Source organism: Pseudoliparis swirei, chromosome 9 (genome assembly GCF_029220125.1).
Source record: "Pseudoliparis swirei isolate HS2019 ecotype Mariana Trench chromosome 9, NWPU_hadal_v1, whole genome shotgun sequence".
Classification (NCBI taxonomy): Eukaryota; Metazoa; Chordata; class Actinopteri; order Perciformes; family Liparidae; genus Pseudoliparis; species Pseudoliparis swirei.
This window is the reverse complement of record NC_079396.1, coordinates 11,163,003-11,307,181: the sequence shown is the minus strand read 5'-3', so window position 1 is coordinate 11,307,181 and position 144,179 is coordinate 11,163,003. Positions and strand designations below refer to the sequence as shown.

Here is a 144,179-nt window from a genome sequence, read left to right as displayed (position 1 = left end):
TCAAAGGCCTTTTCTTTCTCCTATTCGACTGAGCACCTACAGGAAGAAGAAAAAAAAGGCTACCCATATCTAACCCCATGCAAGTCCCCTGGTCCCGTCATTCAAACTTCCAAGCCTCTCTTTGTGGCTTCCTAGAGGACCACGGTGAAATGATCTCTTTTGTTTCGCATCATTAGTTCCATCTGTTGTGCGAGCAGGCCTGTCTGTTCCGGAGCATGGCAACGTGATGGTCGCCAGGGGCGATTGGAGACGCTACCGTCCCGGTGGCTTGTGGCTCGACCTCCGCCACCACCCCTGCCTCGTCCGTGATCCCCGTGACACTCTCACGCTCGCTTGACTGTTTTTACTTAGTTATTCATACATCAGGGGAAAATAGAAACGCACGTGTGCTTCATATGCATGAAATACAGTTAATGATGTTGCTTTGGAGGAAGGGAACCTAGCAGTGCAGTATCATGTTTTACCTTTTTCTACATAAGTGATCTCTATAGTTGATGAGCAGTTCAAATGTTTATAAAGTTGTGTTCCTGAAACAATATATACTGTTTTCAATCTCTCTGAAGAGATTGCATGCAGTACAAATCATACAACGACAAATTAGGGTTAGGGTTGAAAACTGTCTGTAATAGGTCAGATTTGTGTGCTTATTGTCTTGCAGTTGGGACTAAATGATGCACCAACAGATGTAGCATTTTCTCTCAACAAGGAAATATTTTATTCATGATTTACATGAATGATAAATCTTCAGAAAGTCTTAGCGCTGATGGGCATACACAATTTAACATCTGTCGTCCTCAGAATAATTAATCGCATACCAGAACACTTGGGACCGAGTGTTGGATTTTTCCTCTCACTTTACTTGATCTAATTACTTCTTTAAAAGCAAAACATTCTCTAAAGAAGACTGGAATAATAAACATACCAGACATACGTTGCGCTAAAGACAAAAATCCAGGAAAGATGCCGGTTCTTGCTTTTTAGCTGTGAACTGTGAAACCATCCAAACGCCACCAAGACGGGGACATGTGGCCTTACGTTCTAATTATAATTCGTAATTCCCAAATGAATATTTCCATCATGTCTCCCGAGTGAATTGCTCTGGCCTTATCACCATAGTGTGAATGTACAGCACAAGGGCATCTGTGTGCATGTCAATGCGGAGATCACCAGATCATTTTCATTGAAGACAGAGCCCTCAAAGGTCATATCCATCCAAATGACCTAACCTTGCAATGTAACACCTGGGTGTAAAAGTGGACTCATCCCATCTACTGGGATGGGTGTAATGTACCTCTAATGTATAAAGTGCGGAAATAAAACAAGAGTTATAGGTTGGTGGAGGAGGTTCAATGTGGGCTGGAGAATACTGTAACTCTATAGGGTGAAGAAGCTGTGTTGGTATCACCCGAGGTGACAGACTATTGCCAAAGTGCTGTATTTGTTGGAACCATTATGAAATACAGTCTATGAAAAAGGGCAATATTCAGTTTGAATTGATTCCTGGAAAACTCCAGAAGTGAATATGCTTTCATTTTGATAGTATTACTATGGACAAAATGTGTTGTGTCAGTTTCACCTCGCCATTACTTTGCTCCATTAAGGCAAAACCGACTGATTTTATTTTTGCCCAGTCTATTTTCTGTGATAAAATGAAAATGGGAGAGCTTTATTAAGTCTGAGTGACACCTAAAGCTGAGAGCCAACAGGAAAATAAGTCATGTGGGATCTAGTTTCAGTTCATTTTTGCTCAATTCCCATCTACTGATCAAATACTGCACTTTCCAGTAGGGGCCTAATGGGAGTGTCAAGTTCACAGAGGCCCTCTCTCTTCCTCTGACTCCATTACCTGATAACATCGCTGGTTTTGGCACTTATTTGCACAGCGCAGTGAAGCTATGCTTGCGCTGTGCACATTTTGTAGGAGGTTGTAATCGAAGCTATATTGAGGCCATTTGATTAATTTCTACAAATCTTCCCTGAACACGTGTCCATGTTGCTATGGGCACGAACCCATCTCATTTTCTTCCCTGTACTCTGACTATGAACTGTTCTTTTGAGTGAAGCTTTTGAATGCTGCTCCTCTTTAAGCCAAACAAACATGACCACTGGTGTCTTGGGTTCAGGGCCTTTCAAACAACCTTTCAATAAAACAAGCTCAGCTGTGAGACGTACAGGATCTCTCATGCTGGGCAGCCCCGCTGAAAATACCCTCCCTCCTGTTTCAAAGCCATCAGCTTTTGGTTCTCCAAGGGGAGCCAGCATTATCCTGCAGGGTTTATTTAAACTTGTTGGGAAGGTCTTGCCTTTTTTCTCTCAACGTGTTTTGTGACATTTAGGAGAACCTCTTATGAAACTGATTTTTATTTGATTTGGCTTATCGATTCGAGTTTTAAGACTTTCGGTGCCAAGATCCTGCGGCAGGGAAAAGGTGGCAGGTTTTTGACCTGGCCTGCGTGGAGCTGGGCAGGCCACACCTCCAGCTCACCTTCCTGTGACATAAGCGTGAGATGATGGATGCTGAGTTACCTGGAAGTAGGTCTCATTGCCAGATTTTTAGCACTTTGTGAATGACGGTAAACTGAAAGGTGAGAGAAGGAACAAAGGAGAAAGATAAATGAGGAGAGAAGACAAAGGCATCCTTTACAGCTTGATGCTGAGCTCCTTTACTTGTTTTTATTGACCTTTTCTCTTTTCTTTCCTTGATCTATCTACAGTATAAGATACGCCACTTAAATAAATGTCATTTGACCGTCTCTGGTTTCAGGGTCAAACACTGACGTAGTATTTTGATAGAATGCATCCGTTGGTGTGGAGAGTTTATTCTCACTGTCTATAGAGCTGTATTTGACTGAATATAGCGCTTTGCAGTGCATCTTCTATTTAATCACTTCTACTTAATTACTTCTTAAATTATCAAACTGGTCAGTCTCAGTGTGTTACATTTTTGTTCTATACTTTGGCTGAGACATTACTGGACCATTAAACCACGCCCCCCCCCCCCCCCCCCACACACACACACACACTCTCTCAAGCACTTTTTGGTCTGTAGAAATGCATCGGAATTAGCTTTGAAGGAGGGTGCAAAAAGACCACAGGAAAGGCTACTTATTCTCTTAACGATGGCTTGTCCTTTTAAAAGTCCTCATCTTCATCCACAAATGGATGAGTACGGTAGAGGAGCACCCCAGGGACTGAGGTCATCCCAACCTTCTTGTCTCAGCACAGGAAGTTACTTTCTATGAAATGAGGCAGGACAGTTCACATTAAAAGTTGAATTTGTTGACAGGGAGTGGGGTGAGTGCGATGCCACATACCACATAGTAATTATTGTGGGGGTGGATAAGTTGGCAGGTATTTGTGATTAGTTGGCTGCCTACTAATAGCTGTGGCAAGATGAAAACTGTAAACACAATATTTATGTTTTCGAATAAGTGTGTTACAATGACAAAATGAAATTCGTAACAGACAGAAGCCAGAGTTTTATTTATTAATGGCTCTATTGATTTATTTTTTAAATATTAAAACTTGGCACCGTGTGCTGCATCAACATAATGTACATATAATGTATTTAAATTGAACATTGTGAAAGAAGTTGGACATTTTTCTCATGGGAGTGCACGAAAAGATAACCCATGTACCGGCAAGCCAAGGCATTAAAGTATCAACACCCATCCATTATGGTCTGTGTCGTTGTTGCACAAATGTAATGTTGACGAACAGACGTTTTGAACAAACAGCCTGATTTTGTAAGTCTAGATTTGAGGAAGCGAGTCATTTCATACTGTTTTGAGCAGAGTGGCTGGCACAGCGGCATAAACACAGATCACAGATCTACAGATTACAATATAACGATAATTTCTTTTTCAATCCCAGCACCTTCGGGCTGCCTACAAGCACACGTCACGCGGGAGAGGTGTAGTCAGTGATATACATGACATGTGCCTCTAAGGACCCTCTGATTTGTATAATATCCTTCAGACAAGGTCGTACCAGTGCCTACGTCTTTGAAGATAGAGGAAAGAGAACATGTCCCCCCTTCATTGTGCCTGTGGAATAGAACAAACGTGAGATCACGGTGTCGAGGGGCTTCCACTCCTCAAAGTTGATATGAATCAGACATGAAAAGATTTAGATAAAGTGATAGTTATCTTGATTCCTGGCGCCGTCCGTTGAATAGACGCGCAGGGAAGCTGAATCGCGGTGTTTTAGTGTGAAATCCTGGGGAAACGTATCCATCTGGTGGATGAATAATTTAGATGGCTCAAGTTGGTTCCTGTTGCTGTTGTGTTTGCGCTCAGCTTTCTCTCTCAGCTCAGCACCCCCACCACCTTCCCTCCCTCCTTGACATCACTCCTGAGGCTTGTTTGTGATGCTTAAAGGGAAGTTGGGCCACATGAGGAATCGAGGGGAGGAGGAACTCACTTTCCCTCTCTGCTGTGCTTTCTGTCTCCCATCTTCTTTCTTTCCTAGACCTTAACGAACCTCAGATAAACAGTCTAACACCCACAGACTCCTACACACACACACACACACACACACACACACACACACACACACACACACACACACACACACACACACACACACACACACACACACACACACACACGCATGCACACACACACACACACACACACACACACACACACACACACACACACACACACACACCAGTGGTGGCTCTGTAGATGTCAAGGAGCTAAACATACAGTATACCTTGCACACCTTTGAAGTCTGACAATCTTGAATTTTAATAATTAAAATCTGATCATTAGCGTGCGCTGAGCATTCTGTTAATAAGACTGGGTGTGACCGATAATAGATTTTTTACACGGCACTTATAAATGCTTTATGCAGCACTTAACAGAGCAGAGTTGGTTCAAGTTCTTTTCACATGGAACGTGAATGTAGGGAGTTTAAAACAAATGTGCAAGTAGGCGAACACATTCTCACACTAAAGCACCACTTAACACAGTTTTGTTCCATCTTCACAGGAAGTTCAGTTCAGACAACAAACCACTTAGATGTGTTTAGAAAATAAGCAAAGTTGATACTAGTTGGACCAACACATCAGGTGACCAGCAAATAACAAAGGAGTCACGTGAGTGACTTTATTAAACTTTATTTATGACAACTGAGATAACAAAATGGCAACTTTACTTTTCGTTCTGCACGTGACACGAACAGTGGTCTCCTGGACAAAGGTCCTGTGTTTGTACTTAAAGGGACAGTAGCAGGTTTAGTGGCATCTCGTGGTTTGTGGCAGGTTGCAACCAACTAAATACCCCTCTGCTCAGCCCTGTGGGAGAACTACGGTGGCCTATAGGTAGGGATGGATATCTTTAAGATTTTAGGAACTCTTAAGCTACTCTTATCAATTCAGTTCTTTATTATTTATGACTGAATAATCGTTTAAGTTATTGATAATTTAGAGTTTTAGAGTTTATAGAGCAGTAACAGCAAAGTCACTATATAAAGTCATTAATATCTCACTGGAAACAAATGTAAAATGTATGAGAACGAAGAAGACTTTCCGTCGGTGTCAGTAATTCCTTCTGTCTTCTGTCCACCTGACTGCTTTGTCTCAGTCAGCAGAGTCTAAAAATAAACTAAAACGAGAATAACAAGCATCAGTAACGTCTGGGCTTATCGATACTATGATCTTTAATTATTTAGTATCGGTGCCTGTTTATTACTGCAATCTTTAGATGATTTAAAATGTGAAAGGCTCTTGCTACTGCAAGTGTCCTTTCTGGGCTCCTGGTTAAAAAAAACTGACATCCAGTATTGTACCTTTTTAAGTGCAGGGTATTGAAAAACTAAAATACACTAAGCACCCGACAGCTTTCATTTATGGGAAAATGCAAACATGCTCCGGTTGAGTTGAGTCCTCTGGTGTAATTCAGTCCCTGCCTTTAAAGGAACCAGTGAGGGGGTAGCATTGAGGAATAGGAGGAGGGAAAGATGGAGAGAGAAAGAAAGAGAGAGGGAGGGAGGAGGAGGGGGATGTGACAGGCCCTTGGAATCTCAACCTCTCTCTCCTGGCGCCCGCACTAATCAACCCCTGTAATTTATGCAGAAAATATGATTTATATTTAATTTCACTATACTTGCATTGTTAATTTGAGATGTAATTAACGCGTCGCCACGGCAACTAATTTCTCAATGCCGTAAATTATCACTGCCTTTTCATCAAAATTCAGTTACTTTGGCTCCTCTGCGCAGTGTTGTGATGCAATTAGGTTACCAGGGCAACCCCAAACTGTTAATTATCTTTTGTTAGATTGCAGCGAGGCAGAAGTCTTTATTCCACAAGTCATGTTCACTTTTTCCGTAAAAAAAAAAGAACTTGGATTTAGTTTTCTTGAAAAAGGGTGAACGGGGCTGTTAAACGGTGGCTGTGGAACACGCTGCTCATGAACACAACAACACTGCATGCTGCTTCTCCCAACACGTGTTATATTGCTGTGAACTGATTGATTGCCGAGACTTCTCTGCTATTGCAAGTATAGGTGTTTCAAAGTTGTCCTTTGGGAAAGGGCATATTTGTCAAAGGGAATCTATATAAATGAGAAATGTGTACATTGTTCAAATTTAAGAGAGCTTGGTCTTTTCTTCCTCTAACAGACCCTTTTTCCTCTCATACATACAAACATGCTCACACACACCACCGCACAGTACTCACACTCTTTTTATTCCCCCAACAGTGACTGTGAAATGACTCAATATTGTAATCAACTGTATCTAATTTGCACTCTAGTAGAAGATAGGGCCACATGTGTGCTGTTGTTGCCCTGGCTAGCACTGAGTATGCCCACCGGATGCCTCTGAGCCGCCCTGGATTGCCACGCTTGTCAGTCTCTGTGGCCCACTCGGTGCGAGCGTCTCCAATCCCCCCCCCATAGCTAGTCTTCAGTGGAAATACTGGGTCATTGGCTGCTAAGCTCTGGTTAACTGCAAAGGTAATTAAATTTGTAAGCAGGCTTTTTGAATCTTTTTAGCCTCTTCGGTAATACCAGCAGGGATTAGAGCGTTTTTGAAGCACAGCTCTATTTGGACGCCTTGGCAGAAAGGGGCCAAGTCCCAGTGACCAGACCGAGTTCACAACTGACAAAACTGGCTGACAGATCCAGAGCCATGACGTCATCTTTACTGCGGCTGTAGACGAGGAAGAATGTCGGGACAATGTGCAGCCAGATGGTGTCTGTATTTGTTTTATGAATTAGTCAAAACATTCATTTATCATTTGATGGCCACTGGCACTCTCACAAACAGTAGCTGTACACGTGGTCAATACATACATTTTCCTTGTGTCTTTCGGGGGTTTCAGTTGTACTGCCACGGCACTGATTCGCCTCATTTGTGGTACAGAAGGGTAGTAGACCTCTGAGGTGGGGGATTACTTCTCCACATCACGATATGGTCTCTGCGGACTTTAAACAATTTGATATTATTTGCAAAGAAAGCATAGTAGAAGGATTCAATGAATGGTCTCTGAACGGGGGGAGGGGGATGGTATTGGGAGAGCCCGAGCAGAGGCACTCATCAAAAAGTCGGTTTCTCACAAGGTTAGAATAGCATCTGATATAAAACACATCTCTCTGATGCATAGAGTGATATTGGTTCCTGTGTAAAGTACATTACAGCTATCTGACTGTACATGCAACCTCCAGTGCTTTGATCCCTCCCTGTCTGATCTTTTAACTATAGATTCACTCCACCGTAGAGTTTAAAACAGGCCTGCACTTGTCTCATTCATCTCAACTATGGTAAATTCCTGGCAGTATGTAGAAACTACAAAAATGTGAAATGTATTTCATCATATCTGACATACACATTCGGCTTTATGTTGAGGTGGTTTTTCTGTGGGTAATATTAAAAGCAGAACTTCTGAAACAAAGTTAGCAGCTTAGGCAGCAAGCAACTAACACAGGCGTGTGTCTACTGATGCCAAACTGTGTCTTAATAATAAAAAGTTACAATCAGGCTAAGCTGCCTAATCAAAAGCAGTGTAATAGGGCATCGAACCTGTCTGGTATATCTGTCAAATCTGCCTTACTGAACCACATTGTCAAAATATTCTTGCTGTGGATGCAAAGTGTGAGCAAAGGTCACCGAGGAAGTTTTTATGTAACTCGCTCTGTAAATACACTAAGTTGATTAGACTTGTTTATTTATTTAGGTCCAAAATAGTATTTGCTTTTGTCGCATTTATTCCCATTTTGCCAGCACAAGGGGCCCTGGAAGACGAGTTACCAAGGAACACAAAATTTTAATTAGTGTATTTTAATCATTCAGGCTTTTCAAGCTAATCCACAGACTCCTGAGAATTCCCAAGATGCAGCTCTGTGCTGCTTTACCATTTATTGTTGAGTCTATTATAATTACTGTTAGCAGGTGGGGGCAGGGAGACGTTTATTATGTTTTTCCATCTTTATTATAATTACGAGAAAAAATGAAAGGATGCTGTTTCATTAAGTTTAGAGATGATGCCATTTCCCCCCTGTTTTCCCTCTCAATCTCCTTCCTGCCTTTGTTCTATAATGCTATTGTACTGGCTTTCATTCCAGAGCCTTCAGACATTGCACAGCTTTATGATAAAAACAGAACAAATAGAGACAGATCTCTTATTAAGAACAGAAGACGGGAAAGATGGTCTTAAAGAACTGAATTTCTGAGGGAGTTCTTCTCTTTCTTTTAAAGTCGAAAAATCCAAGCAGTGCTCTGAGAATGAAGTTGACGCATCCTCTGAAACAGAAATGTTTAATGGACTTGGACTGGGATCAGAACAGAAATGCAGAAAGTAGAATGCGCTCTCTGTCACACTCGTCAGTAATGAAAGATAAGAGCACTGCAGTAAATCTTTAAGCCCCATGCTTTTGGTGCTCTGCAGGGATTTTAGCATCTTCCAGAAATATTTTATGTTTGTCTGTTTGTTTAAATACTATTTTTCCACTCCCTCTTCCACTTGAGTCCCACATGTGTGTCACGTGTGTATCTAAAAAAATCAGGCAGCTGAAGTTAAATGTCTGTTTTCTCTTTTAGCTTTCTTTTTGTATCTCTAACTGTGATAATTCCCAGAAGTACGGACAACCAACTTTTCGCACGATAGCCTTGAGGTTGCATTTAAACTGAATGTATCTTTGTTTATGGGAGAGAAGAAGATGCCAGCAGTTTCCGTGGATGCCATATGGGTTGACTAGGTGATCAGTGTATTTGTATACCTGTCGTATGTTGGAGTCAACTACATCACATAAAACGTAACGCTTGCCATCATTACAATGTCTGTCAAGGGCACCATTTTGGCAATGGATCTCATCAATTTTCTTAAGTGAGCAGATCCGTGGCTGTCACTTGGATAGAAAGCGATATGCTAAAGAACTTTATTTCAGAATGATGTCAGGAGACTTTCTGTGAGTGGGTGCTATGCCCTCGTCCATAAACACCTGAAGCTAACATCTATTTGAGAAGAGAACGATTTTGTCATAAAGATCACTCAACACATACACTTTGCAACCCACAAGTTAAAACAACAATATTTCACTTATTTATATAGTACCCAGCAGCAGTAATGTGACATTTATGTTTTATTGCCACAGGAGCTAAAGTGGTCAAGTCATGACAAGAGAGTCTTTATTCTGAAGAGACGAATAGACAGATTCACTCAAGAGATAAACACTGGAGCTGACTCTGTACAAGACTGGGAGACTATTTGCATGCGCAGTGTTATATTTTATGCTTGGGTGGTTGTATTTCAAAAAAAAAAAAAAAAAAAAAAAAAAGGTATTCGACATCTCAACCATTTAACGAGATGCTTCTCTGGAATCGAGCTTGTTGCAACTCCCTGTATAGACACCCAGTTGCTATAGTTGACTAGCATACTTATTACAACTAGAACCACTCGGTTGCTATTGGTGCTATTTTTTTGTAGAGAAGCTGTTCTTCAGGACCTTCTGTGCAGTACATAAACCACAATGAAAGGGTTACCATCGAGGTAGCATCCTTATGCAGGAGCTCTGACCCGCTGGCACCGAGGACAAGCATGAAGAACAACTATTGAGAAATGGCCAATCTTCTCGCGTATGGTCTCCTTTAGTTAATTTAGAGGCATCAGTATTACATAACTAGTTAAAAGGTCCATGCAGTAACTTTAAAAAACTAGATTCACATTTAAAGGCACCAAAAACAAATCAGTTTTCACTCTTGATTATGACGTTTCATGTTGCAGTGAAGTTATTGTTTTGACCGTGCTTTTAAATCTGCCTCTTTGACTTGAAACCGTCCTCTCTAAATCCATTTCTGAAATTCTTGAAGCTTCACTGTGTATTTAGCACCACATCATTGTTCTATTCTGGGATGTTTTTGAGGGCAGAAAGGAGAGGAGAGTAAGCGGTCATCTCAAGTGGATATTTTTCATGTTTTCATGAAAAATTCCACATCTTCTCATGAGGTGGCTTTCTGGAAAAAAGAGATATATATATTTCAGGACAGGTCCTAGGAAAAAATACGAATAGACCTGTGAGGTGTGAAAGGCCATCCTAATGCAATTATAGAGTATTTGTGAAGTGTCAGGATTTTGGAATTATAAAATCGCTCTGGATTGGCAGCAGTAATTACGGAAGGTGAAAGACACATTTTATCATGCCTTTGCTGATACAGTCCATCAACTGCCCTGTACGCACTTTGTTTAAGGGTGTCCTGGTATGATATGCAGGCGTTTCACTTCGGGCTTAGCCTTTTTACATGATTACAAGTTATTTAATGGGTCTTTTCACACAAAATGGACAGTATGATGTAGCATATAAAGGAGTACTTAACTCCTAATCATGTCATGGACAACATTACAGGTTTGATTTTCCAGGTACAATCAGTGTGTTTACATGATGGTATAATTCGAATTTTGCTTTAGTCGGACTATGCTATCTTTTGCTATTATCCCAATATACATGGCAGTGAGTAATTCAAATCATTGGCCGAAAGCATGTCATATCCGATACGATAGGTGGCGCTGTTTTCATTACAACTCGTGGTGATACAGCCATTTCCGCTTGACCTCTTCACCACCACCAACAACAACCAACAACAACAACATCAACATTTCGAGAAAGATGGCGAACAGAGAGCAAGGCGAAGCTACATCGCTCTACTATTCTTGCATGATGTTAATAGGAGTACAGCGAATGCAAATGGCGCTATTGGCGTTGTTTGTTTGTTTTCTGCCGGCCAGGCTCCCGGCAGTGACAACTTATCGTCTCTTTCGACTTCCGGGTCACGACATGGGAGGGAGGGAGGGAGGGAGGAGGGCGGCGGGATCTCGAGCATGCGCAAAGACGCAAAGTCCAGTTCCTAATTCAATTCACCGTTACATGCCGCGATAGTCGAATTATCAACCGGATCGGATCGAGTTATCCAGGGGTGTTAATCGGATCGTAGTCGGACCGCACATAGTCGAACAAAGGTGTTTACATGAAACGGATAATTCGATTTCAGTCCGACTAAGCCAGTTATTCGAATGCATGTAAACACGGTCATTGATGACTGTTTCTTTTGTGAAAGTTAAACTATGGTATCTATTGTTTGACCAATGTGCTCTGTTGACACATCTATTAGTCACTGATATGACAACTAGGGCTGTACAATTAATGCTATTACAAATGAGATTTGATTCTTACTCCATGCAATTTTTTTTTTCCAACAACGTTCCTGTGTTATTATTAGCAATGTGATCCACATCAAGCCCTCTTAAAGCGAAACAACCACCTATTGTACAGTATACATCAAAGTCTGGTTACAGGTCTTTGCAAGTACTGCTGCATAGAGTAAAACATGTAAAATATGTTTTTGTGGTTCCAGAATGAGCCGCACAACGTCTGATAAATTGCCTCAGGTGATGTCACATTAGCATTGGTAGGGGCTGAAGACTCAAATGAAATAAATCAATGTGTGGAGTCAAAAAGTGTAAAGGTCACCAGACCGCTGCATCCCACTCTTGATCTCTGGATGAGGCTAGCGGCTTGAGTCTACATTAACTGCTACTAACACAACACCCCCAAATCTCCCACCGAAGTAAGAAAACTGAGTTGAATAAAAAACGGATATCTCTGATTCTGCAGCATCAATCTTGCCCCTTTTTAAAAGACTGTTTATTATGAGTCCCACAACGTGATAGAAGTGTCATGCTAGCTTGGCGAAGTACTTTTTTTAAGTTGACCAGACTACCTTACACCATGTGATGCAAGGACTGAAGGGTAACAAGAAAGAGGAAATAAATTCTCAAGCCAGTTTTGACAAAAACACTGTGCTTACCTTAAAAACTGTCACATTCTCTTAAAAAATTATGATGACGACGACTCAAATATCAGAAATTGCAAACAATGTTTAGCCAAACTGATGAACACCATGTAGAAAATATAGTTTAAACACGCTTTTAAGGCCACAAAAACTACCAGAAAATCCCTGCCACTGAACGGCACAAAGATCCATCGTGGTTTCTTTACACAGAGTCTTGCAATACCCGACGAGCTCAAACTCAATTCAAACAAGAAGTTGAAAGATGCCCTACGGTAGTTTTATTTAAAGAAATGTTTGGGAAAATATGATTCTAAACTTTTATTTTATGGAGAATCACGCAAGAGGTAAGTGCTTAAAGAAATAAGTTGTACTCGGCCACTCTCACCCTATCAGAGGTCACGATAAAGATGCACAGTTCTTATCCAGGTTCAAAAAGACATTCTACGTTGAAACTTCTCGGCCGTGGTACAGTAACAGGAGAGTCTTTATTGGACCTCTCGGTCGCATGGCCTTGATGGGCTTTGTGGAATAATAATGAGTGCATCTGTTCTACACACACAGACAGCCAGGTGATGTTTAGGTTTTTGTATAATAGTAGGGCAAGTGTTTTCCATTAGCATCCATGATGGGTCTCCTGGGGTTATTGAGGACAGAAAACCTGTAGACTGCTTCTGCCCCCCCACCCTCCGCCACCCGCTCCTTTAAAAAATAAAAAATAAACAGCTTGATGTCTGTTTCCCCATGATGCAATAGAGGCTCTTTCCCCAGTTTGATCTAAAGGTTCATGTGCTTAGTTTGAGTGTGGCAGTCTAACCAGGCCTGATAAAAGTGGCATTAAACCATCAGACTTTTCCCCTCACACGGCTCCCACGTCCACATCGTGCAAATTACTGCTCAATTTGGCTGCTATCATGCTCTTAACATGGAGCTGGTTTGGAGAGGAGATTTTCTAATTATGGGCAATCTGTAAAAGATTGTTGTTGTGATTACAGCACAGACATATGCCCCAGTGCAGAGTACATACAAACTAAACGCCAGCACGAAAAAGCCCAAAAGAAACCCTGGTTAGTCCTTTATATGTTATAAATATCATATACATATACTGTATATAGTGTTACATGATTCTTATGGGATAATATTTGAAGAAAATGGGAACTCAGTGGTCTGATTTTTCAGATACGTATCTGCAGTTTGGGGATTTCTGCCAATAAATTATGAAAGATAAATTATGATTATCAAACACATTGTTTCCTAAAACAAATGTGTAATATTAGAACGTCTCCACATCGCAATGCTTTCTGCAGTTGCAATGATTAGACACATTTATTTTCAGCAAGCATATCAAGAACAGCATATAGAGACAAGATCAACATATCCTAATTATAATTACAAAATTACACAGGCTACAACAAGGGCATTCAGTCTGATAGTGGTAATTACAGACATAAATGGCAATAAGAAATAGGGAGTTGTGAGAAACTCACTTTTGTCAATCCACTGCTTCTCTAAGGTGTGTGTTTGTGTGTGTGTGTGTGTGTGAGTATGTGTCTTTGTGTGTGTGTGGCTGCCTTCTGTATATTGGAGCGTTCTGTTGCTATCTTCCAGTGCTCTGGTCAAGAAAGGTTTAGTGAGCCGCCACCATCACAGCTTTCAAAAAATACTTTGGATCTATTTTCCGTAGAAGAATTCCTCATCAACCGCCACACGTGCCCCTCTGTTTATTACCCAGTCATGATCCTCTTACGAAGGCTTCCTCTCCAGTGGAATAGCATGTGTTTTTTGTTATGCTCCATTTCTTTTTCTCATCATTCAAGACATGCATTAGTCAGGCCAGAAGCATTGAAAAAGGCCCACTTCTGCCATTTATTGGATATGTCTCAGAATATTTCAAATCACTGAGGTTTTAAATTAATTTACAGCCACAACAAAAGAGCTCAGAATTTTAATAGCATTGAAAGTAATTTAAAGTGAATTCAGTAACCTTTGAAATAGAGTTCATACAGGCACTAAATTGTGGTTGCTGTTGACGAACACAGAGGTCATACAGAGGGTTCCAGCTTATTCATCAAAGGATTAGAGAGATATCATTTTGCAATTGCTGTTTTCATCCAGTGGCACACAAAATGTGTCACTCATACACAGTGGAGGTCTTAAAAATATATTAATAATTTGGTTAAGATAATTGTGTTATAGTTAACTCACTCTTACCATTTCTGAGCTACTGTGTTCAGAATTAAGAAGATTTTTTTTAAAAATAATCAAATGTGTCTTATGCAGGTAATTGAAGCGCACTGTAGGAGTTGTAAATTGAATTGTGCGTCTCAAACAGCAGCAACACCGAATCACACAGACATTCTTTTGCAGGAGATACATCATTTTGTTTTTATATGGAGAACTCTGCTTAACAGTTTTAAACAGGGATGCTACTGGGTGATAGTAACTGGGAACCATCTGAATATCTTTTTCTAACTCCCACTACACCAGACAGTTCATTTCCTACACAGTATTTTGCTTATCATTTTCCACACATTACTGCCTCACAACCAACAACAAGAAATAAGTGGTTTCCTTCATAATGTATTCAACAGTATGAGAGTATAGCGCTGGTGTCACCTCCTTTTTAGTGTGAATTTCCCCCCATATTAAATGTAAGCTGTTAGAGGACCCAAAGGAGCTCAGTAGTCTATTTTCCAATGATGTTGTCAGCCATGTGGCTTACACCCCTGAGAGGTGAAGGTAATCAGCCTTTTCATCTCCAGAGGAGGGGCAACGTTGAGGTCCTGGCTGACTCCATATTTTCCTCAGCCATCCGCACTGTCTGAGCTAAGCTTCCCTCTATCTGTCGTCAATCTTCTCTTCTTATGTGGACCAATCGTGCTTTAGTATATCAAGATGTTTTTGATGATTTCCCTTTAAATGCTCTTTTAACTAAGTGTGTGTGTGTGTGTGTGTGTGTGTGTGTTAGGACTCTTACCCCTCAGAGAACATATGGAATGGAAATGTTGGACTCTAATTTTTTGTTTTCCCAAAATTAATGACACAACTAAAGCTGAATAAAAAAGCCTTTGGATGGGTCTTTGAAGTTTGTCATTTAATAAATGCTTGTTTTCTTTTTTGGATTATGAGCTTGAACTAAATTGAAGGATAAAGTAAATGTTACGAACTCAGACACTTAGGAAGTAGGACCCGACATTTGTAGATAGAGAGAAGGACTTGTATATATAGTATTTTCTGTATATACTATTTATAATTATTCTGCAGTGAACAAATGAACCTCAAAACTTTCAAGAGCACAACATAACCCGACCTGATCATGGCAAAAGACCAGACGAACTGACAAGGAACACTGGGAGACAGGGGAATTTAAGTACATGGTAACAAGACACAGGTGGGACCAATCAGGGGCGGGACACTGACACTGATGAGCAAAGGAGACAGGTGTGATGACAGGTGAAAACAATCAGGAAGCCTGGAATGAGAGAAAGCGAACATAAATGACATGAACCTCTCTAGCATATCTGTCGGTGCACAACAGTACCCCCCCCTCTAGGGCCAACTCCTGATGGCCCAGGCTGATTGTAAAAGTCGTGGATAAGAGTCTTGTCTACGATAAATGAAGCAGCTATCCAGCTTCTAGCCTCAGGACCGTAACCCTTCCAGTCTACCAGGAATTGCTTGCCCTCCCTATTACGGACCTCCAGTAGCTTACGGACCTTGTAAACGTCACCCCTTCAAAGAACTGGGGCGGTGGAGGGCTTGGAGGCGGGAACAAGTGCTCACACCGGCTTGATTCTACTAACGTGAAACGTTGGGAGCACTGCGAGGTCCTGGGTTGGGTTGATGACTCTGGACACTGAAGCGGACCCACAAATCTCGAGCCAGTTTCTCATGGGTGAAAGTCTTTGGTAGAGCCAAACCTGGCCTGGACTGAGGAGCGACCTGCGATGAGCGTCCGCAACAGCCTTCATCCGAGCTGAACCGGAGAAGAGACTGGCGAGCACCAGCCCAAACTCTGCGACAACGTCTGATCAAGGCATGTGCCGATGGAACCATCACCTCTTCCTCGTTGTTAGGGAAAAGTGGAGGCTGGAAACCATTGACACAATGGAATGGAGAGAGACCTGTGGCCGCCGTGGGAAGGGTATTGTGGGCAACCTCGACCCATGTGAGGTGGTCACTCCAGGTGGTCTGGTTCGGGAGACGAGACAACGAGCGTAGTCTCTAGTTCTTGGTTCAGACGCTCCGACTGTCCATTTGACTGAGGGTGATATCCTGATGACAGGCTGACGGTGGCACCTATGAGTCGACAAAACTCTTTCCAGAAGGCGGAAATGAATTGTGGACCCTGTCGGAAACAATGTCATTAGGGAATCCATGGATCCTGAATACATGATTCATCATGACCTCTGCGGTGACTTTGGCAGAGGTAAGCTTGGTCAATGGGATGAAGTGAGCCATTTTGAAAATCGATCAACCACTGTTAGAACCGTAGTCTTGCCTCTGGATGAGGGAAATCCTGTCACAAAATCCATCGAAATGTGTGACCAAGGACGATGGGGAATCGGCAGCGGCTGGAGCAAGCCCATCTTAACTTGAGATGAGGTCTTATTACACGCACACACCGGACAAGCCGCTACATACTCGGCCACATTTTTCTTCATGGATGGCCACCAGAAACGTTGTTGAATCCTGAACATTGTTCTTGCTACTCCCGGATGGCACGAAAGCACAGATGAGTGAGCCCAATGGATGACCTTGGAGTGAAGAGCCTCAGGAACAAACAGCAGATTGTTGGGACACTCGCTAGGCGCTGGATTCATGACATTTGCCTCTTTAACGTCTGACTCCACTTGCCAGGAAAAGGCTCCGATCACCCGGTTAAGTGGAAGGATGGTCTTGGGCTCTACCGCAAGTGGTTCGGGATCGTAAAGACGAGACAAAGCATCGGGTTTTTGATTCTGAGACCCGGGACGAAAAGAGAGTGTGAAGTTGAATCTACTAAAGAAAAGTGTCCACCTGGCCTGACGGGAGTTGAGACGCTTAGCCTTTCTTATATATTCTAGATTCTTGTGATCTGTCCAGACTAAAGACGGTTGCTCTGCACCCTCTAGCCAGTGTCTCCATTCCTCGAGGGCAGCTTTTACAGCTAACAATTCCTTGTTTCCCACGTCATAATTCCGCTCTGCCGTTGTCAACTTCCGCGACAGGTAAGCACATGGATGCATCTTGTTGTCTTCTGCAGAACGTTGAGACAGTACTCCTCCAATTCCCTCATTGGAAGCATCCACCTCGACCATAAACTGGCGCTGGGGATCTGGAATGGTGAGTATGGGAGCTGATGTGAATCTATCTCTGAGAAGTTTGAAAGCAAGATCCGCCTGGGGGGTCCACTTGAAGGGAACCTTAGGAGAAGTCAGAACATGCAGAGGAGCAGCAACAGAACTGAAATTCCTAATAAACTTCCTATAGAAGTTAGCAAATCCTAGGAACTGCTGAACCTTTTTCCTGGAGTCTGGTGTGGGCCACTGGGATACTGCACTGACTTTCGCAGGATCCATTTGGATATGATTAGGTGAGACTATGTATCCTAAGAAAGACACCTCTTCTGTGTGGAACTCGCACTTCTCTGCCTTGACATATAGCTGATTATCCAGTAGTTTCTGCAAAACTTGGCGGACATGGTTAACATGAGATTTAGCGTCTGGGGAGAAAATCAGTATGTCATCCAGATACACAAACACTGAAATATTCAAGAATTCCGCAAAACCTCATTCACAAAAGCTTGAAAACAGCCGGTGCATTGCACAGTCCAAAAGGCATTACCAAGTACTCATAGTGACCATTCTGAGTGTTGAATCCAGTCTTCCACTCATCCCTTGTTTTATTCTAACCAAGTGATATGCATTTCTTAAATCCAACTTGGTGAATATCTTGGCCGTTGAAGCAGTTCAAAAGCAGATGACATGAGTGGCAGAGGATAGCGGTTCTTCACCGTAATGTCATTTAGTGGACTGTAGTCTATGCAAGGTCTCAGAGACCCGTCTTTCTTTCCCCCCACACAGAATCCCGCTCCGGCTGGAGACGATGAAGGACGGATAATCCCTGATTTGAGTGAAGAGGAGATGTATTCATCCATTGCTGTTCTCTCAGGTCTCGAAATCGAGTAAAGTCTCCCTTGGGAATGGGGGCTCGGTAAGAGATCAATGGGACAGTCAAAATCTCGGTGAGGAGGTAGCGACAAGGCTTTAGACTTGTTAAACGCTTCTTTAAATCATGGTAACAGGAAGGTACCTTGTGTAGATCAGGATAGTCAGGGTGATCTATAATGATCCTACTAGAGTCTGTTGGTGCATTAACAGGTTGCGAAAGTTTACACCTGCCCTTACAATCCTCTCCCCATTCCTTAACTTTCCTGAAGGCCAGTCTATGTGAGGATTGTGGATCTTCAGCCAAGGAAACCCCAAAATAATCGGGTGCTGAGTCGACTCAAAAATATGAAATTGCATGCTCTCGGTATGGTCCTTATTTATAGTAATCCGTATGGGCTCAGTGCAATGGGTAACTGTGAACAACAAGCGGCCGTCTAAGGCACTGGCACTAACAGGATGAGATAGCGGGACAGTTTTTATTTTTAGCTGTTTGACTAGGCCCCAGTCTATAAGGCTTTCGTCAGCCCCTGAGTCTATTAACACACCCTGGTCAATGGTCTGATTGTTAATACAAATGTCTACCTGAGTAACAGGTCGAGGAGGAAGTCTGCGGAAACTTGCTCACCAGCGCCCTCCTTTGACTGGTGAGCACGATCTTTTCCGGCATGAAGCGAGTTGATGACCCGGCTGGCCGCAGTAGAAACAGCAACCCTCCGTGACGGCGCTGCCTCTCCTCCAGAGAAAGCCTGGTTCTTCCAAGCTGCATGGGTTCACCGGAGTCATTCGGAAGTGTAGTCCTCTGATGGTCCGGTAACATGAGCTGGAAATCCTCCGCTGGCGGCGCGACCCTCGAGGCGAATTCTGGAAGCTGGGAATAACATCTCGGTTGCGTCGACGCCCTCTCTCTTTCGAAGACGGTTATCGATCCGGATGGCCACAGCGATGAGGATTCCAGATCCCGGGTGTCTCCAGTGGAGCCAGCTGGTCCTTTATCGGTTCGAAAGTCCTGTCATGAAGGCGTCACGAAGGGCGGAACATTCCATCCGCTGTCCGCTGCTGCTGTACGAAACTCGATGGCATAATCAACCACCTGACGGTTGAGCTGGCGTATTTGAAACAGTCTTCTGCTGGCCTCCGTAGCAGGCGATGAGTGGTCAAAATGCGCCTCATAGTCTCTATGAAATCGGCCAATGAGTAACATAGTTCGGTGTCTCTAGACCATTCTGCAGTAGCCCAGGCTGCAGCTCTTCCGTTAAATGAGACACAATAAACGCCACTTTACCATGCTCAGATAAAAAGGCTGCTGGGTTGTGTTGAAAATGCAGATCACACTGTACCAGAAAGGCTCTGCAATTCGAAGAGTCTCCAGAAAATCTCTCCGGAAGAGCCAGCCGTAACGGGAGGAAACAGCCTGACCTGGGTCGTCAGCTGGAGTATTGACAGGCAAATTCTCAGCTGTGGATGACGTCACCGGAGGAGCAGTCTGTTGATGAGTGAAAAATTATTCATTTGGGCAACCAGTTGTTGCATCTGTGTAGATAATTCTTCCTGAACCCCGGCCTGGCGTCCTCTCAGCTCTTGTATTTCCCGGCTGACTTTGTCCAGTTTTTCCTCGTGATGAAAAATCGTCACGCCCTGTACCGACAGAGCGGCGTGAAGCGTTCTTGGGTCGGCTGGGTCCATAATGTGGTCAGTTCGTTCTGTTACGAACTCAGACACTTAGGAAGTAGGACCCAATTGCACGACCCGGGAGACAGAGATAAAGTATTTGTAAGTACTTTATTTTTCGGTTCTGCAGTGAACAAAATGAAAGCGCTCACGTAGTGAGGGATCAAAAACTTTTCAAGAGCACAACATAACCCGACCTGATCATGGCAAAAGACCAGACGAACTGACAAGGAACACTGGGAGACAGGGGAATTTAAGTACATGGTAACAAGACACAGGTGGGACCAATCAGGGGCGGGGCTGACACTGATGAGCAAAGGAGACAGGTGTGATGACAGGTGAAAACAATCAGGAAGCCTGGAATGAGAGAAAGCGAACATAAATGACATGAACCTCTCTAGCATATCTGTCGGTGCACAACAGTAAATGCAGTTTGGGTCACTGGGACATTGGAGTGGTTCTCTTTTTGACATTTGTATATAAAAAAGAGAAGGACTCATATATCCTATAGTATGTCGGGGTATATATGTATATACACATATTTATAATTATTCTAGCAACGTGAATGAACCTCATTTTAAGAAAAAAAAACTAAATTCCCTCATTAAAGAACACATTTCATATACGGCTTTGAAATCACTTTTCTTGCGAGAGCACATCCCTGCATTCATTCCTTTTGTGTAGGTGTTGAAACAATTGCTCTCTTCTGTGCACCTCCCTAAAATAGCAGACGTACAGAGCTTGTAAGAAAATTAGTCAATTTAATTTCCTTGAGTAATGAAAATGTCATGCACCATTTAATAAAACTGCACGAAAAAAGTCTGTGTTTCACACATTGGAGATAGCTAGGGCCCCGTGGATTTGGAAGTTTGACAGTTGCTCCTTTTGATGTTTTCTCTGAGTTTTGTTTAATTTTGTTTCTTGATGTTATTTAAAATTAATCGGAACAGCTTGGATTTCATATATATGAAAATGAGACTTGTTTGGTCTTCCCCTGACAACCCAGAGCACTGCTGGCTGAGGTAGCCGATATCTCTTTCCCCTTTAAACTGCAAATTATTTTACGTTTATGAGTTTGTCTCATCTTCAAGGTCAAAAATGTAATTTTTGCTCTTTCAAAGGGTTATAACCTTAAAAGAGAACCTCCATCCTTGCTGATTAATGAGAGACTCCTGCATTTGATGTTTCAACGGTGACATTTTAAACTTTAAATATTTTATATGCATACCTATGAAAAAAAATGAAGATATCCATTCATGTGGAATAAACTGTATTGCAGAGAAGAAAGGCTGAGCTGGGTATCATTTTAATAGAACAGTTAGAGTGCAATGGTTTTTCTTGGTGATTTTTATTTGAGGTTTTTATGTGTGCGCAAGCTGATTTAAAGGCACACTAAATCATTGGGGATGGGGAGTCGTGGATTATGCATTTAATCAAGGAGTAGGCCTTGGGAGAGTGGCTGGCCGAGTCACCGGGGCATCAATGAGGGGCTGGCTCTAACATGGGGCTCTATCCTCTTTGTTCCTTGCCATAATGGCCCATTTTCACTTCATTTGTCAGGGAAAAAAATAATAGAGCATGTGCTTCTGCACCAGCTATGTTTCCACTGATCACTACAATTGTGTGGACACATTTATCTATTGAATATATAATACCTTTATAGTCATTAGTTGGCAATCCTTAAAGTAACTTGGAGACATTCAGCATGGTCAAGCTCTTCTTAAAGTAACATTTTAGCTTTTTGCACAACATATTGTTTTCTTACATGTATTTATTGTGCAGATGTTCCTCCTCGTGGAGTTACTTTGCTGAAAGTCTGTATTCACGGTAAGCATACAGCTCTGTTTATACGACATTGGGTATCTGTACTCACACATTCTCACACCCAGCTTGGCCAGTGGCCCTACACTTCGATGATGCTCTACGTACCCCACGCTTTCCACTCGTTACACTCCTTTCAAAATAACACAGGAAGCAATTTGGCAGCAACACTAGATTTAGGAAAAGATTGTGGTTTGGTGAAAATAAGTAGGTCTGTTACGGAGTTACATAGACTACCTTATGTAAAAGATGTAAGTTAAGAACATCACGTAAAATATGTAACATTACATAATGTAGCTTAAAATAAGTCATCACGGACTTTCGGTTTCAAACGGGACACAAACACCGGTCTCCTGGGTGAAAGTTCAGTGTGTTGTTGACCCATTCATCCACCTCATGGCACCATAACGGCCATAAAACACGTTTCTCTGCACCTCTAAAGAGGAGAAAACAGGCTTTTATTGAGTAAAGCATTGACTTATTTGAATAATTGTCAGAAATGAATACATTTGTTTGTTAATTGTCAGTCAAGGCGCTACCTTTCAACTTCATACTGTAACTCATGAAGAATTCTGGCTGCCGGGTCCACATCACTGACATAACCACTTTAGTTAGCTAAGATAACTATAAATACCACTTTGGCCTGTGAAAATATACTCTTTTTAATTATTGAAATATAATTAAGAAATTGGAAACAATCCAAGTAGCATCAAATAGTTTAGTATCAAAGGGGCAAAATTTCAGTGTGTAATTCAAATTTTCGTGATTGAAATTTTCTATTTGTACTTTTCTCTTGTCAAACTGACACTGAAACTGAAAGCGTTGTGAATTGTAGCGTAGAGTTCCCACACATCTGCCGTGTTTGTCTTGGTTGTGTCATCAGCCTTGTCACAGCTAGCACACTGTCCCCCATGAAATTGAAACACTCTCTGTCAGTGGTTTTGTCTTCAGACATGGATTGGCTCATCAAATGTTTTCATTCAACCATACTGTACACTTTGTATGAAGCGTGGATGCACGTTTAAAATGTGTTGAGAAAACAGGATTTTTGGCTTACCGAGGCTAAGCGTCGTATTTAATTTGTGTGTCCAGCCAGCTTCAGGTAAGTTAGCGTCACTGTCTCCAAGATGTTCCCATTAATGTCTTTGAAAATTAATATGTGTGCTTAATGGTTGATGACTTGCTTTCCTTCTGGCCACCTTAATGTTTAATTTAAAAGTCACAGTGTGTTTAGTATGTCAGAGCTGTGCAACTGTCTCAGGTCTTAATCAAGATGGCAGCACACCCATCAAGGATGAATTTAGAAAGCAAATGGAACAACTAGCAGGGGCCAGCCTCGATGCTTATATGAGGTAAGAACTATGTGTATGTGTAGATATCCTCCTTATTACCAGTTGGTCTGTGAAAGCTCTGCAGGGGGTTATATGTAATACAGCATAAGAGAAGTCATCTTGTTCCCATTGTTTTGTTTTTTCAAAACACTAATTGTGTCAATTCTGCAGCTTGATTTTAAATAACCTCGACTGTTCTTAGCTGTGTAGATAGGTGAAATATTTACCCAAAGTCGGATTTAAACAGGGACATGTTTTCTATAAGGGCATGGTTTGTTTTCCCTCCTATTTGCTCCTGTGGGGGATTAATACTGTCAATCAAATTGACTGGCACCTCTCAAATCACACCCTTGCAGCAAAGTGGCTGATTTTGTCGGGGAGAGAATGGCGTTATCGCTAGAACCTTGTTTGGAGACTCACAAAACCGCTAAACCCGCAATTCATGGGAGATCTGTTTACAATCTGCACTGGCCATTGACTGCTAAACAGCCCACGCAGATCCATCCTGGGCCACTCCAAGGAGGAGAGGAGCAGAGCAATTACATCCTCAAACAGCAATCTGAGGCGATGTCGGCATGCAAACAGACATCAAGTACACACACAAACACTGACAGATTCAGACACGAGCCATACGTTTGCTCAAGACTTTGCAGGGTCCTGTCAAGCTTTTGGTGTGAATATGTTTGGCCTCTCTATTGTTGCATGTGTGCAGTGCAGAACAGTGATGTTGCTGATATGTAGATCTGAGTATATCATTTTACGTTCTCTTAATCAGAAGCAGTGTGACAACTGAATCCTGATACTCACACTTACAGCTGAAATGCCACAAAACATGCCCGGCACATATTTTTCATGTTAAAACTTAGAATTCTTTTTTAAATCTAACTCTATAGGTAAACTTTGACATTTGATAGGGCTATTTAAACACGGGCAACATGACAGGCTTCCTTATTCATTTGGCCCGATGTGCTTTTACACAAGCTGATGTGACACTAGACATGTTGTGAATCCCAAACATGCAGAATTACTAATGACCTCACATACTGCCATATCCAACATTTTCTCCATTCAGTTGTCTTTCTTTGTGGATGAATTAGATGATTTTTAAACAATAGCTTAATTATGTTCGTACATTTGTAATAGTATGCTAACTAAAGAAGGGATATGTCGATACGTTTTGGCCCATGTGTATTTTATTACATTGCTATTGGAAACAATTATTAATTGTCATTTGAATATTTGTTCCAAGTCCAAACTTGTAAATTAAATTGGCTAAAATTTTTTCCAAGACCACAATATGCAGCAAATATTTGCTGATAACAATGTAAATACTCAAACGTGTTCAAGAAGTTTTGAATAAATGACTATTGGGAGCTATTGCATAAGTCCGATCATCTGTGTCCTACTGTCATAGTAACAATTTGGGCTAAGGTGATACAAAGTCATTTTTATAAAAGTTACAAACTGCAGCTTCAAGCGTGCCTTCCCACCGAGCCATTAAACCCTGAATAATAAAAGCGGCATTTGCTTGCAGTTTCACTCGGGCTCAAACTGGCATTATGTAACAATACTACAATTACACTGTATGTTATCAGAGCCTTGAAAGTTTCATATCCGTGAAATAACTTCTCATATACCAAATGCTTTTCTTTGAACTAACATTGAGCATTGCATCACAAAGGTTAAAAGCTATAAAGATATCACAAGAAGATTAAAAGCATTAGACGCAATGTCAGTAGATCATTTTATTTTGCCCGCACTACTGCTAGTCAGCACATTTTTTGTTGTTGTTGTTAAAGGACATATGGCTTTTTAATCCAAAGAGGCTGATTGTTGGTTTTACAGCCCCGGAAGTGTTTCTCGATTGGGGTGCACTAAATCATCGCCTCGCTCAATGCTATATAAATGGCTAAAGGTTGTCCAATGGGGGAACATGTCGTACATGTGCGCAGACAAAGCAGCTACTCAAGTATTTTACTGACTATTCAGTACACATTGAAGGTTAAAGACAAACCGACCTGAAAGATAGCAATATCGCTCTGGATATCTGTTGGCTTTTAGCATAGCATAATTTTTGAGGAACTTATTATCTCGTTTTCCACATCATGAAGTGCTGGATCAGTGATCATTACTTTTAAACCTGCCTAAGACAAATAAGTCAATTTAATATATTGTATGTTGAAGCAATTTGTCACAATGGGTGTCAGTCTCGCTTTACGGTTCTTGAAATGTAAGCCCTATTCTGGATAGTGCCTCGGGTATTAAAGCTTGAGGATGATGCAAACAGCTAAGTATATTGCTTCATCCATTAAAGGATTTTAATAGTTGAGTTACATTATTGATTTTATTTTTTAGTGATAAATACATTGGTGATTGAAGGTTTTTTACGTCAAAGATGAATTGCATTAGTCTGCCATTTTGAGGAGACAAAATAGAAATGGGACGAATGAAAGCCATAAAATCTGTATATGTGACACTTAATGTGCGCATTACAACTGCGCGAGTGCAGCCTTTTCAGAGTATGGTTTTAAAACGTGGTAATGGGTAATCCAAAGAAGGAACTATACGTAGCCTGCGTCTTAGCACGTTTTAATATGTTATTTATTGTGCGGTAAAGTAAAGTGGACTCAAAATATCTGATTGACCACTTGAACATCCTGTAACGAGTGCGGACATGCTCAGATATTTTATGTATGCAATTATTGTATTTGTTTAATGTTAAATTTAACTCTAACTTTTCTTTGGAATGTATTTATCCGTCCGCTTAGACAAAAGGTAGAGGACACATCATGTCAAAACAAGACGGGATTCACTGTGCAGCAAAATAACAACAACTAACAAGCATAAATAAATACAGCTAACCTTGTGCATGTAATACTTTTTATCTGAATCTTGGTATTTAGAAGATTCAGAGTGAATGATGATATGTGACAATCAGTCACAGCAATTAGTGTTACTGTTAAGAAGCCTTTTTGTTTTCTCTCACCCATACAGAATGTCACAAATAAATCCTCGCTCGCATTTGCATATTAATTGGATCTGAGACGTCAAGCATCTTTCATTAAGCAAAATGATCTGCATATTTGGAGACATAAAATAGTTTATTTCAATGTGGGAAAAGAAGTCATTGAAAATTGACCACATATGGGATGTAAACTTTTACTGATCCATTAACCCTTTACCCCCTCATAGCAGATTGAACACAAAGCAACAACAGGCTGATTAACAATGAGATGATGTTTCTCAGGCTCAAACAATGCTGCAGTCAGATGCAGAAAATAAAGCAGCAGCGAGATCAAATGTTTATTATGAGGTTATTATTCGTGTTTTATGAAGGGTGTTTGTAAAATAATGCCATTTCGTCAGTTTTGAGAAACATAAAAATAGAAGATTGCAGTGTTGTGCATTATCTAACTAAATTAAGCTGTATTTATAGAATAAAATAGACAACCATTGCATGCAACACAATGGAAATTGTTTGTATGTCCCACAAATAAAACATATTACGGGGAAAAGACATATTTCAATTGCATAAATCCTATCAGCATTTTTGTTTATCTTCTTTTCGGATTAGGTCCTGAGAGACTCCAACCCCATGATTATCTAAATCCCTGGTGTCATCTGCAGTTGTCTTTCAAAGTTATTCTCAAAAGCTCCAACTCTGCAGCTAATTACTACAAACAACCAACGTCCCTTCAAAGCACCATTTGAACATGGTGTCCTATTGTCTAAAGAGTGTGTACTTCCAGTGATACAATTATCTTTCTCTTAGTGCACTCTCTTACCGTTGTATCCATGTTTTCCAAATAAGGCTGCCAGATATTCAAAAATAACGTATATCTCTTTCTAAGACTATAAGTATTTTTTTCAAGAGGGATACAACTCTTTATTTCCACATACCATCTGTCTATAAGAGTGGTGAAATCAGACTTCCAGGTCATAGTCCATAGTGCACTCTCTTCTTCAAAAGTAAATACAATCCTGGGACAATGACAAATGCCAAGAAAATGGACGAAGGGGAAAATATGTTGTTTTTCTGAAATCTTCTTGTGTCAGACACAAGCATGCTTTGTTGGCCGTGTCTGTTGGCCCTTCTAAAGGGAAAAGTGACATTGGTTGGTTCGATACGATAAAGGCTCACAGGCGGGTAATGGAAAGGCTGTGTATCGCAGGGTCTAAATAGTTAGGGGCTCGACTTGAATAATTTGATTAGGTTGCAGGGGAATATATCTGGAGGATTATGTAAATGGAGATGCCCCCATGCAGAATTCTTTTGAACTCTTCAGAACTCACATCTGCCGGGGTCGACAGCTAGACAGGACGGCTGGCTTCTTGTAGCCCGATTCCTCTGTGTTGGAGGAAGGTGTTTAAAGGTCATTTTCAGTACAAACAGACTTGTCCTGAAAGACCTCTCTATTCTAAAGAACTTCAATTTATTTTTTGTTGATGCCCATGCAATTATCATTTTCTTTGAGTCAACAATAGCTGAGCTTAGGACAATTATTGTTGTATACTAATTAGCCAGACTGTGCGCGCGTGCGTGTCACCAGTAACCTCTCGCAAGTGCTGTATATGTACACACTGGAATAGCTTTGACCTGTTTACAATATATTTAAGGTTATATCTGCCTCTCCCTCTGTGCTGTCTGATTATGAGATTTTCCCCCCAAGCCTTATTTGGTGTATTTCTGGGTGGGGATATGTTTGTGTTGAGCACTATGGCAACCAAAGTCAAGGTGACCAAGAGCATGTTGCACACATTAGATTACCAGAATAGAGGCGGGAGACAATGCAGTCAGCACAAAATACCATTTATCTGCAGCCTGATTGTAGGGATTTCAGAGACCATCCCTGGGCTGGCTGTGGATTTATTGTCTCGGTGAGTCTGACCACTGGCTGTATGAAAGCACAGCTGCTTGTGCAAAGGCGTCTGTATATACTGTGTGCCTTGTCACAGACACCTTAACAATAGTGGACACGTGGACATTTTGGCTTTATGTGGACCGAGTGTGTTCTAGAGGCTAACCGTTTTAATGTTAATAGTAGATGTTTCTCTAAACTTTCCCCCCTTCTTTTTAAACTGTTTTTGAAATTGCCTTTAAGAAATGTTATCCATGTTTGTTTTGTTCAAAGGCCGATACAGTGTAACAATGTTATCACTTCAATTGTATCATAATTCATATCTTTTTTGAATTCCACTCACAGTAACTCCATTACACTGTGACAAGGGTGTTCTGAGCTTATTTGATCAATCTCCAAAAAAGCTAAAATGCTTTAATATTAGCAGCTGGTTGAAAATCTGGCAGGCTCATGGCAGCACATGTTAAGTAACTCTGGCAACTCATGCTCACTCGTGCACTGTGGCTGCAAGTGTATGTTGGGGCCTTTGGAGATGAAGTGGTTGGGACTGCTTTGCAGAAACTGAGGAAGTGGTGCCAACACAGTAAAAAGCATAATCACTTCGGCAGGCCGTGTAGTTGTGGGATTCAGTCTCACACAACAAAACATGAAAAAGAAGAAAACAAGCAAAAATGTTTTGACAGTGCTTAACCTACTTTAGTTTAACCTTCCGTCCACATGTGAACCCCCATACTGTGAAGGAAATGTGAATGAAATATGAAATATGGGGAATGTCAGACTTTGTGCGTATGGGTGTTCTCAGTCAGTTTCCTGTCTCAGAAAAGTCCTGAAATATTGAATGAAAGAAATCTTGACAAAACCTCCCACTTCCCCTCTTTGAGAATGTTTTTATTCTTTGTATTCCTCGGAATGTATGCCGTGCAGTAAGCGGTTACTTTACCAACAGGAAGGATGATACAAGGACATACTGTAATTATGTTCAAAGATACAGATTCAGACCCAGTTTTTACTTGTAAAACTTGAGTAATCAGTTTGGAATCTCAAAGAATTCTCTTTTGTGGTTGTGATGTGCTATTGAAAGAGTCGGCTTCGCCCCGGCTTGTGACCACTTGTTGAAGGGTTTAGGAGTGATTTAGGGAGGGCAGCTGGATAACAGAGATTTTATTTATCTATTCTGAGAGCCTTTTATTTTTGCAAGCAGTTCTTAGCTTGCAGTTGCTGCTTTCATGACTTTGTGGCAGATTGTGTGAAATGACTATGAATAAAGGGGGGAACAGCTGAGTGGGTGAATGTGTGGAAGATTGTGAAGAAAATGGAAAATGCTGGATATAATAACCAGAGAGCAATCTGGATCTTTGGAAGTGCTGCTCAAAGTGCTCAATGCTGATTTCCTTTTGCTCGGTTAGAAGAGAAAGGAACGGAGGGCAAAACATTTGGTACGGGTCAAGGGCTGGGACATGGTAAATGTGTAAGTGTTTTCTAAGTTTCTGTAGGTTGGAGTCACCATATTTTTATTTTCATACCATGAAAGAAATGCTTTGATAAAGTGTTCAACATGCTGGATCACTTTTCAAAGAGTTTATGACATAAGATCATTAGAAATAGAAACTTTTCTCTCAAGGCTTGGTTATTCAACAGTGTTTCTCACTGCTTTGTGAAACCTCTCCAGGCATCTGAATATGTGATTGTTCTGTGCCGCTACGTGTGTGAGGATAGATATGGAGGCATTATTACCCAGGAGAGGTCAAGGGTCAAGCATTAAGCAAGCTGCCTGCTTGGAGCTCTGCATCAGAGATTTCCCTCTGTTGGCCCAGGAAATACTCCTGTGCCTTGTCTAAATAATAAAGGAGTCCTTCAGCGTACAAATGTGAAAACTGATAAATAAACACAAGAGGCTAAGATTAAGAGGTAGTTTTACTGCAAGGAGCCCACAGTGCCAAAGTGAAGATTTTTCCTCTTAATTATAGATCAACAGAGTGGTGTTTACCGGGCCTTGCTCAGGAACAGGAATACCCTGTTGGTCTCATGCTGTCCCCTTTCATCTCATTTTCTTAGTTTCATAACAATGTTGTTTGACCTTCTACATAGGAACAGTTTGTTTTAACCTCATTCCTCTAAAAATGCACGACAACAATGGAACAGGCTGGGGCAGGAAGTCACATATCACCATATCAAAAACAGATTACAACCTGAAGAAAAGGCCAAAATACATGAATACATGAAAACAAAAAGAGTTGCAATGAAATACACTGAAGGATCCAAGATTTCCCCCCATATTTCTTTGAAAGAAACTGTTTTAGTACTGGTTGTGCTTGTTATTATATTGGCTAATGCTCTGATACTATACATGTACATTTACTGAATATATTTGGTAAATATGTCTGACATGGACAACACATATTTTTGTTCTGCATTTGTATATAACAGCGATTATACATCTCATACAATGAACAATATTATGAGGAGTAGCAGTAGTTGTCGTAGTGATGTATTGGTAGCAGTGATTCAGAGTCCTTGAGCTATCCCTACTATCTGATCAAACTTTCATTCTCTAAAGATTCCCTGCCTGCCTCTTAGAATCTCTAAACAGGGACACAGTTAGGGTGAGCATTATCACACAAACTCAAAATAACCCCAGAATTCTGACAGTGCCTTATAAGGACATGGATCCACGCTGGGAAGGAAGTGAACAAAAGATATATTGACGTGCCAATGTTCATTTGAGTCTCGGCACATGACAGCATAACCTAAGATAGAGTTTTTGGTTGTGGGCTTTACTTAGACAACAATTACAAATTGTTTACATATATTAAACTGGGTTTAGTTATATTAGTTTAGGTAAAATTATGTTGGACAATGTACAGACAAGGCACACAAGTTGTTGCTTCAGGCTTCATCACCTGTATTTTATTAACTTCCCACATGCTAGTGAAGCATATGAAAGCTTTTCAGGTCCCTTTTTTTAGGGGTAGTAAGGTTGGAAATGGCTCTTTTCATATGAGAGTCTAACTACAGAACTGTTATTCAGTAAAGTATTAGTTGAAACTGAGTCATAATTGGTTCAATAAATTGTGAATAGATAACCAAATACAGACTCGTGGATGCACTTGGAAAAAAAGTGTCCAGTCTTTTCCATAACATGCCTCACTTGTCTTTTGTTCTATTATTGACCTAATTCTGTCCTTGGAAAGGACAAGAAAACTGAAAGTCTGTGGGTGTTTGCATACGTGCATGTGTGTGTTTGTGTGGCTGTCGGACAGGGTGGGGTGTATTACGTCAGAAGTGCTTCAGTTTAGGAAAAGTGACACTTTGCCTTGAAAGACTCTTCAGGGCAGTTAGATAAGGAATTTAGTGGCTTTATCACAAATGCCACGATTTAATTTAAAAGGGTGAGGCACTTAGGATCTGGCACCGGTCTTTCAGTCTCTTGATAAATTTGCAAGAAAGTGGAAAAGATTGGAGCCTGAGAGCAGATTAGCAGGATACAAATATAGAAGTGACATTATAGTGGGTATTAGTCAGGTCCTCCTCTGAACAAGTGTCTGGTTCCTGATAGGCCTAAGAATGGGGCTGCAGGCTGTGAAGCTAAACTGGACTAGACACACTGTGGAAAGACTGATAGAATTAGTAAGTTGTATCTCTTTAAAAAAATTCTTAAAACTCATTCATCTAGGGTACATCAGTAAATAAATATCATTTCAAAATTCGCTTCGATAGCATTGTGTCAAAATGTGTAAATTGGTTAATTAATTTTTTTTCTTCTGTGTGTTTATTATATTTGTTCCCAGGCACGAGTTAGCAGAACTATGTAACGATGCAGCCACCTAGAATGTTCCTTCCCTTCATGTGGGAGCACTGGCAGATCCGTGGCAGATCCTGAGCCAAACTTCAGCATTAATACAGAGGTTCATGATATTGTTGTGGGATAACCAGGATAATCAAATATGTACAAATGTGCTTTTATTTACAAGGAATCTACTACCAGAAAATATGTTGCATCAAAATTAAAATGCACCGATAATAATACCGATACCGATATCCGTCGATTGACTAATCAATCAATCATTCAAATCAATCAAAAGCAAAGAGATACCTTATTTCTATGTTCGGCAACGATGCAGACTTGACAAATTACACATTTTTATTTCAAGATACCTGCTGGGCTCAGTGTAGTTCTAACTAGTACCCTTGGCTTTCCACCTGCAGTTGGACCACAGTAACTGGGCCGCCAGAGCTGATTGCAGTCACTCTAGACAATGCTTGTGATTCCACACCACAGCATATAAAAGCTATAAGCTGCTCTCTACTAAAAGATATGCGCTCATGCAACTTTACAATTGTAAAGATGAAAGTACATTACAGATATTGACAAACATCTAAGCGGATGTAGCCACACTTGGGAGGACCAGTAGCCCATGATCTGAATGAATTCTCTGGCATTGCCATTAGAGGGAGGCCGAGGTAGCCGCCCTGATCCCTGAGTGTCTGTAGAAAAAGAGGGGAGAAATGCCAGACAGGAAAAGAACGTGGTTGAAGTGCTGATGAAACCAAAATCGAGTAGCTTCTTGTCCTGACTCTGAGATGAATAGTAGATAAGTTGAGGTTAAGCTATGGGATTTACGGAACTTCAAGTCATCTCAAAAGAAGTCAGCGGTAACTGTATTTTGAAGTTAAAAAAAACAAGTGTTGCAGCAGTGAACATCTAAGGAAACCAAAAAGGCAAGAGAGAACATGGCTTCTAAAGTTTGAGCAACAGAGGAACGCGATGAGGATTTTAAGTGGGCTCTTTACCTGAAGACCTTTAAGAACTGACGCTAACTCAGGAGGCCAGGCATTGGCTGCCGGATAAGAGTTTGTGGTTGAAGCAACTTGGCTTTCACTTGTAATTTAAGAGGGCCATTCTGCTGCAACTCATCTTCCATTGTAGAAAAACTAGAACCGACAAAAGGAGCGTCATTGGTGTATCAGTTTATCATCATAGAAGAAGGTCTTCCCTGTCCAGTTGGCAAGAAGATTGAGTCAAAAACAGAGTTCTAAACTATTTGGACTGTCCAGTGAGATGGAGTCCAAGAGAGATCAGATGGACAAAGTGATTGATAGCAGGTGAGATATACAGTAAAGACCTAGGCAAATAATGTGTAGGGCAAAGTTAAGGTGGCCCAGGAAGGAGAAAAATTTTTTGGCGCAGCATGTAGCGAGGAGGAGATTGTAAATAAGAAGGATGTGGTTGAGCCCCTGATCCCCGGGTCCCGTCAGCGGCGCCAGTTACCCCTGCCCCGTCTCCATCCCGGCCGGTCCCAGTTCCCTGTTCCCTGTCCCGGCGGGCTTCAGCTCCCCGTCCCCCCCATCCCGGCCGACCCCAGAGCCCCCTCGTCCCGAGCCCGGTCCCCCAGAGCCCCCTCGTCCCGAGCCCGGTCCCCCAGAGCCCCCGCGTCCTGAGCCCGATTCCCCAGAGCCCCCTCCTCTGCCCAAGCTCTCATGGGGGGAGGGGGAGTAGGTTAGGCCGGATGGAGCCCCGGCCTAAATCGGGTGGGGGGGATATGTGGCAGCTGTCTCCAATTTGGCCTCAGCTGCTGGTGATTGGCAATCAGTCAGCAGCCGAGGCCGCCCTCATAAAAGCTCTCAGTTGAGAGTGGAGGGGAGAAGAGTGAGCAGACGCGTCGTTGTGCGGTCTGCTGTGCGTTGGTAAAATAAAACCATGCTATCGAACGGAACCTTGGTCTCGTCGTTCATGGCTGATCCTTGGTGCTTTTGGGGGAAACCCACAGGTAACGGCCCGAGAGTTGTTACAGTCACCGTAGTTCTTTCAAAAGTTTCACTTGTTTGCAAACTGCAATCTGCAAACTCATTGCTGGATATTGCCAGAACTTACACCTTTATTAAGCCACCAGAGTTACAATCTCATGTTGTGTGACAAGTAATAGACAACTAAAGAAATAGCTATTTTATTTTTGTAAACACTCCCATCTGAGCAGGCCAACCAACCAGCAGGAATTGCTAACACAGTGAAATGGACTTGATCCCCTGCAGGCCTCTCACTCGAAAACACTGCAATTTGTAACTGGGTGCCTGTGTTCAAAGAGGGGCGCATCTTTATTTCTGTGCTACCTCAGGGTCTCATTGTCCTCTGCTACTGTTGGTTTGTAAGCCCCAGTTAGTTGTCTAAAATGCCTTTCATATTCACATTTATTTAAGATGTCTGTGTTTTATATTCTCATACCATACTTTTGACTTAAAGCAGCAAGTTCACACCTGTTCTCAGGGGGTTGTTAAAAAGCACAGCAAAACAGTGAATAATGGCATACAGTTGGTTAGGACGATTGAGTTGACTCACAAAGGAACCATGGCAAATGATAATAATGGGAATGTATATAGTAATATAATTGATGAATGCATGCATTCCTGTAAGCACACAGCAAAACTGTCTTGTCTTGCTTATCAGTCTCTTACATTCAGCCAAAATGCCCCAGAATATATATCTTTATTCTTCTCTTATCCTGTATTAAACAAGGAGGGAAGGTGGGGGAAACATATCTGTCTGTATACATATTTGTTACCCCCTCCTTCTCTCTCTTTCGCTCTCCCCCTCCTTTTTTGCAACAGTTGTTGTGTGTTCGTTTTGGCAGCGCTCCATAGTCTGTTTGATGTGGTTTCCAGAAGTCCTGAACTGCAGTCCCTGGCCACTCTTTCTGTCATCAGTAGACCTGCTGTCTCTTTAGCCTCTATTGACTCCTTTTAACCTCCTCCTACCTTCCTCACATTGAAGCAGCTGCTTTCTTTCCCGCGGCACATTTATGCATGGAATGATCTGATTCCCATTATTTGGTCGTAAGCTGGATTTTTCTACAGGCTGCATACAGAAGACAAACTCCTGCAAATGCAGTTTGCTCTTTTGTCGATAGACTGCATTGACGAACATCTTCTAGGCTCTTTTCAAGGCACTGAAGAAAAAATAGAGAAGGCCACAATTTACTTGTTGTAAATATAAATTAGCCTAAATTCTTGGTCTACAATTTAAGTCATGAGCTACCAAAGACTTGAGCTCTTGTCATCCCAATAATATGTAAAACTATTATCAAAATTAATCAGCTCTGTTGAACCCATTTCTATCAGTGACCTCTACACACTGTAATTTGAGTGATCGGAGGAGGGGGGTAGAGCGAGTAAGATAGTAGCTTCAAAGAGGGCCTTGTAGAGGACAGTCAGTGACCCTATATGGGCGCCTTTCCTGCACATACCAGCACGTTTAAAGGGAAACTGATAGGCAGGTGAAATATCTGCCACTTACAGAAAAGAGGCAGAGACTACGGAGGGCAGACAGGACAGAATGGATATGGATTGGGTCACAAGGCTGACGAGGCCTTCCTAAGGAAATGAATATTCCTTGCAAAGTACACTTGGTGACACTTAGGTCTAAGGACAAAACACAAGAGCAAAGGAAATCCATTCCTCACTTTTATTTGGCATACAAGACCACTGGATCATAGTTTTTTTTTTCATTACAAAATACCTTACACGGTGTATTAGACTTTTTATGGTGACATTACTGTAGAATAAGCTGTGTTGTTCTGACACCATTTATTGTATTATGATTTGTGATACAAAGTAACAATGGAGAAAAAAGATTATTAAATATCTTTAATCTTGAGTGTGTTTAAAAACTGGAATTAATCAATCAATGTTTTCCATGCTGTGTAGTGTATATGTATCCACTTTCACCCCACCAGCAGAGATACATATTATTATTGTGTGGACTTCCACTTTGTATCAGATGGAGGCGATGCGGTGAAGGCAGAGCTAAACATGCCCAGGGGGCGAGAGTGAAACCGGTGTCTCATTTTCAGGGGCAAACAAACACATACAGGGAGCAGACATGGCTGTCACATCTCCCTTAGCTCCCCTGTCACCCCTGAGGGCAGTGGGCAGGGGCAACCTCTGCGCTGTAGTCGTGCCACAGACATCTACATGTACTCATGCAGGGACAGAAATGCATGACCAGACATACACATTTTAAGTGTATAAAAACAAATTTGCATGCATCTGTTTGTTTTGGCTTCTGTACAAACGTTCTCAAACACAGCAGAAACACTCGTGTGCTGTTGAACCTGAACAACCCTCTTGAGTTTACCGGTCTGACCTTCCCAGCTGAAAAGAAGCAGATTTAGTCCACAAACCTGGCTCCATTTTTAACTTTCCCAGATTGATCAATGATCGTGCTGGCGCCGAGCAGCTGTATAGCTTTACATCAGCGAGGAGGAGGTTTAGTGGTTTTCAATAGTATTTCAGGATATCCTTGCTGCTGCTGCTGCAGTTTTTGGCAGACTAACAGCTGCCACCAGCATTAGTGTACAAGCAGACACTTCTTAATGTTCCCCAGTCCTGGCCTCATGTGTCACATGGACTTCATCCAGCCCAACCCAGTTGCCATCCGCAATGGCTGGATTGGTGGAAAGTGGTGTAAGACCAGCAATTTACAATATGCTGAAGTCTATGCTTTCATTTTGTTTGAAGATTAGTAGCGATAATGTTCTGGCGATTTGGTTGGCCTCTGTTTCCCCACAGAAGGCAAACTGAGTCGAGACACTTCTAATTATATGCGATTTATTATCACAGATGAAAAGTGATTCATTACTTTTTTTCGACAGTCTCTGGACCAAGGGAAATTAGTTATGTAGCCCTGTTGCTTATAATTTGACAACACTGCCTTGAATTCACTGAGATGTAAAATTAATTCTTGCAGTTGTTTTCAATGGGAGTTTCATGTTTGCCTTGCTCACTGTTAAAAATCTGAGAAAAATACAAATGATTGGGTTTGGCTCAGTAACTTCATTGTGCAGGGAAAAGAAAGCCAAACTGGACGGGGTTCAGTGGTTTTAGGCCTTTTGAGGGTTTGTGTGTCAGGATTTATGTATTTAATTACACACTCATTCTACTAATGTAAGTGGAGAAAAAAGGAAAACGAATAAAAAGCCCCATCAAGCCTATAAGCTTGTAGTTTCCCTCTCAACTGAAAGTTGGCCACTGCTGCTGTTTAGCTCCCCTTGAACTGGGCTAATACTTGTCTATTCCGATTAGGATTAGTATGTGTAGCATGGGCTCAGGGACCCGGGACTCGTAATCTAATGAATCAAGATAAAAAACTCTGAGATTGGTTTACAGAGGGCTTGGATTTACTATTGGCCATCTCAGAGAAACAGGGATTAACACAGCATTTGGTGCTGTAGATACACACTCCCAATTCTGTGCATAGGGAGAAAGAGAGAGACCAAGGCAGTGAGGGAGGGAGGAAGACTTAGAGGGAGGGAGTGGTGGAGAAGAGCTGGCTAGGGCTTTACGTTGCCTAATAGACATCAAGTTAAACTCGCAGTGACAAGGTCAGGTTAGTCCATGTACAAAAGGCTTTGTTCCATAGGCAGATTAAAGGTCTCTTTGACAGTTTTTACACTTTTGGATCATGTTGAACATGTTAGGAGTTAATCCTGTCTGTGACGGGAAGAAGCCCCACTGCCACACAAAAGGGAGATAGGTGCAGAGAATGGTGAGCATACTGGGTTCAACAAAACAGAGCTGCAGACCAAATGACACGTTTCAGATAATTGTCAATGAATGTATTTCTTTTTGTTTTTTATGCTTCGACAAGTTACTTAGTGATCCTGTTTTTTTGTTTTCACTATATTCTCTCTGACCCATTGATAGTTTAAAGTTATGCCATATCATATTGTTTTAGGAGTAAGTACAATGGGTGCGAGTGATGGAGTTTTAAACAAGAGACTTTTAAAGTGAAACTATGAAGTATGTTTATTGTCTATCCTCTGCCACATTTGGCTTGTATTTAAAAGAAACAGCTGCTATAGTCTATCATGGTCAGAAACAACATGCTTACACCACGGTGTAATGTGAAGACCTTTGCAGAATCTTAAAATTAGAAATGCAACTGATAGTTTAAGGACACTTGGTTTGCACAATGTCTCTTTTTCACTGATATTGAAGCAGCTTGAGATGATATGATAAGAGTCTTCTGGTTTATGTTGTTGACGTTCACCAAACAATATCATAACCATTTCAAGTGAAACAAACTTCCCAGTAGTCTTGTGATTTTGTTATTTGTGAGCTGGATAGTCGTCTCTAAGAATACATTTCCTGGTCAAGTCAATGTTTTTACCTGGTCTGAGGACAGTTTGCTACTCACAACCTATAGTTGTCTTTCAGAGATGCAGCTAATGGCTTATTAGGATTAATTTACAATGTATTTTAAACACCATTCTGAGCTTTTCTTTTCTTTCTGGTTCCTGTTGTAGAAAAAAACATATACAAGCCATAGAGTCATATCCCTAAACATTCATTGTTGTTGTCTTCTGAGATCTAAAATGATGATTTGGACAGCAGAGTACAAGCTGATGTCAAATTTGTTTGCCCCCTCAGACCGTAGACTTTTGGTTTCCTCCTTCACATTTGAAGAGAGTTGATGTTGGTAACACATGTTGTGTGTGCTCACAATGTCAGTTGTAGTAAGAATTGGCAATAGCAATATTATGTAACGGTAAATCATGTCACCTTTAACTTCGCAAGTTGACGCAATGTATCTTGTATTTCTCTTTGTTGAACAATGAACCGGTTATGATCTGAGTGTTGTTTTCATACAAATACATTTCAGAACTAGAATGGGCACTCGGTAGAGTGCATACCTTCGCATATCACAAGATTGGGCATTGAATTATGAACATTTTGGCATTAGTTGCATGCCAATTGGATAAAAATTGGTAAAAAGAAGATTTTGACCGTTTCATGACCTTGACCTTTGACCCGATCGATCCCAAAATCTAATCAAATGGTCCCTGGATAATAACCAAGCATCCTACTAAATTTCATGCGATTCGGTTTAATCCTTTTTTAGTTATGCGAGTAACACGCATACAAATAAATAAATAAATACACGGCGATCAAAACATAACCTTCCGCATTTTCAATGCAAAGGTAAAAATAGGTGTTAATACATGTCATGTATTGGTGGTAATGCAGGTATGTACACAGTTGCAGAGAATTTGTTCTCTTGCCTGATAAAACCTCCATACACTAAGACATTTAGATTTGAAAAATATATATTTCTGTCAGTTATCTATCGGGTGGAGGCCCTTTTCTGCTCAGTTTTTTTTCTAAGAAACAAGACCAAAATATCTCCACCTGAAATAGAAGTTATTTCAATTTTTTTCTTTGATGCCAGGTTTTTACAGAACGTTTTACATATCAAAAGTGGAATGTTCTTTCATCTGCTCACATGTCTTGTTAAGCATCAAACACAGGAACTCTTTTCTACATCCCCATATACATGTTGAAAAATCCGAGCAACATAACCCATCTTGGACAACAGAGGCCTTTTCTTTCTTTCTGAGGGAACTGTTCGCAATATCACTGGGCAATTAGCAAGGAAACGAGAGAGACATGGAGAAGCCAATTACTTCTGTGAGTTAGCTAAAGGCCATTTTAAACTGTGTGCCCATGACATAATAATGTTTATGGTAAATATTATAGTTGGAGACAGTGAGTGCATGGCATGAGAGGCAGGGAAAAAAAGGCATCAATCTCAGATCGAGAATAATTTATTAAGATCTGAGATGCGGCAATTACGTGGAAAGGACCAAAAAGAAAAAAAGAAGAAGAAGCCAACTCTCCAGGAACCGCATACATGATTGCAATCTTGATTAAATCCCCCTGGATCTAATGAGTTGATTTTCTGCTGTTAATATTGCATTGGCTGATGATGGATTCGTTAAGATAATGGAACGAAGCTAAAATATAAATGACTCCCTGTCAAGGAGCAGATTTTCGTCATTTTCCGTCTGACACCTCCGCCGTGGGGATTTGGTGAGGCCTTTTTGTGTTTCCAACCATCAGGATCTGGAATAGTAATTGCTTATGTGTGGACGCTTCTAATGCCTCTCCTCCTCTCTACACCCCCGCCCCTCCCTATCGTCTTGGTAAATATCTCCTCCACATCTCGATGCAGACACAAAGACACAGAAGCGGCTTTCTTTCTTCAATGCTGCTGAAAGTTTATCCAATTTTACCACATAGCGGACCAACAGCTCTCACGTGACACAACTCTTTTTCAATCCTGTTTAACACCTGCGGTTCAATGGTCACATCTTAGAAAAAAAGGCCAGTTATTTAAAGCCACTCTATAGGACACAAAAACTGCCAACAAAAAGAAAACATGTAAGCAATAGGCTTCTCGTATCGACCTGTGCTTTTGAGATAAATTAATAATGTGGTCTCCCTTTGGTGCTCTGCAGAGTAGCTGAGCCAGTCGCTCTCTGTTTTAAATGGTCTGTCACTTAGGTCAACTGGAGGAGTAAAATGTCCGATGCATAGGATATTGATCCCATATCACACACGAACCACACACAATAACACCACAACAACACCGCATGTAAAATGTCTTTCTCAAGTGCGTCAGGAACATAATGCTAAAAGCATTTGTAATAATCCAAATGCATACGACAGTGTGAATATGTTGAGATATTATGCTGTCATTTAAATTGGCTGGGCGAAGAGTCGTTAATCTAAAAGGGAAATCCGTATATTTAGATCCACACGAGTTTTAATGACCAGTGGAATAGTTGTTTGATAACAAAGGTTTTATCGTGCCTCAATGAAAACTGCAGTTTGTAGAAAAGCCAACACTCCTCTCATATAACTGAATACAATATCACAATGTGTAGTTTCATGTAACCTACCCACCAAAACCAAACTTTTTCTATCACTATCATAATGATCATTGTCCTCAAGTTTCATGCTCATTCTGACCCTTCCTTTGAGGCGAATATGATGTTGTCCGTTCTTCTGTGTGATATTATTACTGGGGAACCCGTCTGATTGGGCCATCCCCAAGAGCCCTTTCTTCTGTGTGTCACTTTTTGTGTCCTTTAACATGGTTTTACTAAAAAGTCTTTTTTAATCAATCAAGAAGCAGGCAGAAAATAGGCTTTGTCATGGCTTGGCCTGGGGTCGTGTGATGCCTGGTCTTCCCGGTGACAGCTCTTCAAAAGGGATAAAAAGGAATATTTTGGGGGGGAAACGGGGGTTTCCATGGCACCGGCACTTGTTGCACATGGATCACCATTCTTTGGTTCTGCATGAGATTGAGGTTTCAAAGGGCTGGACAACAAAAATTAGGCGAGGAGGGGACAGCGGAGGTAGCTGCCCTCAAGCCCCCCCGACTCTGTTCCCTCCGAGGGGAAAGGGAGAATAGGAGCCAGAAGTGACAACACAAAAAGGGGCCTACTAGGTGCTGTCAAATATGCATGAGTAAATAGTCAGTTTCTCACTCCGCAGTGTGTTCAAAAAGTCTCAACGGAACACAGACAAGAGCACATAAAGTACTTAAAGTACAGAGTGAGAAGTGTATTCTTGTTGCGGCTTCCACTTCATAATTAGAGGTGCTTTTATGTAGAATGAGGTCATGTAAACTTGAAGGTTTCTCAGTTCATGTGTGGGAAATGAAACCAGGGAACTTAGACAATAGATCGGCAATCATTACAGCAAAGAGGATTATTATTTTAAACTGTTCTGTTCAGTTGAGGGCTGTTTGTGTGTTCCTGTTATTTAAATGTGTAAGAAAGGAGACACTAATGTGTGATGTATCAGCTTAACTTGTTTTTTAACTTAAAGTTGAAATGACTTTACCATATGCGGGTCTGGTTTGCATGAACATCTGCATGCTGCCTTATATTTCACACATAAATGGTTTAGAGCTATTTTCACCTATGTAAAAGGGTTGTGTTTAATTACCTTTGTGCTCCACGTCGAATTCTTCTCACAATTACACATTCTTCTGTCTTTGGGAAATGACATTGTGAGGTCAAGGTTTGTGCATGTCAGGAGTCCTTTAAGCAATTTGCAATAATTTCCATAGCATCATCACTGCCACCTTCAATAACAAACAAGGTTACACACACATGTTGCTCTTTACACACAAGCAATCACAGCGAAATGTGTTTTACTGTTGGAGGGCTTTAGCCGGTTCACACTTGGATGAGGGAGGTCAACAGCTCCTGAAGCACATTTATCATGTTTAGGAAATTAAGCATTAAAAAAGGGTTGCATATCCCCTTTATTGTGTAATGACAGCCGGTAATATTAAAATGTCAAAATATAGGTAAAGTTGTAGCTGCATCTTATTGCAACTTCTGTGTATGTATGTATTTATTTATTTAGTTCTTTCAGGTTCTCAACAATGTGCTGCCAGCCTGTTTAAAAGGTTAAGGCAGTCGGGATATGTTCCTTGATAGGATTTTATCATGCTAGGCATGCTCTGTTTCCTGATGAATATATTAAAATTATTACTGTGCAAACAGAGTTTCTAATTACTGACCTGCTTGCCATTGTACTGTGCGTTCTGCGCGCCCCCCTTCTTCTCCATGCCTTGTTTATTTATCTGCATCACTGAATACAGAATAGTCTATGCGATGTCATTTCCATCCACATGAAAATGATTTTGAAAATGCCAATCTTGCCTATTATACAGTGTAATTACTTGTCTGCTTTTTGATTTTATCATATCTTCAGCCAGTGGGAGGATACTTGGAGAGGCTAAACATCTTAGCGGAGCTTGTCGGCTGATGATTTGCAGTGGAAACAAAAAAAACACCCCCAGTTTGCAAACAAAGGTGCTATCTGCCACGTGTACAAAGTCGACGATTGTAGTTTAGTGATGGGTTTACCCGCTATGTGCAGAGCTTCTCCTGAGATCATATTAAATACAAATATATATGCTGCCACGTCAAACCTGAATGTATAAGGTATGAGTTATTGAGACAGCATTGAACTTTTTGGGGACTATTAGTCATGAGCATGCAGACAGAAAAACTTGGCATCAGCTCTATAGATAACAATAAAGTATTTGAGATTGTCGTTGAATACATTTTTCAAATACATACTCAAGAAAAGCCTCTCGAACGTGGTATGTGAAATATGGACAAATGGAAGCACCGTGTCCCATTCTTCCGTTGTGAACAAGCATTTGCTTCTTTCACTCAGCAGGTTTTTTAACTTACGAGGACAAAAAGGTGACTTTTTAGTACATTTTGATTCTCGCCGCTGCACCTCTGACCTTCGCGGATGCATATATATATATAAATATGTGTGTGCAGTATGAAAGAGTCCCAGATTTCACGAGAGCATCTGAACTACATCGTGGAAAAGGGCAACCCTGTTGTTTACTTGTCTGCCTGCAATGTTGCACAGGGGGTTGATCAGGGGAGTTGATAGGAGCTGCAATTTAAAAAGAGGACACTGTAGCTCTGAACAAAAACAATTAAAGGAAAATGAAAGACGGCCCCCAAGGGTTAAAAATTGAAAATTATCAACATGCATGCTGGAATCCACTACTCTCCACAAGACCTCCCGCTCCAGCACCCCTTCAAACTTACTGGGCCTGCATTGTTATGTATGATCAGATCTGCCAGTTCTTCCTCTAAGCTCCTTGTCACATTTTGACTTAATGAAGTGCAACCTAGAAGGGAATTGGGTTCATCATGCTAGTCGCACGATGCTCCCTTGTTGTAGCAAACAGGAGTGGCATGGGACCAAAGCGCTACAGCGTGAGTCGTTATCATTCCGGTCAGTCTGTTTAACACAAAATTAAACAAAGAACTAATTAGTGCCTCATGAATTAATAACTGCACTGTTGCTGAGAATAAGTTAGGTTGCTGAGGGGAGGTATAAAATAAGTAGGAAGATCAGGTTAGAATTATTATTACTTTTTCGGGGATGCATGGGCTTTCAAGGTTAGGAAACTTTTGAGAGGATTCAAGAGTTACTCAACTGGTTCTGCCAAAGTCAGTTTCTGTCCTGATGTCACACAGTGTCTGGGTTAATAGATGTCATATAGGGACACTGTGCTTTTCTGCATATAGGAGAAAGACCTCCTATAGGCATACTGTTTTATATTTTAGCCATGTATGTGATTTTAGGACAGTATGAATAAGGAACCACTACTGCTACTACTACTACTACTGCTACTACTACTACTGCTACTACTGCTACTACTGCTGCTACTGCTACTACTGCTACTGCTGCTACTGCTGCTGCTGCTAACTGCTGCTACTGCTGCCACTGCTGCCACTGCTGCTGACACTGCCACTGCTACCACTGCTGCCACTGCCTGCCACTGCAACCACTGCTGCTGCTGCCACAGCTGCTGCTGCTGACACCACCACCACTGCTGCCACCACTGCTGCAACTGCTGCAACAGCTGCTGCTGCTGCTGCTGCCACAACCATGCTGCTGCCTGCAACAACAACACCAACAACTGCCACTGCTGCTGCAACACTGCAACACCAACAACACCAACAACAACAACAGGCAACACTGCCACCACAACCACCACACCACTGTGACAGACAGACAGCCACCAGACAGACACAGGCTGACCACTGACCACCACCACGACCACCACTGACAACACTGACACCACCACCACCACAGCTGACAACAGACCAACACCAACACCTGACAACCAACAACACCACCACAGCCACAACCACAACAACACCACCACTGACATGCTGGCAACAACAACAACACTGCCACCACAACAACAGCCAACACCAACACCACAACAGCTGCCAACTGACCACCACAGCCACAGCCACAACAACAGACAGCTGACACCACTGAACACTGCCAACGCTGACCACAGCACAACAACACTGCCACAACCACCACTGCCACCAACACCACCAACAACACCGCCACCACTGCCACAACAACCACCACAACCACCACCACTGCTGACATGGCTGCAACACCACAGCTGCACACACTGCCACTGCTGCTGCACACCACTGCTGCTGCTGCTGACCAACAGCACACTGCTGCAACTGCTGCTGCAACACTGCTGCCACTACACCACCACTGCTGCTGCTACTGCCACTGCCACTGCTGCACCACTGCTGCTACACACTGCTGCTGCTGCTGCTACTGCTACTGCTGCTACTGCTGCTACTACCACTGCTGCTACTACTGCTGCTACTGCTACTGCTGCTACTGCTGCTACTGCTGCTACTACTACTGCTGCTGCTGCTACTGCTACTACTACTACTTTGAGCCTTCAGTTACGTTCTTTGTCTAAGCAGTGTTTGATCCAGGAATCTTGTTATTCCTGTCATAACTGATGTTTCATGGGTAAGTGATTTGTTTAATTTTTTATTCAGCAAGACTGTGGTGAGTCACTCTCAGCGAGGAAGTAGGAAACTGCTACGTTTTATTCTCACCCAAGTATGATTTTAGGATTACTGCCTGTTGGTAAATTATTACTGGCAAACTGCTGAAATATGCAATGACATAGTTGACTACTCTGTGACTGCTCCCCAGGCTTCCATGGGCTTTTACAAGCTATCGCTTCTCTGTTGCCCCTTTCCCCCAGCTGGGATGTGCGTCCTTGGTATCTGTGGACCTTTACACGGTATATCAGAAGGAGTGAACAAAAGTACACATATTTCCATTTGCGTCATCTGGAGGCTTGTTACTATGATATCAACCACTGTAGATCAGAAGACTTGAGTAAATGTATGGATTCCTCCAGCACATGCGTGCATGCGTACGTACATCGGAATAATCAGTGTCTGGGTTTTTAATGTTTCTCCTTTGCGCTCCTCCTCAGATGAAGTGAGCCCCCGTATGGAGTGACTCCCCAGGAAGAGAAAACGAGGTAGGACACATCTCCAACATGACTGATTACTGTCCCCACCATCTCCCCTGTTCATATCTACAACAATATCAGGCATCTTCATTAATCCCCACGGATCAATGTGTCTGGGGGTTGTAAAAATTGACAAATGACTTATTAGAATCCCACCGTTTTATTTTCCAACTGATTAACTCACAGCAATGTCGTACACTATACAGGCACACTGATGTATCTGTTTTCCAAAGATGGCTTTCTCTCTGTCTCTCTTTCACTCTCTCTGTGTTATGAGGGACCTATACAGTAAAATGCACCTCTAAAACTCTGTATTAGAAACCCTGGCAGGCTGCAACGACTCCAAAACTCCAAGAGCAATAAGCGGCTTTTGAAATATATGAACTGCTGTTTTACTTTTCTGACATAAACAGCTGTTAAATAGTGCTTTGCAGTACCTAAAATACAAAGATGAGTTAATGAACACAGAATTGGAAAAGAAACAGCTACTATTTGAATTTACATAAGCTTTTCGCTGCTTGTAATAAAACATGTATTTTTACGCCCTAACTTCCTATAAATGTGCCAGCACGTATGCCGTATTCTGTTTGTTATCTACCCTGTTAGGTTGTTCCATTAATTATAACTGGATATTCTTAATGTCTTGTCTGCTTTATGTCTAGATGTTGTTTGTTACAACATCCCACATTGTCATCTTGATAAAATAATCAAATTTTCCCACTATATGGCATTTATTACTGTAACAGACATTAGACACAGACATCTAAGTACAGATGACATCCACCAAATTAACAAGAGTATAAAACCTTTTGTTGCTGATAAAAAAATCTGCCTCTGTACAATTTGACTCTCGAGAGGATGCTAATGACTTGTGACTTGAAGAAACTGGGTTGCTTTTTTTTCTCTCCCTGAGATGAAACCTTCTGTGCTAATGATGTTAGCTGGTATGAGCACAATGCTGATGTGGGAGTCTGTCATGAGGATGCATACAACAGCCCTTGCCCCTGGCCTCCTAGTCAAGAGGGATCTAAACATTCAGAAGTGACACCGTGGGCTGTCTCATGTCAAGCCAGAGACCCTCACTATCACCGGGGGGTGGCATGGCCGTGAATTGAGGCGGAGGGCTACACCACACTCCTTTGTTTCTGGTGGTGTCACTCACACACCAGACACAGACACACTCCTGGCATCAATCAGAGCTCCAGAAACATGCTCAGTGTACCTCCCTACAACATGATGATGGCACTATCCACACATATACACAAAGATACAATAGGTAACAGCAACAGGAGGATGGGAGCTGCAGATCAGATTCAGTGCAGCCACATTTCCCCTCATAAGTTACGGATGCATGGACACAAAACGACATCTTTAAACAGGTTGCTTTGGAAGCAAAGTGAAGTGTGAGTCAACTGTGTGACTACATATACTAACTTAAGGCTTCCCTTGTTTAACCGCATAACAACAACAACAACATAACAGAGTGCAGTTAGTTTAATTGGCTTTTGATATATGTTAATGCAACTAATAATAAAGGCCAACTGGCTCTAACACTGGGCTGAAATGACATCCCCTCTCTCCTTTTGGCTCCCACAGACTTAGGCAAGAGAGCGCACCCAGAGCGGAGTCCCTCTCTCATAGACAGTGGGAAGAAAATTAAACTGCCAAATTTGTTTTCATTGGTTCCAGGGACAATCTCAGGGGACTTTGAGGCTTTTAATTGAGCTCACTGAGCAGAAATTTCTAGGGCTGCTTACCAACAACAATGGTGTCTCCCTTTTACCTCTCTTGAGTCTCAGTGAAATATCAGGCAGGTTTTAAGTAATGGGACGCTGTGCGGAAGATTTGGTGCGATATACGGGATTAAGAGCATTAGCACAGCAGCAAACAACTATTTGTTCGATAAAGATGTAGTGGTATACTTTCTACCTGAGCAGAGAATGAATGCCATCCCTCTCTGCATGGGTTGTAATCTGAGCTTTTGGGCCAGCGTGTTGCTCAACTGGCTAGTACATGACTACTGCGCTGCACTGTGCTCGTACAGCGGTTTCAGCGGATAATGTTCCAACCAACAGCAACATCACAGAGCGTAGCACCCACCCTCTGTTTCCCCTTCAGGTAAACTCTGTGAGCTCGTCAGCACTACTGCTATAGTTTGCACTGCGAGCGCCTTTAGCATCGTTAGCTGCAGGACGCCGGCTCAGCTGTCGGCATGCTGAGAGCCTTTTAGAGGCAATAGAACTACAAAGCACTTTAAATGTTTGTTTCTACTTGTAGGTATTCATGGAAAACGAGGAAATGTGTTTGACAATGACTTATAATTGAAAGTAAGTCACTTTGTTTTGTGCTTTATTCGGTTTTCAAGGTTTGTGTGTAGGAGGGAAATGATCGTCTAATAAAAGATCATTCAGTCATGGATAAAGGTAAATAAAGTCCACAGTTCGCCTTCGGAAACACAATTTGTCTCACTGAGGAAAAAAGAGCAACAATTCATGGAACTCAATTTGGTATTATCCTACCGCCCAGTATAATATAATAACAAATACGAGACGCCACCTTCTCATTTTCTGCACTTTTCTCACTCCTCTTTTTGTCCTTTAAATTTTTCCAATGTGTCAAAACAAGCAAAGGCTACATGGAAACGGCAGTCCTGTGTAAATATTTATGATGTAACATCTCCATGTGAATAGACTTTCCTCCCAATCCATCCATCATTACGGGCATATCGTGAAAGCCCACCTCCCGATGGTGGCTCAGGGCCTTAGGAAGCTCAGACAGGAGCGGCGTGTCCCCCTCTCATTCAAAGTATTTGTTTTTCTTTTGACTAGGGGCAGCCCAACTGTGAGGGCATTTCATGTGTCAGCCCTGCCGTTTTCATTCAGGACTGACTTCAAAGCCCATTTTGGTCCATTGTTTCGGTAACGTGGCTGCTGGACCCGAAAAATGCCCAAACAGAAAAATGTGATGTAGGTCAAATTACAGCAGTTGTGCCTCTGAAAAAAAGAGGAATTCTTACGGTCAAAACATAAAGCCCCGGTTATCACCTAACCCTAGCTTTTGTGCTTGTTGTCCTCATACCTCTTTATTTGTTCATTGTAGAACTGAATGGAAGTTGGGGAATTTAGAATAAAGAGGCTGGAGTTCAAAGTGCTTGGCAGAAAATCGATGTTTTAAGTCTAATTCATAATATTCTGCATTCTGTGCATCCACACAGGAACACAATGTAAAATGTTCTAAATGTTATTAGCTTGGACACTGTACTGAGGTTCTGTATTTTAAAGTTAGTTAAGGCCATATATAGTATATCTGTGATGGCCTTTGCAGGCACAATTATTTGAATTGTGCAATTATTTGAAATGTGAAATGTGTCTTCATTTGGGACAAACAATGTGGGAGGAAGGATCTGCTGCAATTTTTTCAAGCTCGACAGTCTTTAAGAATGTGAAGGTGCAGTAGATTTATGAGGTTGTGTGTTTGCAGAAGTAGGTAAGTCTTACCTAAGTGGATTACAAGGTTTTAGGCTTTTCTCCTTGCACAACTTATCGGCAGAAAATAGGCGTTGCAGACGTTAGCAAAATATTGCCAACCAGACTCTCATAACATTATCATTAGCCATGGAGGATTGCTGAAATGTGATTAATACATCACAATTTTGACAGACTGAGCCTGAAAAGGTAATATGGATTATTACAATGGTTGTAGAGCTCAATACCGCCATCCACATTTATCCATTTATCTGCAATGATGAGACTCCTTTGTGTTGTATAGCATTGTAACATCTATCTAAATAACAAAAGATATCTCTCCCATACACAATTGCCGTGCTGTTAATATTCAGCCCATGCAACAATGCACATGGGAATGGAGTGATGAGACAAACTTGACTCAGAAAGGGGGAAAAGTCCATAGAACATTATGAGCATTATGAATCGATGTTCAAGCCTCTAGTACCTGGCACTTTTTCCTTTGCTTAGGTATCTGATTACCTTCAAACTAAAATATTGCCCCTTTATCGTTCAATTACAACTGGTTGAGTGCTGAATCATGCAATTCACTATCTAAGAGCTATTTTTCTGTCTTTGTGAATACACGCTGTGCGTGTTTCATTTAGTTGGCCTTGGACGAGAAACATTGAATAAAGACCATTTTTCTGTCGTTTCAAGTGCCTCTTTACTCTCTGTGGATCTATTCAAGCTTTCAATACCTTTTCTCCCCCTCTCTTCTTCTGTCTCTTTTTTCCACAAGCAGGAGGGTTTTACTTTACTCCTTTGTCATCCTAATTGATTGCATTAACCTTTTGAGTATTGGATTTCCTGTGCATCACGCCGAGCACAATGTGGAATATTATCATAATCCTTCCAAGTAATGGACACAGGGCAATCAACAATGCTTTAGGAAAAGTACATCTTTGAAAGATGGAGCATCATATTATTTTCAGTCGAAAGACCTGGATAGGGGAAGACGGTGGAGCTTTAAGAAACTTTGTCAATAAGTGAAGAATGTTTATTTTTTTCATCTAATAAGGTGAAGTCAGAAGAGCTAATGCTCTGTTGGGAAATAGTGTTTACGTTTATACAATTGTCTTAATGAAATGAAATTATCTACATACACTGTTCCACAACCACATATCTGATCAGTCTTAAAGGCTTTTCTTGATATTTCAATATCATGAATTAGTCCATGAAAATGGACCAGTAATGAGAAGCTGTATTTCTAACAGCTCAACTTCTTGGTGAAAATGTTCATATTTATTTTTATCTTTGCCATTTATGCATACTATTAAAATCTTTAGAAGAACCCGAGTTTCACTTAATCTAATTACATTGAGTTATTTCAACAGTTGCAATTAGTTCTAATGGCCTTGCAGCCTTTTAAAAATATTATAATAATTTACTTTAAAATCCTAAAAAAAATAATGGAATAAGGATATCTATGATTCACACACATTGGTCAAATAGTGAGATGCAATGACGGCCCATTTTAACTCAATCACCTCTGCTTCCTAAAGCTTTGGGTTGTTGCCATGTGGCCAAAACTAGCAGTACTACCCAGGTTCGTTGGTTTCACCTTTATGTTCAGCATTGGCTCTGGAACCAAACTCCTGGATACTAGGTCAGTACAATTGAGGAGTGAGGGAGAGGTGCCACGCTTTACTGGGTATGTCACACGCTTCTAATTTCCATCTCCATGTTTTGGAGATCCTTATGATTCAACATGAAGTCATACAAGCCAAGAGAGATGGATTATCTGGGGTTGTGAAAGCAAACACGTGTGTCCCACAAGGGTTCATACTGGGTCCTATTATTTTTTACAATGTGTTATTAATTTGTGTTTCAACATTATTTATATAAAAATCTCTTTTTATGCAAACGACACCATTATGTATAGCTCTGACTCGGCTTTGGCGAGTGTGATAAAGGAACTGCAATCTGTTTTTGATGTTGTTCAGAGGAACCTTTTCTTTGAATCTTGGCCTAAACAGTGACAATGACGTGCTTCTCAAGGTCAAAGAAGAGGAGATTGAACAAGTCACTTTTTTTCCCATAGACGACAATCTGTCTTTTAGACATATCAATTTTCTTATAAAAACACTCAAGGTTATGTTAGGCTCTTTTTCTTTTGGGGCAAATAACTAATTAATTCAAAAGACGCTTTTATGAGCAAATTATTATGGTGGCATTATATTTGCATGCTGGTTGATCCTCTTTGAAACTGTTGGATTCTTATCATGCTGCATTACGGTTCATCTCTGATACGAGTTTCCGCATACATCATTGCAGCTATTGAGAACATTGATTTGTCTTCCTTGTACAACTGAATAATGGAGAACGGAATAGAGAAGAACTTTCAGTTGGCTTTAAAAAAGATTCTGGGAAACTTTCAGATGGGAAAGAGAGGCAACAATGTTGATCCATGAAAATTACCCTCTGTAGAGGATGCAGAGCAAAACAAGATGAAACCTTGAGGGAACCCTTGCCTCTCAGGCAGTGGTCACCGAGGCCGGACAATTTCTCAGCAGTGGCAAGAACACGCGGGGATGAGATTTGCTCTGAGATGTTGTGGTGGTACCCTTTTTAAAAATAATGAAACTGATGGGTGTGTTTTAATGATTGGGTATCACACTCTTTAGCTTCCCTGAGAAAACACATGCCAATCTGCTGGAATGGAGGCTCCAGCTGAGACTCAAACATCAGATTCAAGAGGAGTATTGCAGATTCCTGGTCATGCAAAAGTGCCTATCAAGTCCACACGGATTTGGAGGAGGCTTATGAAAGTGTCCCTGAGAGTGTCATGTTGAACAATCTGGGGTAAAATATGACCATACGGTCCTACATGCCATCTGGCCTTTGTACAAACCACTTCAAATATGTATTTGTATTTTTCTTCTTCACCAGATTAGTGGGGTTGTGTTTGGTCGGTGATGACACAATTGCATCTCTGCTTTTTGCCAAGGATGTGGTTGTCATGTTGCTTGTTTGCACTAGACAGGAAGGCGCTTTACTGGGAGGATACAATGCACATGAAGGTTTATAGTGTAGCTTCAAGATCCCAATTCCCTTAGGCAACTACTACAGGTCATTAGTGCAGTGACAATAGTGTGAACCCTCACTATGATCTCACCTATGAACACTGACACGTGTGTTCACTGAGGTGACGGGCCAAGCTGCGAGCACCACGGCCGGGCAAGAAAGTAATAGGATCCTCATTTACTATTACTAGCTATTCTTGAAAATGGGAGACGTTAGTTTCGTGGGTTAGCATGCTTACTTTTGCTAAGTCATGGAAATCCATCTCAGGATATTTCCTCTGATATGTGATACTTTGACCTGTTGATGACCGTAACAGTACTGCAGATATTGTGTATCTCTTGACCACCAACTATCAAAACCGGTGTCACCACATCTTGTCAATGAAATTTCGACCAAGCAAACAAAGAAGTAACATCTTAAAACAGTGAATACACATTCAAGTTGAAGCTCATTATTCTCACTTATTCAGGTGGTTTGTGAGAATTAAGAGGCAGAGCAGCAACATTATTTTGGTTTTTGGAGAAGTATCAGTTGATTTTACCTGTTTTCTTCAGTGTCTTTCCTTGTGAATTATTTAGCCACTCATATTGGTTTATTAGTATCTGCCTCACTGACCCACATTTACATAAATGGAGATTCAAGCAGGGGCCGCAAAATACAAGTGAACAGGCATTATACATATACATTATATAACGCTGCAGCTCCGCGACATCAATAATATTGAGGCCCCAAGCCTAAAACCTACAATAGACACAACACTAGCCAGTTAACAAGGCAGGAGATAGCCTATTGGCCTATTGAGTTTAATCTGTTGCTAAATCTATTTCATTTAAACATGATGGTCAACGCATAAAAAGTAGTTCCTGTTGCAAGACCAATGTAATACCCATAACTGTCTTATAAAGGCTTAATGTCCGCAGGCTTTAGGGGAAGGGTCACTAGCATAACACTGATCAGCCTTGAGCTTGGGAATTAGAGATGGCAAATCTTTAAGCATAACGGGACAACTGGGATCTGAGGGATACAAGTGGACTGCAATTTATATCTATATTTTAAACAGCGTTTTACATAATTTATCGTTTTGTTTAAGAACAGATTATATTATAGAAGAAAATGTAATATCATGGGGATAACCTACAATTTAGAGACCAATAACTACTATGCAGCATGTAGCATAATATGCTAGCTATGCTTGCTCTGCAGTGGCAAACTCAGATGTAAGTTTTTGCAATGGCATGAAATGTTTTGATTTAGCCCATTTAGAACCCTATATGCTGTCTGTTTCTGCCACACACAACCTAATTACAGTATGTCTGGCCTTCCATAGACTGTTGTGTATTTCTCTGTAAACAGTAGCATACATCCACTTTACTTCTTTCTTCTTTGCTTTTGGCTCAGTGGGGAGGGCGTCCTGCAACCCAGGGGGTTGTTGTGGGTTTCCCCTCTCCCTCCAGTTGCAAGTGTCCTTGTCTTTGAGCAGGCACTGAACCCCCCCAGCTGCTTCGGGCGCTCACCAGCACTGCTGCTCATATAATAGGGGATGGGTTAAATGCAGAGAACTAATTTCCCCTTGGGGATTAATAAAAGTGTATATTCTTCTTAAAGTAATTGATTGTTAAAAAACATACACAACTAGTTATCCTGTTTCTCTGGCAACAATAAGCATTATCTGGGCTGTTTTGATGAATTGAAGCAACACACCCTGTAATTCATATCAACTCTATTATTTTTTAGCTCAAAGAGGGAAAATCCATTGAAACAAGCTCTTACGCATGGATAGATGCTTGTTTTGATCAATACTATTTTCACAGGGATTGTGCCGTTGAGTTTGATGGAGGCCAGGATATACAAAGCTAGCTAGTGGTGCTCAGTACTATTCCAAAAATGTAGATATTCAGAGAGTCACTATTGGGTAAATTTTCTAGCACTTTCACCTGAGTTTTATTGATCAAAATAGAATCATGTGATTGAGTGAAGATGTGGGTCAACAAATAGGTCAAGGTCAGTCAACAGCACAAAGCCTAAGCCTGTCCATCTTTTGTATTCCATCAAGCGTCACTGGTATTCCACTGGGAACCTGTGCCCACAGCATATGGAAACTAAGGGCCCATAGTTCAATTATACAAGCACATTGAGCTTTAGAATATTGACTCATCTCTGTACTCTGAAAATGTCATGGATAATGATCAACCAGTTCACCAGAAAATGCTTTCATACCATCCAAGATCTATGGGGAGTGCATTGAATGTGTGGACTGTAGCTATAAGGTCAGAATGGTGCTGCTCAAAGGTACAGTACGCTTCTCAGTTACTCCGGAAGGATATTTGTGCCCACTAGAAGAATTTAACAGTTCGACTTACATCTGCATTACCATGTTGTGTAAAATGGTGTTGTTGGCTGTGCAGTCTGGGGATCCACAAGGCATGTGGCCAAACAATAACTCGGTCGAGATATCTTTCTCAGGATCTCAGTTATGTCCTTGATACAGAGAGCATGTGGCAGTCTCTTTTTGTAGGGATACTCACACTTGAATATGCAGTGTCTTGACATTTGATGACCATGTCGACACATGAATGCATTCACCAAGTTGCACTTCTGTTGCATCTCTTTTAATATATTACATGATTACAAACCTGATGCAAGGATATGAGGGAAATATAATTAAATACACACAATACAGAATAAGTCAAATCTGGCAGCAATGTACTGCATCTAGATTAACATACATTAATTTTGTCAAGAAACTTTATTTTCCCTCTGTTTTGTATTTTGACAGCTTTGTCTATTTTTTTGTCTTAATCTATTCAGCAACAAATACAGGCAGGATCCTAATTGATCTAATCTTGTTACTGCTGTCTATTTTCAACAGTTCCATTAGAAAACTCCCATCCTCCCCCACTCTGTCTCTGCCTTCACCTCCCACACTCTCTACCCCCCATCTGCCCTGACCTACATGGTAGTCACATGGCCCGGGCTCCCTGGCTTGGCATTTTATGGAAAATCTGCAGGAGATAAAGCCACAGGGTTTAAAGTGTTATCCCTGCCTGTCCTTTGAGGAGGGCTGAACACTGAATGAGGTGTTATTGCATCAATGCTGTTGGACACACACCTGCCGCAAAGGGGATAACTTCCTCCCTCCTACCCACTCTCCCTCTCCCTCCTCAGTTTGAAGGGATTTAGTAGAGTGTCACCACTGTGACTTTGGAGGATTTTTCTTTCCCTGACATTGTTGTATGCATGCTTGCTTGGGCTATTTACTAAACTTGTCCAGAAAATGGACTGTGATCTGCAGCTTACTGCCAAAGCTAAGGAGACACAAGTGCCTCATGCTAGTTAAGATATGCCAGACAGGCACCTCGACACTTGCTTGCTGCTCTGGCTTGCTTACTCCCTAGTTGGTGCTGAGGGCTTAGTTGTGCACTGTGACCGAGTCTCCTTCACAGTGTTGTCTGCCTGTACATTTTCTGCTGCCCTTGCTATCCAGCCAATTACAGCAAAAGAGCTTTAGCGATTTTGTTCCCTTCTCTTCCTCCTGGTGTGTATTTAAATATTTATTCTACAAGCGAATGACGAGCATAGATGAAGGTTACAAAAAATGCTGAATTTCATAGTGTATATAATGTCAACTTTTTTTACTCCATAGTAATCAATAGAAGTCAGTTTGTACAGAACACATACACACTAGGCAGACTAATATGGCTTCCTCGCCTGTTGCATTTCAATTTAGATTCTCCCTGCTATTACCTTAAATGTAGAGCGGACACACTGCAGCTTCACATTCCCGTAGTTTTCCTATTAGTATTTTCAACATAGTCTTTAGTGAACAGTTTGTTTGGATCTACGAGTGAAATATTTTGTGTTCCATTAAATGCATAAATTAATGGTTTGATTTAATTTTCTTGGAGAAGTAGTACCTTGTTGTGGAAACTATAGCGAGGACCAAAACCGTGATTGTTCTTAACACTCAAGCAAATAAGTTCAGTTTATCAGGAGTTTGCAAGTAGTATTGTTTGTCTCACTGCACATGTCAGAGTTTGTCATGCTACCAGCGTCTTCCCTCCTGACATTAATCTGCTCTGTCCATTACTGTCAACCTTACTAGGTACATATGGAATAATTGGTTTATAAGTACACAACCCTAAGCCCATACACAGCAATAAGGTATGCTTTAGTTCAGTGCATGCACCATATAGTCTTCTCAGGTAGGTGTCTTGAGTTGTTTATTCATTATGAGGCTAGAATGTGGTACTAAATATATTTGACCTGATGTTTTTAAAAGGTCACTCAATAAATATCAATCCAATGCTAAATGTAATGCAGAGCCACAAAGCAGTTTAGGAATGCATTCAAAGTGCTGTGCCATGTTGCATTCTGGTGCTAAAATGACCAGAGAAAATACTTGATAAGATAAAGCGGCCGGGGCAGCTTTGCATCACGGTGGCAATTGGCTGTAGTCATAATGTAGTTATACCTGATGGGGTGAAGTGCAGCTTTACAACAGTCCCGCTGCACCAAAAGAAAAAAACACAACATAGGTTTTATTGTTCTGTCTGTCATAAAAACAAAACCAGAAGTTACACAAGTGATAATTGTGCATAAAAGAAGCGACGCCACAAAATCCACAGTGTTCCAAAACAAGAGAGCAAGAAGAATAAAGGGCTCTTTACACCGGTGGAAAATCAGCCACGCCTGACAGTGGGAACGGAAAGAAAAACTGCTTAATGTGATAAAATAAAGACAGAAACACTCCAAGGGAAAGTTAGAATTAGGATCCTGAAAGATTTATGCCTCCATTTTATTTATAATTTGTTTTTCTTTTCCTTATTGGAATTGAGTTGCAACTGAATATTTGATGAACAAAGCCTAGAAGTGAGGATGTTATGTCAGCAGGGAAACAAAAGTAAAGAGAAACAACCAAGAAATGTTTTTTGCAAAGTTTGCTCTTTGGAATAAACTAATATGCCTTCACTGCTTTCACAAGTAACTTATTAATTGAATGTAGGGGGAGTTCGCTATCTGCAGGTTGCGTTGAGCCCTAGCGAGGCTAGCTGCGCCTCTCCGTATGCACGGCGCTGAGTGCTGGGTGCTCTCCGTGCACAGAACACCATCTGCATTTTGCTGTTAACGCGCCTTCACATCCAAGGGAGGATTAGGAGAAAATCCCCTGTTTTTTTACAGCCAGTTGACAAATATCAGATTTGTCTCTAAAAAATTAGCTCCATCTATATCTCCCGCCATATGACACACAAAAAAGATTATCTTTAATACCCAGCCAGCTTGGGTGTGGAAAAAGCAGATTAAAGTTTCAGTTTGGTCATATTTACCCGGCCACTTCAACTACGAGACAGCCTGCATTACACAGCAGACAGACCTCTTCACAAAGATTCCTCCCTCAATCCACATCCACTTCCACACCCACCCCCAAGCCTTCACCTTCTAGAAACAAGATGTCCGCCTTGAAACAATTAGACATCATACTTAAATAATTCATCATTTCCCAGTCAGTCTTTCTCTTCTACGTGTCCTTTAAACAGACAGAGTGAGCTGCCAAACGGGCTAAAGTGAATAACAGCAGCAGGTGCCTTTTCAGATGGAGCTTTGTAGTCTGCAGAGGGTGCTGAGCTGTTATTTTAGTGGCCCACTGGTGAGGAGCAGGGGGTGGCTGGGAAATGGACTTGGTGGCTGACCTGAGACCCCAGAGCTGTCCTATTAGCAGTGTGGTCGGCACTAAACGCTACCAGCAACAATTCCTGGTCTCAGTGGGAATCGCATCCGAGGTGAAACAGAGCCGTAAAACAACAATACAACATTCACCCACGGTCACCTGTGAAGTCAAAGAAGCCAAAAACATTGCCTGGATTCACATTTGATGATTTAAGAACCTTTCTTTCCAAGACTAAACTCCTTTGACCCTGAAGGAGGTCATTCGTATCTGCACTGACAGATTGTAAGACTGGACTTGCATGATTATTACCCATCAGCATGAATCAGAGGGATTTAAACATATGAGTAAGATGCTCCTTAAGCCTCTGCTAAGTCAATATGTTCTTCCTGACCATTTCATTATCAAATGCATAATCGTCATCTGCCGAGCACAGAACTGAAGGCCTAAAGCCATACCTGGTGTCCTGGACGTTGACTTCCTTGCTTCCGCTCAAGACCACTGCCCCACCCAGAGGTTGCTTTATGAACACAGGAGCCCCATAAATGAAATTAAGGTGTCAATTAATCAATTACAGCATAATAACTCTGAGGGCAGACATTTAGAGACCAAGAGAACCTCAGCTAAGTTCATTTCCTCTGGCCCAGGAGCCTAGCGCTTGGCACACGTCACTCCCCACCCAGACTCGCTGAATAAAGGCCCCAGTGCTCTCCCTAATGTTATTTTCCCCTGGATATCTTTTTTGATCAACAATTTCCTTTCATGGGTTTGTTTTTCAGATGCAGGTTATGCGATTTTTTTTCTCCCCAATTTGGCTAGGGAGAATTTTATAATTTAGTAATTAAAATCTTTGTTAGGCTTTAGAAATTGCGGCTAATTGAATTTAATGGGAAGATGAATTTCAATTTTATTTGATTAGCAGGACCCCTGGCATAGGTATTTATGGAAAAAACTCTACAAAAATATGCTGTGTGGGCTAAAATGGCATAATAGAATTACTCATAATCGGATTTCACTGTCATGAATTTCACTCTAATTTCACTCTAATTTTCCATTAGATAGCTGGTTTACAAATATTTGCTCATCTGCGATGGGAAAGGCTATCTGTCTAAAATGATTACGGAGCAAGCCTTCAGAAATATGTCCCTTTTTTCCCCTCCCTTTTAAAAACCAGATTGCGAGGGATCAAAATTAGGAAGATTGCATTATGGATGTCTGCATCCGGGAGAGCAGAAGGGGAGATATGATGATTACGGCCGGGGGATGAAAGCAGTGTCAAGAAAAATGCATGACTCAAAAACATAGGCCTATTCTATCTCCAAAATCTTTGCTCTCAGCACACTGCCGCCAAGCAACGTGCAATATCATAATTCATGTAATATCATAAACAGTGCATGAATATAAGAAACGCAGTGCAGCACGCTGACAACTATACAAATACACCTTATACCTCATACAAACTCCATGTTAATTACTTTCAAGCGTGTACCTATAATGATATTTTGCAATGTGATTTTCACAGTATATGTATGTAGCTGTATATGCAGCTATACAGCAATTATGAAAATCAAATGAGATTCTGAAGAATCATTGTCATGAGTAATGCAAATGATGATCATCAAGAAGTGGTGTATTGCCATCATCATTGTTCTGGCTGTATTTGTGTGTAAGTTTAATATTCAGCTCCTTCTCTGCTTAAAAATAAATATATAATGCAATATAAACAGACGTGAGAGGGAATAATATCCCACATCACAGACAACCTAGAATAACGCGAGGGTGAACTCTTGTTGAATCCCACTTTGAAAGACCCCGCTTCAGAATTAAGCTTTTACACGTTCAATTTCCTGCCAATTTGACAACAACATGGCGGTGAATATCCAGAACAAACTTGATCCGTTGTCTGCTGAAAAACCCAACTATTTTAATTAGTTGCGTTTAAAGTTTGATGCAGCAGAAGGGCTTTGTACCGCTCCTCCTGTGTAATCTCCCACCTGTACACTCCGCCAGTTAGGACAGGACCTCCACCCAACGCCAACTCACGCCCACTCCATCCCCTCCCCTTCGTTCACTCACTCTTTGCCCCGAACTGCCAGAGACAGCAAGAGGGGTTCAAAAACACAATCTGACTCTCGGCAAAGGTCAGATTTCTCACTCGGCATGTCTCTGGGCTTTGGGCACAAAAGCCACTGAATTCACATCTATCAACTGGGCCCTAGCTTTTGTCCCGGGGAATGGAGGACTCGGAGCGGGCCCTTCACCAGACCAGCCCCTCCTGGAGTGCACTGTTAGGGGCAGCCGAACGTCTGGCCCGGCGGCCCTTTGACTGATGTACCCCTGCCATGTCACACGCACGGAAGCGTGCACACACACTCTCACATGCATACACACTCCACCTTGCCCTCAACATTCTCCCGCATGCTCCATACAATACCCTCAGACCACATCAAACGAAAATCCCCACAGCTCCTTTTGAAAAGCAATGGTTTCGGCCCCAAAGATGGCAGCTCAAGGGCCAGAGGGCTGTAATGCATGGACGACAACACCCCCCCCCCCCCTCACCTCCTGTGGACATGAATACAATTCATCCCTGTAAACTAAAACCTCCCCTAATATCAAGTTATATACTGTAGTAGATTAAGTTTGACTTTCTTATTGATATGCTGTAACTATGAGGAAGAACGTCTCAAAGTGTTGCAGCCACACATATGTGTTCATGTTGTTTTCAACCACAATCCTTTAAACTGCTAGAAATGTCCATTTAAGATGTTGTTTAAAAAAAAAAATCTACATATATACATCGCTGTGCTGTTTATACTAAGATTCTCGCGAGAGCTCAACTATTTAGATAATTACAGTGCCAGAGTCTTTTAGTGACGAATATATTTGTACTTAACTAACTTAATTTTATGTCTTTTGCACGACAATACAGTAATATATTCATAAACACTGATCAAATGTGTCCATGGATGTAAGACCTCACCAGGGCCCTGTACGACGAAGCAGGATTCAGGGTTAGCGAGGTAACTTTAGGTTTAACACGTTTTCTTTTGTTCTGCGGTGGGGGTTCACTTTTTACGGGTGCAGATTGCCATGGCGACTTAAGTTGCACACCTGACCTGCTTAGGCTTATGAAATTACTGGTTCATCGAGAGCCTGTTAGATCCAACTATAATTACATGTGTGTATTCCAATAAATGTAGGTCTTGCTAAGAAGTATTCTTATGGCGTGTGTGACTATTTAAGCCTTTTTTGGTCTGAAACGGACTTGAGAGCCAGAAAAAAAAGCTATAAGAAATCAAAGTGTTGGGTAAACTGCAAGATACGCTGCAACACGTTAGTTTAATATTTTCTAAAAAAGATTCTGATCATTTCATATTTCTTTTTTCCACAAAATCGTTGGTCTCCGCTTGCAACACTCACCTATATCAACGGGTTGGTCTAGCAGCAATCTAACAGCACCATTCATTACATTTACAAAACCACAATAACACAACATCTGTTAATATCCTTATCATATATTCATATCATATCTTCACACGTGTGTGTGAGCCTCTTGATACATATGTGTCTGTGCGACATGTCGTGCCTAACAGTTGTGTTGACGGGTCCTTTTATGTGTACTGTATGTGATCATAAGATATAAACACACAATGTTATTCCAGCTATACTTCCTGCGGTTGCAACTGTGTCATATTTAGCCTGGAATACGTTTTCATCTTAATCATATTTGTCTAATATCATAATTTGCTCATCATTTTTGTAAAATATGCAGCTCTTCTGACAGTCGACTTGCTGCTAACTCTGCTCGCTTTATGTGAACACGCTCGCGAGATTAAGAAACCCAGGTGGATTTACCGAGTTGATAACCACCATCGTAGGACCGCTTAACGGGATTACGGTTGTCAGGGTTAGTTTGGTCAGAAAACCAGAATATAGGACATTGAGCTCATTTCGTAGAACCTGCTCTCACTAGTCCACCCAACAAAACATGTTTGTTTGTTCTAAATATGATTGATGTAAAACAGGACTGACACTTGACAAATGTCCAACACCTTTACAACAGAACAGGCCTGACTGCCTTAGATACTAGATTTTTTTTTATTTATCAAGGCTAACAAAAACTAAAGTTGTATTTACAGTGCAATGTTAGATCAAGGGTGGGACCTTTTGATAGAAACGCTTTTAAGGACATTTCCCTTTATGAGCGTTAGGAAGGAGGAGACAAAGCTTTTTTTAAAATCTAGTATTAACCAGTATGAGTCATCATCATTTCAAAATCAACCAACACCTGTTTTATGTCCATACTTTGGACTTTGCTGACAGCACTCAGGAACTAAAGCCCGGACTACGTATTGTTGCATTATGGTTCACAGCCATAAAGTTGTTCATTTCCTCTTTTCTACAACCAGTAAATGTTAGTTATACATCACCTTTATTCAAAATGCAACTGCTGTGGAAAACAGGAATACCCAGTGATCTTTCAAAGTTGAGAGTTTTTTTATATTGGGTGTCACTATGTAAATTCCACATTCTTGACATACGGAGTCATGTTTACAGTATATGGACCATTATGTAGAAATGGTCCAGAGACACTTTGCATGCCACTGCGCAAGAAACTGCCAGGCAAATAAAGGGGTTTGTCTTATAAAGTATTCATTGTCACCTGGTAACGCCTGTCGTTTATCATTTCACCTGAAATTACAATGAAAACTGATAGTTTATCAGTGGAGTGTGTGTGTGTGTGTGTGTGTGTGGGGGGGCGTACACTACACGTCACTGAAATAGAGGATCTCTGTTCTGCGAGAGCAGTAAAAGAGTTATTTGCTTCAAGCTAAACTGTTGAAGTAACATCTTCTTAAAGTATGTTCATCATATGCAGTTGTGTCCCTTTTCAATGATTATATAACATTTAAGTGACACAATTATCAAAATAACCATTTAGCATATACTGTAGTTGTACTAGATATAAAACAATACAGGGATAATGTTGTCTGAAAAGCATCTTGTCTATTGTATTACTATATTTTATTTAAATAATTATTCTAAAAGCCTTGAATACTTGTGCGCAGTAAAAGTACAACATATATTTTCACAAACGTGTAATCTCTTCCTACAAAACCTTTTTTCTCCAAGTGTTGGGCTCCCTTCATTTGAATAGAGGCAGCAGAGGCTCCACCCCAAGAGAGTTGAAAGGCTAGAAGACCACAAAGATGGAAAAGGCCAGCCCACTGAGGGAGGGAGAAAAAAACTGCTCCGGTTCCTCTGCCATAATTTCCTATCAGCCTATTCAGACAACATCACCAACAGCTTGGTCTGTGCGTGTGTGTGTGTACGGGGGAAAGCAGAGAGCGAGCGAGAGGCAGCGTGTGAGCGGCAGAGAGAGAGCGACACCGAGAGCGCGAGAGAGAGAGAGAGCAGAGAAGGGGGAGGCTCCATATTCTTTCACCTACCCCCCGTCAAACCACAGGAAGGAGGGGCCAGACCCTAAACTGCCAATCAAATCCGCTCATGGCAGCCGGCATTATCTCAGCAACAAACTATTGACAGATTACATGTCAAGGAGTTTAGTGCATGATTGAAGGAAGCCTTTTTTTTTTTTAAATCTAGTTACTTTTCCGCTTTATTTCCCCCTCCACCAACCAACATTCAAATGACTTTCTGACAGAGTTGAGTCATATTATGAAAGTTACATGTCTGAGAGGATTTAACTTCGACTTCCCTGAATATGGTGAGTACTCTTCTTCTTTTCTATCTTTGCCAGAGATGTTTTATTAGCTGACAGTTTAAGGTGTGCCTTTATCTCTGACTGAATACACGGAGAGGGGAAGTTGTTCATGATTAAACTAAATGCCAGAGCATACGTATAGCCAAGTGTTGCGACACCCTTATTTATAGCTCTTTGACAGTACCCAAAGGTGACTGCAATATCAAATATGATTGCCCATTTTCCCAGCAAAGGACTATGGACGCTGTGTTACATGCAGTGCACACGGGAAGAAAGTTCACAAAGCCAGTTTCATTTTCTCTTGTCAGAGTGTATTTCTCGTCGAGGACACGAGAGCAGAAAAAACTCCCTGTCAGGCTTTTCTTTTTCTTCGTCCTGCTTGTTTAATCGCTTCAGTTAATTACATGTTTTTGATCCAGGCAGTATTGGTATTGTAGAAATACAGGTATAGGTTTTACCCACAGAGGCACTGGCAATGCCATGAGAGTACATATAATGGCCTAAGGGTTTGTTACCAAGGGGACAAAGCAAACAAACTGTTGTGTTGCTCTTGTTGTCACACATGTAGAGGGAACGGGAGCAGGGCTAACACCTTTCCAGGTACTGCAAATCAGATTATAGGCAGTACATTGGCCAGTGTTACACGAAAACGTGAACAGTCTGATAAATCAAGTGCATGACATGTTCGATAAAACTAGGACCAAACATAACGTTTATTTAAAATGTTAAATAAGAACGTTCTCATTGTTTTGTAGTTTGTGTGCAAATGCACCTGTGGGGCAGATATTTTTATATTTACTGTGACCTGTAACTGTCGGGTTAATAACAGTCACTCTGCGCGTACTTTTGAGAGGATGAACTTGTCCTGCTGTAACTGGATTGCACCATATACTCATAAGCGTCACTGTCCTCGCCACTTTACTTGTAATGTGTTTTAAAATAAGTCCTATTTGTCACTCACATTTAGTTCTGTCTGTGTGCGTGTTCTCTGTTTGCATGCACTGAGTCTTCCTTTTATACGTGTGTGTATTAATAGCCCCTCTGTATGTCACTATTTGCACTAAAGATAAATATACCTACTCAATAACTAAACTTTTTAGAGACATTATGGTTTTCATTTCACTTTAAATGTTAAATCTTATCTGCCCTTTTTTTAAAACACTTTACTTTAAACTCATACAGTATATACATATTTAGTAAAGGTTGATGAAATGATAATCGGGGTTTTAAATTACAGAAAGGAAGCAGCGAAAATTATTCATGTCGAGAATTATTCAGTCTTTTTTTTTAGATGTTTTCACATTTTCAACACAAAAAAGAAAATCTATAATTCAAACTTAATTCAAACTGATTTTGCTCCAGGCTGTTCTTTTTAATATGTTTATGTGCCAGTTATGTACTCGCTCTCTCTCATTCGAATCCTCTTAACAATTATTTATTTGTTCACTCTTGACACCAGAAAGGCTTTTCTGCTCTTTCTGGTAGCATTATTGAAAAATAAAACCCAATCTAAAGGTATTGTTTCTAATTAAATAAAACTCTGAGGACTGCACAGCAGACCAGTGTGAGCGCAGGCTTTCACAAACACATTTGTGAGACAGACAAGAAGGCTTGGCTCTTATGCCAGGTTATTTCAGGTGTCCTGCATGATAGTTTAAAATAACAACAAACAAGTAAAACTGTCATCGTGACACACCCTAATTTCAAACTTTTCGTCAGCTCGGAAAATGTTTTTCGACCCTCATATGAGTCATAATGTTGATTGCCTTCTCCCTCACTGAGTTGTCTCATTAACCCTTTGTGGCCCTCTCCATCTTTTACGGCCTTCCACAAAACCAGGATGAAATGAGGGAGAAAAACAAGCCCAGTTCTGAAGGCCCTCAATAACCTTTTATCACAATTTAGCAATAACCTGAATCAATTTGATGTCTTAAGCAATAAAATATGCTGTTGCACTCCTATTTCTGCTGCTCCTTGGATGACAGTAAATTTACATTTTTTAATTAAACTAGCCGGAATTTTTATTAGGGGGCTGGGCTATGCTAATGGGAATGTTGTGTACAGCAGATTAACAGAGTTTTGAAATAAATTTAACAGGGAGACATTTGGAGGAAAAAAATGCGAGTCATTGTCTTTAACCTCTTTCATGCCGATTTCTCCTGGGGGATCCTTGTATTCTAAGGAGCCTTGTCAGGGAAGAGTGCTTCTCAGCAACGAGGTGATTAGTATCGCCTTGTCAACCGAGGAAAAACACTCACATTCTCAAGATTTATTTTTTAAATACCGTGTTCAAATTATACCAAAATATATGGTTTTTGTTATCACTTTCATATGCATGTTGAATATTACTGACGCAATTCACATCACTCTCTTTGCGCTCGTATAAATGGAGTGTTTAATGAGAATTGAATATATTCATAGTCATGTTTTTTTATTTTTTTAAATGTAAAAAATAGACACATTTTATTGCAATATTTGAAATATTATATTTAAAACCATATCTCTCCGATCGATTCTTTTAATTTCCCTGGCTTAAATTATTCCTTTTCTATCTTTAAATTATTTTGTTCTGATTTTACACCGCATCCGACAAGAACTATTAAATAAGTGTCAAATACAGTAGTTAATGGCAGTGTATATGTTTGTGTAGTTTTATGGACCGCTCTCAGTATTTGATTGATGTTACGCGAGGCTGTGTGTGTTATGCCTGGTTTTAGCAGTGTGGCAGGGGGAGAGAAGGGGGAATATAGACAGCAGACAAGGGGAGGGAGGTGTGTGTGTGTGTGTGTATGTGTTGTGTTGGGGGGGGGGGGGGGGGTAGACAGAAAGAGAGGGACAGCTGAGTCCTGGTTGAGCATGTGCCCAGTCATCAGACACAAGCCACCCAGCACCATAATTACCTTAACCCCCCCGTCTTTTAATACCCAAATCACACCAACTCGCATTTATTTTTTTTACCGGCAGAAAGAGGAAACATTAGAGATCAAACCATCAAATAAAATCCAGATGCATGTGGGCTGCCATGCGTCTTCCCGCGGTAGCCAAAGTGTTCAGGGCTACTTGATATGGGCCAGGAGCGAGGCAAGTGGCATCACCACCCCCTTTCCTCAATCCTGTGCACTCATGCAGTGGCCAGCACCTAATTAAAACCTCAAAGCTCCCCGTCACCAATCTGGAGTAATGGCCTAATTAATACTCGGTGAAGAAATATTCCAGAATGATAAACAGGTTGCACCTTGGGTCTTCATTGCCTTTATTATCTAAAATGTAACGGGCCAAGTTTTTATTATCACAGATAATGCATGTTTGTTAAACTACACGACTTAAATAAAGGGAAATGAGACAGGGGAAGTATCCTTTTTAATTCTACTATCTTAAAAAGGATGGAAATGAATTATACATTATGTCATTAATTAGAAAAAAAAGTTATAATTATGCATTATTTTCACCAAAAAAAAGTATTTTTCTTCCATATTTCTGTCTTAATTGTCTCAGTTTAACCAGTCGAAAATAAATCCTGCTTTTAATCTCACAGCTGAATATGCCGTGTCATTCTTGTGAGTCAAGAGTAAAGCTTCCGGTAACTTTTTTTTCCTCCCCGACTCGAGTTCCTAATCTTACATATGAAATTACAATTTCATGCAAAGTAAAGGGGGCAGAATAATCTCTCGTCATTGATATGCTGTATAAGAGGGGAAAGAGGGGAAATTAAGAGGTAATTAGCAGAGTGGGAGTCTTTGGCGCATTTGTCTGAAACCGTGGTCTCCACTGGCCATGAATGAATTTGCATGCTTAGTTTATCGAAGCACACTTATTAGGCCAGCTGAAAGAGAGATTAAGCCAGCACAAAATGTAGTGACTAATCCTTTTAAATGTGGCGGGGGGTCTTTAAGGTGCGAACCAGTCCGTCCGTAGGTTAGTGGGTAAGGAATGTGACAGACCACAACTTTCATACGGCTGAGTGTGTGGAAAAGGAAGCAGCAGACGCGGGGTTAACTATTTAATGACGAGGACAGGGATTGACACAGGTAATAAATTGATAGTTTTTCTGCTGACCCTCTTATCTCTGGTACAAATACAGCAGGTGTGGTGAGCCTTGATATAATGACGGAAACACCTCGTGTGGTCCGACATCAGTGCTGTACTTTTTATTGTATTTTTTATTAATCAATAAGTAGGTGAGTTTAGTTACACGTAAGGCAAAAGCTTAAAAGACGAGGAGAGTATGTGTCGAGCTAAATCCGTCTCCTCACTTTACTGCTCTTTTTTTCTTTCATTTTTTAGCATTGAGCACATCTCTTAATTTCAATTCTTCATCAGCTTTTCTTTGACGGGATTAAGGTGGCTGTTGTACCGACTGTGGCTTTATTTTGATAGGAGGAAGAAAAAAAACTGCACAAACAAACACAGGAGCTCTTTTTTTCTGTCACCTTCACCGCATGCAGGAAAGTGTTTGCTCTGCCGAGTTACAGAGCCAATACCCCTGTCCTCGTCCGTAATTGACTGCAAACAGGAACGTAGTGACGTTTAAACACTGCCCTCCTCACACACACGCACACACACACACGCACGCACACACACACACAGTCCCCGACCTGGCAACCCTCAGCCCCAGGTCCCCCTTCTGCCGTGTGTTTTTTCATGTGACATTCTATTCACTTGGGTCAGTAGCAGGCAGCACCAGCAATAATTACTGTCTGTACATGATAAATCTGAAGCCCAGCTGTTCATTTCTGTCACTGCCAACAGAGATAGAAAGATAGCGAAGAGAGGGGGGGAGAGAGAGAGAGATAGAGAGAGGCAGAGGCAGAGCCAGAGCCAGAGCCCAGTTTGCCGGATTTCTGTCTTTTTTTCTTTCATTTTTTTACTTGGTAACTTGATAGGATTACACGGTTCCAGAGCCCACACCTGTTAAGAGGCTGTTAGCAGAACAGTTGGCAGTACCATAACCACAGCGTAGCTTTTTTCCTTTCTTGCTGCGGTCCATTCTGCATCCCCTTTTTAGGATTTCACCCCGCATGTATGAGGAGAGTTTGTGTCTCTCCGGGCTCCTGTCTCAGTCGGGGGTGAGGGGTGAGGGGTGGGTCGGGGGGAGCGCTCCTTGTGACACGTGAGCAGTGTGTGTTTGATGTTCGGGAGCGTACCCTTCGCGTCTGTGTGTGTGTGGGAGGCCGGGGCGGCTGACATCTCTTTTTCCCCTCCCTCTCCTGAGACTCGTCTGCCATCAGTTGTGCTTCCCTCTCCGACCTCAGTCGCACCGGAGCCACCGCCGGAACAACGCATATATAAGTAACACAACGGCAACGAGAGAAAGAATTCAATTGGGTTTGTTTTCCACAAAGGGTGGGGGACAGGTGTTGGCAGGGTCATGAAATGCCCAAATACAGGTTAAACCAGACGATTTAAATGATTAAGGGTTAGGTTAAGAACGTTTCTGCATATTTTAGGAGTGCCACAGCCCTGCTGTCAATTCGAAATACTTTTGGAAGGAGTGGAGAAATGAGTAATGCATCAAATGTGTTGCTTGTTTTCTCTTGTTCGGCGATTATTAAAGTGAAAAACAGCGCTGAATAATGTCGGAGGACCGGGGAATATTGTGCAGGACACCGTCGGTGGGCGAATCGGCGACAGTCGTCAGACTCAGAAAATCGCATTACAGGAGCTTGTTTTGTGGCTCGGTGCAACGTGTCCCGCTGCCTTATTTGGCATTCAGCAGCAAGCCGGCTCTTGGGCTTCGTCACTTTCTATGGGCTCTCAGCACCTGTTCCCCCTATTGTGCCGGAATTTTCTATATTTGGCAAGAAGATGAAACCCTTTCAATTGGTGGGGAGGACAATGTTTGTAATAGTTAGAAATGAACCATGTATTCTCCTTTCTTTGGCTGTTGCTCCGTTGATCCGAAGACAATATGAGAAAACATGATTCAACTTGGGAGGACTACGACACATTTCTCACCAGGGCAACTAAATGTCACGTCGTCCCCTGGACGTTATTGACACGTCGCATTGCCAGGCGTGCAAATTATCTTTCTTCTGAAGCACAGGAGAAATAAAAAAGAGCAAAGTTAATAGATATCTCAGGCTAACTTTTAATTGTATATGTAATCGCAAAATGACAATAAAAAAAGGAGCAGGGCCACTTTAAAAGCTTTATCTCTCCTGCTCTGTGCCCAAAGTGTCATGTCCATAACAGCACCACCTGATCTACAGAGTAAAATAACGGCTAAGGCTTATTGTTTGGACAATATTGGAGCCCCCCCTCCCCCCCCCCCCCTGCTCCCCCCACTGCTTCTCTCTCCTCTCCCTTGATTCATTTCACCCACTGTCCTCGGCTGCTGGAAAATGGCGTTAATTTTTTTATTACCTGTTTGACTCTCCAGCCTTATTACTGTAGCCCCTTAATGTTCTCTGTAACCGTGGAAACCAGATGAATAAATGTCCGCCAAAGAAAATGAGATGATTAAACAGGTCACCCTTGCAAAACAAATTCGCTTGGTCGAGCGCAATTTGTGTACCAAGCGGCTGTCTTAACAGTTTGCTAACAAGGGGATTGTTTGCCAAACTAACTGACAGAGAGGGGAGGGGGGAAATGAAGATATCTGGGGAAAAGAATATGATTGAAGAGATAATATTTTAGATCACCACGCTATTTATCTCATCTCTTTATTCTTCATGATAATGTGTTGTTTGAGTGCAGGTTCTACCTTTCTTTTTTACATTTCCTGAATAATGGACAAAGACATATTTATAAGTGTTCTTTATTGTGTATTTTTTCAGACATTTACGAGTATCAATTAAGTTTAAAGCAGCTATCCATATTATTGTCAGAGGCATTTGGTCTGCGATCATCCGCAAGTGCAAATAGAATTGTCCTCATTTATGTGGCAACCAATGATTACTGCTAATTGTCCTTGAGGCCATCTGTATAGGATGGCTCGTCCTCTATTGGTGTTGGAACGGTACTGGTCATGGATTTACAAGTCCAATAATAGTACTTAACTCCTCCAACCTCCATAGTCAGCGTGAAACAGTTCATATTCATAACTGCAGTAATAAATATGAAGGAGGGTTTTTTTTTCTTTCTTCTCTCGAATTAAACAGTAGCCCTGAACAGCATCTTGGTTTTAAAGTGTCACTGAGCTACTTTCCCATCATGCCCCCGCCCTTCCCTTCCCTGTCCAAGTGTAATGTCCTCATCCAGTGTGACTTGTTTTAAGCCAAGCTCTCTGACAGCCGTCTGAAGCGTCTGGCGTTTTCATCTGGGAAAATAAGAGACTCGGCCGGGCAGATTTAGCCGTGTAACGATAGGGCAAACATGCAGACCTGGATTAGAATCCGGCCTGTGTTGCCATTCTGACCACAAATCATAAATGTCGGGGACACGGCGGTGGTGTTGTTTATGGAAGGATGCCACGCTGCGCCACTCAAGGGTGTTGCCTGTTTGCATTGATGCACCACCACCACTTACCACCTCTTGCTTTAAAACAACTTCCCACTCAGCCCAGCCATTTTGTCCCGTTACCAGAGCAGATCCCAAATGTTCACCACAGCTTTAGCTTAGACTTTGAAAGGCGGGAGGAGGAGGGAGAAGGAGGGGGGGGGGGGGCGTGGCTTCTTTATGCCGTTTGTGGGACGGAATATGGCGAGACAGAGTTTTTCCACTGGTCGAGGTGGTATTTCATCCCAATACAGGGACACTACGGCTCAAAACTGAAAAGCACTTATGCATTATTGATGTTTTAATTTGTGCAAATGCCCAAGTCTTTGTTAAGTGATTATAGTGCTGGGGAGATAACAGGGGAGGTACTTCTCTATGAAACAAGAGCTTTCTTGCTGGCCGCACTGGGAAGCCATTGGACTAAATCTAACAAGTCAACGCTTCTTGTCAAGCTCCGCCGTGTGAGGGAGAGGGAGAGAGAGAAAGAAAGAAAGAGAGAGAGAGAAAGAGAGAGAGAAAGAGAGGTGAAGAGAGTTGGCTCAAAAACGTGTCTAAGATAAGAAAAAATTCAGCCGTTGATCTTTTGTCCTTATTTCAGCTACACCTCTCCCATTTATGATGTTGGGTTTATAGGTCTTTTAACATCCCTTATCAAAAATTATTTGATGTAAATACAATGGAACTGACCTGAAAAGCCCTGTGTGTACTCGTCGTGGCACACTAGAAACTGACCTTGGGAGAAGAATGCAAAGTTATTACGCTTGCAAAACAAGCCAATAAAATAATACACCGTTGAAAGGAAGGAGTTTGGGTAAATATAAAAGAGAAGAAAAGAGAAGCACTTTTCTTTCCCGGCAATCATTAACTCAGAACAAAGGTTATCGAGGATGACATTTTTTTAAACTCTATAATTTAAGTAATTGCCTGCAAAAGCTACCTTGCCAGATAAACTGTGACGCGAGAAAAGGTTGAAACTTTCCCCTCGAAAACAAACATACCTGTATATGCAGACTATGAGCTGAGCTAGAAACATTGTGTTCCATATCCTAGTTGATCCAATCTCCAACTACATCTCAGATCTTTGCCACCAGGGCGTCCAAACCTGTGTTTCTTCTTTTGTGCCGTTTGGTGTCTGTGATGACTGTCCAAGCTCGGCCTCCCACACCTGCAGCTGTTCACACAGCCTGCCTTCCTCCAGCACCTAATGCATGTATAAACTGTAAATTATGCTGTATTCATTTAGCTCAAAATGCATTAATGTGGGCTCTATCAATGTCAACCCATAAGATAAGTGTCTTAGTTTTGGCTTTGGTTTTGGTATTAGTCATTCTCTTTTGTTCAGTGGCTTTATTCTTTGGGAAAATCTGCTTGAGTATGGAACCAGGCTTTGCCTTCTGCTTTGAGGTCCCTGGTGGAGGTAAAACACGAGAGCACGCACACACACACTCACGCACGCACACACGCACACACACACACACACACACACACACACACACACTAGGCTCTCAGGCTTCCCCAAGCATTTACTGCTTTATTAAGCTGTCTCATGAACCCACTAGCAGAACATGAGAATACAGGAAAAAAAGAAAAGCCCATATTACTTAGATGATTTGATGTCATTTGTGGACTACAAAACACTAGGCTTTATTGTGTGAGCAGGGAGAAAGAACGGGAGCAGAGAAAAAAAAGGAGTTGGCTTAGAAATTCAGAATTTCAATTAGCGTACGTAATCTGAACCTGCCGGCTTTGATAGAGGCTTTTATTTTTTTACTAAGAATACAGCAGCACTTGTAAAACATTAATTAAGCAGACTTGTTTTTTTAAAGGATGGAGGAAAGTGTGCTTTATGCGGTCCTTTTCACCGAACAAAAGACACTTACCTCACATAGAGAACCGCTTCACCCAAACCATTTGGAAAAAAAGGGCAATTTAAATTGAAGAAAAAACATAAAAGACAGAAAAGACAAACCGTTGAGAGTAATGTTCGAAAGGAGATGATATCATACAAGTGCACAGCCTTTTGCTGAAGAACAGAAATGTATCCCTGCCTCAGTGAAACCTAAGCTTGGCAAAGGAAAACGAGCCCCTATTTTAATGACTTTCTACCTGACAGATGACTTTAGCCCGCCTTTTGGATCACATTGCTCTGACTTTGTCTCTTACATCATCAAACCATTGATTATTGATAGTTTATATGAATTTTTAATTGATTGGTAATATGAGTTATGACGGCAATATCCTCCTAAACATAAAAAAAGATGACTGTTTGGTGTGTTTTCTCAAAATAAAAAGTCTAAAACCATTTATTTCATGGTGGTATGCGTGGTAAGACTGTCGGTGAATAGGAGCCTGAGTCCTGTTGAAAGGGTTCGCGTGACAACGTGATACTGGAACTGAATTGCATGCTCTAAACAACACAGGTTAGTATTAAAGGGGACTTCAGTTCCTTCACACACGTTGGTTTTATTTTCCATCCATGTTTCAAGATTTTAAAAAACAACGCAGGTTATTCCCTCCAGATCATTTACCAAGTTCAGAAGCAGATAATGGCAAAGGTATAAAACAAACGTGTTATAGGGATTTTTTTTTCATTCACTATAGGACATCAGCAGTTTTATGGGTTCCATTTCTTGCAAAATATAAAAGAAAAAGAGACCCTGTCCCACATTTGCACACGGCGTTGTATATGCATTTTCCACAGACTATTGTAAATCCTCTTGCAGTGGGTGATGAGTACACATACAGATGATACATTAAAACTGCCATAACTCGCACACCCAGCAAAGCTAAAAATCAATTGGAATGGATAGTTAAGCTGGCCCCTAAAAATCAATGAGCAATTCATGTCCTTGATCACAGGGTGTCATTCCTCTCAATGTTAGAGGCTGATGAGGGCTGAGCACACACGCATATACTCACATTCAGCACAAATATACAGGAAATGCAGACACATTTATATAAAACACATAGGACAAGGGCACGTATATGAATTCACTTCAAACAGTCGTTCTTGGTATCTTATTTCATACCAAATGTGTTGATGTGCTCTTCAGTTTACTACATGTTTTAGTTTTTACAACTAAATGAATGTACAAAGTTTCAACCAAAATGTGTAACGACAATGCTGCATGTGGTTTGGTTATTTCATCGGGGCCAGCTGGTGAGTGCATCGTACAACATTGTAGTCAATCTAAAATAGCATGGAGTCACCTTTCAAAGCTGGCGTTGTCGTTTTTAGACCATGTAAAATGTTGCAATTCAACGACATTGTACACCAAGCCTGGAAAATAGAGATGACCTTATAGCCATTACATGGTGGGAGCACTGACACACTCAAACACACCTACACTCAGTCACACACACACACACACACACAGACACACACGAGCGCAGTGGGCTTTCATGTGGGAGAACGCCGGTAAGGTTAGCCAAATGAATAGGAGGAAAATTCTGTGTTTCAAAATAGCAATTTTGCCCTTATTAATGCCATTAGTGTAACAGTCATAATGGATCAAATCAACGGATGACCGAAGCAACTCCTCTGTCGCTGCGCTATGACGGGATCATGTCGGGATCATGTCGGGAACAATTTGGGCATTTTGTGTTGATGACTGAAGTTTCCAGTGTTGTAGTATCCTGCAAACTGCCACTAAATGATGCCTGAAAGTTCCTCTCTTCATCTATTTCTCTTTTTTACTTAGTTCTCTCTGCGTCCTCTGCTCTTTGTAAAAAAATTATTTATCAGTTTTACTTTCTTTGAACCTCCATTTGCTATTGCCACCCTTCATTTCGGCCGGCTAGATGTAGAAGTGACCCTTTCGTTGGGAACTACTGTATTTTTAACCCAGATTTAGATAATGGCACTCTGACAGTCATTTTTGCTTCTGGGCTTTTCGCTGCTTTGAGGCAGTTCATGTCACTCACGCTTTGTATCTCCTCGTTACCAATTATAGAGACACTGACCAATTCAAAACAATGTTACAACACAAATGATGTCCTTGCGACACCATATCTTCCATTTAAAATCTTCATTTCTGTTCTCTGAAGCTTTTCCACAATGTTCTCCTTCTTTGTCCACAGAGTCTGTGTTGTATGATGACTTAGCAGCAGTTGCTTGGCCTTAACAGGTGGTCATCTTTAACGGTCTATTACTCTGGTAACATTCGGCCCATTTGCTAAACACTTCAGATTTGGGGAGAGGAGAGGGCCTTCGAAACAGTTGTCGCCTGTCAGGAGGAGCCGAGAGTCCGGAGCACCGGTGAAACACTTGCTCGTCCCCTCGTCGAGGTGAGAATTTTCCAGCAGCTGTCACTTGGCCTCTTTAGCTCATGTTTTTTTTTGGACGGGTGTTTTTTTTTCTCCCTCTCCTTCATTTGCAATAAAGCTGAAATGAATGTTTGTGGCAACTGGAGGGGGAGGGCAGACTCCAGCGCTGTGCCCTGTCACTCACAATCTCGCCCGTGTGTGTCCTCCTCTAGAAGGGTTACATGTCTCATCAGCCGCCTATCATGAGATGCACGTGAGACGCGCCTACCGGCAGAGTCGTCCTTCTTAGGAATCGACTGCTTCAAAGGCTATGGTGGGGTTTGTTTTTTTAACGTCTGGTGTCACAAAACTCTTTTCGTTTGGCCGTCTATACTCGCAAAATGGTGTTTCATTTGCCTCTGTTCTGGCTCTCCTCGACTGCACTACCCTTCTCTCTCCCTTTCCCTCTTCCTTTCGCTGTCTCCCACACTCCTCCCCCCCCCCCAACCCCCCCTCCATCCATCTGCATCATGTCGATCTGTCAGACTGCCAGTGTCTGTTCCAATTAGATTCCACTTAATACACGTAACCTCGATTAACACGCAATCAAGCCCAGATAAATCACGTCCTTTAAGTCCCCCCCTCTGCCTCTCCTGTGTTGCTTTGCATCACTCAGTTTTCCCCAACAAGCTTTCTTCGCCACAGTGGTTGGTCACAATGTATGAAATCACACTTTGACTGCAGCAGGTTAACTCGGCAAATGTCCTCCGCGGTGACATTTTGCTGTGCGGAGGGGTGCTTTTCACCTGTAACCACATGCTCTGTCTTAGTCCGGTCTCACTTCCGTCCCCACGCATGTGAAGTTACTCTCGTGTTTCCAGCAGACTCTCGTTGGTGGCCTTCTCCCCCCTGAAGATGAGGATGTCTTAATTACATCTTTGGTTAAAAAGCTACAAAAGACACCCTGGGCTTTCTCTACATTGCGGAAAGCTTTGTAGTCTATTGTCTCGATGACCTTTTTAGCTAGCGGACAATTGGTTTGACTAGATTACAAATTAAGACACAGCACCAGGCACTTAGAAAGCAAGTCTGTTAGAGAGCAGTTCTATTACTACCAGCCTGTGAAAGCCACTGGGCCATACATTTCAAGCATCACATAAATGGCCACAAAGTCAGACATCACATCCACATTGTTCCGTATCTATAAAATATAAAATTAGCATTTGCTTTAATGATATCTGATATGCCGTAGTTCCTCTTTGCCAGTGGCAGAAATGGAAAACACACATAAAGCCACTCCAGAGCTTAGGATTCACGGTCGATTATAATTCTTTAAACAAAGTTAATAATTTACACTGTTTATGCTAATAGGAGGAAAGAGGACTGTTGAATTACCAAACAGCGAAAACCTCTAAAAATACAAACCAAATGAAAACAACCTGGGGCACTGAAAAAGCACACACAGCACTCTTGGGGTCTTCTTTTATTAATCGCAGCTAAAAGTGCTAACATTGACATGTTGAACAGATTAGCCTCTTTAATAACGGGGCGGGTCAACATGGCTACCGCTGCTGATCCATGAGGATAGCCTGTCGGGAGGTGGATAGCCGGTGTGTTTCATATCCTGAACCGTGCCTCTATTGGGCTTGCCCCCGCACTAAAGATGCACTTTATTTGGCCCGTGCATTCCCTAGATGAACAATATAGTATTCTTCTTCTAGGATTTGTTTTTTAGGGGTACTTTTTCCACACATACATGAAGGTCTAGCAGTATTATCGCAGCGTCTGACTTTATGGTGAAGTTTTTTCTAATCGTGCTCCATTCGAAAGTGGAAGCTGTGGCAGTTGGAGATCTGGCTTTGCTTCACACAGCGACGGCTTGTGTCCTACACGCTCAGGCTGTACAGCATTAATGATTTTAAATATCTCAATGCTAGTTGGAGCTGACAAGGCTTGCCGGTGTGCGGTGTGTAAATAGGGCTTGGATTTAAAATAAATTAAGCTATGAGAAAGGCTCGCGTTGATCCATTTCTTATCTCCTCTGCTGCCTTGTCAGCCCCAAGTCCTTCCAAATACGTGGACGAGTTGAGGGACAAGCCGTTTCTAGCATATACAAAGATCCTGTTATTAGAACTAAATATTGAACAATGCTATGTATAACTACAGTAGATACTATACTTCCTCGAAACTGTTGTCGCACTGTCTCTTTAAAAGTGGTGACAGTTTTGACTATAAGTTGAGCAATTTTTTTTCCCTCTCTTCCCAGAGAAAAAAAAATGGGAATAACGCTGATGAGTTTTAACAGCTTCAGCCAGGCGATGGGCAAATATAATAAGTGTTTTCGTAGACGTCACCAATGATTAACTCATCGGGGCCTTTTGGGTGAATATAGTGGATTTAGAGGCTCGTCTCCCATTGTGCTGACATCACCCTTTAACAAACGAAATTAAATCATGGCTAAAATCGTGTGAATCTCTCCCAGAGTCTGTCTCAAATGACTAAACAATGAAAGTCTGGGAACATTTTAAAAGGGAATGCTGTGTGCATTTGGGTGTGCGTGAGTATGGGTTTAAGTGTGTCTAGTTGTGGGGGACGGGAGGGGGGGTCCTGTGGAAATGGGGACAAACTTACACTCACACTGCATAATAGGATAAGGGAAGCCAATATTAACACATCTTAAGATAATTCAAAAGGACGGCATCGTGACACGTTACTTTGCTTTGTGGGTTTTTTGTATTTAAAGTATGTTATTTAGAAATTAGCTTTTATTTTATCTATTTAGTTTTGCTGTAATTTGTAATTATTTAAATTTATGGAAAAATGTCAACAACCTAAGCATGGAAAGTGCTCTGTAAGGAAGCTATCAGAAGGCATATACAACACAACCTCAGTCAGTCTTGATATAGCTCTACTTTAATAGATAGAAAGTCAGATTAAAGGGCACAGGTGTCGAGTTTCAACAGCCAGGCAATGCTGCATGGAAAATGTGTTTCGATACTGATACCACTATGACACACTAGAAGCAAGAAAAGAGAAAATGACACCTGTATATTTTATAAACACATTTCGGTGAGTGACATGCATGCCAGTTCCACTAACAGTGATTGTTAAAGTGGCCTCTTTAAAGTTTTCTTTTAAAAATAGAGAAAGTGCAATCATATCCTTTAATGTTTTTATTTATTCCATAACACAGTATTTTATTGCACGTTAGCCATAAGATATGGTCTACCAGCATGGCTGGGACACACCGGGATTCATCTGCTGTCCCGTTTCACCACTCGCGTGCTGTAGTCGGCCACGCTTGACCTTGTGAAATGAACAAAGGAGTAAGAGAGAGAGAGAAAGTGAGTGAGTGAGAGGAGTCATTGAAGGAGTGGTGGCAAAGTGTGGAGGTGAATGGAGGTGGTGGGTCGAGGAGGGGGGTTGCTACTAAAGGCCTCAACTCAGCCAACGTGGCCTGATGTGACAGGATTAGCTAAGCCCCGGTGAGCAGGGCTGGTACTGTGTGTGTGTGTGTGTGTGTGCGGGTGGGCGGTGTGCACAGCAGACTGGGAACTCAGAACTGCTGCTCGCCAACAGCCGAGCCAAGACAAGACATGGGAGATCAACAGTGTGTCAGCCCATTGCTGCCATGCAGCCTGAGCCCTCATGCCCCTCCCCTTCCACCAATGGGAGAGAGCCAGACCATGGAAGATACAGCCAAGGGAGTCAAGATACAGTGGGGGTGCAGACACAGTGGGGGACTAGTGGGCGGGCAGCTGGGGCCAAAGTGAACGTGAGTTGGAAAATGATCCTATTAAATTGAATTAAAGAGGCCGTCTTCATTTACCCCAAGAATGATGGATTTGGATAATTAACAGTGTTAATGGGGACTGGTTAAAGAGGGCAAAAGAAAACCGGTGATTGCAGACACGGAGTAAAGGGGCCAGGTCAGACCTGCGTTGGAGTCGGCCCGGCGGCCCGAAGGGAAGGCCCTTTTTTCTCCCTCTTTTTTCCCGTTTATTTTTCAGTTGTTGGGGATTATTATTTTATGAGTGTTTCCAGACACCGTTCGGAAATACGACAAATCCCCCTTATCGCTTTCCTTTTCAAGGTGTTTTTTTCTTCTTCTCCACAACTCGACAACTGTAAGATGATCTGAACACAACGGATCAAAGGCAGTTGTGTTGTGTGGTTTTCCGCTGGACCTTATGAGTAGGACGCATGTGAATGGGGAAATAAAGGCGATACCAGGGTGTCACTCATTTCCCATATATTCTGCGGTGTAGTGTGCTGCGGCAGGGGGTGCATTATACCAGTTTAGTGCCCTCATCTCGGGACCTATTTATTACACTAGTTGTGTGTGTGAAAGTATATGTGCACGCACATGTGGTGATGTGCTTGTGTGCCTGGGTTTTCACTTTGGTCAGTGCACAACCCCTATCGGCATGTCCTTAATTCTTGATGATGTGTTGGCCTCAGGCAGTGTGTGTGTGATGGAGAGGATGCCTGTGTGCCAAGTTGAAGTGATCAGACGGCAGGGCGAGGGCCTCCTCTGAAAAATACCCACGCTTTGCTCACAGCAGCCGACCGGCAGTAGTGCGTTGCTAGTTTCCACAGTCCAGTCAGGCCTAGTGACACCCTGCCACAAAGGAGCCCGATTTATGGGGCTCTATTTGTCAGCGGCTAATCCGCAGCTCATCTCTTGCTTTAGAAATAATATCTTATCCGGGGACAGAACTAGTTGGCTTCATTTCCATGATCTCGGCCACGGCCTCACTAATTCTGTTTATCCCTTATATGCGGTGTTTATTATGTGCTGCATTGTTTAAAGTCGAGCAGTTTTCTTTCTGCGCCGAGTCGTGGACGTTATCAATTTCGACAGTTGTAGACGCACACTCCACTCTCCATTACCTTGGATGACGCGCACCGCAGCTTACCTGCACCCTGATGAGGCAGAGAATGTCTTAAGTAAAGGGATCAAATAATTTTATGCTACTTTTCTCCTTTCCAAAAAATTAACACCACAGTGGCACGCGCGTGTGTGCGTGTGTGTGTGTGTGTGTGTGTGCGTGCGAGCGAGCGAGTGATAGAGTGTGTGAAAAAAAACAATCTCATCAAGCAGGAGGCCGTTTGCTTAGCAAGAGCTGACAGTCTTTGTGTATGTAAATGAAGAATTTAGACTAATGGAGTTGAACCATTTCTAATTTTGTGATGGCAAGAGGATTTTGATTGAAAGTAATTAAGCAAGCTAGCTGTAAAATTAATTAAAGCAAAAGGAGGGGGGGGGACTTTTATTGGATTGGATAGCGATATAGCTGCTGTCAGGCAGGGGGACAAATGGGGGTGACCTGGATTCTCTGCCCTCCCTCCTCCCACTCGGGACTTTTATGTCACTTTAATCTCCTTAGAGCGGCTGGTGTGCATTTGTTCGAAATAATCAAGGAAATATGGTCAGAAATTGTCAGCTTTCAGATCTAATTTACCTGACAGCCTTGCAAGTGTGTGTGCACGCGCAAGCATGCATGTGACAGTGGCAGGTCCTTTTTTTTCCCCTTGCCCTCTCCTCAGCTTTGTGGAAAATGCTTTTGACAGTCTTGAAGCATCTTGGTTGTGGAAGGGCGGGGGAGATGAGGAACTCGGGTGGCTTTAAGACGGACACTTCAATGAGGCGTTTTTGGCCCGGCTTAGCACCTCTGACACTGTTGTGTGCGTGCACACACAGCAACATGCTTAATTGCCTCGGTAACATTTTGGGATCCGTGTGGCTGCTGTAGCACCTCCCCGCCTCTGTCGTCTGCAGGTAGCCAAAACGAGCAGAAGCAGATTACAGCCACGACAAAGCCTGTTACAGCTACTTAACCACTGACAAGAAAGATTGGCCTATCCAGTACAATAAGACACGGAAGTTGTTGTCCTATTTATTTTGAAAAAATATAAATCATATTTAAAGTAAATGCCGAGTAGAATATTTTTCCCTTGGTGTTACAAACTTTTATTTTAAGCTTTAATTGAATGGCTGGGAAAATATCAACCACCTGTGCAATTTGTGCTCAGCTAATAACCAGTCATAAAATAGCCCAGCTAATGTCCTGCGACATCTATACGGCTTTGAGCTGTATGGGGTCCATATTAAAGATCCACAGGGTTTCCCATGATTCCACACAGGATGAGATGCCACTTCCTCTTAAAGCTTCTTGGTGCTTTCTGGTGTGTGTGACATAGGGTCTCAGTGTGGCCCTCAGTACCCCCCGAAGAGACAGTTAATTAAGGCCTGGGCCCAGACAGCGCTGCCGGGACTCTCACCCGCCACACCATCGTCTGCCCCCATCGCCACCGCTCCCCTCCTCAACTCTGCAGCCGCCGGGGCCTGTGGGAAAGCAGAGCGTCAGGGCTGCGCCACCAGCGGGGCCCCTAACGGGATTAGGGGTCCTCTGAAAATAAGACCTCAGCTCCAAAAGCCTCTCACCCACCTTCATCTGCCCGAAGGATTCCCCCTCACTCCCCCCCCCCCCCCTCCCTATAAGGCGGCTCCACCCAAGCTCCGTTTTATCAATTAATGTCATAAAAGGTGGAACAAAGAGCTTTCTTTTCCCCCGATCTGTAATTAGAGGGGGAGATCTCCTGAGGACTGCCCTTCCACGGGCCCGAAAAAACATGATTCGCAATCTCCCCGCCACCCCACCGCCCCCCTCCTTCTCTTCCGCCGCCACTCAAGCGGAACATGGCGCCTCGATGTATAAGGGTGATAATGTAAATGTAGTGTAGTTTGCCAGGCATACCCGACACGACCTATTTTGCAGTGGCTTTATCTAAGTGTGAACAAATGAATGTAACATTTGAAAGAGTGATACATTATTAACTCTAATTGATTCCTTTATAACACAATACATTATCTGTCACCTACGCTTTGGCTCGCACGAGTACATGCGCTCTGAATCAGTCTCGTCGCTGTCCCTATTCTAACACGTTACGTGTCACCACACACTGTTAACAAATGTGATAAAACCACCTGAATCGAGAATATCAGGAATGGCGTCTGCCTATGTGTGTTTTTGTCTGTTAAGGTGAGATACAGCATACTACTGTATTATGTGTATCATATGTGTGTGTGTGTGTGTCTCTTTCTCATTTTCTTGTGCTTTACTGTGTCTACGCGTGTGTGAAAGTAAAAGTGAGACGGAGCGCCGGCTTTCACAGCCACTGGAGCTTTTGATAGGAATTAGTTTGACAACATATGCAAATGTTCCCCCTTGAAAAAAAAGGGGGTCTTTAAGTGACAGGTTGATATGTGATTAAACGACAATTAGAGTGCTGAAAGTTAGTGTCGGCAGTAGGTCAAGCACTGGGCGGCTCAGCTAAAAGGTAGCAGACTACGGAGGAGAAAACATTCCCGGGCGGAGGCCAGGAAGAGGACCCAAAACAAATTAGAGAGGTGAAGGGGGGACACTGTGTTCCAATAAACTCACAACAAAAACAAGGTCCCTGTTTCGCCTGAATGACAAAAGACAGACATTTCATGATTAGCGCCGGATCCTGTTCGCAGCAGCCAGCGCCGAACAGAAAGACAATCCGTAAATCCTAACCGATGGTTTAGACTCCATTACGCTGCTTTACTGTCATACTTGACTGGCAGACTTCACTCCACTGTTTAACAGCGGTGCCCTGCTTGTTCTGATTTTAACCTTTGGTGCCCCCCCGGCCCAGATTAAAACCAGTTGTCAGCACCCCCCTCTCCTCTGCTGCCCTTTAAGTTAAGAGTACAAAGACAAGAGGGTCTTTCTCTCTTGCTGCCGTTCCCTAACAAACACATACACACTCGCGCACATATGCACACATACAGGCAGAGACATAAAAGGGCTCACGCGTATTCTGGCAACAGATGGCCCTGTCCCTATAATCCCCTTTGATGCTGCGGTGGGCAGTGGCTCCTGAACATCTCTGAAGCCAAAGCCCCAACAAAACTTGAGCTACTTTTCCTTTAACTGACCCCAATTGCCAAGGAGCTGTCAGCTGTCAGACCTGGTTAAGAGCGTCTTTACTGGGGAAGACTGAAGGGCACAGGTTTCTCTCTCTCTCTCTCTCTCTCTCTCCTCTCTCAGTTTTCTGTTTGTTTTGTGTCACGGAGGGTTATTCCACCTCCACGGCACGGCTGTGAAAGCAGGTTGACCGTGGTACTCTGACTCGTAGTATCGACGGCACTTATTCTTTCCCTGTTCCTTCCAGAAGGTGAAAGAGTGAACCTCCCTGAGCTCTAATATTGGAGCCACAGATGGCAGGAGGTGGGATAAGAGGCTTAGATTTCATCGGAGCACTCACCTTAATTATTGTCAATTGTAAGAAAAGATCTTTTCACTGCTTGTGTAACCTATATACAGTATGCACACACGATGAAATGAACCGCTCTGCACTGCATCACTTATTTTCTCAATAAAGAACTGTTTTCGAGTGGTTTACAGTCGATATCATATCTCTCTTTCGGTCTTCTTCTCAGGCATTTACGTACGCTCTCTTCAGCTGAGAGCTGGCCAGTTGATGCTGATGAAATAAATCTGCTATCTTTAAAAATAAAAGTGGTTCTCTCTGATAAGATAAAATCCCCAGGATAGTAATGAGCTCACTAATGGAGTTTTAAAAATAATAGAACAAGTACCCTTAGACCCCTCTTTCACAGTAGTAAAAAGTGACGGTGGTTTAATTCTTGACACTAATGTTATAGATGTCATTTGATAAAATGTTGCTGAAGAACAAGCATTTTTCACGTGGTTCATCCTCTTTTTTTCCTAAAGTCTCTGATTGTCGAGGCACAGGGAAGTGTTCAACACCCTTGATTAAATTGGAGATCACTCACCCAAATGTTTGAGTGAACCAACACCACGGAGCCCTTTGGTTTCTTATTAATTTTGCACTGTAAATAGAATCAAATGTGAACTCATGTCGTAACCTTTGTCTTAAATAATTTCTCCTCCTAATGTAGAGCTCTGTTCCCGGGCTTCTAATTGGAGGACAGCAGTTAAATGTCTCCTCGGGTGCAGAGGCGACTGATTGCAGCAGTCTCGTCTGTTTTTCATTTGGAAAGCACCAGATTTAAAGACAAATGGGGAAACCCACATTAGTGCGAGCTGCCTTTGTGATTTCAGAGAAGCCTGCTGTACGGTTTGATTATGTATTATCATTTGAGAGCTTTAGGGGATAATCATCACTGAGATTTGCTCACGTTTCCAGCAGGTCTGCTGAGATGCATGTACGTAGCTAATGGGATTGGGCTTTTTTTCCTACCCCTCTCCTGTGGCGTTATGGAGCTGGCAGCTGAACTTGAACGGATGCGCATGGTGCTGAGTCGTGCACAAGACTATTTCAAGACTGAAATGCGATTGTTTTAATACTTTAATCCACCTGTCCTTGGCATTCAGGATGTTGCAGAAGTCGCCTAATTATTTCAGTGCCCTCTATTCTTCCTGGTTGAAATACAGCAGTGACAGCAGCACTGTTCTGATGATAAATAAGTTAATCCTAAAGGGTTTTCTTCTTTGAAATGATTTTATTAGAAATTGGCGGTCATTTATCCCGGGAAATAAAACTAAATGACAACAAAGAACCCAAACATACAACTTCGGAATTTTACTTAAAAGATGTATAGCCTAATTGAAATTTTAAAAATGCATGTATGCATAGAGGATCTGAAATACCCCAAATCACTTTAAATAAGCGAGCTATTAAAACAGACAGAATTCTCGGAATTGAACCAGGTTCAAACCTCGATAGTATGCAAACACAAATATTTTCTTTTAATTAAAAAGGCCTCATCTCGCTGTATCCTCCCCCAAGCCTGCTGCCAGCGCCCAACGACCCCCCACCCACCCTTCTTGTGCACACTCACACACACACAAATACACACACACACACACTCTTGTGATGCCTTGTTCAAATCCAGTCACACTCACAGTCACATACATTGAGCCACATTTGAGAAAAGTGATTGCTTTAATTGTGTGCTGGGCCGTGGATTCCTCTTGACTAGCTGCTAATCTGTCAGAGCCTGGTTGTTAATTGAGAACCAGGGACCACCGTCACCAGCAGTGACGGCTGCCCAGTTCACTGATAGCCCCCTGAGGGACAGTTAACCCTCAAACACCCCCCACCTCCAAAAGAAAAGGAAGAAAAAAATCACTGCCACCCTTCCCCCCAGACTGGTCCAGCCTACCAGAACCTGTGGTGGCCCTAAAAGGAGGGGAGGGGGTTGAAGAACTGGTCTGTGTCTGTGTGTGTGTGTGTGTGTGTGTGTGTGTGTGTGCGCGCTGGTTTGGGACAGTGGGGATGTGTGTTTGTGTGTGTACGTGTGGTTTGGCGGGGGGTGGCAGCTTGATAGTAATGCATGTTGATGGTTTCAAAGATACTTCATTTCAGAAACAGGGGCCTCATTAACCGTAGTCTTCATCAGGCCAGTGAGCAGCGGGCACATTAGGGGTCCACAGGAAGTTAGAGTACAGCAGGAGAGTGCATTAGGGAGGCCTGGGGAGACACACTCCCTCTCTTCTCCTTAGTTTCACTTCCACCTCCAGAGCTTTTCTATATCTTAATGCACCTTTCAGAGGAATTCGGATAGAGGTCAATAATTATGCTCTTTAAATTATTCAGTCGAGGTCCTCTGTAATTGTGCTTTTTAGAGCTCGGACATTGACAGCATGGTTTACTGCACCACGTTTGGGGCATGGCCTGACCGGATAAATCAGTTTAGAGTAAGAGAAAGAGTGTGTGAGTGTGTTTCACTGCTCCAGCATCGCCCTCTCATAACGGATGTAGCCACGATCTGCCTTTCAGAAATCTCAATGCGCGTCAACATCAAATGAACACGTCGACTCCTCTGCGGAGCACGTTTCTAAAGTTCGGATCTCTTTTGAACACATCAGCACCGAGTTGTCTGCGTCGGAGTCGGAGACCACGCGGACTACCCGCCACTGTGTGGGAATGTTTAGTTTGGGACACAACCGTGTTATTTCTGTCACATCGAGGAGAGGAAAGCACAAACTGCTAGGGTGGCAGAAAAAATAAATTCGCCAAACTTTCTCTACAAAGCCAGCCCGGCAACGTTTGACTGCACATGATAACACCGTCAGTCCACACAAGTCCTCTTTCAGCTGCCGATTATTAACACATCGCTGGAAGCAACAGAGAGAAATTCACTGTTCACAGGGTCTAATATTTATATGTATCTAGTTGGGAGAGGCATTGACAAACATGTCACACACCTGCACTTGTGTAGTACGTGCTACTGCAGTTTGGTGTCAAGCAAAGAGCCTGTACAGTTGTGTTTGGTTTGGCCGAGAGGAAGACTGTAATTACTGTCTGACGATTCATCTAGTCACTGCATTAAATAGTGTTTATCCAGCCGCCCGTGTTTCTGTCGTGGCTGAGGGAGGGGAGGGTCATGTTTTGCACAACTGAGACAGCTAGGGCAATCAGGAGAAGAATCGTGACTCCAAAACATTCAGCCTTTCTTTCTTTTCTCCCGTCCTCTCTTTGTCTTTCGCTCTCTCGGGTTGAGAACTGGTGCCATAGAAAATGAGATCTCTTTTTATCCCCCCCTCTGACACACCCACACAGAAAATAAACATAAAAAGCTAATTTGTTAGCGCCCTCATTTCAGAGGCCTGAGCAGGAGAATATTATTGGGGAGGGGGGTGGTGGGGGGGGGGGGGGGAGAGAAGTAATGCTTTGTCAAATGTTGACATATGTTGCAAACATGGGGCCTTCCGCAGCAGCAGCGTTTCGTACAGCGGCTCGGGCGCATTGTCGGCACATGAAGAGAGGATGCTTTGAAACAAGATTAGCCTCCAAATGGCCTTGCCTACCCCCCTCCCCCCCTTCCCCTCCATACCCCTGTGCATAATTTGTGTGAGTGTGCCTGCACTAAGATGCTAAATGATCAGATCTGATGACATTTTTGTTGGCCTGATTTCCCACAGAAGTAGCCCGGGTGTCATGTGGTGTGTATCCCAGAACAGCTGAAGGTGTGCGTACGCGTGTGTCCTGCTGCAAGGCCCCGTTGTCTGGCACACGGTGCGGCTCGGCTTCGTGGGCCAGAAAGCACACGTCCCTGTCACCGAGGCTACCTCCCCTTGGCTTTGGGTCAGGGTGACACTGGGCAGGGGGAGGGAACAAAATCCATCACCCGCACACCCTACCCCCACAAAAATGAATCAAAATTGGAAAACAACATGCAAGGTCTGCCTAATACAGGAACACTTGCAATATGCTGATGTTTTCTTTTGCACACTGTGTTTGCTAAATTGCCTTTGACTGCGTGCATCAGTAATGAAACTTTATGTCCTTGTGGAGAGGGCAGCAAGTCCGTTCCAGTTAGGACCGGGACGATCTCTCCTGTCTGGCTTTTGTAAGACTTTTTTCTCCTAATACACGTCCTTATGAATAAATGAAGCCCATGAAGTCATTTTTTCCATATTTGTGTAAATTGCTTTAAAAGCATTTTATCATGTCATAAAAAAGCGCAATTGATCTGCTGGGCTTAGCCCATTGGACAGCTGTGTGTTTTGTTAATGGCCACTTTGCTCCAAGCAGCTTATTAAAAAATTTATATATAAATGCTAAAATTGCATAAATTATTTAGATACAGTAAGCATTTTTTTGTTTTGGTCAGGCAGGGAGGGGCTGTTATCAGTATGGAAATTTACCATAGTATATTATCTCTTGAAATATAGTAATATATCTGCCCAGACACATATGTGTCCTCCTCACTGCACCCCCATACATGCAGAGGCGAAGGGAAAAAAGTATATATTTTTTGATGACTTCGTTTCAGCAACCACGGAATGTCACCCATATCCTGGTTGATTGTACTTTCGAGTTTTATGATGTTTTTCCATTGATTTGTTTCCCCGGCGCAGCTGCCGACCTCTATTGAGGGACGAACGTAATCAGCGCTGACGCAAATTAGATGGTTATTCGTTTCGAAAATTGACAGAAAAACAATAAAAAAGATGAAATGCTCCCAAATCAATAGATATAATGAAATTCAAATAATCCGAGAGATGAGGTCTCCATGGCAACTGATAATGTGGAAAAGAAAACAATTTAATAAAGGACAGACACGCTTTGAAAACAGATTGGGGAGGGAGGAGGGGGGGTGGCTGTAAAGCGGGGAGAGGAGAGGAGAGCAGAGGAGAGAGGAGGTGGGGAGATGGAGGGATAGAGAGAGGAAGGGAGGGAGGGAGAGAGGTGGAGGGGTGTTTGTGGCTGTCGTGGTTGCTCTATAGCTTGTTTCCCCTGGCGTGTGAAGGATCTGTGTCTGTCCCAAGGACACCGGAATAATTAGAAACGCTTTCAGGCCAGAAAGTGCAGATTCAGGTTTTAATACACAAAATTATTTCAGGGGCAGTGAATCGGAAAACCATTTGTTGGTGACCTTCCTGAAAGGCCTCCCCCCTCCCCGGTACAGGGCAAGATGGAGGCTATGTGGCAGCACTGCCTGAGTTATGGCATATTTGTGTTTTTATAGAGGCTGGGGGAATGGAGTTGGGGAAGTTGGGAGGGGGGGGGGAGCAGGGAGTGGGGGTAACCGTGCGTGAGTGGTTGTGTTTCGGTGTATATGTGTGTGTGTGTGTGGGTGTGTGGGTGTGTGCGTGTGTGCGTGCATTATTTTGGGGGGTGGGACATAGGCAGACCTGCATCTGTGTGTAAGTGTGTGTGTGTGTGTGTGTGTGTGTGCGTGGGTCTGGCAGGAGTTTAGGAAGAGGGAGGGAGAGCAAAGACATGAGGGAGAAAGTGAGACGGTGAGAGAAACGGGGAAGTTGCAGATCCGGCTGTATTTACAGATCAGTTGTCAAAAGGAGTCATTTAAGGGGAATGCGCCCATTCCCGCACGGTGACGGGCGAGGTGCCTGTTTAAAAAGCAAAAAGACAACTATGAACCTGAGAGAAAGATAGTCAAACACAGGCTTTTTCTGTTGAAGACAGACAGAGCAGGGGGTGGCGAGGGAAGCGAGTGGGTGTTAAGTGACTTCATTTGTAGTCTATTTAAGGTATGTTTTACTTGTCCTTGTGCCGCTCCTCCAACATCCAACACAGGGGCTGCGTTCTAGTTAGCACAGCAAGGGAATAATGATTGAGAGCATCGCTCTTATTTCCTGTAAATACAAATGACTTTCCTTCATCTGACTAAAAACCTGTATTTGATTTCAGTATTGCTGTCTTGCTCCTGATGCAAACAGTGATAAGAGTTAACCAAAAGCAAAGCGTGTTTTCTCTCATAAGCTTATCACGACATTATTAAGTATGCATACACTTTCTGGTGGCTTTATTCAACATCCGTGTCCTGCTCTCTTAACATCCTATTTTCTTTATTACTCTTTGTCAACGTTTTGAAGGCAGTCTGGTTGGGCGTTGGAGCCTTGTCTGTCAAGCAGTGACTACAATTTTTGTGTCATTAGAAGGCTTTGTTTGACTCAAATAAAGGCGATCCACCCTCTGTTCAAATGATACAAACAGCAGGTCCGGGATATCACGTCTTGAGTGCAGATGCCCTTATCCTGTTCCAGGCAGCAATAAATGGAAATAACAAGTCCTCACACAGAGGTTGGACTGATAATCACTGTTCTGATATTTTACTAGCGCAGGATCCTGATCAGGATCACTGCTTTCCTGCAATATAAACTCATAAAAGTGAGGCAATATTTGATAAAAAATGTGGGATCAAGTTCCACATAGTGGTAACCTTGGCATGAATTAGTTTGTTGCCTAATACATTATTAAGGTGTTCAAAGTGTATTCTTTGATCTACTCTCTACTTACTTTTTTAAAGGCATTTTACACCTTTAATTCAGATGTTAACACAATGTTGTACACAGCAGAGTGTATATTATTACAGGATTATAGGGACTCTTGATAGATCATCCTTTCTTTCACCCGAGGGAATCTGCCCTTATTCAACGGCAAACAGAGATCTGACATTCTTCAGCAGGACAGCTAATATTCTCCAGTATTGATATTGCAATGTGAAAAGTGCCCCACAAGTAGGCGAGGAACTAGAAATTCCCTACTGGGCACTAGCTAAGAGCCTTCAAATATAACATGCCAGTGTCATTGAAGGCAGTTTTATTTTTATTTTGTACATGCAAAAAAAACAAAAAAAAAGACCCGAGATATGAGAGCCGATAGGGAACCGCTGTGTGTTTGCGTGTTTTAATGTTTGTGCACACGCACACTGACACACACATAGGGCACAACGCACATGTTATCACTGTCACCAGCAGCAGTAGCAAACAGCGGCAGTTGTTCTGTGTGTGTCCGTGTTGTGTATCAGAGAAAGTGTGTACGCTTCTCTCTCTCTCTCTCTCTCTGGCTGCTCGCTCTGAGAGACACACTGTAAGTCAATCTGTGTGTTCATATGCCTGTGAGTGAGTGTGTGTGTGTGTGAGAAAAATAGTTGGTACTGTACTACACTTCAGGGGCCAGGAGCCAGGACCGAGCCTAGCCGAACAGGGCTGTAAAGGGCCGAGGGCCAGTTCCCCGTGTGCACACCACCCACTTCACACCTGTCTCTCTTACAGATACACACACACACACACACACACACACACACACGGCTCATACAGCCGTGCTGCTCGGCACAGGGCTCTCATTGTAGCAGTGACAGGAGGGCGCCCGTTAAGTGGCTCTCTCTTCCTGGGGCCTGTGTGTGTTTTGTTCCCCCATGTGGCTGTGGGGTGGAGAAGGGCGATGAAGGACCCCTACTGGTAAAGTGGGTAAACTCGCACAGCCTCGACATCTGTGCTAGGAAGAGGGAGGGAGGGAGAGAGGAGGGGAAGGAGTGGAGAGAGGGGGTGGGTAAGGAAGGAGGAGAGATAGACAGCGAGAGAGGAGGACAGAGTGGGAAAGAGGAAAGGAGTGAGAAGGAGAGAGGGAGGGAGGGAGAGAGAGAGGGAGGGAGAGAGAGACAGAAGGAGGGGGGGGGAGAGAGAGAGAGATAGAGCAGAGCTTTGGCAGAGAGCAGTTGAGGAAAAAATGCCTTGCTTTGTGGAGAGAATTCTTCCAGGGCAGGAGGGAGAGGTGAGGCAGAGCGCAGAGGGCGGTCTGCTGCCAGGTAAGACTCACACACACCTTCCCCTCTCTCTCTCTCTCTCTCTCTCTCTCTCCTCACGCAGGAGTTGAGTGCTACCTCGAGGTGAACGGGTCTGCTACTAGTTGCAGCTGGCATGAGTCAGGCACGCATGTGTAGTGATGTGGTGGGTGGTGTCAAAGTGTGTGTGTGTTAGAGAGAGAGAGAGGGAGAGAGAGAGAGGGAGAGAGAGAGGGAGAGAGAGAGAGGGGGGGGGAGAGAGAGAGAGAGAGAGAGAGCCAGTGTGAGGAAACAAAGCAGGTGGAAAGATTGTCCTTTCGGAAAAAAAGGCTTCTTTAATTACAAATGCATACTTGTGCCTATATAGTGGATTTACTGGATGTCAGTGATATGTTTAATTAATTTAAAGTTTATTAGTGTTGCTTCCTCAAAAGTTTTGGTATTGACTTTTTGTCCTAAGCACGCCACATTTCCACTTTTGTATATTCTACAGTTACATTTATTACATTCAGTGGTGAAAAGTACATTTGTTCACACACTGTACTTTACCCTAGAATGTCCAGGTGCATTTACTTTTACTTTACTTTATTTTACATTAACAGTTATTTCACAGTTATAGTTTACATTTACTGTAATTCAATAGATTATTATTTTACAAATAAAATACAAAATTGGATTTTAAAATAGGATGCATTAATGCACTACCACATTTTTTTTAATTAGCGGCAGTCTTAACACTAAAATGTTTGCATTTTATTAAGGAATGATAATCCATTTATATAAAAATATAACACTATGCACATTTTCTATAGTGACTACTTTTACCTTTGAGGACTTTTTTTTAACTTTAACTTTTGTACTTTTTAAGAACTGTCATTTTCTTTTTAGAATGTCCTTTTACTTGTAATTAAGTATTTTTAAATTGGGGTGTTGCTACTTTTACTTTATCCACCACTAGTTACACATTATTTTAAAGGAAATAGGTTGTATCTATTATAAGGCATTTCAGGCCATTAAAGTGATAAAAGGCTACAAAAATACACTTTCAAGAAAAAATCTAAATACACTATTAATGCTTAAAATAAATAAATTTAAAAAACACCGACAATCCCTCTGCTCTTATATCAAGTGCAGATGTTTTTAAGTATGAAATGAGATAATTTGCCATGTTGGTGGAGTTTGATGCAGGTGTTGTGATGGAGAGGTTTTCCACTCAGCTGATGTAAACTGGTTCGGCTGAAGAAAGACTAAAGAGTCCCTTTCTCTCTCGTGGAGTTCAGTGAGAGGAATAATCCTCTTTGTGGACAATTAGATGTTCTGCTTTTGGTTAAATAAATACTATATCCGTGAACATGAACACAGATTTGCATGCGGCCCTGTGGATGTCTCTCAAACAGCCGAGTGCCAGGGCCCCGATGGGCCTGATATTTCCTGTCGAGGCCCAGAGCAACAAAAAAGAAGAAAAAGAAAAAAAAGACGAGGCAGAAGTTTGCCGGCTCCAACTTCACGCTTGCTGTTTATTTGTTTATTTAACAAATGGAACCAGCTTCCTGAGTGAAAGGTGAAGTCAGAATTGAATTTGGCTTGCGTTACCGTGGCGATCTGGCAACCGCTCCCTTATCCCATAGGACTGCTCTGGTTGCTGTGTGCCGGGCGCGTGTGTTTGTTATTTAACTGCCGTGGTGTGTGTGTGTGTGTGTGTGTGTGTGTGTGTGTGTGTGTGTGTTTGAGTAGTGGGTGGTGGTAGCAGCATCCACCAGAGAGACATTTTACTAAGCAGACATTTCCCCCTCTGTTTTCACTCTGACCTGGTAGGAGATTGATGACTGAATTGTGGAGTACATGTTAACAGTAACTGGTGATTTATGAAGATACTCAGGGTAAGTGAGGCCGCACAGGCTGAGGGAAGGGAAAAGATATAGCCTTTTAAGTTAATGCAAAAATATTGCCTTTTTAAGAAAGAATTGTTATTACCACTGCTGGGTTTGGGGAGAGGTCTGAGTTCGAGTTGAATGTGCACAAAGTGTGATGTGAAGCTTTTGCTTTCCCATTGGCCAAGCACCTTTCTTTGTTTCTGACCTTTAAATATTGACTTCATTCAACAAGTGAAACAAATGTACCGAAATAAAACATATCTGCATCTAGATGTATAGAGGAATAGATATTCCGATTAATTAATAGAGAGACATTTAAATTGAAAAACATCAAAACTTTGTTCTGGGTAAACCACAGTGGAAAACTTTTCTTGGATGAACCCTTGCACTGCAACAAGTGCACTGTGTGTTTTGGCAACCCCCCTCAGCCAAAGATCCCTCTGAAAATCCACATGCAATTTTAGAAGAATCAGATTATTTTCCTTTCCTTGGCTGGTGAACTCCCTTGATATTATGCAGACGCGGAATCCTCTACATTCAAATAAGAGATTCAATCCACTTGGATGTGATCTATAGCATTTTTAAGGAATAAAGCAATTTTAGGGAATACAGAATAGTGCTTCCCCTGGAAGAGGGATGGCTTTCATTTTTTTCGAGGCACCTCTTAGACTGAGTGAAATGTTTCCCCTGTTCGCTCAGGGACGACTTTATTTCTTACCAGGGATTTAACACTCACTCAGTCCCCTCATAAATACAGCGTCCCTCAGCCATTCGCTATCCATAACTCATGCACTAACTCTCTAGCTAACTAAACTCGAATAGCAGAGCAACACTTGTTTGTCTTTTACCTCAGTCTTTCTCTCTCTCTCTTCCTCTTTGTCTCTTCTCCTCCTCTTAGCTGATTTATACATGATGGAATCTTCTCTGACTACTGTCTCACAAGGCTCCTGCGCGGCTCTCCTTGGCCCACTCGTGGAGTGGGTTTTACAAGAAATGTGCATTTGAATATGAGCCAGCCTAATCTCCTCGAGGCTATTTAGAGTGATCCTAATGCTCCAAGAATGAGCGAGAACAACACCGGAGAAAATGCGGATATCCCTCTCGGCGTGTCACAACACAACTCAGGTCTCAAAGAACCAAGTCTTTAATTTGCTGATGAAAATCTTTCTGGAAGGCAAAGGACAGACAATTCCTATTTCAAGTGACCTGTTGAACACATCAGTCTCCTTCCACAATTCTTCGCATGTGGTTCGGTTTTTTGTCTTTCCTACCAGTGAAGATCTTGACTTTATTCTTAACATCTCAATGGTACAATGAATTACAGCTGATAAACTTTCAAGCTTTGCACTTTCAGTAGTTGAAAGTGATCAGGTGGGATATTACAGTACGGCAGAAGCCTTTACTGATCTGGTGCCGATTGGCATTTTGGGAAGAGACCGTCTTTCTGGCGTGGTTCCCGCATCGGTTGTTAACAGCCTGCTGGTACCTTCTGTTCTCTCAGCTCTTCAAGCATCTGAAGACCCTCTGAAGTCAAAATCACCTATTTTGACGTCTCATGGCACATCCGATGTTTTGTTGTATTTGCGTCTAAAAAAGCACAGTCCCTGCTTGAAGGAAGGAATAACCCTCGGCACTCGTTGGTGTCGGATGGGGGAGGAGGGTATCGTTTCTCTTTCTTCCCCCGCACGCCCCATCTCCCTGCTCTCCTTTGTGTCCTTCCTTTCTTTTTGATCTCACCATCAAATCTTCCCTGGTTTTTATGAGTGACGTTTACCCGAGAGCGGCTTGGGAAATGGCTGGCTGAAGAAGACGTTTGAGAAAATGCGCCTGAGCAAGCTATCACCTTTGATAAAGCCAACGCTCCAGTGGGAGAGGGAGAAGAAGAAAGCCAAATAGTAAGAGCATTGTTGGTAATGAAAAATGCCATGCAAGAGGGAGCCTCTCTCTGATCCGCAGCCTGTTAAACCAACAATGTACAGTACAACAGACACTGCAGTGGTACATCAAGCACTTCGCTGTTGTTGTGACACAATGCGTGCTTGACCCAGAGGACTGATCCAAATCTGGGGTAACACACTGTGCCTTTATTGCACATCAGCTGGGCACCAAATAATCTCATAATACAGCGCTCACACACACGAGGTGAGTCACGCTGGTGCTGCCATCCACACTGGTATCCCTTCAGCTGTGTCACCGGTTGGCAAAAGGCTGGCAAGTCGCTTGGAAGCACTGCGAAAAGAGAAAGAAATAATGGGTAAGTGGAGGGTAGTTGGAGGCACAGAGTGCAAGAAATGTTAGTTTTAGTAATTACTACCTCCATAGAGAAGCAGTGGAGAGGACAGTGAGGCAAGCGGGCGCACGAAGGAGGCCCCGTGTGCAGATAATGAAGGGGTATCATTGTAGCTCTGACAGCGTTAATCTTAGAGTGCTCTACAGTGTTTCTGTGTGTGTGTGTGTGTGTGTGTGTATGCTCTGTTCAGCATATGTTGCTGGGGTGCATGGAGGTCATGATGCAGTGCCATTGACTCTCGCCCTCCCAGTAACACGAGCCCACCTGACAGCACGGTTGCTCCGAGCACGCTGACATTCGCCGCCTCTCACAGCTTCTCGAAGACGATCCTCAAACCCGGCAGCCTCAAAAAGCACCGGGATCACCGATCAGCACCCAAACTTTGCAGAAGAGGGAGGAAGAAAGGAGGAGAGCGAGAGAGAAAAATTGGGGGGGGAAGAGCAATCCAACTTTCTTTGAGCCTGGCTTTTTCCTTTTCTTTTTTTTTCTTCCCATTTGAAGATGTGAGACACTCATTTAAGCCTCATTGCACACCAACACTCAACACACGAGAAAGTGTTATGAATATGTATCAACACAGCATATGGCAGCAGTAGCAGTGGGACTAGGTGTGTCCAGAAGGGTAGAGTGCTGCCGATGCATTATTCTCCATTCAAATTACCACGGTAAGAGGAGCTGAGAGGTGTTCTCCACCTCTTCAGACCGGGCCGGAGAAGAACCAGGATCGTACCAGGCGGCTGGACCGGTGGAGCGGTGACGAGCACAGTGGTTTCCTTGATTTGGTGGACATTTTTTATGCAGGTTCAAACCCAGAACTCGCTGACACGAGCGTGATTAAAAGTGATATTTCTGACACATTAGGATGCGCACGGGAAGTAACCTCCTCTAAAGCGTTCATTATTAGATGCATGACAGACCTGAATATTTATAAAATAGCTTTCAATAATTAATAGCAGCAATCTGCTCCCGTAATTCATCAGATTTGCACTTCAACAGAGTATCCGTTTTCACTTTAAAATAATAATAAGAGGAATATTAATGTTGGAGAAATGTAAAACGGGCAGCTGGATACAGTGCAAATAGGTGCTCCGTGTTCACTTCTGAGGCTTTCCTTTAACCTGTCACTTTTAAAATAAAATTACATTTTTAGCCGTCAACACTGCACCGTTTGAAAACCCGCAGTTGTTTGTGCTCGACAATTTAGTGAGCGGCTTCTTACAAATGTGGCAAGTTATGAAGATGAAGATGCCGGAGACAAAGTGGGTTTGGTGTGAAATGCAAAAGTAGACGCTGTGGTTTTATCAAAAGCAAATTTATTTGTTTGAGTCAACTTCAGCAGCACTTCCTTTTGTATGCTGAGAACCAAAATAGACAGCACTCTTTTTCCTGTAAAGCAGCTTAGTTTGTTTCATCTTTTAACAGTCATTTTACTTTTTTCTCCCCCTTATTATTGTGAGTGTTGTTTTATCACACCTTCAATTTCAGTCTCGGCACATTCCTCCCTCTACTGAAGTCCCAGAAACAAGAATGTTCCTGTTTTAGGTGAAAACTGCCGCATTTTGTAAAGCCTTGCCGTTCACATTGAACTCTTTTTGGTAAAGCACACTGTTTTAGTGCTCATGCGGCGGTGGTGTGTCTATCCTCGCGCAGATCGCTTATTTCCTGAGTGTGTAGACACGTCGGTGTGCATATTTGACAGTGTGTGTCTCAGCAAATGATGTGACCTGAGAGCACACAGCACAATGCCCTGCTGTCTCCAACCTTGCAAACATGCGCACACACACACACACACACTTAATATTGGCAACAGCCACTTAACATATCGGACCCACACTCCCCCAACCATCGACGGACACATTCACTTAATAATGTCACATAATGTCAACTTATTGTCTCTTTAATTCTGCTCATCAGAAAAGTAAAAAGAAAGCAAAAGTTCCGGCAGCCGAGTTATAGCCACAGGGGCTGAGGACTGCAAATCCCACGAGCAGGAAGACTCATTCTCATCACTTCCTCTCTTAACCCGCCAAAGAATGTATTGTGATCAAACTTTAATCGCGCTTCATAAGAATAAATTGAGCATTAATAGAGTATCATGCGATTTTTAAAAAGTCTACATGTAAAGCCGTGGATTTTGAGCGAGCCATGGGTCATTTTCGGACAGGTAGAGAACCGGGGTGATATTTTAACGGGCACCTGTGATTCATTCTTCCGCGTATAAAGTCCAAAAGAGGAAAACGTCTGTCAGGCAGAGCAAATGTTTTAATGGGAGCCGGGGATCGATGCTGTCAGCGCAGGCATCCTGTCTGGAAATACATGCAGTTTTAGGTTAATGTCACCTCCTTCTTTCTTTTCAAGGGGAGAGAAGAGAAAGAAGAGCAAAGGGAGGAGAGAGTGAGCGAGGTGGTGGGGGGAGGAGGGGGGGGGCAGGTCAGCAAGATCGGAAGCATACATTCTCAGCCAGGTCAGATTTAGGAAAATCGCTTGAAAAACATTGACTCGCACTCTCATTCACGAGCCCCCCCCCCCACCCCCATATCTGAAAAACAAATTTAAGATGTAACCTTGGAAATCAATTAAGAAGTCCCCGGGAGCTTGAGGGGGTAAAAGAGAAAAGGTCCACCCTTTTTTTTCCTTCTATTTCCTTCTTCCCCCTCCCGACACGTCTTTTTCTTTCCTCCGATTAACAGAGACTTGGATCTGCCCGTCAGAGCACGGCATCGTGTGAGGAGGCTTTGTCAGTCGGGGCTTTATTTAATTTTTTTCCGCGGCAGAGTGCCTTAAATGCTGTCAAAGTGTCTTGAGGGTCTTATTAAAGAAATGCCACCGCTCATTTCCTTGTAATGCAAGTCGTCTGCTGGTGAAAGGGGGCATGTCTAAAGATCTAAACAGCTTTGCTTTTTAGGCTTCACATTAGGGGTTATCTGTGAGGGCTTGTCATTGATTGACATTATCCGGCCTGACAGGGCCTCATATCAAGGTTAACCTCGTGGACATAAGTGCCACCCGCACGGACACACAAACACACTCACACACTCACACACTCACCCACACTCGCAGTCAAATAAGGCGCGCTCTCCTCAACTTCCTGTTGAGCGGGGTGGTACGTACCGTATGTGTGCCGGCTTCATCCGTGTGTGTGTGTGTGTGTAAGACAGGTGGAGATTTCCAGACTTAATTGATAACTAATGGAGCGGCGTGTGCTGAGTTTACCCTGGAGGATTGACACAGTGTGTGTTTGTGTGTGTGTCCTGTGGAGAGATAGGGGGGCGAGGTGATCGTAAGGGGATGGGGATGACTTGCTCAGCAGTGCAGCTCCGGATTCGAGTAAATTAAATATGGCCCCAAAGATAATGACATCGAATGACATGCACCAGTCTGGCGGCTCCTGACCTCTTAGGCAAGCCGACCGCTCACTTTGCGACAAGAAGAAAGTGTGTAAGTAACACTCACAACACACACACACACACATCTCCCCTTCTCCCTCCCAACAAGCCACAAAGGCAAAGAGAGATCCCCGTGACCAAAATACAACTGAAGCAGTTAATCTGTACAGATATTAGCTCAAGGGCCCTTGAGAGGTGCACCGCTGAGCCCCTTCTCCACTATACTACCCACACTGCCTTGCTGCCGCACCAAGCCGGGCAACCATGAGGGAGGGACACAGGGGTCGTCTGCTCATTTACCGTGGCGGTTGGCTTATCAAATTGCACTCCCGGTGTCTTGAAACTGAACATGGGAGCTGAGCTTCAAAATAAAGCTGCAGGAATAAATTTCCCTTGTTTCAATCTGTGGAGGCATGGGACTGTGTGCCATTGTGTATTTTTTAGAGCAAAAGTTTTTTGCCTCCCTCAACACAAACACTTAGAAATTAAGTTGTCATCTGGTGCCAGCTGGGTGTACAGATTTGATGTACAATTTTAACAAGTTAGCCGTGTGTCCCATGAATTACCCTCAGCAGCAAACTCAATGAAAGTTGGCGGTTTTGGTTTGTGCCTGTCAGAATGGTTCTTGTCACTCATGTCAGATTTATTTATTTTTTCTTCTCCCTGAGTCCATTTTAAGCAGCTTGTTCTCTGCTCTGGAAAACACCATAATTACCCTGTTTGTGATGAGGCCTGAGGGCGTATTTGTCCTTAGATTTCAACTTTCCTGCCTGATTGCCCTCAAGTTCAACGTCTTTCCTCTTCCGCCTGGACTTGAAATATACTTAGTATTCTTCAGCCATTGTTGTGCAGTCAGTGTGTGTGCTACTGGCTCCGTTAGGGTCTGCCTTTGTCCTGCAGTTTTCTTCTTTGTCTTTCGCGGTGGTGTGACGGCAGTGTGGCGTTTGGCTGAGGGCTTGAGTTTGATAACAGCCCGTGGACCGAGCGGTGAAATAGTCCAAACGGGTCCTTCACGGTCAGCATCCCCAGAAAGACGGCACACAACGCGCAAGGTCATGTTCTAGACTAAAAGCAATAAGTGCTTTATTGATAGAAAAAACAACAACAAGCAGACAGATGTGCAACCAACTGATTAATAATAAAATACATTTGTGAGAGGGAGGGAAAGGGCGAGGGTTGGGGGCAGGGGAAGAAGAGACAGCCACCTCCCGACTATATGCCCATATGTCTGTGCACTGCATGCGTCTGCCCGTCCTGCATGCATATACAATACGTTTGCAGAACATCATTGATCCTGAACTGGGACCTAAAAAGAAAAATCCATGAGAAATCCAGTAGTTTAAAAAAAAGAACCAAATGTGACAGATTGGTGCTGGTGGCGGTTTCCCTGGTGCACAGTGTGCCTCCTCTGCAGTGTGTGTGATCTGTAAAGTACAGTGTGAAAGTACCGTTTAACAGGAGATCACAAGCAACCCACTTCTCCTGTTTCGACCGTGATCCACGTATCATATACATCTGATCACTACCGCGGTTTACGACGGAGACAACGGTCACCACGGGTTCCTTTTATTCCATTCAGTCACTTAATGAACAATGTGCCTTTTGTACCGCACCTATTGTGCCATTATCTTTTTATGAAAATAAGCATGGGGCATTGGACTGTCGTCATCTTTTATGTGCCTCTGTCGCTCTCTTTTCTCTTTTCCCCCGACCTGGCAAACCTGCCAAGTGAGTAGGTCTCCAAAGTGGATCCGTCAGCGGCAGATTTAGTTGTTGAGGTGGGAAGAGCCGAGTCCCCTTCCCAGCCCAACCTGTTCCTTCAGGAGGACTCCGAGAGACAATAGTGCTTTGAGATTTCCATATGCTCTGCCACCCCCTTCTCCTCAGTGATCACCTAGAGTTATCCCCCCCAGCCCCCACCCCTCTTGCTCCGTAGTTAGTGTATACCCGCTTTTACAACCCCCTTTTTTTCTAAATCTCTTTTCTACATAAACTTCTCCTCAGATGCGCCCACCCCTCAACCCCCTTCTATCAACTAGTTGGCAATGGCATTGTTTTTAATCATCAGAACCTCAAAATTATTATTATCGCTTCTGATACGGCAATTAAAACTTCAGGTCAGAGGCACAACGAGCGGTGATCAGCAGCCGAGCTGAGAAGTTTTAATTAGACGATCAGAACCATTAATGCACAAAAAAAAGGTGTGCGCTGGGAAATTAACGGGAACGTCTTAATCAGGGTTAGCGACTCCGAAGAGGAGTCAAGTGAACAGAGAGCAAAAAACAAATCATTTCCGCACCACTGGGACAAAACTCAATTAAATATGCATGCGGAAAAATGGAAATTTCTCAGCATCGGCTACACCGACTGTTGGAAAACTGTGGTAAAATCTCACGGCGGGGTCGACAACCTGCTTATTGTTATTCTTGTGTTCTAAAAATGAGAGAGGGGCCAGATGCTGGGGTCTGGGTGTCGTGGCGTAGTTGTCCATCAGTGGCTTTCTGCTTGACTTCCTTGCGGCGGCCTCTCTGCCACGCAGCGTGAAGAGAGAGAGACGAGGAAAACTGTCTCCTCCTGCAAGCTGTAAATTCACAAATATTAAAACATGATAATTGTTAAGTGTGTCTGTATGTTTGCCTGTGTGGCTCAGTGATTTCCCTGAAACACTCGTGCACACGCGCTCTCTCACACATACATCTCCCTGGAGAGCCAGAGATACAAAAGGTTCACTGAGCTACACACAGGGAGCTGCAGCCTTGCCGATTAATCTGCCAAAGGTTCATAAAGTTATAACTAGGATTTTCTTTTAAAGAGCTACAGCAACTCTCGGTTGCATATTGTAAAATAATCCTGAGCTGAACAGACATCTCCCAGACCCTGTTTGTATTAATTAACTCCTGATAGTGCGGGTGGGGGGGTGGGGGGGAGGGTGTCCTTGTGTCAGTCATGTTGGAACTCAGCAGGAATCTCCAACAAGCCCGCTACCTGTGTTTGATTAGGTGAGCTTCAGTTTAAACAGCTAATATCTACGTCTCTTATATACAGACCCTCCTGCGTGCTCGCTCCATACAAACTGACAACACTGCAGGGAGTCGGCGTGTTTATGGCGCAGCACTGCACTTTGAATGAACAATAAAGTCAAGTTATTCAATTCTCTTTATGTTGTTTATGCGACTTTAAATCTTCCGTAAGATGATTAAACACCCGTTTTGGACATAAGCTGCTTCGTCTCGTGTGACAAAAAGAGGTAACGCCATGATCCTGCCCGTCACACGCCGTCTCAACTCCCACGTCCTCCACCCGGAGCTGCCTTGATTACATTCGGTGCACGTTCACACAAATAATGCACTTCCAACAGCGTTATTAGGATTTGAAACACCACTTGATTGGGCATGATATCATTCTGGCACACAAACAGAGACTCTGCATCAAAAACCAACAAGACCTGTGGGGCTTGGGGCTTGTGGAAGAGTTAGTTTGCCAGTGGGGAGGGCTAGACTAAAACACAAGCTGTGTCATCCAGCGCTGAGGAGAAACAGGGCTCGGAAGAACTTTGCTGCACTTATTTTTGTCTGAAGATGTATTCAAAATACTTTCAGGACCTTTTCCTCAGGTTTTGGCCTTATACAGACAGTATGTGGCGCTCCTTTGCGGCCCTGCACTGTTTCCAATAAAAATAGTGTCACCGTTAACATAAGCAGTAGGAAAAATTAGTTTCAGCTGTTGTGTTGAAATTTAAACCTGCCTGTTTTTTTCCATCTCCCAGTGCTTACTGAGGTGTCACCGCCTTGACAATTAGCACACCCGGCTAAAACAGACTGTAAATAATGTCCAATCCATGTGACAGTGTTGTTTTTCTGATATTCATTAATAAGGCAGAATGCTTACTGGACTCTCAGAGAGGTGGGGGAGTTGGTCCCAGAGGGAAAAGTTGTTCTTTCATGTAAGTCCCCACAGATTTGATCTCATTGTACGCTATCATGCACACAAACGACTTGAGGTAAACAGCTCGGTGTTACCATAGCAATCCCTATTGTAAGCAAAGGCAAAAAGCAGCCGTGGACAGAAACCCTCAGCATAAATAATAGTTTAGACAGCCTCCATAAACCATTGAACCATAGCATGTTCCTGCTCACAGGAAACCCACAGTATTAAATTTGTCTTAAAGCACGCCCTACCTTTAAAAAGAAAACACTGAATATGTGCTTAAGCTGTCTGATAATTCAGTTAGAGTCCTGTTAGATACTCAACCAGTAGCACTTAGTCGTCGACGCACACTCTGTATTGTTAACAGAAAATCAAACATAAATACTCACTAATGGAAAGAAACAACTGTGTCGGGGTCATTTCCTACAAGGAGCTTGAGATTGCAATGCAAAGGAAATCGGCAGTTAAAGCATGAAATACTGAACACAGTAAACAGAAAAAATGACTTCCACTGCAACAGCCAAATGACCTCAATCTTCCTTTGGAGAGTATTACTAAAAAAAATAACTTGAAAATTTATGTCGTCCACTTCCTAATAGTTTTTCAAGCTGATTCCTTTTTCTTTCTTTTTTTTCAAAATTGCTGCTTCTAAAAGGTGACCCTTTCACCCCCGCCTGCAATTGTCTAACACTAAATTGCACCGTAACGTGCCGCTGATATACGGCCCCCTCAAACCTACATAATTCCTGGAGCTATTGTTTCAGAGAGGAAGCCCGCAACGTAAATACAGTAACTGAGAAAGCATGTGTGGGGAGCAGGGGGTGCATTGTCTGGCGACGGGGTGATCGGGAAGCACCTTCAAATTGTATATCCTCTAATGAATCCACAGCTTTGCAAAAGAAAATGAAAACAGGATTTTATGTTGCACCGATGTGATTTACATAATGCTTGCAATGGCTCACACATGATTGTGCTTTGCTTTACGACTGAGAGAAAATGAAGAGGCTCGTGCTCATTGTTAAATAAAGTGAATTGAGTCTTTAAGATAGAACTTTGTTACCTCTCATATCACACATTTCTGTCTGCGGAAATGGTGTGTCCGTAGCTCAGTATGGTGTATTATCTTAATCACAGTGTGGCTGACTTAGGATGCAATACAACTTCACACGGGGAGAACTATCTCCACTCTAGCATGCTGTTTAACTGTTTTCACAGAGCCTCAACTGACAAAGCATTACATACTACCGAATAAAAACACAATACAATTGAAATGCTCGTCTGATCTCTGGTGGTTATATTGCTTCTTCTTTTTTATTTTCATATCATAAATACTGTAACTCACGGTCACCTCCTCCTCGCTTTTTAAAAGTTATTTACAACTTGATAATGATCTGGCCTTGATTTTGAGTCTGGAAAATGCTGTTGGAAGGTGAACTTTGGTGGCTCTGGAAATAAAGTGAAAGGAACTAGAGTGCAGTTTCTGCCCTAAAAAGGCAGCTCTGGAAACGGAATGCCACAGGCAGCTGTTCCTGCCTCATCAGAGGACATGTTATAAAGATAGCCCCACTTGGGTTGAAATAATGCCACCCATTGCTGCCCCAAAGCACACTCTATCACGCTCTATTGTTCAGAGAGGCCGCAACGGGGGAAAGGATGTTGAGACTGTGCAGTCTGTCTTGTTTCGTAAAGATATGTAAAACATGGGGACTACCAACAAAAAAATGACATCTATGTTACTTTCTTGGCCAGATGAACAGTCCAAGTCACCAGAGGGTCGAAAGAGCCTGTGTACATGGTATATTACGTTTTGAATCCTTTGAATAAAACAAACCAGCACCCGATCCAGAAAAAAAGATACGGTTACAATACAGTTATCGGGTGTAATCCTGCTGAATAGCCAACGAGAGAACACGGCTCCAAAAAGAGCAGAATGCGCTCAGCATTTTCACTCCACATCCTGACAGCTTTAACGCTGTGCAGCCCCCCACTCAGTGTCAGGACCACAGCCTCTTGAAGTGAGAGTGAAGATAACATTTCACAGTGTCTCTATAGCGCTGTCATGTGAAGGATTATGTAGCCCTGTATTTGCTGCTTGTAGTACCGTAGGGGGTCTGATACCTATCTGCCTGTGGTTTCAGCTGCCTGGACTTTTTTTTCCATTTTTTTTTTTCATTACTGCTTTCAACTCTGAGCTGACCGAAGAGGTGTGACTTAGAAAGATATGTACAGTATCTCTGTGTGTCCTTCCAGTCTGTTATTGTTAAATGCTTTTGGATGTTATTAATAGCAGCAGTCACTGTTGTTCGCTGTTGTTTTCCCCAATGTGACGTTGAAAATCACTTGTACCGATGTGTAAGAAAGTTTGTTTCTGGTGATACTGGAAATATTGTGAAAAGTGACATTCCCTATGCAGATAATTGTAATCCTGAATAACTTTAACTAATCTTTTTTTCTTTTTTTCTTCTTGTTTCCATTAGCTGAAAGGAGTTTATGCACTGAAACGACCTCAGGAAAATTCAAGATGGCCTCCAAAAGGAAGGGTGGCCTAAAACTCAATGCTATCTGTGCCAAGCTGAGCCGTCAGGTGGTGTTCGACACCAGCTCCCAGAATGCAGAGGGTGACCAGAGTGTAGCAGAAAACAGTGAGTGTGGCAGTTCCCACGACGAGGACAATGAGACCAACTTCCCTGAGAGCCCGAATCTCAGTCAGAGTCTGGAGGAGGACCAGAAGAGACGCGAGGCCATTGAGAAGTGGGTGAATGGCGAGTACGGCGAAGAGCCGCCGGCACCCGGCCGCGAGCACAAACTCAAAGTCAGCAATGCCGAAGATGGCCCTCCCCACGGCGTGTACATGGTACACCCCACAGGCTGCAGCGACGACGAGGACAACGCGGAGGAGGCCGAGCCGGTGGCAGGCTCCCAGGATGGCAGTTACCGTGACGACAAAGAAGCTGAAGACAGGCCTTCAAAAGACACCTACATGCCACAGCGCGAGGCCCAGAGTCGCCAAGCACCTTTCTCCACCACAGGTACATTTCGACTCTCCCAATGTCCCATACTCTGATTTATACTTCACCCTTTTTAGACTTCTCAAACCGACGTAACCTTTGACCTTCAAAACATTCCACTTCATAGTATTAAGGGGCAAACCCTTAGATGGAGGGCGGGTGACATCCACATAAGCTTAAGTGTGCCCATTATTGGGAAGAGACACTCTAGAGTTACATTATGAATAGCCAGTGACATTATTACCCTAAAGACAGATTCAACTGGCAAGCCGGAGGGGGGTGGGGTGGGGGGGGGGGGGAACTTGTCAGTGTGTGGTTAACTGCAAAAATAACTTCATAAATGGAGTAGGCTTACAACATAAGGTTGTTGATGCGCTCTCCCAGCAGCTGTGGGCCAAGAGCGCATGGCAGGACCGGCCTAAGCTTCATATTACACCCAGGATTACATATTGAGTCTTTGATTTTCCCTAAGCTCACTAAACTTAGCCACCGCTTCAAACTCCTCTATTACATGGAGTTGTGTTCTGCCAGAGGAGAGCTGTTTTTTTCTTTTTCATTTGTCAAATAAAGTCAGAAACAGGGAACTCACATCGCAGTTCCTATGACTCTTAAGTGTGTTCTTTTCTCGTCACATGTATCTATTGTGAGCACACAGACAGATTGTGACATGATGTTCCCAAGATTTATTTCACTGATTATCAAATAGAAGTAACAAGAGTATGTGTCTTCAGCACAAACATCTTTTTACACTTAGTGGCATTAGATGCATACACACTATAAGAGAGTTTGGCCTTTTCATAGTAGGACGTAAAGCGCAGAGCTTTAAAAAAGAAAAAAAGTAGAAGAAACATGTCTCGCTTATAAGATAATAGATAAAGCGTGTTTCACAGACACCACAGGGAAGAAAAAAATGCAATGTGCAGGTGGGACCGGTTGTTGCGGTACAAAAACAAGTTTTATTTTGTGCTCGCTCGCCTCACTTTTACAGTTTTTTGGCCTTTCATCTAGGTTTAGCCATCTACCTCAGTCATGTGCACATGCTCTTTTAGTCTGCATTTCTTTGTTTTACAGCAGCAGCTCTGGCCACACAAACAACTGGGGGCAGGGGCTTCTCAGAAAATGAAGCAGGTTTCATTTCAGAGGCAAATGAAGAAGCCTTTGTGGTTTTAATTAGTCATTTTGTGTTCATTTCATGGCCATAACAACACTCGTCTGTAAATATGTATTACTGTTGTGTAGCAGGCCTACACCTTTCCTTCCACTCGCCTCCTAACTACTTTACATCTCACAGCAAAGCCAGAGTGTTTGAAGACTGTGGGGAGAGCACACTGCATCAGTGGCACATCTTGTCTTTAGAGTGTTTTTTTTTCTTCTTCTCAGAGTTGCTCTTTGTTGATTGTAACTAGGGCATCTATATTGCCCTGTTTCTGCTTAGCTCACAATTAAAACATTTTTTTTCTTCCTGTCTCTATCTCTCTCTCTCTCTTTCTCTCTCTCTCGCCGCTGTCTTTCAAAGGCTGATGCGGAGTGCACATAATTATGCATATAAACATAGTGGCTTAATTATCTCTCACAACATCAGTGACAATGTAATTAACAAACATTGCAAGCTCAATGAGAGAAACTGCGACCTTCAAAACATTTAACTCCTCACATTGAGGCATCGTGTAGATTTCCTATCAGTGCAAAACCCCAGAATACTTTTCCTAGATAATTTAGATGTCGCATTAGAGCCCTCGTCAGCCAGTCAATGGAAAACAACGATGAATAAAAACTATGAAAGCAAAGACAGAGATGCTCATAGCGACGGATCAAACGGGCTTGACCGTGACTTCCATTTGCAATTCTGGGTTCACTGGAAAAGGTTATTGTCCATTTCAAGCCGTTTCAAAGCCTCCGCTATTTACTGTCTGTTAATTAACTAACCAGACAGAGAGGAAGTTTGAAGCTCCATGCACTTTTGAGTGTGTGTCAAATTAGTCCAAACAAATACGCATAATGTAATTTATGCAAAGCAACTCTTTATTCGGCTACCACTGCCCATTTAAACAAAACACACTTAAACTAATTCACCAACATCAACACAATTTGCTTTTTAAAACTCAATTTAAATTATTGCACCATGTAAAAGAATCCCACGTTGCGAAACTTTCTCTAACCGAACTCTTTTTTTAAACTAAATAGTTTACATTGTGCATGTGTTATTCAAAAGTGACAGCTGTATTCAAACCCCAGATTAGTCCATATATAGCCACTAGTATGCACCTTTATCATCAGCAACACCTCTGCCTCTCAGTGCTGTGAGCAGAGGAGCTTGCCACACCGATGGCCATGTTTGGTCAGCCAAAAGGAGATATAATGCCCATCTGTTATCATATCTGGGAGGGAAAATGTGGCCCAATTGCCTCAAATATAGACTTGCAGGTATGTGCCGTGTGTCAGGCTTTGCTTGCCTGAAGTGTCAAGATTAGAAACCACTTGTTTGTAGAGTTTCCCATGACACCAGAGAGAGTGCAGAAGGGAAATGTCAGATGTGAGGTATATTTATGTCTTTTCTTTTGTTCTTCCTTTCTTTTACTTGACGGGTTTGGGTGGTAACATTAGCGGAGGGGCCAATCTCACCTTAACCTGTACACAGTTTCTAACCTGGTGTCTCATGGCATCATTAAAAGGAAGCCAGATAGGGCTGGAGTAGAAAACTCATTTACATGGTGTTTTAGAAAGGTTATCTCCTTTCAAGTCCAATCATTTGCCTTTTCGTTGATAGCAGGCCACAAGGCTCCGCTGAGGAATAAAGAGACTTGGATAATTTATTTTAGAGAAGGTGATGATAAAACCGTAAGCAAATATGTGAGAAAAAAAGGTGCCAGTGCTACCATGACAGAAACCACTAGTCTCTCTGCAGTAATTAGTAAAAATAATAGTTGTTTTATTTCATTTGAAACCTACTCCAAAGCAAAAGTCAACAGAAATGAATCCATTCCCAGTCAATACAGAACCAGGCTTGAAACTCTTTATATTAGTCATCAGAATGATACAAATATATATATATAGATATATATATTTGGACATTTTTAACATATGATTTCCATCTGCTTTGCAGTTTTTAAATACCATCGCTCAGTCAGTAAGTGTCGTTCCATTTTCTAACTTTTCTGATACGGTGCTGTCCTAACTTTAGAGCTACATGATATACTGTGACCTGAGGGACTCTGACACAAACAGGAGCAGTCAAATCCAACCAAGTACTCAGGTTCTCAACACCTAAACCCAATGAGAAGAATGTTTAGACAAAGTACATTTTCAAAATGTTATTTCATGCCGTACAAGATGATCTGTTAAGCAGCTTGAATTAAAAAAAACATAAGTATTCTAAAAATGTATTTTGTACTTTACCCTGCAGTAAATACTCAAGATTTTATGTAAATTCATGGTAGGTTTGATGAAAGGATCTGTGAGGCATTTCCTCTCAAATACATGATCCATTTCTGTTACATTTTCATGCTCTTTCGAGCCACCGGATAATCTTTCATACTGATCCACTGGGCAGAGGAGCAACCCCGACGCAGTGAATGGAAATTTGGGGATTATTTTACATGCTCCGTGGGAGATGTGAAAAGCAGGCCACAGAGACTGATTTAGCAATAACTGAGAAATCTGAGACAAGAGCAGAAATATTTGCGTATTAATGACCTGGGTGGGAGGTGGTATTACTTCTCACCAGCTCATGTTTTGATGGTGATATTGCGAAAAAACATTTAAAACATTTTTTTTAAAGGATTTTGGTCCTGTGATAGGGCAACGGATGAGTTAAGAAGGCCAAAAGCTTTAACATGAGCCAGGTGAAATCCTCATCTGGTACATTTCTACCATGACAATGTTCTGGTTTCCTGCCTCACATGCAAACTGATACAACAGGGAGATTTATGGAATCAAGTTGGATCAGCACCACACAACTGCCTCATTTCTCTCTCATGTACCCTTTCTTCTTCTTCTTCGTCTTCTTCTTCATCTTCGTATTCTTCGGCTTCTTCTTCTTCTTCTTCTTTTGCTTCCATGCAAAATAATGTTTCCCCTTTTCCCACTCTCTGACCTCTCGCACTAACCTGGATGAAAGTTAATGGGCCAGAATTAATTTCCACATAATATAATTAAAATATACATTGACTATATTTCGCCTGTGTCCTTGGGGAAGTTGTCCAATTTAATAGACTCTTAAAATGAAAGAGACGTTCACTTCATAAATGTGTGAAAAAGGGAAAAGATTCATTCTTTTCACTCTTAAAGGTGACACAATAATATTTTCAAATACCTTGCGCCAAGCTTCGGGGATTATGAATTGCACTTAACATGCTGTCACTTCCTGGAAGATAGCAGTAATAATTATGTCATTTTCATCAGTCATCATGTAAAAATCTGTGTTGAAGTGATCTGAGGGTGTTTCTTCATTTCGAAGAAGTTGTATAAACAATTTCCCCCGATAGATTCCCTTATATTCTATATCTCCTGCTCTTACATGTAACATATTAACTGAATAAGTTATTACATTATATAATATCAAAAGTGATTCTCTAATCAATGTCAATAGCATAACATAATACAAATAGAAAATCAGAAGAAGTGTGTTTACTCAGGGTCACTCGCAGGTCTGACTTATAGTACAACCAAAACAGGCAGAGCATTGCCTCAAACTGCTCACTTGTAGACACATGAATGCACAGAGATGTTCAAGGTAGCCGCTGCTCTAGAATCACTGTTCCTGTTTTTAAATGTACTACAGTTCAGGAACAACAGGTATAGCCGTATGACATTGATTGTAAGCAGTTACGGTTCAGAAAAAGAGATCGACTATAATGTAATTGATTTAATTGCAGTAGGTTAGAAGTATTTTGTTATCATAATGCAGTGTGTTCGCCATAATATGAGAGAGGGTTGTTTCAATGATTGGGCTGAGGAAATATATTTTCTACAAATTCATAACAGAGGCATTTAGTGCCAAACTAAACAATACATTGTTGAATAGAGACTATCTTCTTTAGCTACACAGCATGACGATAGTGAAAGACTTGTCGAGTGTGAATCAGTCAACGTGAACACTATTTGGTGGACTGATTGACTGATGGGAATTTGGCCACACATGTCTCGAGCACGTTGCTTGTTGCAGCTTTAAAAGGAAAAGGTCTGAAAGCAGAGTACGAGCTGCATCTCTTTCACAGGAGCTCATGACTCTCCTCTTTCTCTGTGCAGGAGAAGCATCTGCTCTGCGAGACTATGCAGCCAACACCATGAATGAATATTTGGGAATGTTCGGTTACGATGAACAGCAGGTAAGGGATGAGCAGACCAAGAAGATCAGCTTCGAGAAGCTCAAAGCCGCTACCTCAGACCCGTCATCCCTCAGCAGCGAGGAGGCCTCACGGCGTGCCCGCTTCTCGAAGTACGAAGAGTACATCCGTAAGCTAAAAGCCGGCGAGACGCTTCCTTGGCCCATGCATGCTGCCCCACCCAAACCAGAAGACCTCAACCCAAAACTGGCCCCAGACAAGAGCGCTAGCATGCTCCACACCCCTAGTTGCCTCCCGGGGGCCGAGGCACAGGTCTACCCCCCCAGCCTAGACCACAAACAGCCAGGAGGACCTCAGCTGGGCACTTCTCAGCCACCGAATCCCTCTCACATCCAGAACATGGCGTCCCGAGCCTCCAAGTATGACTTCTTTATTCAGAAGCTGAAGATGGGTGAAAGTCTACAGCAGCAGAACGGTACTGCATACAAGCGACCCTCCAAGTACGACCTTGAGAACGTCAAGTTTCTGCACCTCTTCAAGCCTGGTGAGGGCAACCCTGACATGGGCGGCGCCATAGCCTTCAAGACTTGCAAAGTGGGCCGGCCTTCAAAGTATGACGTCAGAACAATTCAGAAGCTGATGCCGGGAAATCCCGAGGCCTCATTGATGCCCAATGTCCTCGCTACAGCACCAGGGAACCCAGGAGCCCCTGGTGTCCCCACTGTGGGTGCAGCTGGGGCCAGCATCGCCCCAGGGCTCACAATGGACCAGACCGGACAAATAAGCTTCAACGCCGCTGACTACCTGAAGTCCAGCTTTTCCAAGACTGACTCCATCACCACAGGCACTGTGTCCTCTGTTAAGTAAGTCTATTCAAACATCACCTTCCTATGAAACTAGAAAGCATTTAGAGAGTACTTACAAGTCTTTTATTAATTTAATCTGATTTTAAATACTCACACATAACGCAGATTTTGAGCACACTTAAGTCCTATCTATAAAAGTGTTTAAAAATCGGGGGGAAATCTGTGATTTTGAAAATGGGCGTGGCCTATATGATCAGAGAATCAAGGCGGAAAATAATTTCATACATTTCACTTTGACATAAAAATATAGTATGTCATACTGAACAATTTATTTGCACCAAAAGATTGCGTACACTCTTAAAATCCCTTCATAAAAAGTATAACCCATCCATTAAAATTCCAATTTAAAGTTTATTGGTGCATTGAAAAGATCCCAAGTTCCTGTGGAACACCTCGGAGCCAATGTGAAGCTCACATACGCTTAACTACTACCGTGAGTCAGTTAGCCCAACGCAAAGGTAATTGCTACCTCCACAGCAGCCAACAGGAATATAGTGTGAAATAGCGCATAGTGCCCAATAGATCCACGACATGATGAGTTGCGAAGGCACATGAAGTGTTTACTCGCTGTAGCACTCCGCGGAGACTGATTTAGCACAGTCATCGCAAAGTGACTGACTTCTTTCGTTTGGCTAGGGTGTAACAACTCTCCCTTTAATTACTTTGGAGCCATGACTAACCTCCCGGCGAGTCACAGGGGCCGACTCTACACTGCCTGACGAGTGCACTTTAAAGGGAGCAAACGAGAGCAAACGAGGGGTTTGGGGAGCTAGCCTACGGTTGTGTGCACTACTAGTAGGAAACAGCTCCCACAGTCTGTTTGATTGGTTTTGACCTTGTCTCTAGTTAGTCAAAACCTATCAAAGCCACTGTTCAAGAGCCCTCTGGCACTTCTCCCTCAGGCTTTGGCCTTTGTCAGGTCGGGGCTCAGTGGAGCTGCAAGCTTGGCTAACTGACCCAGTCTGGTGCTTGTATACAGGAGGAGAGAGGGGGGGGGGGGGTGTCTAGTGCTAGTGAGAATGTCTGGCAGTGCATCCTCCCCTCTGGGCCAGATTAACCTCAGGTCATCCCCCGTGTGGAGCTGCTCACATGAAGCTAAATGCTATTTCTGAGAGGGAGCAAGCAGAACCAATACTGTGGGCTATTACGACTGTCACTGCGACCAGCTTCACGAAGGGCACCACATCACAGGTGACAAAAAGCTCACGCCACTCGAATGTGATGAATCCGTCTTGATTTCCTTCATTGAATTGAAACTGATTGAGTGAATCCAATCAAGTCGGTCGATAGGTTTGAGCCGTATGCTTCTGAATCTGCAGCGTTGTCCTCCATCGTTGTTTGTACTGAGTTCAGACTGATTGGAGACAACTTGACATCGGCATTAGAGCCAAGGCCCTTGGAGATTTCCAGAAAAGAACTTTTCAGAGCTTTCGTTCCGCGTCCACATTATCCAGTTTTGCATATGAGCACTCACCAAAATGCCCCCATAAAAGATTAATGGGCCTTTGCTCCTGCATTTTGCCTTTCATTGGTTGGGAGACCATGCATCAAAGTGAGCACATTCCATCCCTGATTCATACGGCACATGAAAACGCTCTTATGCCACAAGTAAATGTATATTGATAGTCCGAAGTTTGGCAGCGGCTTGTAAGTAAATATTGTGTCAGTTTGTTTTTATTAACAACAGGCAGCCCGACCACACCATTAATCCTGTCTCTTTTGTGTTTGCTGTTGCATTAGGAATGGCCTGCCACCAGATAAACCCGCCAGCGACGACATCAACCTCTACCAGAAATATATTGCCAGGTATGCAAATCCCTCAATGTGCTACACGAATGAAAAAATATACCCAAAATGAGATGAATCTTCTTTTTTTTCCATATATATATATATATATATCCACTGATGGTGTGTTTTATCCAGTGATGTAACTATGTCGTATACTGGCATGAGAATGTTCTGTGAGCAGTACATTGATTAAGAAAAGAGGAAGGAGAAGGATGAGGGGTAATGAAAGTGAAATGGTTTGATGGTAGCTTACTGTAACTGGTTGAGTAAATGCTCACGGTGTGTATAGCACTAAAACATTGAGGACATAATTCTGAGCAACTTCGTACTGTTAGCGATGACACAGAGAGGATTTGAGCTTAGGCCGGGTTCTTCTTGAGTTCTGCTGCTTATTGTTGAACACACCAGGAACTGACTGATCTAAAAAGTCTGTCATTCACACCAACAGAGACAAAAACATCAGGGGAAGGGAGGTATCTTGCTTTTCAATGGACACTGAACAATGTCCCCCATTCCGGAATCATTTTGAGCCGACACTAGAAAGGTGATTATCATTTGTTTGTTTATTCCGTTTAAAAAGAAAGAAAAACAGCATTTGAAAAGCCAAAGTGGCTTTGGCGTTAATGATTACTTCTCCAAGGCATAACATGAAGGGCACAAATCAAAGCCATGGCACTGACAGACACACACGTACACACACGTCCTCCGCCACACACACACACACACACAAAACCCCTTCCTTGGACTGATTACATTTTGCAAGAAGATTTAATTAAGGAATTTTTAATGAGGCTTCTGCTGGCACTGCCAAGAACTGTTTTGATATTTGCGCTGCATAATGCATAAAATTTGTCTAAACATCTCGGCAGTTGATGCACGGGGAGGCTGCAGATAAGCCCAGATACAGTTTCAATTTCCGTGTTGGGGTTGGGGAAAAAAAGAAAAAGGAACGAAGAGGAGGAGGGAAGGAAAAAATGGAAAAGGAGGGCTCATAAAAAGGGCAAATGTATCACCGAGAGGGGAGGTGGAGGCGGGGGAGGGTCCTCTTTGGAGCGAGGGCTAATGAGAGCACACTAATACCAAAAAACAGCTTTGTAAACGCGCTCGTACCCAATCCTTGTGAAAAGAGAAGGGGAAAAAAGTTCTTCATCTCCTCACCGCACTACAGTTTGATGTTTTAAGAGCTTCCCTGGTAGTGTTTAGTTGCAGTTTTCACTCTTTAAATGCTTTCATGCACCCACTATTGCCGCGGATCTTTGATCTGTGTGTCTCTATTGTAACTGGAGATGCGCTGCAATCTCTGTATCGTGGCGATATTAATATTTAATCTGCTGCTGAATAGCAGCGGCCCATTAGGCCCCCTCACGCGGCAAGTGGGAATTGTCCAGAGGCAAAGTGATACAGCTGCGCAATGAGCAGAAGGGTGGGCCATTGTCTCAGGGGGGTTAGGGGGGAGGATGGGGGGGGGGGGGCATAAGAGTACATGTGTGTGTATGTGAAAGGAGAGTTTAGAAAACATTGATGGTTGGGACATATGTTGCCTTTAATATGTCTTCGCACTTAGTTCGACTTCTGGTTTGGTCTTTTCTAAAAGAGACGTCCTAAAGCGCCCTCTAACTCCGTCACCATTTCCCAGACACACACACACACACACACACAAACACCCACACAGCCAACTTAAAAAGAGTAGTGGATATGCCGTTCAATTAGCGTAATGAACTCAGCAAAGTGATCTGTAAATGCAGCTCTGGGATAATCCTAACAAGAAAAAAACAGAAAGAGAGATGGAAAAAATATGACTTAGCCCCCTTTTCTCCCTCTCTTCTGCTCTAGCAGATGGAACTCTTGGCAGCAGCAGTGCAAATGTTTATTTGTGTGTTTTCACTGGTAATTGGAGGATTTTAACAGTCATCATCGTCAGCCTTATAATCACCACCGTAAAAGTGTCTGTACTGTAGCAAGCAGCGCCAGATTGAAATCTGTGGTTCTGTTTGGAGGAGACAGTGACAGGGTTTGAGGTGAAGAGTAGCTGTTCCTCAATCTCAGGATACCCGACCCTCACTAACCTGAAAGAACCGTGCATTGATTTGACAAGGTTTTTTTTTACAGTGATGAGTAATAAAGTAGTCGTGGGCTCCCCGATCCTTGAGTGAGTGTGTGTATGCGTGTCAGGGGAAAGGGTTTCAGTGTAATAAGTGTCTCTTACGGAGGCTTTGGAAATAAATGGAGCTAATTTGGCTGAAATTGGTGTGACAGACGGGTAAATTGTTGCAGCAGTGTGGAAAGCAGAAGTCAGTTTGAAGGTGTGAATGGTGTTACTTTGAAGGTGAGACGAGCAGAATGCCTTTGAAAGCTCCTTCACCTGTTTTTATTCTGTGCTCTTCCTGGTATTTCAGATCATTTCTTCACTAATCATTCTTGACTCGCTGTTGATTATTTTAAAATCACACTGATATATTCCAGAGCTGCTATACGTCATTCAGATTTCTCCATCCCTACGACGGTTCTCCGTGCGATAAGATCCGATGTGCCCTTTCATTGCCTGCTCTGTGTGGCTGTTCAAAAGTATCTAATTGTTGACTTTTTTCAGGTTCTCTGGAAGTCAACACTGTGGACACGTGCACTGTGCCTACCAGTACAGGGAGCATTACCACTGCATGGACCCTGAGTGTAACTACCAGGTGAGCGTGAGTACCATACAACTTTTTTGAGCATCCCTCATATACACATTTTCTCCTGCATGCTGTAGAACTTCACTTTAGATTCTCACGCAACAAAAAAAGTGAGACAAGAAGTAAACGTGTCACCCTCAGTGGTTGAAACTAGCGAGGGAAGAGGAAGTTGCAAGGTTACGTTAGGTGACTTGAAGCTAAGCATCGTCTCTTCCTTCAGGACATGACACACGGGGTTGTGGTGATCCCAGGATAGACAAACAGGATAATGTGTCATCTTTTCATTAGTGAGATCCCACCTGGCCAAAGTCTACGCAGATGAAAGGTTTGCTGGCCTTTAATCTGCCGAGTGTGCACATCCGCTCAGTATGCCGGCATTTTCTCGGCACAGTTGGTTTTTGGCATTTGGCCTTTTATCACAAGGGTTATTGTAAATATGCTTGAAATATGACTCTTTTTTTATCTGTGTTCTTTTTTTTCTAAAGACATCTGCCACTGACTGGGGGTCTGTCTTTAATCCCCTTCCACATTATTAATCTAGTCCTGGTCCCAGGGGTTGTCATGTGTGGCACAGGAAGGAGAAAAAACCAAACGCAGATCATAATACAGGCCTTGTGTTTGCTGTAGCATATGGCCGGAGAGAGTTAGGCAAACACAGGAAGATTTGTCAAAGATGTTAAATATCCATGCACAGCGAGAGCCGTGTGTGTTTTCCTTTCCTGACAATTCTCTGAATTAAACCATCTTCATCTGTAATCTCCGTTGTCTGCTCCTGATCAAAAGAGATTACCGCTCGATAAATATTGTTTGTGTGGTAGAGAAGCATTACAGATCTTAGCTTTCATTTTCTGCATGAATCCCTACTTCACAGTCTGACACATTCTTGGAGGAATACAAAGGAAAATCATTTCATGTCATTATTTAGAGTGTTAGTTCAGGTTATCACGGCAATTTCCACGGTCAGGTCCGCATTTCTCTGTTGCTTGTGAGTTGCATAGAAACACAGATATGCTTCCCAAGCCAGCTCGCTGGGATGTCAGTACCCTGACAAAAAAAAAGAGAGAAAAGAAGAAGAAGCAGGCAGTGACGAACAGCCCCTTTCCAAGCGATAACTCATGAAATGTTACATGACACACTCCTGGAATATTATCCCACTACCAGCCTGAGGGCTATTGGCTGAGTCTTAACATTCTCCTTTCATGGACTTGTACATGAGGGAGAGTGTGCATCTTACCACACTAGTGGGAATCCTAAAATAAATGTAGCAAGTGGCTCCCAACCTTCATCGCCACTCAACTGAGAATTAGATATTTTTCCCAGTCAGCTGTCTTCGTGGCCTATTTTGGACATCTTGATGGATCGAATATACCATGACCGCAGCTCAATTTATCTCCTGGTCATCAGTAACCGTTAGATACCAGTGAGCCCTGAACACAGACCTGTATTAGGGTCTTTCAGGAAAATTGTTCAAAACGTGATGAATCCACTGCGTTCATTAATTAGATTACAACAAAATCCTAATGAAGTGTTTGCTCCTCCAGGAGTAAAACATCTCAGAAATATGCAGTTGGAAACAGGCCAAGAGCCAGAGAATGAACGGCTGTGTGAGATCTTTGCTTTTTACTTTAACCGAGTGGAGCACATGACACAGAGCAATTACCCTACTTTGTACAGCAATTAGTTGCTTTCTAGAATAGTTCTTTCTGATGTTTTCCCCTCAACTAAGGAGATAAATATGGATTGAAGGCAGAACTGTCTCATTGATTTGCAATTCTCCTGTTACAGTTTCTGTAACATCAGTTTACGCCCAATTACAGCAGATTTGGTTGCTGCAAGTCTCTGTGGAGGGACTTTTCTGGTTTCCCATTCCTGACTCCGAGGTGTGGGAGGGATATCTTATTTATTAATTTGTTTTAATTTTATAAGGCGGGTCTCTTAGCATATTCACTCATCATTAGAAGCAAAGCCTGCACCAAAAGCGAGTGCTCACTCCTTAATTAAAAAAATCATATCTCAGTGAATTGAAAAGGAAAACGTTTTTGGTTCACTTGTTTGTTTGTCTGTTTGTTTCTGTTGTCTTCTGTTTTCCCCTGTGCATGTCTGAGAAACCATCTGCATGGAACATAATTCTTCCAGAGACAGAAACATCAGAACTGTGATCTTGCATGTCAATTGATTCGTCTTAATTTAAAAAAAAAAAAATGTTTTGGTGGAAGGGGAAAAAAAGTCGAGACAGTGGGGGTATGGGGAACACACTCCTTGTTCCATGTGGAAGCTTCTCCTGCGCTCAGAAAGTCCCAGAGCCTTTGGTGCTGCATTTGGATAGGACACAACTTTGAGATATGCAAATCAATAACCACAGAAAGCATCATCTTTAAAGACATCCTTGCCCTCTCCATTGCAGTCGGCACAGCCCTCCCCAACTGCCATTTGGCTCCTGCTTGCTGCAGCTGCTGCTTCCACAGAGATAAAGTGACTTGTTGCTGATTCTATGACTGGTTTAAATAAACGCCAACCTATTGCCACACATTTTCCCCTCTCCCCTTTTGCAGAGGTTTACCAGTAAGCAGGATGTAATCAGGCACTACAACATGCACAAGAAGAGGGACAACTCTCTGCAGCATGGCTTCATGCGCTTCAGCCCTCTGGACGACTGCAGTGTCTACTACCATGGCTGCCACCTCAATGGAAAAAGCACCCATTACCACTGCATGCAGGTACACTACAAAGACTCACAGCTCCTCCTTCACCTACGCACGCACATGCCCACAACAAACACACAAATACGTGCAGTAGGCACTCACGCACCCAGATATGGAAACGGAAGAATATCGACAAATATGGCCACTCGTGCTTCAGCATTACACAGAGTACAAACAACCCACAACTCAGCGATGCAAATACAAAAATGTGAAGTATAATTCATCAACAAGTTTACATTCCTGAGTCACACAATAAAAGTGGTTGTCAGTAAACCAGAATCCGTCTCCAGCCTAAAGCCTGGTTCTGTGACCATTAAGAGCCTTAAAGCGACTGTTTTGAGCAGTGACATCATTTCAGGATGGGGGGGGGGGGGGGGGGGAGCAGAGCATCATGAGAAAGTCTGGCCGCTGGTAACACGACTCCAGAGTGAGAGCCACACAGTTTACCTACATCTGTGAAAGGGAATTAAAGTTCCACACTTTTTTTTCCATTTACACTAAAGTGTCTTCAAAGAGAAGTTTGGCAAAACGTGTCCTAAAGTAAATAATAGAACATTAAAAGAAATAAAAAAACGTGAGAATACACGTGAGGCTGCTTGTGCTTTCCTCACCTCTTCGCTCTCTCGCTCCTTAATTGGCGTGGATAAAATTCAGTAAGGTGTTTATATAAACTACACATTTTTCATCTTTTAGTACCAAGCAGCCAGTTGAAGATTATTCCCCCTTCTGGATTTGTTTAATTTTTTCCACATCTGCTTATTTTCAACGTGTCATTGTGCCGAGAGCTTTCTCGCCGGCAGGGCAGCAGCACAGTGGAGGACGGCTTGAGATATATTCTCTTTTAAACCCCTCTAACGGCGTAATTGTTATTAGGACGTTTCAGCCCTTGTTTTAACAATCCTTGAGAACCTGCAGATGTTGGCATCGGCTCTCTTGATTTAGTGGGGGGAAAAACAGAGTGGCATTTTTTTCATTGTTTGACTCAATATGGAGAAGTTGCCCGCTTTGTGTGCGGGTGAAAAGTGCCAGAGATGATATACAATTGCTGCTTTTAATTCAAACATTACCTGTTTTCCCCCCCTCTGTTGGCTCTGAGGGCTCCTGAGTACCAGGACATTTTAAACTAAAGACCAAGACAGTCATCTACTCACATCTGCTTTCCTCTGCCCCCTCCACCTCTCAAATTTGTTCTCAGAATTACAGTAAGTTGGTGGTGACTGCATTGTCACACACTAAAAGGCAGATTTGCCAGGAAGGTACTGTAGTTTCAGCTCCTTGCTGCGACCACTGCCTCTTTCAGTCCCTTTTTTTCTTTGTTTCACGGGTTTGAATTTAAACTTGTGAACATAACAAAACAACCATCTTCCACACATATCTAGGCCACAAGCATTTTCCTAACCACACTATCTCTACAGCACGCACAGAATACCAGCACTGCCTTTTAGTAGCCGGCTCTTTTAAAACCATCCTAACAAACTGAAACTTTCATGTCGGCTTTGGGCCAAGATCTTGATTCTCCATTGTCATGCTGTTCTTTGCAGATGGGCTGCAGCAAGGTGTACACCAGCACCTCCGATGTCATGACCCATGAAAACTTCCATAAAAAGAACGCCCAGCTGATCAACGATGGCTTCCAGAGATTTCGTGCCACTGAGGACTGCGGCACCGTCTGCTGTCAATTCTACGGGCAGAAGACCACACACTTCCACTGCAGGTAGTTATTGCAGCCCTAATGTGGTGGGCATTTCATTACATTTATACAAACTATAGGAAGCATAAACGCATTTAAAAGTAACACATACAAGTAACACAACACATATATATAATTTTTTTGTCATGATTCATTTCAATATCATTATACAGAAACAAATGCAGAGACCCACAATAGCCCATTCCTTGTTGAAAAAGGAATAAATAATATGCAGCACACAAGCCAAATCCTGACGAATGGCTCCCCTGCTTCTTGTCCTCCACCATGAGGTTCTTTAAACATCATTGGATCGGAGTTAGAAGGGGGAAAAAAACCATCAAGCTAGTAGTTTGAAGCACGTGCGCCACGTAACTATTATCAATGGACATAGGAACCGTTGGTTGATTCATCATGCTCCCTCCCTGGAACGTATTCCTCTGGAGCCGGTTGCAGGAGGCAACGTGTTGAAGGGCCTCAGTTGTCATTCTTCTATTGTTAAACATTTTAATCGTGTGGGCCCTATCCATCATTTCCAATTGCACCCCGGTACTGAGGAGGCAATGTAGCTCGAGCGTCACATCAAATCATCTGTTCCCGTTGTTTCCCCCATTGTTTTCCCAGGCGCCCCGGATGCACATTCACCTTCAAGAACAAGTGTGACATTGAGAAGCACAAGAGCTACCACATCAAGGACGATGCCTACGCCAAAGACGGCTTCAAGAAGTTCTACAAGTATGAGGAGTGCAAGTACGAGGGCTGCGTCTACAGCAAAGCCACCAACCACTTCCATTGCATCCGCTCGGGCTGCGGCTTCACCTTTACCTCCACGAGCCAGATGACCTCTCACAAGCGCAAACACGAGCGCCGGCACATCCGCTCCTCCGGGGTCATGGGCCTCTCTTCCGCCTATATGGTGCCAAAGGATGAGCAAGAGGAATCGAGCAACGACGACCTGATGGACTTCTCGAACATCAGCAGCAAGAACTCCAGCCTGAGTGCCTCGCCGACCACCCAGCAGTCCACCTCTGTATCGCACCTGTTGGCCACACCCACCACCTCCGTCTCCTCCTCCTCGACATCGGGCCATGCCCTCAAACCCACATCCTCGCTGTCCAGTGCTGGCCAGCGTATGTCCAGCCTGCTGTCCCAGGCCCTGCCCAGCAACATGCCGGTGGCCCTTGCTCTCTCCAACAGTGCCATGGCCGCCTCCAACCCGTTCTTCCCCCTCATCCCCAGGATGCCTCACCAACCACCTCCACCGGCCGCGAGCCTGATGTCCGCCGTCTCTTCTGGGGCTCACTCCATGCCCACCGACTCACTGACCCAAGGTTGCTCCACAATAGGTGCCGACGGAGCCATGGCCTTCACCCCATCATCCTTCGCCACCTCCTCCATCGTGGAGAAGATCTCGGCAAGCAAGGGTCTGATATCCCCCATGATGGCCCGACTGGCAGCTGCTGCCCTGAAGCCCTCCAACCACCTCAACATAGGTCAGTCACTTCACAAGAAGTCATCATTTGTGTGATCGTTGTGTATCATTTGCGTGGATACGAGCCAATTACACGATAGAAAATAGAAGTTTGAACTCAAACACAATCTCCAACAATATTGATAATTAAATCATTGTTTGGATCTGCTTTATAATATTGTAAATGTGGACTGGTGAGCAGACAAAACAAGCAATTTGAAGACCACTATCAATAATTGATTACTCTAAAAATAACTGCCTCTTAATATTGCCTTTCCATGACATTGTAACTGAACCAGCTTAACACACTTGCAAATGATAAAACCATGAATAAATTGGCAGTTGTAAAGGTTAACTTTGCTTGTTACTCTTTTAATAGACAAGGCTATTGAAATAAATGACAAACAATAACCTTTTGAGCTATGTCAGAGTCCAAAGAGAATATACTCCATGTATACTAGAAGCGTACATCCTTTTTTCTGTGTGGGCTTCGCTCCGCTCCAGCCAGAGCACAGAGAGTGCACTCAGGGGTCATTTCTGCACCACAGTGGAGGGAAAAGCAGAAAAACTGCCGTTTTCATGCTTAAAGGGGCATACTGGAGGCTTACTACTCTGCTCTGGGCTTGTTATTGTGTTGATCGTTTGTTAGATACCCGCAATCCATTTAGAGATAAATGCGCTGACAGGGGAGAGTGGAGCCTGTAAAACTGTAAAAGTCTCTTATGATGTTCAGAGTGGGGGCTCCTGGGGCTTGTGTCGAACATGTTTCCTCATCATTGGTCTCTTATCTATGTCGGCGCCCGTTCCAAGCAAATGGAGGTGGAATGAAATTAAGATCAGAAATTGCAAGAACAAAAAAAACAAAAAAATGTTTCTTTTTTTCTTTTTTTCTCTTATCCTCTATGCAAACCGATTAAAAAAACTGAAGTCGTTCAGGCAGAAATGACTCAATGCACCGGAGCTGAGAAAGGGGCTTTTTTCTCTCACTGTCACAAGAACTCAGACACACTTGCATGCATCAGCAAGGAAACAATTTTTGAATTTCTAGAAACCTCCTGTTCCCACAGAAACATGTCAATACCTGTTTAGCATAAACACAATTCACATAAATTTTGGAGGTAATTGCCTTGTCTATGTTTATCATATTGCTCTAAACAAAGCTTCTGAAAATGAAAACGAAGTTAAAGCATTAAATTGGTAATACACTGCAGAGTGCAGGTCTTGCATTCGGTAGCAGCGGGGCCTCTGTGTGCTGAGCCTGAGCAGGTGGGGTGCGGATTGTAAATGGGGCTGCAAGGGGGTGCGTCTCCGGATGTTGGGACTGGGAAGGATTACAATTCCTGGTGGTGCTCCTGGAGCAGGACAGGCCCTGTGAGAGAGACGGGGCAGCTGCTCCGGGGAGCGGGGCTGAGCCCAGGCTGTCAGGCGGAGCTCCACCTCTGGGCTTCCAGCAGGTAGTCTGAGCACTGGGAAGGCCCCCACTGAGGGCGGGGCGTCCACAGATGGTGCCTTCACTAGCCCTCTTGTTGTCTCACTGAGTGTCAGATCGAAATAATCTCACACATTTTATGGTAAAAAGTTACGCGCAGACACGGGATGCAGGATCAGCCTCGGTTTGGTTTCTCATGTTTGCTTCATAAAATGTGTGAACCGGACATGTATGGCTAAAACGAGGAGGAAGTGGTTTGAGCTTTTTTCTCAAAAAGGTGTGAGAAAAGTCACAATGTTTGTGGCTATTTTTCACAGTATTTTCTTTTTTTCATGGGGTTGTGAAACTTCACATCTTTGTGGTGAATTGTGTATTTTTCCTGTTTCTGCTTTCAGTATTTTTTTAAAATTAATGTTCCGCTCTAATTCCCCCCTAAGAGTTTTTCCCAGAGATTCAAGCATCTGAAGGGTTTACTAATTAGACCCACAGTACAAATAATCTTTCACTCGCTCTGTATCTTATCCGGAGTAATTATATGGTGATACATAATTCCTGGATAATTTTCAGAAAGAAGCTGCTTCCAGTCGTACCCATTTGTCTCCCTTTTTGGGAAGTGAATAGAACAAAATAACTTCACGATGTGCAACAGAAAAAGGAAACATAAATGCATCCTTTGATGGAGTAAAGGAAGGCTTTCATCTGCCTGTTGATCGTGTAGAGATCATATAGTGAGTGGCCGCTCTTGATATTATTCACTCTCATTTGGTCTGAGAGTTGATTTGGTTGTCAAAGACACGGCAGGATCTGTCTGGCTAGTTTATTTTTGGGTGCACTCTGTTTAAGTTGGGGCGAGGGAAGGAGCGCCGGACGGAGACGTGGTGAGCATTCGGCGAACTCAAACCAGACTCAAAATTGTTTGACTGCCGTTTTCCTTTAGCTCCGCCCCTACTCCACCTCCAGCCCCTCCAATCTCAGCCATTATCAAACTGAACTGATACTGACACTTCCCCGTCTCCCAGCTTTTAGCTGACAAGGCCCAAGACTGGCTTTTCTACTCCTATTCTGCCTGATATGTCTCTGGGTCATCTTGTAGCGGGGGGGGGGGGGGGGGGACTCTGGCCAGCTTCCCCTTTTACGTAGGCGCCTCTTGTTTTCTCCCCAGCGAGAAAAAAGGAGAGGAGCCTCACCAGGCTGAGGGCCAAGGGCACACACTTGGTTGCCCACGACCTTGCCTGTCACTATCCCTCAGCACCAGCCCTGATTTCTAAACAACAGATTCCTCACCAAACCAATCACGGCCGCTGGTGCTCCTCAGTCTTAAAGTGTCTGAGAGGCTACAGCGGGGTCACCCCTCTAGGACACATAAAAAAAAATAAAAAAAACACCACTTACTGTCGACCAAAAAGCCCAGCTTTCTCCGTGTGGCCCCGGGACAAATTAATATTTCAATCCCTTGGGGATCGGGAGGGGGTGGGGCAGAATTCACCTTCCCGTCAGCATTTCTACCACATGTCGTCAACTGGTCTTTATTTATTTCATTTCGGCACTCCTGTCCCCGCTCACAGCGTCCACTGAATACCCATTTGGAGGAGAATGTGATCAAGAGGTCATGCTATTTGAACCAATCTGATTGGCTGTCAGCTCCAATCTGACCGACATAGCACCCCTGTTCCTTGTGGGTACGCTCAGTGGCATTGGCTGCCGTCCGTTGTCAGGCCAACAAGCAGCCTGGGAAGGTGGGGGGGGGGGTCGGTCAATCTGAGACTGCCACTTTCCCTCAGCATTAGCATCTCACTTAATGACCAGTTAAGAGGCAGCTTGGCAAATGAGTTGTGACAAGTGCTGCAGAAAAAGGAGTCTTTTCCCCTCATATCTCCCGCCTCTCAATCACCATTTAAAAGGCTTGACGGCCTGACATAATTTTGCAATAATTACCACTCGGAGTATTCTTTTCGGGCCGGGACAGAAGTCAGATTGGATCTCATCATAGGGTAATAGTGCTGACCAACAATAACTTTGTTGTCCCTTCACTCATCTGCTTCTCTGGTTTGATCCTCAGGGAATGGGCAGTCGGCTTCAGCGAGCCAGTTCAATCTGGTTCAAGTGAAGCAGGAGCCGATGGACATCAGCACCACGCAGGAGCAAAGCCTGGACCTGAGCAAGAAGGACCACAGGTACACACGGCGAATCAAGGGTTGATGCCATATGAACAATGTTGATTCACCTCATGTATTAACAACAATTAATGAGCAGAGAACTAAGGTTTCTACAGCGTCGGCTGCCGGGGTTATGTTCACAATTATTTATCAAACATACATTTACAAAAAAAGCCTCGACATATTTCTGTGTGAGAAGGATGTTTGTATAAACCCTTAACTCACACTATAGTTTATTTCACGAGAAGACAGCATTTTTCTTTATTATACAGGCACACCTTCATGATAAATAGTAATATTTACTGTTCTCATGCAAATCTTGACTAAACATTGTTCATTTTCCTTGTTCCAGTAATGAATCAAACGGACACCCTGTACCAGGGAATACATCTCTTTTATCCTCGCTTATGAATAAGGTAAGATTCATCCATCAAACGCCTTTCATCCCAAGACAAATTAGCGGGACACGGAGGGGCCTGTTTTTTTTATTTTTTATGTTTCCCCGCTAATAAGATGAGTTTGTATCATTTACATTTTCCAGCCATTTTTCATACAGTGTAATTTTCACTGCACCTCTCACAAATTAATATAATGAAGCCGTAGCTGGGTGCCATGCCAGATATATAGAGATGTTTGTTTTTTGATGAGCTGTTTTGAACTCGCCGTCCGTTTTTTCTCCTTCATACTTGTTCTTCCCCCGCCTCGCTCTACATTTATTTATAGACTTTGTAAATTATTTGATTAAAAAGTCAGGGGAGAAAAAAAACAGGAAGGCACTGCCCCTCATTTTTTACCAGGTCTAAAGGTTGACGTATGGAAATTTAAATGTGTATTTATTTTGTTTTGGTGAAGATTAAAATGGACATCATCTTAATCATGCATCTCATCTGATTTATACAAATGTGCCAGGTGGTTTCAATCACATTGATGATGTAATAAGGGATCAGCCTTTTTCTTTTCTTTTGTTTTTTACCCTTGCCAACTGGTAAACACCCCCTCCCCTCCACACACAGGCACACGCGCCGTCTAGTTGCTCTCCTCAAAGCAGTCATTAAACCCAGACAGTGGAGGGGGTTGGAGACCTGTTGTCCGACAGCTCCTCATGTCATGTCAGCTTTTCGGGGGGTTTGATTCAAGCCCCCCCGGCACATAAAAGGGTTAACAGTTGCTCCCAGAGGACACTTGGCAAACACGTTTGGCCCGCACTCAAGCAAAAACCTGGATGTTTGTAAATCTGGCTGTGCTTTTCTTGCTTTGCCAAAAACATTTGTGCCCGTGCGTGCTTGTAAACTCTCACCCTCTCACTAACATATTCAAGTGTCCTATGTTGAGCTAACCCAGCAGCGTGTGTCTTTGTAGATGTCACAGGTGAACCCTGCCCTGTTCAACGCCATGAACCTGAAGACGGAGCTGGAGGCCGGCCAGGGGGGCAACACCTCGGAGGCAGCACACTTCCTGAACAGAGTGCTGAAGAGGCCCCTGCCAGAAAAATCCACCGAGATCTGGAGGACATACCTCCGCAGGTATAACACATGGCGGAGATAGAAAGAGTCTCTGGAGTGGGATTCACTTCGGTCAATGACTCGTTGGCAGCCAGAATACAGTCAGAGTGTTTGAATGTGCTGTACGCAGAAGGCCTTTTTCTTACAATTCCTCCCATAATGCATCACTGGAAACCCCCTGAAATGCTGTCCTCTCAATGTTTGTCGATTCTTTTGGGTAGGCGTGAAAAATGACGGTGTTTATTATCTGTCTCTGTTCAGGTTTGACACAGATGACTTCTGTGAGGCTCAGTGTGACTTCCTCCAGAAAGTGCACTTTCACTGCCTGGTGGAGGACTGTGGGGCTCTCTTCAGCACTGTGGATGGGGCCATAAAACATGCTAGGTGAGTGTTCCTCTGGTTTATAATCTGAAAATATACAATTTTGCGTTTTCGCTTTTGGCTTGATTGATCAATGTAAAATGAGCTTCAATCTTGCTCTTCAGCTTCCACCTCCGTGCCACCTTGAAAGTGAAGTCAGAGCCTCAGTTCGGCGAGGGCAAGGACTCCAGTGAGGGGGCCTCGCTGCAGCCTGCTGCCCCGGTCTCCATGGCCAACAATCCCTCCATGGACGTGGCACACCTCACCTCCTCTGGCGGGTACAGCTCTCCTCCTCCCGCCCTGCTGGCCTGGAAGCAGCTGACCGGCAGCATCCCTCAGATGTCGGCCTCGATGCCCAACCTGCCAGCCAACTCCCCTCTGGCCACCACCTCCCTGGAGAACGCTAGACCCCAGGTCAAACCTGGTTTCCTACAGTTTCAGGAAAAGTAGGAGAAAACTTTGATCATCTTCCCATTACATTGCACGACCTTACGTTTATTCGACCATAAATTACATTTTCCTTTTTTTTTCATCCATCCAGTGATCCCTGTTTGGCTACCGACTGTAAATACTGTAACAAGTTCCACTTCCACTGCTTGTTTGGGAATTGCAAGTATGTGTGCAAGACGTCTGGCAAGGCCGAGTCCCACTGCTTGGACCACATCAACCCCAACAACACCCTGATCAACGTCCGTGACCAGTTCTCCTACTACTCTCTCCAGTGTCTCTGTCCCAACCAGGTGAGTGAGGCACGGTAACTCAGCCAGGAGCTGAATCACCTACTGTCATCTCCCGGAGGTTTCTAAGCATGAAGTATGCCATCTATTAGACCGCTATTTGAGGTTATTTGACTCAAGGCTTTCACAACCGCCGCCTCCCGTCTTCCATCTCTGCTGAAAAAGACAGTCGACTCACCCCAGTAATGCCTGTTTATATGTCAATGATGTCATTTTGACTGCCGCATTCTCCTCTCAGAAAAGGCCAATTTAGCTGATATTACCCAATAAATCATTGTCACTTGCACAGTAAACAAGGCTGTCTGGAATAGGGCAAAAATCAGGGGAATGCTTTGCAAATGAAACCTAAATGGCAGCCCCTGCCTGCTCTCATGAGCCCGTATTTGGAAAACCATTTAAATGAATTCATTAATGTGTCGAAAATCACCCCTCTCAGAAAAAGTCCTCCCCGCCCTAGCCCAAGCCCTCCCTCCTCCCTCCTCCCCTCCTCCCTCCGCCGCCCCTTAGTCTCCATCTCCTGAACTGAGCTGATCATATTTGGACCAGTCCTTTGGGAACTGGGCCTCACAAACAGATGGTGGTGTACAGACATGTTCGAAAAAAGGGGGGTGTTTGTGGGAAAACCTGAAAAAAAAAGAGGGAATGAAACATCGTGCTTTGAAATGTGGGACGTTCCACATGAGCAGAAAGAGAAAAGGGCTGTGAGGTGTTTATGTTTTTGGAGAAATCGTGTGTGGTGTTTGACTTTACCTTTGAAAGATACAAAGAAAGATCTCCAACATATTTGACTTATGAAATTGGAAACTCTGTGTTTCATCCGCAGCACTGCGAGTTCAGAATGAGGGGCCACTATCACTGTCTGCGGCCCGGCTGCTTCTTCATCACTAACATCACCACCAAGCTGCCGTGGCACGTGAAGAAGCACGAAAAGGCAGAACGCCGTGCCGCCAATGGCTTCAAATACTTCACCAAGAGGGAGGTGTGTGGCAGGCTCGGTAAGGAAAAATCTGATATAATGAAAGTTTCGTAAAAGTTTTGGCATTGCTCTCACTTTGTGTCACACTGCAGCTTATATTAATATTCCACCTGAAGCAATGTGTGGATTACAAAGTTTAAATTGAGAAAGGCGCAGATTGATCTGGTGGCTGTTGCACGAGGACATACGATCTGTGTTTACAAAGGGAGAGAGAGCAGTGTTGGCAAACACCGCGTCGTGCTTTGCGAGTTTATAAAAAGGCATGAAAGAAGTCCGCCTCGTAGGTTGTGTTGCTGCGTTTTGCATATCCACAATGGCACCTCGCGTCCCAGAGGTAGTCTTGCCTTTACTGTATGAGCGATGCCGTCAGAGGGGGCCATCACATCCAGGTTGTTTTCGTCTTCCTATTGCCCCCGTCAGAAATGAGCAATTAGGTTTGCGTTTGTTAATTATCCGGCTTGTCTGGTTGAGCCTGTTTGCGTTGTGAAGCTGCGCCTCGCAGCCACCGCTGCCATCACACAGAAATGAATTAAAAGTGATCGGGGGTTTTTTCAGGCGGTTACACAAGCTTTTCAGAACGCGGAGACAAAGCAAACAAATACAGGCCCCTAAACAGCTGTTTTTTGTCCCCAGCCTGATCTGCCAACGGTATTGTTTGGGCTGTGGGAAACACAGAAAGGATTACCATCGCGAGCACTCCCGTCATAAAGAATTGATGGGTTGCCAGTATCCATGGCAGCGACATTAAACTGAACGCCGCTGATGATGTTACCTGGTTTCTGTCTCACAAAAGGCCCTCCGTGTCACGGGGGTTACTGTTATTTGCTCAACTCTGCGTGTTTAAAACATTGTGTGTGCAAAAGCTATTTGATGACACGGGCGTGTTGTGCTCTTAAAATGGGTACCATGGTTACTGACATGCTAGCACATGCCCAGCATGCTACTCTTTCAATTATTTCTGCCTGCTTTTATATAATGGTATTTGATTAACAGGCACAAAACGGAAAATTTATTTAATTTGAAATCATAAAGCAACTAGAGCTCGACCGGCTAAAACACTAGAAAAGAAGAGAAGAATATGGAGCACGCAGCGGCACAACGGAGAACAAAAGGAAAAATGACAATGGAGATACTTTGAGAAATGAATTTAATATGGTAATAATTGTATATTTACTTTGGTTTGCAGGGGTGTGTGCATTATTGGCCCACAGAAAATGAGAATTTATTTATGTAAATTCCTAATTGAATAAAGCATGTCAGTGTAATAAAAGAGCTCCACAGGTTTAGTGCACAGAAGCCTTGACTTGCTCAGTGTGACACCGGAGTGATCTAATATTCCTCCTCCATGTACATTCCCAAACACTTTGAAAGCGATCCCTCTTTTGTCGGCGCTATATCATGAAATTAAAAAAAAGAAACTAAAAATATTTCACTTTGTGTTTGATCTAATCACAACCACCGCCGCACTGATAATATTGCATTCGCCGCAGTTGCTGTTCTCAGACGTCTCACAATGAGCCGAAGATAAATGAATCCGCAAATGGAGAGTTTAAGAAGTGCGACTGGTTTCTCTGTTCAGGTTGCAAGTATAACCAAGTCAACAGCCACTTCCACTGCATCCGCGACGGCTGCCAGTTCTCCTTCCTGCTCAAGCACCAGATGACCTCACATGCACGCAAACACATGAGGCGGATGCTCGGGAAGAACTTTGACAGAGTCCCGTCACAGGTACGTTCGCAAACCGTGACACATGTTGAACTCAAAAGAATAATTAAATGAAAATAAATGAGGGCGTTGAGCAGTTTATTGAAACATATTCTTACAAACACACAAAGCCAAGTACGTCACACGCCCTTTGACGGAGCGCTTCAATGGGGAATGTATTGTGTTTATTAATGCGCTGGAGAAGTTGAGATCTGGTGTCCTATTGTCGAAGCCCATTGAGCCACATTTACATTTTAAGTTCCTACGAAAAACATACAGTAGTTTCTGTTTTAAAAAAACTATTTTTTTTAAACAAGCACTGCTCTGGAAATCCTTTTGTAGAAAAATAAAATGCAAATGAGCTGCTAAAAAAGTGTTTTACTACAGATTTGTACTGTGATTCTGTTGTATTTAGTTTGTTTTGGATCTTTAATGTTTCAACTCAACATTCATTGTGTTGCTATTCAAAGTCTACAAAAGTTAAGTAGCCTACCTAGTTTTGTTGTGTTAAAAAGAAAAGAGTCAAATTCTGAAAACTGAACAAGTTCAGTTGGGTGCAAACATAAAGCGCCGCTCCTATCCTGTCGTACCAGTCAGTTATAAATCACTCATGACATTCTTTTGATGAAGATGTTCACCGTGGAGCTCCTTTTCCTCACTTAACCTCAGTCGTACACCATGTACCGTAGGTGGACTTAAACATGTGGATTTTCAAGTTCTGTTTGTTCTTTTTTCATTTTGAACATCATATAATGACAGAAGTGTGACGTTCACTCTTTCAGAAGACTTTTGAAGTCTTGAGAAATGCTTGGTCGTGTGCCAAAGCCAACAGCTGCATTAATGACAGGCTATATCTTCAGATGTTGGTTTCAGATAAAGTGAAATGCAATCTGTGCCAGCGAGTGTAACAGACGAATATGTCTACATGATGCAACAACATCTTCCTATAGTTTCATAGTCTAAAACGACGCCTATACTAGGTAGGCAGACATACAACACAATAAACAGCCAGAGAGAAAAATAAAAAGTAGAAAAACAACTTGACTGTTCACACATCCCTCTGCGCCAAGACGGCCATGTTGTTAAGGAAGCGGTTTCCCTGAAAGGCTCCTGCTGCTGGGCCGGTTAGCGGCTCACATCAAGGGGGCGAGTGTTTCCCTGACATTGCGCTGGTATCGGGCCTGCGGTGCTCACCCTGGGCGGTACCACTGCGACCCTTGCTCAAGGTTTTTTAAGGCAATCTGAAAGCGGGCGTGTCTGTGAAACTGTCCCGCTTCAGCAGATATTCTTGGTTAAATGCTCAGGTCACAGTTAAGCTATCCCCGCTCGCCGCTACTGGCGCCGCGGGGGGCAACGCGTGGCGCCAAGTCGGGCCAGAGGGAGTGAGTGAATGTCACGTGACGCGAGGCGGTCTGCCGCATCGGAGCGTCTACGATTGAATTTAAATATAGCGCAGACGAGTTCCCACCATGTCTCTGTCCACTTCCGGCATTCAGGAAGTCGTTTTAAGCTCCGGTCTCAACATGTCCTTTGAGCTCACGTGAGGCGCTGCCCGCCCTGACCGCACGCCACTTACGAGGAAGATGATTTGCTTGGCAGGCGATGCAACAGAGGCCAGACGAGTCCGGCATGATGGGGACCCATCCTGGTGTCAACAGCTTCATGGACGAGACGGACGAGTACATGGACTACATGGGAGGAGGGGGCAGCCCCCTGGGCCTCTCCTCCGAGTCCTCCAACCAGGACCGGAGCTGCAGCAGCACACCTGGAGGCAACGATGGTTCTCCAGCAGGTGAGAATATGTTTTAAAAAAAATTAAAAGGTCTAAAAGGTGAATATAATGTGACATGCAGCATCACACGTCATACTACAAGTCCACATTCCTCGAGTGCACCCAGAAAACCAGCGACCTGTCATTTCATTCTTCAATCATGTATCTTGTGATTCAGTAGTTTGACGATCAATAACAGAATGACACATAGAGTCTGATACTGTGGACATGAGGGTGATGACGGTGCTGTATTCCTATGTTCCGAGTCATGGACAAGGTCTTTTGCAGTCTGCCTGCTCATCCTCATAACACTTCCATTTCGTACATCAGTGGTTTGAGTTATTGCACTTTATGTAGCTTATTACATTTTCCTTTGGCTTCAGAGATCATCCCCGTCGCTTTATGTCTCCTTTAGCACTTTTAGGAGTTTGAATTGTGGGAGGAAAGGAAAGGAGAAACAGTCTCCTTTCCCTCAAACAGACTGAACACATGAATTCTTCTCTGCTTATTTTTCTAAATCTGAGCCTGCCTGTGATTTTCACATTTCTCCTCGTGGGACCAATAATATCCATGACTCGCATCAATGTTGTTTGGGCCGGTGTTTGGGTTACTTGTCTTGACTGGGCCTCATTTTGTATCATTCTCTTATCTTTTATCTTTCTCTTTTTACCTCCCATCCCTCTCTGTGTGTGTGTGTGTGTGTGTGTGTGTACCCTACTGTGTGTTTCTTCCCCTCCTGTCTGCCCTTCACCCTCTCTGGTCAACCTGTCTCTCCAGGACACGGCTGGGCCGCCACCACTTCTGCTCCTACCACCCCTGCTGACACTAGCGCTACCCAACATGCACCTCCTTCTCCTCCACCGCCACCATCTCTTCCTCTCTTCGCTCTTCAGCCTGGCCTCCAGTCCCAGGCCTCATCCCTCTCTCCCGCTCTCCTCCGACCTCCTCTGTCCTCACTCCCATACCTCCTCTCTCCATCCTGTCTGTCATACTCTCTGCTCAGCGCCTCTCTGGGAGCCACTCGGAGTGTTGTCATGCCAACCAACACGCCAGCTTTCAGCCCCATCATTGCCACTCCGCCTCCAGTTAAAAATGACGTCCCTATAGTACAGGATGCTGCAGGTACTTATCCCCGGCGCAAACCGACACTGCAGCTGTCACTCTCCATCGAGTCCGGAGCATTAGTATTTACTGTGATCCAGAGTTTCTCTGCACTGTTGTTGTGGAAAGACGGGGGAAACTCAAAGGGCTTCCCAGCATGCAACAAATTAAAAAAACATTCATTAAGAAATGTGCATGCTTGGACACCGTAAGACAAATGTGTATAATGGCATTATAATGTTTTGACTTTTAGTATGACCAGGATTAGGAGGCAGAGCAGTCCACTTGGCCCCTGTAGTGCGACGCCGGGACCTTGTTTAGCTCCCATTAACACGGTTGCATTACCAGCCTCTTATTTTAATCACGCCTCAAGTTTTATCGAGGCCCACTGCTTCCTGTCTCGCGGAACAGGGATCACGTTATTAGGGTGTAGCGAAAGGTGGGTGCCCCTCATAAAACAACATGGATTAAGACCCGCAGCTGCACAGCTCTGTTTGGAGGCTGGAGACACCCTGTAAAAGTGTCATGTTCCAAAGTCAATCTATCACTTCCTCCCTCCTTTAATCATTCTGGGAATTAGGAATAAAACAAATTGTGGCTCTCTGTGCTTACTCAGCTGTGAACCACTTCTGGCTGAGTAGGGTCGCCCATTAGAGTTCCAACCAGGCCGGTCTTGCGATGTCATTTGCTTGTCGTTTACTTTGTGAACCAAGTGATGATGGTTTAATGTGCCGCCTTCCTCGTTTTCAGGCAACACCATCTCCATTCCCACGGCCACCGGGGCAAAGAAGCGCTTCTGGATCATCGAGGACATGTCCCCGTTCGGCAAGCGGCGCAAGACCCCGTCGTCGCGTAAGATGCTGGATGAGGGGATGATGCTGGAGGGCTTCAGGCGCTACGACCTCTACGAGAACTGCAAGGACCCGGGCTGCCAGTTCTCCCTGAAAGTGACCCACTACCACTGCACGCGCGAGAACTGCGGCTACAAGTTCTGCGGCCGCACCCACATGTACAAGCACGCGCAGCACCACGACCGCGTGGACAACCTGGTGCTGGACGACTTCAAGCGCTTCAAATCCTCGCTCAGCTGCAACTTCCCCGACTGCCAGTTCTCAGGCAACAGCACCCACTTCCACTGCCTGCGCTGCGGCTTCCGCTGCACCGACAGCACCAAGGTGACGGCCCACCGCAAGCACCACGGCAAGCAAGATGTGATCAGCGCCGCCGGCTTCTGCCAGTTCAGCTCCAGCGTCGATTGCGAGGTCCCCGACTGCAAGTATAAGCTCAAGTGCTCGCACTTCCACTGCACCTTCCCTGAGTGCAAGCACACAGTGGTGGGCATGTCCCAGATGGACTCCCACAAGAGGAAGCACGAGAAGCAGGAGCGCGGCGACCTGCCGTCCGTGTCGCCCAAGCAGGAAGCGGGGCACCACCTGGGAGGCGGCGTGTCCACGGTGCCTCTGCTCTCCATGGGCCTTTCTTCGTCCTCTTCCTCACCGAGCGTCGTCTACGGTTTGCCCCGCAGCATCACCAGCAGCGCTCCCTCCATGCTCTATCCACCCGGTGGCATCGGGTTGGAGTACAACCACCTGTACCAACCGTCCTCCATCAGCCTGGACGGCTCCCTCAACCTGGGCACCGACACCAGCAGCTCCCTGTTCTTCCTGAAGAACGCCGTCGGGCTGGGTCTCAGCGACTCGCTGGACCTCAGCAAGAGAATGCACCAAGAGGCGATGCGATCCGGCCACAACCCGGAGCCCCCGCCGGGTCTGCCGGCGGCTCAGGACGACACCACGTCCGGAGAGGCCGAGGACGACCTGTCGCCAGAGGAGGAGGCGCACGCAGAGGAGGAGGAGGAGGATGATGATGATGATGATGATGAGGAGGAGGATGAGGAGGATGAGGCAGAGCTCAACAGTGACTCGAATGATGATTCGATGCCGGAGCCTCATGCTGAGAAGGACAATGACGAGAGTTTTGATGCTTCTCTTAGCCACACTGATACGTCCCAACTGGAAAACAATTGAGAGAAAGACTGCCAGAGACTGTAGGGATGAAGAAACACTCCGTGTACTATGAACCAACGACAATGGGAGTGGCCTCATTTATCATGTCAAGAGACTTCAGACGACGACAAAAAACAACAGCGTGGGGAAAAAAAATGACGGCCCAAAATGATTTATTATGATGTTTACAAGATGACCAACATTATTAATTCAATTATGCATTAAAAAAAATACGAACGGAGACACAGAATTAGGCCCTGGTTTACACACAGGGCGGCAATGTAAAGCATTTTACTACACATCAGTCTTTTTGTGTGCGTGCATGTTTGACTTTAATTTATTTTAATTTGTTTCACTTTTTTGTGTGGATAAAAAAAACTGTTAGAAAAACAAAAACAAATCTCTCTATATAACTATATATGTAAGTGTGTGTGTGAGTGTGTGTGTGTGTGTGTGTGTGAGCGCCGATATAGAAAAGGAAATTGCTGGTACAGTCGACATGAACTGCAGGGCCGTGAATGCATAGAAAAGGGAGGTAGATCACTACTAGGGGAAACAGGATACATTCAAACATTTTAAATTTTTTTTCTGTATTATTATTATTATGAGACACACTGAGTGAAAAGGGAGTGACATGTTGCTGGTTCCCATCGCTCTCAGAGGTTTTTCTTTGTTGTGGAATTGACCAGTACATATTTGGTCACCTAGCACCAAAAACCAAGCTCCGCCCTTATAATGTCGCCCCCCTGCAGAGGAATCAAGTGTGTGTGTGTGTGTGTGTGTGTGTGTGTGTGTGTGTGAATAGTGCACTTTTATATTAGCTGACCACGATGATTACGACGATGATAGATAACTCATAAGCATATTTAAAAAAATATTTTTGTTACCATTTGCATCTTTGCATTATTATGTTGTTTGGTTGTGTTTGTCCGAAGCATATCGATCTGTAAGCAGGCGAGGTTGTGATTAACGGCCTGAGAGTCGGGATGTGATGGGGGGGGGGGGGGGGGTGACCAGAGAAAATGATGAGTCACTCAGATGCAGAGCGAGGGGGGCGTCAGTGTGTTTTATGTTTGAAAATTTACTGACCGAAAAAATGTCTCAATGGCATTTTGGTTCCATTCACTCCGGCTGTGGTTGAGCTCCTGTTGTAACGGTTTTTATTTAATATTTATGTGACCTTCCAATGAAAATTTTTCTAGGGTGTTATTGCACTTTTTAGGTTCATTTTTACCGTCTGAAAAAAAAAAAGATAAATATCTTTTAACAGGGAATTTTGCTTTAAAGATGTTTTAGTTCACTTTTGCTTTAATGCACAAATAGATGTTAGTGTGACGAGAACTGTTGTTCTGTGATTTATTTAAAGACTGGTTTTTGTTTTGCTTCCGTGATTCGACAGTTTTAAAAGAAGTAAACGGGTGAAACACACAGCGCCCTGATGAAAAACACTAATACGGACTGGGATTTTAAATGAATTCTTAAGAAGTTCATGGCAATGCTCACTTACTGTAGTTCTAAATAATAAACCTGTCAACGCCACCCGCTGGTTCATATTGAGCGAATATGTTCGACCGACAAGTGGACACGCTGATCATGAATAATCTCCTGAGCTTGGCATTGGAAATAAACGATCATAATATAGGGAATAATGTGTGTCGATGATATTCCTCCGGATATTGTTTTAAGAAGAAAAAAAAGGTTGTACAGTATTTTCCTCTGTAAAAGAATAACTATATATGAACAAAATGCTCTTTCGTGAACAGCTTCCTTTAAAAAGAAAAGCGTTAAAAAGGAGAAATGAATAATAAAAAGTAAACAATTAAAATAGCCTCATCATAGTTTGCTTGTGTGCGTGCCCTTTTCTTTTTAAAATTACCCCAGATCTTTTGGAACAAGTAGTTCATACTGTAGCATTGGCAGATTCCATTATGATGTTTGCAGTATCTAGATTTTTTTTTTCCTTTTTCCAAACTATGTCAGAAGCTCAAACTAAAATACACTGATTTGAATTCATTCATCGATGTTTCCGTTTTATTCATTGTCATTTATCTTTGTGTGCTTTTTTTTCCTTTTTTTCTCATGAATTGAAATGCTTGGTTTCTGTTGACTTTGCTGTGGGCGCGCCTCGGTCAGACTCGGGACCCTGGTTTTGTTTTCTCATCAGATAACCGTCGGGGCTGGGAGACATTGTGCACTTGAATTCAGTTTATGTTTGTGTGTGTCTGTGTATGTTTGAGTGTGTGAGGGTGTGAAATAGCAGGATTTGTAAAAAGTTGAAAATAAAGAAACTATAATTATTATAACTATATACATGTAGTGATTGGTAGTGCTTCAGCCTGAGGACATGTTGGGTCCTGTGAGGAGGGGAACGGTGCTGCCGGACGACAGCAGGGCAAAAGGTCACGACAGAGATCTCTCTGTCTGTTTCTATCTGTCAGTGACACTACTGAAGTCAGAGCGTGTGTGTCTGTGTGTGTAATTGTGTGTGTGTGTCTCCCTGTGAGAGAGACAGACAGGCCACGAAACACAGGCCTGTGGCTCCGTCCCAGCTGCTCAGAGATTTGATTCATACTTTATGACCTTTTGCGCCTTTTTCCTGCTTTGTTCCGCTTTAAATCCAACTGGGACACTTTTATGTCACAGAATTTGAAGGAACCAACAAACAATTTTTTTTTTTTTTTAAACAAACAAAACAAATATCTGCATTTATGCAGGTAGAGGAGTCAACAATATTTGTTGTTGGGGTCACCCGTTGTTCATGCTTGACATTCTGGTGCGAGAACAAGATCAGAGCCGAGGACCATTAGGGAGATTTGGAGGCCTGCTGCCGCTAACAAGATGGCTCTCTGCGTCTTGTTCAGTGTTAACAGGGCACTTTTTTTTTTTTGTTGCCTTGAGCCATGTGCTGGGTTCTCCTCCCACTGGCTCATGTCACCCAGTGGCCAATGTGCTGGTTCTCTCTGTCCCTTCGTCTACAGCTGTTCCTGCCCTTCCTTCTTCTCTTCCTTGTGATGTTTTTTTTTTTTTTTTTTTTATAAAAAAAAATTGGGTAAAGGCATCACCATCTGTCAGCCAGCTGGCATCCTGTATATAATCTACCAGAAAAAAAAGAATAAACATGAAAATTATATTACACAAAAACCAGACGGAAACGACCTCCAAATCTTTGTGCATCGGCTGCTGCCGAAACGACAGATCATTTTACTGTTTTAATTAACGGAGTAAAAAGGATGATATAAAAAAGTGGTGGAGAAATAAACTGAGATGAATTTCCACTGCTGGGAGAAATGTAATATGAAAGCCTCCTGCTTACTGCAGTGTAGTAGATAAACAACATTTTAGACTTTGTAAAATATATTGCACTTTTGGACTAAAAGCCATCTCCCGTTTGCGTTCAATTTTGCTCATGAGACATTTTATATGAAAAGTAAACGAAGCAATTTTTTACTTGAATTTGTTGCCCTCAGCACTGCTATTCATTCTTGTCGTATTGCTTATTTCCACTTGGATACAGTGCTGTTCATCTTCATTGGGCTATATTTATGTTTTTCTTCTGTTTCTGCATGTCTTATGCAAAGATTGAGCTTTTCACTCAGTGAAATAAAAACATACTGAACGACTTTAGGCCTGTTTTCAGTGTGGACGTCATTTTGAATGTCAAAGAAGAGGATATGACAACCAATGCACATTTTCTACCTTTACACAAAACACTCCACCAGGCCATATATATATATATATTAGAAGTGCCAACAATGTTTGCATGCATGCCAGCCATCGGTGACATGCTGTGGGTTGATGTGCCAGGAACAGGTTGAGGGAGAGTGAGCTGTGTGGAGAGGCGACAGTCGGGGCTGGAACACACACGACAGGTGTGCGCTGCATATGTGGTCACATGACGCCTAGAAGGCAGATTAGGGCCCAAACAGATGAAGCACTGCTTAATGGCAGCTTTTATTAAGTTCACAAAGCGGGGAGGGAGGGGGTGAACAGAGGAAAAGCAGGTGGCTGGGCCTGTGCACTCTGAGATGAAGACAGATATTGTACAGTGGAGTCTGAAGAGGGTCGCCATTGTGGAAGGATTTATGAAGACGTGGCCGCCGTGGACTCGCCGCCTGCCTGTTATGGAGTCCTGCGGTATTATAGCCGGAGAGGAAGAGATGAAAGAAATCGGAGAGAAAAATGTGCCAGCTAAGAAGCCCCAGAGTGTGATCATATACGATGAGATAAAACTATCGCAATATCTGGGAAGACAGACCGTCATTGTGGCATTACTTATGGTACTATTGTAGTTCGACTATCTTGAAGAAATGTTACTTTCTGTATTCTTGTTCTGAGTTTTTACTCTTGGTTGATGCACTTATTGTAAGTCGCTTTGGATAAAAGCGTCTGCTAAATGACATGTAATGTTATGTAATGCAAACAAAAGTAAAGGACGCACAGAAATAAATGCAATATAGGCATCATTCACACACAACCAATAGGAACACATTTGAAGTTTAGATGATAGTATGAAAAAAAGATTACATTCATTATAATGAGCAAATGATCAGATAATTGTGATAAACAAATTTGACATGCTTTTTGAAATAATAGATTTTGATGAATAAAATCAGCATATTTGTAATGGTGAGAAGTTATCAGAAAATTCAGATGAACGAGCAATAAAACCACGAAGCCTATAAATATATACACACATATGTATATATATATATGTATATTAATAAATATATATACAGGACTGTCTCAGAAAATTAGAATATTGTGATAAAGTTCTTTATTTTCTGTAATGCAATTAAAAAAACAAAAATGTCATGCATTCTGGATTCATTACAAATCAACTGAAATATTGCAAGCCTTTTATTCTTTTAATATTGCTGATTATGGCTTACAGCTTAAGAAAACTCTAAAATCCTATCTCATAAAATTTGAATATTTCCTCAGACCAAGTAAAAAAAAAGATTTATAACAGCAAAACAAAATCAAACATTTGAAAATGTGTTTCCAGGTGTTTCGAGTTAATTAGACGATTCAAGTGATTTGTTTAATACCCTACTAGTATACTTTTTCATGATATTCTAATATTTAGAGATAGGATATTTGAGTTTTCTTAAGCTGTAAGCCATAATCAGCAATATTAAAAGAATAAAAGGCTTGCAATATTTCAGTTGATTTGTAATGAATCCAGAATGCATGACATTTTTGTTTTTTTAATTGCATTACAGAAAATAAAGAACTTTATCACAATATTCTAATTTTCTGAGACAGTCCTGTATATATTAATATATATATATATATATATATTGATGAATATATAAATATATTAATAAATATATATATATAAATATATATATATATAGATTAGTGCTGTGAAAAATAACGCGTTAACTCAGTTAATCCAATTACAGGTTTAACTAGTTATTTTTTTTAACGCATTTAACGCATGCGCAGAATGAGCTTCCAATCCTTCTGTTGTTGGTCGTTGGGACGAAAAAAAAGTCACTTGCAAAATGAGCTTCCAATCCACCACTTCAATCTGAACTCTGTCCGCTCTCATGCAGACGGTCTGTTCATCGGTAATGATCCTTCCGCAGGTTCACCTACGGAAACCTTGTTACGACTTTTACTTCCTGTAGATCAGGGTCTCAACACGTCGATCGCGACCTGCCAGTCGATCGCGGCGTAGTGTCGGTAGATCGCATGACATTAAAAGATTGGCCCGCCCCCTGACATGTTCTCTATAGCACGTTTTTGTTCTTTTATTAAACTAAACGTCTGTTGTTGATCGTATCTCCACAGCAGCATGTCATCTCTGTCTCTACGCGTTGCGTTAACACTTATCGATCTCCGTCTGGCGCGCCACAGAGCTCCGTGCGCGCGCATCGGGACCGAGCAAAAAAAAGTCACTTGTCAATCTGTCCACCTGTCCGTGCCGGTGAGGTTTCAGCTTTGCAGCGGTGTCCCCGCCGTCCCTTTCATCACGGCCCAGTTCATGAAGAAAACCCACACAGTCAGTTTGCCTCAGCAGCTGCTTGAGGAAGACTAGAGGCCTTTAGATTGTATCATGGTGGAGTTAATGGTTGACAAACAAGAGAAAATGCTCTGTTTAACCCTCCTGTTACCTTTACATTTACTAACATATTTTACCCTCGGGGTCAATTTGACCCCAGCAATTAAAACCTCCAGAAAATTATTAGAATTAATATTGTTTCCCAAGTTTAAGTGTGAGGTACTTTATGTTTGTTTGTTGACTACCTAAATAGCCCTTTAAATAAATAAAAAGTTGATATTTCTGATATGTTTGACACAGTGAAAAACAGCCTGGGGTCAAATTGACCCCAAAGAACACCGACATTAAACATTGAATGGGGTCAAATTGACCCGAAAGGTAACAGGAGGGTTAAACATTCTGTTTAGGATGAAGATGTATTAATGTTCCATATGGAAGAAAACTGCTAAATAACTGCTGAGTTGCAGCACCATTGTATAGAAGAATGTATAAATGTATATATCCGTCTTTTGTCATAAATCTCTATATTCTCACAAAATATACCGAGAATATCGGTAATATGTGATTAATCATGATTAATCCACAAAAACCTGTGATTAACCCGATTACAATTTTTAATCGTTTCACAGCCCTAATATAGATGTGTTAGCTATATACACACAATACAGGGTTGAAATAAAGTGTTAAGAAATAGGCATAATAAAATATATCTCTAAATAGTGATTATTAAACTAAAGCTGTATGCAGATAACTAAAAGTGGGTCAATGGGAATACACATTACATATCTATTGAGTTAAAGGCGCGACACGAAGCCAACAGAAAAAAGGTGATCATTATCACCACATTGTGAATACATTGGAGCGTGCAGGTGTCGAAACTGCAGAAAAATTAACAAAATGGTTCCAGAGCATTAAAGTCCCAGCCCACGCGCTCTGATTGGCTGAGTCTGTTTGGACTCTCCTCTTCAGTGTGGGTGGAGGCTGCCAGCATGACGGAGCACCTGCAGCGTCTCAGATACTTCAGTGGATGTGATTGCTTCAACACACTTCACTTCTGTCCTCAAAAGCTGCCTCCAGGCGCTGCTCAAACAAACAGACCGCTCACTGGTTTGGTAATCTGCCATCTTTCCCAGAGTCTGGTTTGTGCTTCCAGACTCACATGATTTGAACTTTTAGATTTGTTTTGCAAGATATTCATGTTATTCCCCAAGCAGAAATGATCTCACTAATAATTGGTTGAGTCAGACAACAAATTAATGAAATGAATAACCGTTGGAGTTCAAAACTCAACACTTTCATCGCGCCGTTCTTGGGTGCAGCTTAGTTTGCAGCCAACAGAAGGTTCTGGTGGGCCCGCTGCACACGGCCCGCTGCACGACGTCAACATGGAGCATGTAGCAGCTCAGAGGCTGGTGGAGACCGACATCAAGCTGAAAGAGTCAATATTAGACGTGGACCTCCTAGAAAACAAATAATAAACTGACAACATATTTCTGAGGTCCTCTGTGTGCATTCTGAGCTAAATGCGTATCTGCAACTGGAAGTTGGTAGAAAGATTAAATTCCCTCTCATTTGAAGTAAAATAACACAAAATATCATATACATCATGGTTCTGAGCCATTGGAGCTTAAGTTGTTGAATCCGAACATTAAGGGTAAAGAAATGCTTGAACTTTATGAATTGAGGTTCATCACCACAAACGGATCACGGGAAGTGCATCCTCTCAAAGAACTAAAACAATACCTGCTATTTTCATCTTTATGAAATCGACCAGAAGCAGACACACACACACACATACATACACACACACAGACACACACACAGACACACACACACACATACATACATACATACACACACAGACACACACACATACATACACACAGACACAGACAGACACACACGTACATACACACACACATAGATACACACACACACACATACATACACACACAGACACAGACAGACACACACGTACATACACACACAGACACACAC

General features: G+C 42.9%; 1 protein-coding gene across 7 annotated transcripts; it reads left to right on the top strand.

Moving 5' to 3' along the window:
* The first annotated feature begins 63,301 nt into the window (after nucleotides 1–63,301).
* On the top strand, nucleotides 63,302–139,798 carry casz1 (castor zinc finger 1). 7 transcript variants are annotated; one of them, XM_056422956.1, is made up of 20 exons: nucleotides 63,302–63,743; nucleotides 105,431–105,982; nucleotides 111,209–112,109; nucleotides 113,853–113,918; nucleotides 114,349–114,444; nucleotides 116,491–116,587; nucleotides 119,125–119,289; nucleotides 120,816–120,988; nucleotides 121,586–122,454; nucleotides 125,921–126,035; nucleotides 126,370–126,433; nucleotides 127,377–127,540; nucleotides 127,781–127,903; nucleotides 128,005–128,325; nucleotides 128,421–128,619; nucleotides 129,440–129,611; nucleotides 131,172–131,320; nucleotides 132,896–133,088; nucleotides 133,845–134,189; nucleotides 134,919–139,798. In XM_056422956.1, exons 1-20 carry the CDS (start codon nucleotides 63,695–63,697, stop codon nucleotides 136,193–136,195), a joined length of 6,090 nt encoding a protein of 2,029 aa, XP_056278931.1. In that variant the 5' UTR covers nucleotides 63,302–63,694; the 3' UTR covers nucleotides 136,196–139,798. The 7 variants fall into 7 exon arrangements, with proteins under 7 accessions (XP_056278931.1, XP_056278930.1, XP_056278929.1 ...); XM_056422955.1 differs by lacking the exon at nucleotides 63,302–63,743 and adding an exon at nucleotides 91,421–91,500 and having other exon boundaries at nucleotides 116,491–116,581; XM_056422954.1 differs by lacking the exon at nucleotides 63,302–63,743 and adding an exon at nucleotides 91,421–91,500.
* The last annotated feature ends 4,381 nt before the right edge of the window (nucleotides 139,799–144,179 follow it).

Coding starts and splice junctions, on each gene's coding strand:
- casz1 (XM_056422954.1), top strand. CDS start 91,422: ATGCCTTGCTTTGTGGAGAGAATTCTTCCAGGGCAGGAGGGAGAGGTG. Junction 91,501..105,430: donor AGAGGGCGGTCTGCTGCCAG/GTAAGACTCACA, acceptor TGTTTCCATTAG/CTGAAAGGAGTTTATGCACT. Junction 127,541..127,780: donor TGGAGGACATACCTCCGCAG/GTATAACACATG, acceptor GTCTCTGTTCAG/GTTTGACACAGATGACTTCT.